Source organism: Myripristis murdjan, chromosome 8 (genome assembly GCF_902150065.1).
Source record: "Myripristis murdjan chromosome 8, fMyrMur1.1, whole genome shotgun sequence".
Classification (NCBI taxonomy): domain Eukaryota; kingdom Metazoa; phylum Chordata; class Actinopteri; order Holocentriformes; family Holocentridae; genus Myripristis; species Myripristis murdjan.
In genome coordinates, this window is record NC_043987.1 from 28682323 (window position 1) to 28826501 (window position 144179).

The 144179-nt window shown below is 42.2% G+C and overlaps 1 protein-coding gene across 1 annotated transcript; it reads left to right on the forward strand.

The window, feature by feature from the left end:
* The first annotated feature begins 29570 nt into the window (after positions 1–29570).
* On the forward strand, positions 29571–112042 carry LOC115364033 (protein shisa-6). The gene is given in 9 exon segments (XM_074933721.1): positions 29571–30124; positions 34464–34621; positions 53381–53470; positions 55820–55888; positions 102996–103055; positions 104115–104135; positions 105902–106030; positions 111160–111210; positions 111213–112042. Coding segments are annotated over 9 exon segments (1680 nt in total). The 3' UTR covers positions 111761–112042.
* Positions 112043–144179: the final 32137 nt, after the last annotated feature.

The following is a 144179-nucleotide window of genomic DNA, read 5'->3' on the forward strand; positions in this document are numbered from 1 at the left end:
GGGGCTGTCTCTTGTTTGGAAGCAGCCTGGAAATACAGAGCAGCCCCTTTGTTTCAATAGCAGATGAACCCAATGGGGGTTAAAGTGGATTTTGACTTACATCCCGAGCCATAATCATAAAATTTTATCTTCAAACAAAGTTACATGTAGTTGAACAAACTGTGAACAAGCCATTTAGGCTTCATTCCAGTCTGGTTTTTTTTTTTTTTTTTTTTTTAATAATTGAAAATCCTTGTTATCTTCATTATTGTGCAAATAAACTAAACTATTATACCACATTATTGCTATCCTGTAATTGAATGCAATCATCCAAAATGACTGAAGGCACCCTGTTTGCCCTCAAATCAGCCAGGAAAGTAAAGCTGAGTTGGGATGACTCTGACTAAATTTAGAAATGCCAGACACGAGTTTCCATAAAGCTATTCAGTGTTAATAGAGGCCTTAATGAACTGGTTATAAATGAGCGTGGCCGTGGTGTCTGTGTGAGAATCCGACGTTGTGGATAAGCTGCTTTCTGTCCACCAAACATCTGGCGTGACCTTGTGCCGGAGCACCGACTGAATAAGACTGAATGATAACGTGTTTTACTGGCCCCGCTGCCCGCATTAATCTTTATGAGCAGGTGTTCACACAGGCCCGTGTTTACCTTCATTTTGTTGGCAGTGTCCTACGTGTTCTAACTACCGTCTTGGGCCCGCGCTGTTTATTCTGCTCACATACAGTAACACACTGTGGAGGCTGCAGCGTGGCTCTGCGGAGCGAGGAATGAATTAGGATCCGATACCGGAGAGCGACACAAAGCGGTAATGAGGAGAGGAGCTGAAAAGCAGTTCATTCACCGCCGTGCAGGGATCGGTTTGGCATTCTTCAACCCAGCTCGCATTAAAACTGTACATAGCACGACCTCAGCGCTAGCTTCAGTGGAGAGAAACACCATCGCTCTTCTTGGATCGCCAACAGGGCACTTGTTTTCAGTCTCCAAACAATATTAATGTCCTTTTTGAAAACAGGAGACTCACAGCTTAGTCCAATAGGTCTTGAGAGTGGAAACAGAGCTTTCTAACATGATTTATTTTGCATTTCCTCGAACACGTCTGCCTTGAGTACAGCCAAATTCCCAACCAGCGACGGCATGCCGTTCACGGTGTCAATTCAGGACAAAGAAGTGCTTGCAGGAAGAAAAAACTGATACAAACACTGGGCAAATCCATTTTTCCTGAGTTTAGATGGAAATTTCTTGTTCTGAGTGCAAGTGAACGCAGCATTAGCCACGTTGCAGATGTATACAAGGCGATTGACTGCTGTAAATACAACATAAAACTTGTGTGAAGGCATTTTTAGGTGGAAAATTCGAAATCAAAAAGTATGATTTTGATTATTTAACTGAGTCTGAAAACAAGCGGCCTGTTGGACTGTGGCGACGGCTATGCAGGAAACTGCAGCAGAGCGGGAAGTTTCTCTGCACTAAAGCTCGCACTGTGTTATGTAGTGTATACTCACTCTGTATAATGCTGGGTATCAACATTTTAATATGATCTGGGTTGAAAAATACTCTAACTATCCTTTAACAATACAGATACAATTCATCTTTGTCCTGTTTCTGATCCGATCCCTATGGAGAGCCTGAAGAGTTTTTTTGTGTTTTGTAATGCAAGAGAAATAAAATGTAGTCAAGTTAAACACTGAAGTCACAGCAAAAATAACAGCAGCGCAACAAGAGTGAATGAAAGCGGTCGCCTGCACTCTGGGTTCAGGTTCAGGAGCCACCGTAAAGCTGCAGCTTACAGCGTGCTGGAGAAGGGGGAGCAGGGAACAGGATGTGCCTGTCCTGGTTCTGCCAGCTCACTGTGACAAGGAGCCACATTAATCAAACCCATCCAGTAGACAAGGGGAGAGTCCAAAATTAACATGTCACCAATTTAGCCCCGTTCGACGACATAGAGGTTACTACCCCCTCCGCAGGAATACCCTGGCCCAAATTTCCTCCTCTGTGTCGTGCTCGCTCTCTCCGTCTCCGCTGCCCCCCTTTATTGAAGAGATCCTTCTTTAACGATAGGTGAAGGCAAACGGCCCCAAACAGCAAGAGCCAAAATGTGGGTGAAATATAGGTAAATGGGTAAAACTGCTCAGGTGGGGCTACTTTTGGAGTTGTTGGGCATTTATCTTTTTTTTTTTTTTTTTTTTACAAGAAAGACGAATCCCCTTCATTCTGCAAAGTCCATTAAACAGAAATTACTCAGTCTGCCGTGTCTCCCGGCTTGATCGGCCCGATTGTCGAGGGCAGATAAGGCTCAGACATCTTTGCAGAAAACAGCCTCTTTTCGCACAAGGAGGCAATGAAGCTCGCTGTATTGATTCGGCATCGATTCAAGGGGCCAAGACATAGAAGATCTCCGCCCTCGGTCCCATACTTTTTTTTTTTTTTTTTTCCTGGGAGAGCATTGCAGTAAAGCAGATAATATTGTTAGAGAGTGAGACAGGAAGATAACCCAGTTAGGATGCAATAGAGAGAGGGGTTTTGCACTGGTGATGCTGTGATTTGGCTCTCATCGGCAGCCTCCTCCTGGTCTCATCCCAGTGGCTGATATGAGATGTAATTTTGTCACACCAGATTGAGCACCTCTCCGTCAGCCCTACAGGCGACTGGCACTCTGTTAGTTATGGCGAGGGAGTGTGGCCATTTTATCGGCCGGGGCGATTTCTTAAATGAGGACATATTGGCAGGTGCCCGAGCAGCACGAGAGGGGATTAGGGTTCGATGTCGGCTGCAGCCAGGACGCCGAGGTGACAGCAGACATCTCCTCTGGATCTAATGGGACGGGCCGGAGGAAGGGCAGCACCGGTGGACACAGACTGACATGCACACGCTCGGAGGGGCTTTTCGTTCCTTTCCACCCGCATGCAAATCGACGGGATGTGAAAATGAAGCCCTGAAAAAAAAAACAAGCATTAGAGAAGAGTACAAAATGATAAACAAGCAGTGTCATGTGGCGGCTAATATTTCACAATCTAGCAGCTGTGTCTGTTCAAATATGATAACAAGGCTCTTTTCAGTGTATCAATAAACTTTGTCTGTTATCAATTATCGTTCATTTCACTAAGGATGTTCTATAGCCTATAAGTCCAAAAACATCGCCCGGGCCACATAATGAGAGATGGGACAAGCTCGCTGATTAATTTATAACAAAACAGCCGACAAAGGAAAGAGTATTGTATATTACCTTGTAGAGCCAAGATAAGTATGGAGTCTAAATTATATTTGTTGAGATACAAACATAGATGGATTACCTCTGTTGCCAAACAATAAATTAAAATGCAGCATTTTTTCACCTCAGCAACCGTCTCCTCTGCAAAACTTTTTTTTTTTTTTTTTTTTTTTAAGCCGCCAGCAGGATAGAATAATAAATTGTCCTCTTTGGTGGTTGGTTAAAACTCATTAAGAACCTTTATAAGGCACTGAAGCCAACTGAGGCTGTGCACCGTGTGAATAGCCTGCAAAATAAATATTGTGTCTTAGCCATATTTCTTTTAAGGGATTTACATTAATAAGATAGTGGGTGTGCAGTAATCAGCTAATGGCAAGCCTGGCCACACAGGGCTAATAGAGGTAGGGCTTGTGTTACAATTAGCCGGTGATTGCAGGCAACAGCAGCGAGCTCCTTCTGAGGAGGATCTGCATGTTTTTTTGTTTTTTTTTTCCCCTAATGAGAAACCGTTTTTCAAAGAAATATTTCTCTCTCTCATTTGCAATTACATGCGCCCTTAAACTGAAGTCACAATTATTACACCTGGGCGGCTCGGTCGAGACGTCTGAATGTCAGCTCCAAGTTAGAAACGCCAGGTTAGACGTTGGAAACTGACATTTCCTGTCACGATGTCACTCAGTAATCTCAAATCCGAGTTGGCCGTGGTTCGTGTCGTTTCGCTGCAGCGTGCTGACAAAGTAAAGCTTGTTCATTTCCCAGACTTGGAAGCCAACTGTGCTGCATGCAGACATTTCGCACAGCACCTGTAACAAAGAACTCGACTGCGAGCAGAGGACCTGACCTCTATTCAACAGCACCTCATACCAGCCCTTAAAATAGAGCAGGGAGTGTAAAAATAGCAAGTCCTCTGGGTTTGTTTTGTTTGCTGACCTCCCAGCCCGTCTTGCAGTGCCATGTGTCGCCGGCGTTTTTGAACCAACAAGTGCAAGTTGGTCAGAAATGGAGAAAAAAAAAACGGAGACCGTGCACTCTCCCTTCAGCTATCATCAGCAGGTCAGGTCGTCCCAGCATGCACTGCACGCCTGACGCTGATTGGGTTTCATAGCCAGATTCTGTTGCTACACGTACTAAATTGTGAATCCTGCAAAACATGAACGCTGGCTCTTAGATTACGTCTCAGTGTGTCTGCAGCTGACCTCATGAACTCTCTCACAGTGAACGAAGTACTTGTATTTTGACCTTTTGCTATTTATTGACATTTTGCCTGTGTTGCTTATCGCTGTGGCTGTTATTTTTGCTATTTATTGGCATTTAGTTGAAGCTGCTATTAACCGATACAGCTCCGCTCTGGGGTTTTCATATGCACTGTTACCGTATTTTGTAGTCTTGATATTTATTGTGCTTGTGTTCCTGCTGCCATTATTACCACCATAAACACCATTCACGCTTACCGCCATGCCACCCATCAACCACAAGGACTACAATGGGAGTAAGTCCTTGGGGTTTTTGTGTTAACCCTGATATATCTTTTAAAATTATATACACCGTAGTCTATTTTAAAGTGATATGTCAAATAAATAAGATCAACTAAACCTTGAAAATGTCACTAGTGACCAGTCCATTTCCAGGCTAACACCACGACACACAAACACACATCTTTTAACAAAGTTTATAATGTTCAGTTTTTGTTGACATATTTACATATTTAATATTTAATTCTACATTATTTTGAGAGGTGTTTCCAGTTTTTTGTCCTCCGCATTTATATACAATGAGTGGGGACAGAATAGTGGAAACAGCTGTCAGTAAAATGCAGTCCAGTCCAACAGCAGCACTAACTATGAGCTCAGTGCCAAACATAGAATTGAATGAACACCTCTATTACTGTGACAACAAGAAAAGCTGAGCATTATAGGCAGCAGGAAAGGAAACTTTATGGCACAACAGTTGGATTGGATTGGATTGGTTTGTACATGTGGAGCTGATAAAGTGGCCACTGGGTGTGTGTGTTTTTGGATTATAGGAGGAAACCAGGTGAACACAAGGAGAACATGCAAACTCCAACAGAAAGGTCCGAGGTTGAACCCACGACTGTCTTGGCATCATAATTGCACCATATCTACTCTTGCTCGGTGGAAAAACAGAGAGATTTTTATTATTAGGCTCCATATTAAAAACACATGGCCGACATTTGCAACAGGACCTGTGTTTTTAATATGGATCCTAATAATAAAAGTCTATATTTTTGTACTATGACCAAGTGCGGCATCTTTCTTTGCCTGCAGTTTGTTGTCTTTTTGGCTGCGTCTTCTCGCAGACGGTTGAATTGAATTGTATCGTATTCACTGTATCGCATCATATTGTATTGTATGGCACAATAATGTATCGTACAATCCTATTATATTGCATCATGTTGTTTTGTCGCACATTGCTTGTATTGCCTGGTATAATATTGTGTATCATACACAGCATCACAGCATAACTAACAATATTCAGACGAGTTGAAGGAAAAAAAAAAACAGTTTCTCCAATCTTGTATGTTTGTCTTGTTTTGTCTCCAATATTTAACATAGAAAAAGAAAAACGATTTAAAGAAATAGATAAGCTACACTCTAAAAAATTGCCATCTTTATTTTAATATTCAGAGTTAGTCTTTAGTTTTTCTTGAACTAAGCATCATTTTATTGATTCTTGTGGGCTGAACAGGGTTATTCTGCCCCTTTTCAACATATCTATATTTGTTCTCAGAAAAAAATCCTAAAACAAGTGAAGCTGCATTGGAATCAAGTGGGATTTTTTTCAACCTTTTTTCGGAAAAACAAGATTTTAGCACTGTTTACGAGATGAAATGACTTCTGACGGAAAAACGGAATCAACTGATTGTTCAAACATCTCATCTCATCATTAATTAATATGTTCTGCTTGGATCCCGTGCACCATTCCCTGGAATTAAACCACTAACATGAACATGAGCTAACAGTCAGTAACTCTACATATAATGCACACCTCCGAGGTAGCCCGGGAGGAGAGGTTAAAGATGTCTCCTTAATCCCGTCTGCAGGGCGTGGCAGTCGTTCGCTCTCGCCCGGTTTCCTCTTCTAGCCTTTTCCCTCCGGCCACTGAAATTCCTGCCTCTCAGAAACCCATGCACGCTGCTGGACACCCTTCTCTTTTGCAATATGCCTCCAAGAGTGTTTGTTTGTGAATGCATATGTGTGTGTGTGTGGTGGAAAAAAGTTTTTGGACACCCTTAAAATTTTGCACAATCTCAAATATTATCATGAAATATTTGTGGAAAAATCTTTTTTGTGTTTCAAAAGGTGTGGCTACATTAGACAGATACAAACAAATACAAATTATATATATTTTTTTTATTGTTTACAAGAAAAACTAACAAAACTAAATTCTTGACAGTTGAATCTTTATCTTCAGGCGTGTTTCCTGCGTTAGGTTCCTTGTTTTAGCCATTTTTGTGTCTGAAGAACTTTCAGATGTGCTGGCTTTATATAGACACCAAGCTTGGCAACAAAAATTGTGTCTTTTAATAAAAAGAACGACCTTCATCACTGGTACCAAAATGACCCAATACTCAAAATTTCTTATGTATTTTTATGGAACCAATCAATTTCAAGTTTTTAATGGCTTTTTTAGGATTTGTTTAGTATTTTGGCTGTGACTGTACTAAAAGAAATTGCACTTGAAGACCGAAGAGTGATTTGTTAATGCAATATTTCACAAATGCATGGGGTGTCCGAAAACTTTTTTCCACCACTGTATGTGTGTGTGTGAACAACAGCAAGAGAGAGGCGGACAGAGGTAAAGAGGGGGGAAAAAAGAAAAGACAAAAAATGAGGCTGTGAATGCTTTTGGTCATAATTTACTTTTTTGGAAATCAAAGCCTGGGCACAGAGGGGTGTTGGTTGGTACATGTTGTGAATTTGGAGGACAAGAGGAGTCTACTGTGTCTTAAAAAAAAACAAACAAACAACAAAAAAGAAGGGGGAACCAGTGGCCTCCTCCTTAATCTTCAGCTTAGCTTTAAAGCTCTCTTGGACCTGACCTCCACAGACCCACGCATTAATGCTGATCATGCAGACGGCTGAGAAACCTTCCCAGGTACGCCGTCACTGTTTGACTTAGCCGTCGATGTAATGAGCGCATGAGGGTATTGCTGGCCAACAGCGTCGCAGATTATACAGATTTATAACCCTGGCGTAGGTGTCATTTTGGCTGTGATTCAGTGAGCGTTATTCCCGACGGTACTGTAATTGAGGCCAGGGCACAGTCTTTTTATGCCAGACCTGCACCTCACAGGAGTCAAGCCTGGAAGGGAATTAAAACTATTAGCTTTGCGCATATGAATTATTCAAAGTTAAGTTCACGTCGCAGCGTTGCAGAGTGCACTTTGACTCTGTTTATTTCAGTTTGGGCTTTTGCAACAAATAAGGTGAAGAAGGTAAATGTTCTGCACAGTGTATCATTTTCATGTTTTGTTTTTCCCTTTGGTTTTGAACCAGTTTTTTGAAGATGCGCCTGTACTGCCTGTTCTGATTGCAACAGATAAACCCTCAGCTGAGAAGGAGAGGAATAGTGCGGCAGAAGTAGGCTTTTGACTGTCTGCTTTCACTGGCGTCTCTGCTGCCAGTGATGAATAAGAAGCCAAGGCAGGGTTATGACCCACTAACACCCAGTGCACATGCTGATTTTGTGCCGCGGTCCACTCCTCGAGAGTCCTTTAAGACATTTCAAAGAGGCCCTCTTTGTATTGTTGTTTTTCCCCCTCCCCAGATACCGTCTCCCAGCCTCTCTCTTTCTCCAGTGGTCCATGCAGAGGTGCCAAGGATATGAGCCCCCGGTGCCACGAGGTCGGCTGGGTAACTCACATAAAAAGACAGTGAGATGTTGCCTTTCCTCCATCCCCCCCTGCGGTGGATTAATGATTTATCGCTCAGCCCTCTTGCGCTTCTCATCTTACTTGGAAGGGGGGAAAGAGAGAGTTTAACAAGCATGCTCGTTTTCTCCCCCCAGCCTTCAGATAGTCCCCACTTATGGAGAAATGTGCCATGGTGCCACTGTGTGCAGCACAGCTGTGACCCAGTTCATAGACTTTTCACCAGAAAAACCTCAGCAGGGAGGAGAGAAATCCAGCAAGAAAACCATCCCCGTCGGGCGCAGCGCACACATGATGTGCTGCATGCGATGCTCCCAAATCTCAGTCCTCCCTAGACGCCGGTCCACCACTGATGCAAAGAGGCAAGCGTTGCCTGGTGGGCCGAGACTAATATAACAGGTCATTTAAGCAAAGCAATCTGACTGGCAAAAGACACATTCCGGCCACGCTGATTATTGAGATGCAAAGTGGACGGCGTTACATTGGACTGCCGGGGTTCTGGAAGTAAAAATCCCATTAATTTCCCCAATTTCAATGTTATGTGAAGGCCCGCTGGAGCATTTCCAGCACTTGGATGGCTGGATGGAAAAGTAATTCAGGTTCACTGGGAAAAAAAAAAAGAAAAACTAAAAGGTGTAAGACTGTGTACATAAAAATATCAGGAGATAAGTCAACTAGGAGTCCCGCGGGGAGCCGCCTCGAGAAACGCTGAACTGCTGAGCTTAAAAATCTGTCGCCTCTGCTGGTTAAGTTCAGCTTTGCGGCTGCGAGTCGCCTTTACACAGACCTTCTTTGATCATTTCAGCAAATATGGTGCTGTGTTTTTGTCCCTGATTGCATCCACCGAGCACCCGCCGGAGCCTTCACCATAGTAACGGCCGATGAGCCTCGTGAGGCGATGGCGGTAACAGAGCCCTGTAGCGTCGGGTACTTATCCAGGAGATTCTGTCGTCCCGCGCTGAAAAATATTGCAATTATGGGGAAAAGTAAAAATCCAAATGGGGACACATAGCTAATGGGTAAAACGCCTCCAGGACCTGTGGCTCGGCCCCCTTTGCAGCTCTGTTCCCATGATGCATAGCTCAAGAACTGATTATTTGTTGCTTATGTCAGCTCTTGAGCTACCAAGGGAGGTGTGATCTCTCTCACTTTCTCCTGTTTTTGTTTTCTAAACTACTACTATGTGTATTTCTGTGAGTTTACAACCGGGGAGAAAACTTTTTTTTGTTTTTTGTTTTTCTGTATAAAAGCCATAGGGGAGACTGGGGTAAGTTGAGCCAAAGGGTAAGTTGAGCCACCCCTTGTTGCTAGGAAACGGTAAAAAACATTGATCATTTGACCAAATATTTAGGAGGAAGGCATCATTTCATGGAGTCTGTGAAGGTAAGAACCACATGGGTAAAGTGGTTAGACATTTATTTCCAAAAAAACATTTTGTACTCTTGAAAGTGAATTCAGTCAATCATCAGTTTCCTGAGAATTGTGTTAAGACCAAAACAGATCATTTTAAATTTGTTTTATACATCAGTTGTGGTATCTATGAGCTACAACATGAGGTCATAAACCTAGCATCAAAGTGCACCAGTTTAGTTGTGGGGACTAAAAAAGTCAAAATGGTAGCTCTGGGGTAAGTTGAGCCATTTGGCCAGGGGTAAGTTGAGCCGGAGCCCCATACACTTAATAAGTGTATTTTAGCTCTAGCCTAAATGTCTTAAATATTAAATAAATATGAAATATTGAATGAATGAATAAATGAATAAATAAACAAAAATAAAATAAATATTAATTACTTATTAAGTGTATGGGGTAAGTGTATTTTGGTTCAATTTTCAAATGTGTTATGTTCATATGTTCATAACTGACCTTACTGTCAGCAAGGACACCAAGAAGCTAGTGTTCTAGTGTTTTCTTTCCAAAAACACAAGACCACTTTTTCTGGACACGCTATATTATGGAAACTGTTATGTTTACACTCATTCTGTTTGTTTGAAGAGATGCACAACATCCTGAAATATATGCAGATATATTAGTTAGCGACAAAACTATGATTGCCTTGATGTAGTGATCCTAAATATGAAAAAAAGGGCTCATCTTACCCCAGTCTCCCCTAATAACTTGAGGCGTTCTCTGTGATTGGTTGGTTGGTTGATTAGCTGTAATCCCAGGAAAGACTGTCTCTCACTACAAGCAGTAACGGCCATTTATCAATACAATATGACTTCACACTCCTCCCTCACTTATCAGACACTAATAGCGGTTAAAAACGGAACGCGCTTGCTTTCAAACGTCGTGCATGACGCTGAATACCTCTGCCTCCAGAACCAAATGTGCAATATTTCAGTCGGGATCAAAACCGTGTAGCGCCCTGGCTTTTTTTATATGTACGCTTCATAATCCCTTCCATCATACTGTATCTGTGAAAGGAAAAAAAAAAATAAAATAAAGGCATTGAACTGCTTACGCTCCCTTTTAAAGTGCATTTGTGGGAAGCTTAACCGTGGTGCTTATGTGTCAAATGGGAGACGCGCTTCAAAAATGAGGCGGCATTCATCTGGGACTGTGAATGCTTTGCAGACCTATCCTAACAGAAGAAAAAAAAAATATAGAAATAAGAAGCTACACTTTTGCATGATTCGCCTGTGAACTTACTCTTGCAGCCTTTTACAATACAAATAAATAAATATAACATGTAAAAGTGTCAGCTACTCAATTTGTCGCTTGAAGGAAGGAAATCTCGCTTCCCTCACTCGAAACTGAATAGCGGCTGCAAAACAAATATCGAAAGTTCATTTCCCGGCTGCACCTGATGGCCGTCTTAATCCTTCAGCGTCGCTGCATCTAAATCAATTAGCTCCAGATGAACCGCCCTGTTTCCTTTTCCTTTCCAACGCAATGAGGCATTTTACTCTCCTGGATATTTCTCTCTCTCTCTCTCTCTCGCCCTCGCCCTCGCTCGGCATACAGATGGTTTTCCCCTCGCGGGTTTATGGTCGACATTATTACAGCCTTTGGAGTAGCTTTGAAACAGCTTTTTATGAACTCATTTTATTCACAGCCCTGTCTATTCAACTCGCACAATAACTTTACGACTTACTGGGCGACCCGCGCTGCTTCTTCTTCTTCTTCTTCACTCGCCTGTTTCTGTGCTGTGCTGGCTGCATCGGCTCTTACATGTGTGTGTGTGTGTGTGTGTGTGTGTGGCCTTTGTGCATTTCATGTTTTTAAGAATGGACAGCAGAGATTTTTTTTTAATTCACCGTGTCAAACAGATTATTTTTGCAGCTGCTTTTTGAAGCGTTTCCAGTATCGCCGGGCGGTTCCACCAAGGCCAGAAGCCCAAGCTGGTCAAGGCGGCGTGGAGGTTGATAGACTGGCCGACGTGCCCACCCCGACCCACATGGGGATGATGCCATCAGTGTGGGATGCTCTGGTCGGGATTCATGTTCAATCAGCGCTCCTGGCTGCTGGTCTTGTTGCCTGTGGCATTTTGATTGAATGTTTTCCATTCACACACCGAGGTCCCCTTAATGGCCCTTTTTATGTGACAGTGATCTATATGCAGGTAATTACAACTGGCAATGATGGATAGCGCTCTCCGATTTACCATGATTATATTGAAATTAAACATGTTTCAGAAATCCCAAATGTCAAAAACTATTACAAGGTCACAGGAGGAGCCGTTCCTCCACTTCCTCGGACGGTAAATTATCTGAAAAGTGAATGACTGCTGTGTTTTAGTGTTTACGTGCGCCATATTTTTTTTTCCCTTGTGTCGGGTACGATTTTGAATATGCGTGATGGGCGATGTTTGGAAGTGGCAGCGCCCGTCATGTCATTAAATCGGACAGTTTTTGCCCTCCAAGCATCAGCCCGGTTTATGATAATTGCATGTCTTAGCATGACGTGCCCGCTAAGGAGTGTGAAAATGCACTTGGAGATTGGTTTGATGTTTTCTGACAGACGGTTTTCAGAGGCCGGCCGGACGGACTGAAACCTGCCAGGACTGAAACAGGCGCTTTTTTTTTTTTTTACACGCATGATAAAGAAGAGGCTAGTAATTTGGAGTCTGTGTCAATGTGCAAGAGAAGAAAATGGAGGTAGAGTGGTTGTCCGATAATTTGAGGGTTCCTGGGTCGATCCCCCGGCTCCCCCAGAGAGAGCGTTGAAATGTCCTTGAGCAAGAGCATGAACCCCGTCTAAACGCTCCTGATGGGCAGCTTGGCACCATGCACTGAAAACCTCTGCCGTCAGTGTGTGTGTGTGTGGGAACTGGTGAGTGTGAGGCAAACATTAAAAAAGGTGCTTTGAGCAGTCAGTCGGCTTGAAAAGAGCTCTAGAAATGCGTTTAAAATGGAAGAAGCGTCGCCTAACGCCCTTTTCTGTTGGTGATTTATTTGTCGTGTTGGCACCGATATCTCTGTTGTGTGATCTTTCATTTTAATTCAAGTGACTTTTAGCCACCCCCCCTTGAAAGGCATTTGTCCAGGCTGTCATCGTAAAAAACAATTTGTTCTTAACTGGCTTTGATAAGGTTAAGTAAAATATGAAGGAGACAAAAAAAAAAGTGTTGGGTGAAAGCTTGGCTGGGTTTCAGCCGGCCGGCCAGGAAAAGACTTCGAGAGGAAGCCAAAGTTTCCTGCACCAAGAGGACATCCGCTCCAAAGACAAGGCCCTAAAGTCTAATGGGTCTGATTAAAGGGACTCCTAAGCCAGCACTTCTGATTAAGTGGAGTGATGGAGGTGATAAAGGCTGACTGACAGGTGGCACTGGGCCATTACATGGGCAAAATGAAGCAAAGATCAATCCCGGGTGGCTGGCTGGTTCGGCTAATTGGCTGGCTAGTTGGCTGCTTGACTGGCTGCTGCTTTTTTTTTTTTTTTCTTTTTTTTTTTTCCCCCTCATATTTTGACCTCCGTGAGCACTGAGACATGACTGGGTAAGCCATTATGAAATGCCTGCGCCTGTTCCTGCAGCCGCTCAAAGACCAGCCCCGTGAATGTGAGCGCATCCCAGCAAGGACGAAGGCCGCGACGTTCCCGCTGCACGTTTTCACACGTTTCCCTCACGAGCCGTCATTCCATTATTTCATCCTGGGTTAGGTTATTTTCCACTGCTGTTTAAATTGTCAATACTTCTGTTTAAATTGTTCATATTTCTATTTTTTTTTTATAATCCTTGTTTATAGAGTTTATATTGCTATTTATCATGTGTATACTGTATATTTCTTCTAAATTTGCACATTGACCTACCTCTATGCACATTTTATACACCCATGCACACGTTTTTTTTTTTGTTGTTGCACATTGCTTTTTGCACACTGCGTTGTACTTAGATCTTATTCTGTTGTACTAAGATCTTATTCTTATTCTTTATTTTATTTTATTTTTTATTTTTTTATTTTTTTTTTATCTTTTTTATTGATTTATTTAATCTGTAATCTGTGGATACTGCTGAAAAACTGCGAATTTCCTGCGGGATAAATAAAGTATCTATCTATCTATCTATCAATCTATCTATCAATCTATCTCCTTTCCATCGCGTGTTTGGGAAGATAATGACGCTGCAGCCAAACCAACACATTCTCCCTGCACCTGTGCACAAGCCAATATTTGTACTTACACATAATAAGCAGATTGGATTTCACTTTTCCCCTGGGAGACACAACCAAGAAGTTACAATTCAGTTTAAAAACAATAACGGAGGCAAAGGGAAGAGGAAAGACACCCGTGTAGCTCTGCGGGGCATGCAGCCATAACTCAGTTTAGACACCCCGACGAAAAATTGTTTGTTCTTTTCTTTCCAATTGTGGTGACGTATGGCCGCTTTGTGCCCGGCCCGCTTTGACAGGCGAGCCCCAGCGCATGAAAGTTCGCTTTGGCACCTTGAAAGAACATATTTTAGCGGTGTCAGACTGCATAGAGACGTGCACGCTCAAAAATATGACAAAATAAAGACGCAGGCATGCTCGCACACACACACACACACGTCTACACAATGTTGAACACAAGGGGCACGTTTCCCTTCAAAGCGTATGCCCCTGTCAGCCTCGCAGTATAATTTTGGGACATTAGTCTGAACAAGGAATTAGGTCGTTTGCTCTGGTGGGTTGGGGTGAGGAGGAGACATCATAAGTCAGGAAAAAGGAAAATGATAACTGGAGAATATTTTCTGTGTGCCTCTCAAAAAAAAAAAAAAAAAAAAAAAAAAAAAAATCTGATTCCAGTAGCTGCAACTTGAGCAAAGCATGATGGATTTCTCTCTGTGCTTTCTTGTAATTTACCTGCCTGGTGTTCGGGCAGGATGAGGAAACATGAAGCTGAATATGAGCAGTCGGTCCAGGCTGCATTTTTTATTTTTTTATTATTATTATTAAATTAGCCAAGCTTTCAAAGGAAGAAATGATGTTAGCAGTTAGATGTCAGCGTCTGTCTCCCTGCACACATAAGGCTTTGCATTTTGGGGTCATTTCTTGTAGCTGGTGTGGATTTACATCAAACCACACTGCAGGTGAGGCTTCAGAAGACATGTGGTCATTTGTCTCTGATTTGCTGCCATTTTCAACTTAAAAACAAAAACTAAACTAAACAAACCACAATTGTCTATGTGGGAAAATAAACAGGGCTTTCCTTGTCATTTCAAAATAATTTATTGCATCTGAAGCATGAAAAAAATCATTTTTTTTATGACCTGAACATGATCAGCACAACTTAAAAAAGAAATTGCTAACAGCGAAGTGTTTAACCATGATGACCCGTTGCACAATTACAAGCTGCAGTGAGTCTCTTCTTAAAATATTTGTTGTTATTCTTAAACAAAAATAACAGATCGGCCAAAGAAATGGACATGATGGCTGCTAACCAGGTCATTTTTATGGCCCAGCAGCAGGTTAGAACGGTTCTGTTTGTAAAATTATTGGGCAAAACTGGTCGCAGAGCAGCCAGCTATGTATTTAATGTGCACATATTAGATTTTTGTTTAGTAATTATTTCATCTGGAGAGCGGAGAAGAGAGAAACGTGCAGATAAAGACGTTTTAAACGCCAGCTTAAATCAGAGATTGTGACAGGGATGAGTGTGTGAAAACACCACAGATTCTCCTCCGGAGAGAAAACACACTGGATTTGTAATTCCATATTTGGGCGAATGTGTGGAAACAACATTACTTTAGGAGTTTTTTGGTCTATTTTCACGAGTCTTGGTGCGATTATGTGGTGTCACCCAAGTTCAAACGCAACTGATCTCTGCTGTGCGCCAAATGAACCGAGCTAATGAACAATGCGGCGTTGGAATAAAACCAAACTGTGTTGGTGTGAAGGCACGCTGAGACTCGTGCTCCGCTCTCCACAGCACGGCTCCTCTGCGTGATGTGAAGGGAGAGCGGGCGTTACAATATTTCCATGAGATGATAAACTTGTCAGGATTAAATGGCAGCCCTGCTCTATATATAGGCCTGTGTATAGAAGCTGTGGCAAGACTACGCCATTGCATGAAGTAAATTACACCGCCTAAAGCTGGATGCAACATGTCTCGTGTGAGTCAGACTCAAATCTAATCCAAAACGAGCCATCAGAGGACACACAGAGCTGTACTCTTACACTCTTTTGCCAAATTGCTGTATAGCTAACCCTCTTCTATATGGATGGAAACCAAACTGCACCATAACCAGATGAAGTCTGCAGAAACCCCCCTTCTCATAAAACAGGTCAATTTCTTATTGCTTCTAGGTTATTAAATGTAAATGTTATATTGACATTTCCGTCATTCAACCCCGCTGGTTGCTTGCAGGCAGCCACAGTCTGCGCTTGCATCTCAGGGAATTTTCTTTAGACTTCTGCCTCCGTTTGAACAAAGAGTCCGCATCGCCAGGCGAAAGGTCACCAGTAGCCTCTTTGTAGTTTTGTGCATTTATTCCGCATAATTAGTTTTTCCGTGATCACTCACAATAGAGCTCACCTTTTTTGAGGGCTTCAAAGAAATCAGAGCAGCCCTCGCTAAAATCCAGGTTTCGTTCATCAGACACCGTCGCGAAAACGAACACACACACTGTGATCTGTGACGGAGCACAACAATGTGGGCAGTGGATTTTTCATTTCCTATTTTCTGTCTCTGCACCGCACATCCAAGTGTAAGTTGATGGTTTAATTGGAAATACGCATTTTTATTTATTTATTTATTTATTTATTTTTTACCCGCTAGAAAATGTGTTTATGAAATCCCTTGGCATTAATCTCCATCCATCCTTAATAAACCGGCGGTTTCTCTCAATCTCTGCCCAGTGACAGTTTCTGCTGTAATTCCAAAGCTGTGACATTTATAGCCAAATGGTAATTGATTCAGAGGAAACTGTTAGTATGCAGCTACAATTTAACAACTCTTCTCTTGGGGGGGGACGGGGGGGTGAATCAAGCCCTGGAAAGGGGAGACAAGATTTTTTTTTCCGCTGTTGTTGTTGTTGTTGTTGTTTTCAATGTTTGAGGCAGCTAACCATGCGGCAACCCCTCGAGATGGCAGGGAAAGATTGGAATGCTACAAATGAGGTCGCTTGTTTTTCCAAGTTTTGCTCGCTGGCTCACCGCCGTACCTGCCAGTGCAGCTGGACGGCGAGGCGGTTATTGATTGGCTGCCACGGACACAATGGACTTTGTCACAGGTAGTATACTCTGCTGTGTGTGCCGGCTGTGTTTACTGGTGCGTCGTGGTCTTACCTGCAGATTCGAGGCAGAAGCAGAAGCAGCAGCAGCAGCGGCGGCAGCAACAGCCACAACAGGGACTGACAAGCAACAGTAATCCTCTCCAGATGCTGTCAGGCCTGCTGAACAGAAATAATGGCATCACATCCAGCGTGCTGACGCCGAGCGCGGCCTACAAAATGGCAGAAAGTTGTCATTCATGATTACGGCTCGTGAGCATTTGCCACGGGCCGTTACAGTTATGACACACTAAACGAGAACAAATGAAGTAATGACTGGGCATAAAATGTGACCTCTACCGAGTATCGGCGGGGGTCACCGTGTGCCATCATCACCCGCTCAGCCTTTTGTTTTTTTTTCTTTCTTTTTTTTTCTCTTCAACAGCTGCTAACACGAATGAAGGTAATCACTTTTCATGAAAGGCGCTATTAACAGAACACACGGTAACCCTAGCAGAAAATGAAGAAGAGTCGCAACATTATTCTGTTCATTAGAGCAGTCCAGGACCTCAGCCGAAAACAAACACGGTTCCATGCGTTCAGTTTTGCAAAAAAAAAAAAAAAAAAAAAAGGGCCGGTGAGGCGGTAAAATGTCGGTAGGCCTGCGCTCCGTGCTTAGGAGGGGAATTGTATGTGTCTCCCACTCTCTCATCCTCCCCCCCCGGATCATTAGCGCTCCACAAACAGTGATTAAGTGACGACACGGAGGAACTCAACGTCGTCGTGGCACCTTATTAGCAATTTTCCCAGTTCTACAGCCTCTGTTTCCCGCGGCATCTTTCACTGCCTTCTCCTTCGTCCAAGAGCCGTGGTAACTAGCAAAATGAGGACGCCTCCTATGGCGACACGCCTCGCCAAATAGTTTGTTTTGCCATCAATCATGATTGTTATTACCGCCACCGAGGAGCCTGTCCGTCTTTCAGCAGGATAGCTCAAAAAGTACGGGCCGGATTGAAGATGTTTTTAACTTTTCTGGCCAATCAGCATCAAGGGGGCGTGGCAGTGGGTGGGGCTTCGCACACACAGGGCCATAGTTTCTGAAGGCGTGATGAAACCTGAGCAGTCACGGGTCAAGGCGGCACCTTTTCACACTGATTTGCTGAAAGGGGCGTTTCTTGTGAGCACCACATTGCCTGAACGGGGCGGAGCTTAGCACAAACACGGCTGTAACTTCCAGCCGTGACCTTGAGGTCTGTGTTATATTGAACGCCGTCTTGTTATTATTTGTTTTAACACCCCTGGAATGCCAGCGATGGCCACAACATAAATATGTCAGTGTGTTACAGTGTTCCCCTTAAACTGTGGGCTTATCAATATTAAAACTGCCCTTTATTTGTCAACCAACTCGTACTGCCAGATGTCCTCTCATAAATGCCTGTTTGTTCTTCACAAAACACCTGTCATAGTGTGACACACACACACACACACACAGTCTGCTCTCTGTTCCTTTGAACTTGTGTGCATATCTGTTTTGGTATTTACTTTGCAATCGCTGAGCCCGTTTCATCTGAGTAAATCTCGGGGTGTTTCACTCTCTCTATGACGCATCTTGTTTCTTCCCTCCAGCTCAAACCTTATTTTTACTCAACATTTCAACAAAACTGCATTCCAGAAACAAAGATGCTTATGTTTTAATTTCCCCCGACCCTCCTTTTTTTTTTATTATTATTATTATTATTATTTATGAAATCATAAAGGATCCTTTAAGGTGTGACTCATCAAGTCACCGGGGGGCCACATCGGAAGTTAGATCCCGGCTTGTTTGCCCCTCTTCTGCATCACAGAGCAGTGAGGTGTTTCATATATATGTGGATTCAAGGAATCAACACACAGCACACCAACAGGCCCTCTGTTCATAAAAAGAGCTCTCCGGCAGTCGGAGTGCTGGCTGTGCAGCTTTACCAGGGGTTGATAGAAAGAGAGAAAGAGAAGGGGAGAAAGGAAAGGAAGGGCTTCTGAAGCTTTCCTCTCATTTACCCTGGTCAGGCTGGTGCTGATCCCCCTGTAATTCTCAGACCAAGCATTTTTTTGGAGTGGTTTATTTGAAGTCTGGAGCATTTACTCCTTCAGTTTGGCTCTTTTGTTCAGGTGAGAACAAGGCTATTCGAGCTCAGTAGGCACAAAATAACAACAGGGACATGCCTGAGAATGCAAGTCTCAGTCCTTTTCCAGGTGAACTGAACCACAGGTTGTCAGGAGCGAGAAGGAAATCTCAACCCGCGACAGTAAATAACCCCAGAATGTGAGGGTTTGTGGGTATAAAGAGATGGTTGCTGAACGCCTGCATAACACACTGCAGCTTAGACAGATGCTCAGCTATTTCTCCCTGTGTTCTTCAGAGGTATGGACACCAGAGAAGCAAACAAAGAGACAAGACAAGTCATGCTACGATAAAGTTACAGGAACTGAGTGGAATATTTTTTTTCTTTTCTTTTTCCCCCCTCTTGTTTACACACTCTTGTCCGCTTGTAATTGAGCGGCGTGAGCCCAAAATAACCGCATACGAAAATGCAACAAAGTCAGCTTCGCCACTGTGGCTTTCAGCGAAGAAAACAAACTGCCTCGGACCAAAGAAAACAAACTCAGTGTGTGTGATCACACCCTGAGATAGTGTATTATCGGTGGACGTACAGAACACAGCGCCCATGTTCGGGAATGTTTACTTTCAAAATGAAATCTGTTGCAGAGTAACCGCTCGCCATCGTAATCAGTACCTTTATTAAAATAATCCACTGAGAAACACAACGTAGTGACTTGAAATGATGATGGTTTTATTTGTTGCCACAATTATACTGATATTAATCTTCAAATCTTGCAGCCATCAACAGCCATTACTCTAAGATGTTTAAAGAACATAACCAGAGACTTCATTGATCCTGAGTTATTGCATCAGAAAATGTAAGAATAGGATGGTGCATTGGGAAAAATAGGAGAAATATATTCTAAAACTATTGTAAATGCTGCCAATATTTGAGTGTAGAATATAAATGACTTATCCGTATGGATTTACTTAGAGATGCTGCTCATGGTTGTTAGTTACAGATGATATTAGCAGTCTTGATTGCTTACTTAAATCTGAACGAAATGGATAATTCTGTCCTTAATCCCACAATTAAAATGCTCATTACCATTTGATTTTAATTAATCCTTTTCCTCAAATGTCTGCAAACTGATTACCACGTTTTTTTGCCCGATAAAGGTAATCAATCTTGAGCACTTCTCCCAAGCCCTGCCAGGACTTTAGCATCCCATGACTTATCTTTGTCTCCGCGTCTCGTCCTCTCTTCTTTCTCCACGTTCATCACCGACACTTTCCCTAAATTCTGCTAAAGGATTTCCTATAGCACCTGCCTGTCCTCTAAATCTCTCAAAGCCTTCTATTTATCGGCATCCCCTCCATGTCTGACATTTGCTTTACAGCTCCGCTGGTGGCCATGCACTATGCGAGGTGCATTTGACTGCAAAACGACAAGGAAACCATACAGAGACAGTGTCAACTAGATGTAACGTTTTTGAAAATCATGTAAATGACCAACTATTTAGTCAAAATGAAAGAAAAAATGCACCTATATACAAATGACTTAAGCTGCTCTAACTCATCGTTGCATTTTTATGAAATATCTGACCCCATTTCCCCTTGGGGATCAATAAAGTATTTCTAATTCTGATTGTGAATATGGCAGCAACAACATAAAGTCATCATACCAAAAGCAGTATGCACTTTACCATAAGAATACCCTTATCAAGAGTTTATAATAGCGTTATTAATAAGCTTGCAAACACTTCACACATCATTAATAAACACTTATAATCAACTTATACCACCGTTGGCTCATTATTTGGCATGATCAAGTAAAGTAAGCTACGCAACCAAGCTTTAACAGAATAGATGCAGTGCAGCGGTAACTTGGTCTTGCCAAATAGTGAGCCTGCATTGACATAGGAAAACAGTGTTATAAATTGTTTACAACTGTTTATTAATGAATTATAGTGGTTACAACCTAAGTGATAACCTAATTATAGACGATTCATAAACTCTTTATATGAGTAGTCTTATTGTAAAGTGGCATCCAAAAACGAAGCCATGTTTAACCAATCAAATTCCATTCTGATAGGATAAAATTATGTTGTTGTTGTTTTTTCCATTCTCCTGTGGAATCTATTTTGTAGAGTCACGGCAAACCTGGATCATTCCAGGGCAGTGAGCTTCTCCCCCAGCCCATTTGCTTGTCATGCAGAGAAGATATGACTTTACTTCTTACTCATGGCCGCTTTAAGCCGGGGCACGATGCCAGCATGGAGGTTCAGAGTAATCACTGTCAAGGTCTATAGGACAGAAATGGAGACTGCGCTCGGCCTCTTTAGCGATCCCGTGCAGACTGATGATGTTTTAAGGAAAGCACGGTCATGTCAAAACGCTTTTAGGCCCGGCTGTGCGTCGTGTGTTCGGCTTTGGTACCGCGACACGCTGTGACTGCTTGGCCCATTAACAAAGGCAACCGAATGGACCCTTGAACAGGGCCGATGTCAGAGGAGAGCAATTCCCCTCTGCATGAGAACTGGGGCAGGCATTTTGGTTGGTGCTCTGAGCTATGCCAAATCAAGACCCACATAAAATCCCTGATTGAAAGACAAAATATAGACCAACTGGATACAGAGAGAATGTGGGGCATATTCGCGATACTAATCAACGTGACAATTACGAGTGCTTTCAAGAGCCTCTGCATTTGTACTTTGGTGTGCGAGAGGAGCCATATTACTTTTCCGGCGTGAGGCTGTCTTGCACTGCTGGTGCAGAAAGCCTCTGAGCCCGAGATCTCCCTGTGTCATTCATTATTTCATTCTTCTGTGGAAATATGGTCTCATTATTCTTCAGCCAATGTCGACCTCATCGTTACCTGTCAGCGCTTTCTGCTGAGGCCAGCTTTGTGCGCTCTAAGCTGTTAAACACTAATGGACAATCCCTCTTCCCTTTGTGCTCAACATGCCATCTGATGTGCCATTTTGACTGACAGAGGAGCGGGGGGGCTAATTTGCAAATGCTGTCTTGTAGAGCATCCAGTGAGGAAAGACATTCATCAAAAGCATCGTGCCCTTTTCTTGTCTCCTTGTCATATTATCTGCACAACACTGTCAGGGGTGCTGCGAAGTTCATCACACTTGATCTCAAAGGCCTCTCTGGGAATATTTTGGTGACTTGTCAGTGTGCAAATAAGGCCCCGTTCTTCCCCTTCAGTCCATGAGGTGGAACCGTGAGATGAAATGCCACGGGGAAGTGATGAGCCCAAAACTAACAAGAGACAGGTTTTATTTTGAAAGGTTATCCTCCGGGAATCTCCACTGAAAGAAGAAGCATTCAGATCCTTTTGAATAGGACGTGCCACCTGTAGCATTGCTCAATTTAATGAGCTACTCACGTGTCTAACACCATTAATCATTTGATTGATCCCCCATCATAATCATCATCCATATTTGAATCATAGCCATTCTCTCAAATGATGATTCTAGGCAAACTGATAAGATACCTCGACTTTGCCAAGAGCTTTGAGTATTACCAATGGCATTATGTATTCTAAATACAAAAAAAGAAAAGAAAGAAAAAGACTATTAAAAAAAAAAAAAAGACTTAATATATGGTGATAGGCCTGTGTGAGAAATTAGAGGATTACTTCTGGGAATACTTGAGAAATTCAGTAGACATGTTAAACGGTGCTCTATATCTTCATAAAAATGTGGCACTGAAAAAAAAAAAACAGCAACTCATCTTTCACTTCTTATGCCTCACATACAGTATAGTGAATAATCTCAACTTAAGAGTTTTCAATTTTTGCAAGGTAACTAGTAAATGGAATACATTTTTTAAAGAAGCCTACACAGTAAAAAACAGAGTGTCAATTTAACTCTTAGAGAGTTGAATTTAACTCCGTTTCAGATAACATTTGGTCCCACTCAAAAATAGAGTAAAATTTACTCTATGGCCAGTGTCAAATTTTCAGAGTTAATTCTACTCAATTCAGTGTCGAAATTAACAATGAAATGTGTAAAAATATTTAACACTGTAGTTTGTTCACACTGTTCAGAGTAATATGATTACACTTACACATAGTTATTTTTACTCCAAATTTAGTTTTTCAAGTGACACTCTAATGTGTAATAATATTTAATTGTTATTTCTCTACAGTGTATTTTTTTTTTTTTTTTCACATCTAGGTCATATGATGCTATTTACTATTATGCTATATTACTGAATTGCTGTGATCCAACCTATCAAATGGAAATAAACACAAACATACAATGTTACAGTAACAGCATTTATTATGTTTTTGTCAGTGAATTAACGTAACAGTTACCCATACTTGCCTTGACTATAATGTCATTTTTACAACACAGTGCTCACCAGAGAAAACAATATGGGACAACAAAAAGAGCTGTCATTCACTCCATATGACATTTGTATGTCAAAAGGCCTTGGATAATGCAGGTTGTCAACATGAAAGACACTTGTTTAGATGCTTCCTAAAGCCAGAAAAGCTACCAAAAGAACGTGAGCATCCCACTTGGCCACATTTAAGATGAAGAGTCCTGCCAGTACAGAGACCATGAATTACCTTAAGGTGCTTTATAAGGCTGTTTGGTCTACCATGGTCACTTTTGCAAAGAAAACACTTCATTGTTTGATCTCACTAGATACTAACGCACCATTCTTGCTCGCAACTCTGCAACTCTGGGATTTTCCTTTGTTTCTCCAACATCAATGTTATAAATGGTTGTTTGCAGAAAAGTGAAAAAGTTGGTCAGGGAAGAACTGTATGACGTACCAAAGACATAATGGGCCTTAAAGAGTTCGTCAAGGGCTCCCACTGAACCTGTCGCCTTACATGGAAGTCCATGCTTGTCAATCACAATGAAGAAGGTGTGAATGCTGTTTCTTGTGGGTCCCTGAGCAAGAAGGTAGGGCTGACTGCTTTGGGTGATGTCATCAAGATGCTGCTGTACACTGGCTCCAGCCTAGAACACATTCAACAGCAGTATTTAGTAACAAACCTCTGACAATAGATCAGATCACCTCAAACTGTGCATGAAATTTGGGTGATGGAAAGTATAATTTAAACAACTGTTCAGCACTCTTCTCAGCATTCTTATCTTTTTTCATTCTTCTCAGCATTCTTTTCCGGAACATGCACATCAACTGGTAGCAGCAAAGTGGTAGCTCTGAGTCTTTGTTAAATAGATGAGCTGAGAGACTTCTGAATTTCCCTTTCGGGATAAATAAAGTAATTCTTATTCTTACTTTGATGAATCTGATGAGGTGATCTACAGCTTGTGATGCAGACATCTTTCCTGGCCTCTTTCGTCCTTGTGCAGATGGTGGTAACAGATGTAGCAGCAGCAAGATAGCACACATGTCACTGTCCCAGCCTACTGAAAAACAAACATCAGGTTAGCGGTATGCTACATGTACATTAAATTGGCACAATTACCTATATAACCAACAACAGCAATTAAAAACAGCTCCAGTCATACCATTCTCAACTTCAGCAGCTGACTCAGCATTGCGCATTAATTCCAAGAGCTCTGTGGTAGGCACCAGTCCATGGCTTTCCTTTATAACGTTTGCTTTGAAATTGGTGGGCCACCTTTCCAAGAATTTGTTGGCAGTGACCTCACCAAACAGGAGCCTGAAATCTTGTTCTATCTGTAATGCAAAAATACAGTGCATAGAAAGGAGTGATGAGTGAAACTGCATGCTGCATGGGATATTTCAGCGATTCAACTAATAAAGATGTCTTACCAGTCCTGGTGTGTCCAGAAACCGTGGAAAGACTGAGAAGACATCTGCTGCTTTCTTTTCATCATTGACCAGTGAACGACGATACATGAAGGTAGCTTTCATCTTCTCACGGACAGTGTCTTCATCAGCAGAGTGTTTCAAAACAGCAATAGCTGCTTCCACATCCTCATCAGATAACACTTTGTCAGCGGTGAAGGGTCTGGGTTGACCATGGCCTGGCCCCCCAACTTAAGAGAAAACACAATTTTAGTGACTCCTGACTACACATTTAATCAATATCATATGTAACTGATAAGTAAACTTACTTTTGGGAGATTTGCTAACTGAGGCACCTCTTTCTTCTGCAGTTTTTCTTTGAATGGTCTTCAGCCGCCATGCAAGGTATCCTGAACCACTCTCTGGATCGTAGAAATGTTCCTATGTAATTAAATACATGCAGACCGATTATGCCATCAACATTTTTAAGGGCAATTATGTGTTTAATGTTGTAAGGACCTTTTTTACTTACATATCCATGTTGTGAATATGGGTCTTCCAGATATGGAAACAGAGCAACTATCCCCTGCGCATACTTCACTCTGACACTTTTAGGGGGGGATGTCCTAATGTATGAATTCAATGATGACACTCAATTAGACACAATTAAAAACAATCAAAAACTAACTATGTTTCTTTACAGCCTACATGTACTGTATGATTCTTACCCATGTGTTTGTGTCATCTCAGCAGTAAGTATGTTTATCATCTGTCTTCTGGTAGCATCTTTCAGAGATTTGGTTCTTGCATACTCTTGCATGATGTGTTCACCACCGGGCTTTGTTGTTAGGATATTTTCAATCAACTTAAATGGAAATAAAATATGCAGACAGAAAATTTTAAACCATACGCAAGACTGGAAAATAATTACATAAAAACACTTCCCGTCAAATGGAACAACATCCAGATAGACTTAACAAAAATGTCCACTACCCACCGCTTTTGCCTCATAGTTTATGTGGAATGGTCTTTTAGGTTGACTTCCTTCAGCAGCGGCTGCTTCTTCCGGAGGGTCACACATGGTGAAGTTCAGAATGACTGTATCGTCAGATGCTGCTGAGCATGATGATGATGATGATGATAGAGAAGCATCTGTGCATTAAGGCATATGAACAAAACAGAAGCATATTAAATGGAACTGCTAATCCTCCAATCCACACCTTTAAGTTTAATATGAACACATTTGTGAACTGTCAGTGATTACCAAGTTCTTCATTGCTCAACATGACTCGGAAGGTTCCAGGTGACTCCTTCACTATTTCTTCAAAAACGTCTTCGTCAACCTCTGTGTGAGATTGGTCATACACCTTCATATCTAGCTGCCTGCCTTCTGGTATCTTAAATTTTAGGCACACTTAAGTAAAAGGAAAAGAAGACATTACAGAAATTGTTACAAATTTTGAAAGACCATTTCCTTTGATGAGAATCAAAGCACCAACTAAGTAAGCCTCATGTCTTCACAAAATGCTGTTGAGTTGAAGCTCAAGTCAATAGGTCATTCCCATCCATTTTAAGGCACAGCAGAAACAATTATCAACTTAAGTAGTTCAGATGGAATGGTTTTATGATTTATTCGTACGATGAATTAGGTGTATTAACCAAGTAAAAAGTTGTGATATTGTTTTATCCTGATGTACTAACCCTCTGTCTTGAAGGCATCAAATGTTAGGTCAGACAGCCTAACATACTTCTGCTCCCCGCCAAACAAAACACGCAGCAGCATATTCTGTTAAAATAAACAAAGGGAAAAAATAACAACCAAGAAAAAAAAATAGTTAGACCAAGAGTTACCTTTTAATGTGCTTCAGAAGTTATGTTATTTTTTTACTTCAAAGTTAATATTACTTTGCTGCTGCAGTATGAAGACAATACAGTAACAGGTAGCTGCTAGTGCTAGCTAATTATTGTAGCAGCAGCAGCAGCAGCAGAACAAGCAGCAGAATAACTTTATTCATCCTCTTATCTTATCTTATCTTATCAACCGTCTCTGGCACAAGCTAATTAATTGCTGCTATGCCGTGATATAATCCATTTTCTTCAAGCGAATTAGCGATTAGCTTGGCTAGCGATTAGCATACTAATAAACAATAATTTAGTAGCTAAAACGTTGCCATAAGACAAGCAGTATGTATCCATATCCCAGCAGCATTCAGAAAAAATATGCTGTTAACATTTTACAGATAGGTGTATCTTAACTCAATGAGAACATGTCGAACTTCTGAACTGTTAGCATAGCCTATAGCTACTCGACAATATCAAACAGAACGCACATATTGCCAACATATCCTAAGTCGACATCTATGAAACTATAAACGCCTGTTTAGTTGAAAAACAATTATTAAACGATGTTGCCAACATAGGAATGATAACGTTACTTACCCGACAGTGGCACTACTCTCTCCTTATGCTAGCGGAGCGTCCAGCCCCTCGTGCAGACAGGCGCCTAATCAACACTCTGTAGAGTTCTGCTGCTTCTTCGTAGGTCTACTGGCGGTTGGAAGCACTCTGTAGAGTTGAATTTTTCACTGCAGGTCTGCAGGATTTTACACTGACTTTTAACTATACTCTTGGAGTTGGTTTACTCTCCATATAGTTGTAAATACTCTATCTAGGTTAAAATAGGTTTACACTGATATATTGACACCCCATTTTTTACTGTGTACCAGTCTCGCTCGCTAAGAATAATACACTGCAAAAGACTAACATGTGGCCATTTAGCAGAGCTGAATCAGTGTGGTAAAATCAATGGAGATAAATGTTTAAATGTCCCCAACATTTCAAAAATCCCGATAAACCTGATCACCTTGTCCTACCAGAAGCTGCATTAAACCCCCGTGCTATAAAAGTGATAACAGTAGACCTTGGTTTAAACAGCATTCACCTTGATCAAACAGCACTCAGGCTGGCTAAAACAAGTAACTCTTTGCAGCTGTTGTAGCCTGCATGTAGTATATTAGATGGATGGGGTTTGACACAGAGAACAGTGCCTGAGAGACAGAGCACAGCGAAGTTTAGACAGTGACTGGAAAGTATCTGAAAGGCAATTAAATGCAGCTTCCTATCATTAATAATTTACCTTACCTTACCTTACCTTACTGTGTATGGATTATCCCACTGAAATGTGGTAATTCACATCTAATGCGGTGCTGAATACTGTTAAACTATCTGAATAACAAGGCAGTGCTTTATCAATGAGCACAGTGTAAGTGACTCGCATTCTCAGGCATTTATTTCTCCTAAGGTACCTCTTTGTGACCTTTTACTGGCAATGTTGCCATTGCATCATGGGATATTTCAGTCAATTCATCTAAAATTGCAGGCATGCAGGCTGGAGATGAAAATCAAAACATCATATTCCTGTCAAAGAGACCCAGACGCTGAAACTACTACCTTACACTACCACTGCAGCTGTAATTAACATTTTGCATTTTTATTTAGAGGTTAGATCATAATCTCCCTGTTGACATTTTGAAGCAACCTCCTTAATCCTTTCCACCTTTCCCCTCGCTTGCTAGAACCCTTGATTTATGATTCTAAAGTAAAGCCGGATAAGCATGTTTCCACATAATTTGCTTGAGCACACACACACACACGCAGTCGCACGCACGCACGCACGCACACACGCACACACACTGCAACACCAGACGTGATTGGTGACTTGTGAGTGGATGCAGCTTGTGCGCGCAGCGATGCGTGAATTTACACCAGCACTGCCTTCCCTCTGACAGAGAACTTCTAATGCAGTGTGCGTGTGTGTGTGTGTGTGTGTGTGTGTGTGTGTGTTTTCTCCCCCTACGAATTATTATTGAGTGGAGCCTCAAGGCATGACCAAGGAGGAGAAGATGCCTATTGATAATTAACTGTGGTACCTGAATTGGTGACGTGGGTGCTGGGGGGGTGGAGGGGATGACGAGAGAGAGAGAGAGAGAGAGAGAGAGAGAGAGAGAGAGAGAGAGAGGCGGGCCGGAGAGGAGGGAGAGGTCTTGCCTCTTGTCTTGCCGAGGCTCTTTGATACAGTGGCAGTGGCTGAGACAACCCCATTACCGGACACTGTACACTCGGTAAGTCCTCATCATCTGTTATTTATTTATTTTCTCACCCTTTCTGTGTTTGACTGTCACTGGGAAAAAGTTGAAGATGATACTCCATTTTCACTCTAGCCATCGGAAGGGAGAAAGTTGGTGCGTTAGATCAAGGGGAATTTGAGTATATTACGCCCCGCAGCGCAAAATTTATGGCTTCCTCTCTGCTATGTTAAAGGGATTGTGAGGATTTTCATTTTTAAAGGACTGGAATTTTATTTTTTAAAGGAAAACACAATGAAAGAGGCAAGCATTGGCCCCATCTTATTAACTTTAGGGTTATTGCAGCCTCACAGCCAAATAGGAACCTGACGTCGGGGAGCTGTCCATGGTGCTGAAAGTGCTCAATGGCAATTTATTATCTATCGATCCCCAGTGGGTTTGTCGTTTTCTTATAATGCCTGTTTATTGATTAAAGTTCTCATTTGTATTCACCCAGTAGGTTCACGGACTAATTTTTTTCCCCACATGCCTCGTTTCTCCACAGGATAACTATTAAATACGCGGTCGCCTCAATAAGAACTTAACAAGAGCCCATGGTACAGTAAAGGCACATTTCCCTGGAGGACATCGGGTCTTTATCGCATCTCCGCAGCTGCAGTCAAAGAGGACACTTTGGCCAAAGCAAACTAAGAAAATAGATAACTGGATGACCACAAAGTCGGAAGATGCACTATGTCTGATCGATGCCAAAGCCGCCCGTCAAAGTCCCTCAGTGAAAGAATGACAAAGAAAGGAGTACCTGCGATGAAAAAACCCGCAAGAAGCTCCACTCGGTAAGAAGTGGACGCGTAATATTACAGAAACTGAAGAGAGTGGAGGCCAAAAAAAAAAAAAAAAAAAAAAGCAATAAAGAGCAGTGCGACCTCAAACGATGGGGATAAAACACCTTCTGCTTCTTTTGATTTACTTAGACCCGCTGAATGTCCTGTGCGCCGCCACCAACAAGAAGAATAAAAGCCAACCGAGGAGGAACGGAAAGGTGAGGGAGGTCAACAGCACCACGGCGGTGCCGGTAGCGATCCCGGGGCGGATCACCCAGGTCCAGGCGCCTTCGCTCAGCGTCGTCCACCACGACATCTGCCTGGGCTACTACGACGTGAGCGGGTCCTACGACAAAGAGTTCGCCTGCAACAACACCGACCACCGGTTCTGCTGCGGCAGCTGCTTCCTGCGCTTCTGCTGCGCGGACCGAGGGAAGCGGCTGGAGCAGAAAGGCTGCACCAACTACAACACGCCGGACTGGATCAAAACACAGTCCCCGTCGCCGGCACCAACAGGTGATACATACGATCCGGCGCTGGACCAGACCAACACCACGGTCTACATCACCTGCGGGGTGATAGCTCTGGTCATCGCCATAGGGATTTCTGCGAAAGTTGCCTATGATAAAGCAACCAAGCCGCCTCAGGAAATGAATGTGCACAGGTAAGACACTCGCTCCCTCTCTGTTTCCCTCTGTTTCTCCCTGTCTAGTGATGTAGAGGTAAATAAAATGATGGATTACCTACCCCCAACATCAGGCAAACACATAGAATATGAAAAAAGTCTGTTCTGTTTGCACAAAAGCATTCATCTGTGCTTTCCTCCAATCCCACTATAACTTACAGCAGTTTGTCACTTCTTATTCTAATGCTGTATATGTGCTATAAGCCCTCATCATTATAATTTATGTCAGGCTTGAAAGGTGGAGGAACAGGTTATCCCTGGTGCTGTGCCACAAGAGCGGTCATTACATTGCCACATTATCATTCCTGCAGGGGAAAGTTGAAGTAGCCTGTAGTTTGCACTGGGTCACCTTCATGCTATTAGAAACTGGGGGTGGTGTGGGTGGAGGGAGGGTGGTGGTGGGGGTGGTGGGGGGGTGTAGGGAACGGGGTGGGGGGGTCACCGAGACCTTACAGACTTTGATTTGCCACTGCACTCATCACCAGTTTGACGTGCGGTGAGGTCCAAAATCATTTTAACCACCACTAACAACCCATTAATGTGGGTTGAAAGAGAGTTCAGCATATTTCACTCTTCCTTGAACTTGTTAAAGACGGTTCTCGTTAGCCATGGAACGTATCAAGGAATGATATTCAGCTGGCGTCCTGGTGGCTAGATTTGCTATAGGCACATACCATGTAATTTCCAATGTCCTGGGACCTTTATTGCATGTTATCCCCGGCTCTTTCCTGTCTCTCTCAACTGTTTAATAAGGGCAAAGATGGAAAAAAATAAATTACACTGAATTACAATCATCTTTCCATTCAGTAAGAGCAGCCTGTCATGATGGAACAGCTGTAAAATCCACTATGCTCTTAAAAAACATAAAAAAGTACCTGTCTTGGTTTATATTCCATTCTTTATCAGTATGTGTGTGTATATGTGAGTGAGTGTGTGTGTGTGTGTTCGGGGTGGGTGGTGGATGAGGGGGGGTTCTAGGCATTGATGTAAGTCCATTCAACCCTGGAAGACAAAGTGAATGCCAATTAACCTCCTGAACTCTGATTTTGCCTTGAATTTCTACTGAAGTTAATTCCAAGTTAGAAAAACATTGTTTTCCATGTTGCAGTGTCACAAAGATATTTTGTATCTGCTGGTTGCAACGTTTCTTTGAAGCCACATCACACTCATAATGAGCAAAATATCCAAACCCAAGACACCACTGTTTTATGGCTGCAGCATTACAGCAAATAGAAAATACCTAGATGTCTTCATGTGCATCATTTCCTCCACATTTCTCTGTAATTCAGCAGGAACCACCGGGGTCTCCACTCCAATTTAAGATTTTTGTTCTGTGGGTTTGAACAAAACTCCTTTCAAAATCTTTCACCCTGATGGTCACCCTGTCTCTCACACAATTTCGCCGGTGGACAGGAAACGGCTGATGGACATTACGGCGTGATGGAGCGATGTAAAAACATTCCCCATCACCAGCTCAGCCACCAGCTCAGGCCATTTGAACACAGAGTCTGATGCTGCTTGCTGAGCAGACCTGGGGCAGTTTTCCACCACAGCAAATGATGGAATATATATTTTATTATTATTTTTTTTTTCATGGAGGAATGGTGCAAGTCTAGACAAATGCAGAATTTATGTCGAGGGGCAGTGAACATGTTAGGGAAGCAAATGATGGCCTAAAACCGGATTATTATACTTGATTTTGCTTTTTCTTTGTTAATTTCAGCAATTACCTGTGTTTTTTTTTTTAAATACAAGGTATGACTGTTTTCTACAAGAATCTAGAGAACTGAGTCTGCACTGAGTCTGTAAGCATAAGTAACCATTCATCTACATAAGTGATTATAGATGGTGTTGTATGGTGCATACATGGGCCTGTTATGCAGACGACACCCAGGGCGGTCTGGGCTGCCAGCTGGGTCAGAGGGGCAAAGGTTGACTCTTTGTAACCAAGGGCTTCCAGACAGCATTTGCTGCACATCTCTTGAGCTAATGAAGCATAAAGTTGCTGTCTTAGCCAGGCTTCCAAGAAAACCATAACGTGGCATTTTTTAACATGACCTTTTGAGTTTGTGAGACGTTGTTTCGCAGGGGTTAAATCTGATTAACATCTTTTGTATTTCTTTTTTTTTATCACCCTCTGGGAGAGAAATCATAGTCACTTAGTCATTGCTGTTATCCAATAGTCAGTTGATTTCCATGGTGGCCAGTGAAGAGGAGGATTTCTTGCTCCTCAGCCAAAGCCAGGAACTTGAGTATGAGGATAACCAAGCATTGTTACACCTGGGTCATGCAGCTTGGGCACCTGCTGCTTTTAAAATGTCAAGGGAGATTAGTCAGCTTTTGTTGCCCTGAGAAACAAAGTGACAACTTTTTGTTAGGAATACCCAAGCCCTTGTGCTAAAATCACAGCAGACGTCCTTTCAGCGAATCAATTTGTTTTTGTTGCTGTTATTTTTTTTATTTTTTTTCCAGATTGATTATTTTGCTCAAAGGTCAATAAAAATGTAACAGAGTAGTATCACAAATGTCTTCTCAAAAGGTAGCACAGTCAGGTTTTATTATATCCATATGGACTTGTGGAACTTTGCAACAGACTCTTTTTTATCTGAAACAACAAACCACAAAAGGAAAAAAAAAAAAAAAAATCCTGATCCAGCAGTTTTTCGATCTCTGCACTGAGAAATGAAGAGACGCTGAAGTTTATGTCTTCTTAATGCGCTCCTATCCCAGCCATGGGGCATGCTTTCAAGTGGAGCTGCTTAATGCCACCACTTCAATATGAGCAGTGGCCACAAGAGTTTAGAGAGGGAAGAGGCACAGAGCAAGCAAGGACGAGTGAATGCGAAGCCATGCCTTGGTGGGCGCTCAATTGCTTTTTTTATGATTTGTTTTTTCTTTCTTTCTTTCTTTTTTTTTTTTTTTTTTACCCCCCTCCAAATCGTTTGACATAGTGCTGTCATAATGATGTCTGCTGGAATAGACCTCAGTGGCTTGCTGGAGACATTCATGCTGACAGCCGTGACCAAAAAGAAGTAGTGGAACATGGGATTAGCTATTTACTTGGTGAAAAAAAAAAATGAAAAAATGAAAAAAAAAAGTGAAGCTCCTCTGTTCATTTCCGGTCGTTCACTCAAGTGATTTAGACTTGTACCTCGGCGGCTGGGGGAGGATTGTGAGCAGAATGCTGAGATGTTGGCAGAGCTTTGCTGTTTGATCTGTGACCTTCACCAAACCACAAGAAATGGGAGTGAGTGAGAGCTAAGGCCAGTGATTTGAGCGGGCCTTATTGATCACCTTCTCCAGAGCAAACCAAGATGCAATTTATGGGTCGGTGGCGAGAATAATGCCTCGCTCTCAGATTGCAGAGCTGAGAAAGATGAGGCTAATGGCGAGACAACTGGGTATTGGCAAAAATGGCACCAATATCACAGAGGGTTCAGTGTAGGAGTGGTGGAAAATGCCAAAAGTTTGCATTTTACAGCATTTTACTTACTTAAAAGGTCACAGCATTGAAACTGAAACACCAACAGTTTTCTGATTTGATATGACAACTATCAAATTCTCTTCATGTGTGTTTCATCCTTCCATTGATAAAACTTTGCAGCATTTTTCTTAATAACTCGCATTTTGAAACATCCATATTTCTCCCACATTGTGTGGAAATAGGCGTGCTGCTGAGCTGCTGCGACATAAGACATGGCGGCCAACTGGGACGATTTAAAATCAGGTCGCCTCTATCTGTGAAGAAGATATGGTTAAAGTGTGCTCATCCTGGAAGGGAAATGCTATTAATATACTGTATATCTCCCAAAGTCACAGAGTTATGGAAAAGTGTGGTTGCTTTAGGTTGACATTGACACAGTTAAATTGCTCTTTTAGCTCCTTTAAGACTGAAGACCTACGTTTTTCATCTCAGCAACTGAAGCTGTCCCTCCTAAACGTCGGTGGTGGCTTATAACAAAAGCGAAAAACCAGTTTGAGCTTTTTCTTTTTTATTTAATGCCTTCAAAGGAAAGACATTGATTTTACTCTAATAAACGAGCCCTGTGCTGAACTCCAGCACAAATAACATGATTCATCTGTACCTTGTGTTCCTCAGTATTGAAAATCTAACTCGTCGGTGCCTGTGGATGTAATTAAGGTTTCCTCTGTGCTTTGCTCCAAACTTCTATTCAAACTGGAACCAGTAAATTAGCTAAGTAAATTAGGTGGGCCTTCTGGGGCACGGTGAGCACAATAAATTCTGGCGATTGCAAAAGAGGAAACACTCCTGTTTTAAATCGCTTAACAGTTTTTATTTGTGTGTTTTTCGTTTCAGAGCCCTGGCAGACATTTTGAGGCAACAAGGACCTATTCCAATATCTCAGTATGAGCACGAAAACATTGCAGCGATTGATGGCTCGCCCAAAGATGAGACACCGGTCAGAACCTCCAAGAATCATTACACCCCTGTTCACACCAAGCCCTCCAACCACGGTAGGTAAACCGGCTCTGCTTCAGTGCAGATCAATAGATCAGATGATGAAACCTGCATTTTGGAAGCCCTGTGTGTCATGATTGCTTAAAAAAAACCTCCTGTGTAATCCAAATACACCCCTAACGTCTGTGTACAGCAGTTTCTACGGTTTCTCCATACAAAATATGCAGTGTTATTATGATGGTGCAAGGCTTAAATGTTGTAAAGGGAGAGCCTCTCGCTCTCTAAATCTGTCATGACGTTGTTTGATTGACGCTCTGAACTGAAATAGATGGACCAGCTGTGATCCTTAAGCTTTTTTTTTTCCCTAAGCTTTCTTAAGAGGAAATATATAAAGAAATATATAGCAAATTAAACGCAAGGCCCCGGCTGAATCCTCCTCTCCCTCATGCTGGGGTCCCATAAGCCTACTCAGCATTGGCTAAAAATTGAGATGCAAATTAACATCTTCTGCGGGAGACACATGCTTTTTGTCCAGAGATAATTCTGTCTCGCAACGCTGTTCCTCCTACTTTTATCCGGTCTCCAGATCCCTGCTCCGGGGATCAGCTCGTTTGCTAAGTGCCCTAGTATGGTGTCCCAGATTCAACAGTGTTATGTTTCACTCTCATGTCAAAGTTGCACCCCCTCTCCGCCTCCACGCTGGCCCCCACCCACCCCTCGCACCACCGCCGCCACCGCCCATCACCCAGGGATTGTGTCAGAGGAGAGCTGATATATGCTGTACTGCACCATGGGGTGTGAGACGCTTTTCCTGCACTGACTTCAGGGAAAGAAAGAGAGGGAAAAAAAAAAAAAAAAACTTCTTTTTTTTTGCTGGTGTGGACAGTTTATGGAATTGAAATGTAACAAGGAGTTATTTCTGCCTAAATTCTTGTTTTACCAAAGGAGAGTGGATGACACCACATCCATACACAGTCACCAACAAGCTTCTTCTGCAGCATTTCAACTAATACCATGTGCCATTTTGTACATACAAATATATATATAAATAATACTTTTCATAATCTCTACTGGCAGCTGATATGAGCTAATAGTGATTCAGACGACTCCCAGCTCATGAAAGTTTTAACATTTGCCATTCTGAACACCTGGTGGTGTGTGGTGGATCCCTCCTGGGCAAAATCCTCTGGTGCACAGGAAGCGATGGTTTGTTTCTGGCAGCAGCAGCAGCAGCAGCAGTGCTTTGCTTGGAATAAATTGAAAAAAAAAAAAAAAAAAAAAGAGGAATCGAGAGATCGAGGAAGTGATGTGGCCACGCTGTCCACACTGGTTGATTGACATGTGATGTTTGGGGAGGGTGGAGTTGAAAAAAAAAAATGAGTAATGACCATTTAGCTCCACTTGCTTTTCTTCTTTTCTTCTTGTTTTTCTCAAAACAAGTGAAGACATCTGCCACTGAAATGAGATAATCCCACTCGTTGCCAATGCTAATCAGCTTGTAAGTGTCATTTTCTTGATCCTAGAGATCTGCCTTTATCGGTCTTGCTTCAACATATTTAGACTTGTTCCCGGAGAAATTCCCACATCAAAAACAAGTGTGATTATTTCATCCCACTGGTAGAATTGTTTTCACTTGTTTCAAGAAAAAAAAAAAACAATTTTAAGATTTCATGAGTTTTTGTCTGACTTAGCTTATCTTTAATGTTACTTTCAGATATTATACAAACAACTTAAGTGCTATGAATTTTGTGCCTCAATGCAACTTTGAGAACGGATGAGGTATGAAAAGAATCAAAGGTTTTTTTTTTTTTTTTTTGTTATTCAAAGTGGGGGATAAATGAGAAGTCACTTTGAAGAGTCTATAACTGCACTAAAAGTCTGGTCCAGTGCTAAAGCTTTTACAGTCATCATAATGTAAAATTCCAGTCTGCTAATCAGTCGCATAGGGATTATGCATTTCTCAAAAATTGGTGGAAACTGGGATATTTCTTTGTGTGTGTGTGTGCTTTTAACCTAATTAATATGTATTTTAGGGTGTATCAGTTGTAACCTGCAAAAAATGGAGTAGGGGATTAGTCCAAACGCCTCCCTCCTTGGGATTTGCTAAACCAGAAAGTGCTATTTTGAACATGCTTCTCCACACGCGGAGAAAAGTTGCCTTCATTGTCCGACCTGTGGCGCGGCCTTGTTAGTGTGTTTTGCTTACACTGCCCTGGCATTGTGCTGCATGGAGGAATGGCTTTGAATGAAGAGAATGGGCAGCGTGCATCCAGGAAGAGGAGGAGGAGGAGAGTTGGAGGAGGAGGAGGAGGAGGAGGAGGAGGGTGGATGATGGATGATGGATGATGTCCAGGCAGGGATGGGAGGCACACCAGGGAAGATGAGATTCACAATTGTTTTCCCAGGACAAATTCATGTTAGCAGTTGTTTGAAATTAACAGTGAAAACCTGTGTTTCTGTTTTTTCCCCGATGTGCAAATGACAAAGCACATCAACTGTCAACAATAAATTTAATAATTACCAGATTGGGAAACAAAATTCAGCGATAGATAGATAGATAGATAGATAGATAGATAGATAGATAGATAGATAGATAGATAGATAGAGACCTAATAAACAAAATGGAAATGAGAGGTACTAAAAGGAATTTTCCAGCAAATGTAGGGAAGAACAAAAAATGAGTTATCTGCTTTGATTTTTGCACTCATTTTTTTTTTTTTCCCCTCCACTTGACGTTGTGTCTCAAGTGTAATACTAAGTCTTGGAGAGTGTTGAAAACACTTCACATCCCTTACTTAACAGGTACTGAGGAAAAGAAATGGAAACAGGTGTAGCTGCCTGTTGTTCCGCTCCTCAAAGCGCCGTTTCATGTTGCTTTTAGTGCGCCTGGGCTTCAGTATTAAATATTTATCGACACTTGGCATTAGCATATAATCACAATATTAACAACAGCAACAACTTCAATAATTATAATCATCAGTCAAGACCAGATAAGTCTTTGTTTTGAATATGAAGACAAATAAAAATAAATATAGCATGGGGTTTTGCACATGCATGGATGCACATGTCTGTGGCTGCAAGTGTATGCATTTGTTTGTGTGTCATTCTGCGAGAGAGTGTGTGTGTGTGTGTGTTGTTCTTGCTAATGGTAAAACAGTTGAAACAGTTGCTACAGAACAGCAGTCAAAATGCCAGATCATGAAACCAAATGTTACTAAGACTTTGTTTTTCATTTTATGAAGTGAAAAAGTACATTTTGGTGTTGGTCACCATCTGCCAGCTGGAGAACTTCTCCCTGCGAGCTGAAGACCCGATGTTCTCTGAGTTCAGGGCAGCTGAGCAGAAATAAGCAGCATGCAGCTTTTGAAGCTTTGAGCTTTTGCAGCCAGGAATGATCCTTTTCAGGCTGTAGGCTTTTGATATCTCCATCATGGTGTTTTTTTAGTTTTGGTGTCGATTGGCAGGGAACAAGCATCCTTGTGTTAGAAGGTTGAGGCTTTGTCGTTTTTCTGAGGGGAATGAAAGAGCTGCAGGTCTGTCTGGTCTGGAGATGAGCTCTCAGGCTTGGGTGTGGGGAGGCTATAGGTAATGGTCACAGCGGAGTATAGAGCCAGCAAACTTGAATGTCTCACTGTTAAGTTTGGGTGTATCACAGGATTAATCCATGCAGGCTGAGGTGATTCTTTAGGCTTTGCCACTAAGGCTCTCTCATCCTCACAGATGTTGTTTCAAATGTATCATCGTCCCTCGCCACATGTTTTATTTCAGAAAACCTGGCTCCAAGCCTGGTGTGCACAGCAAACGTGACAAAGTCCACGTGCTGTGCTCCTCTCAGACTCCCACAGTCAAACCTGATGTTGCTCTCCAAGACTTTGTTGTTCCTTTCAGCCTCTGAAGAACCTTTAGATATCCTGCAACTGGAGGAATTCAGCAAACTGCAGGCTACATGGGCCGCTGTGACATGTTGTATAGTTCACATATTCTGCTTCATCTGAGGAAGGTCAAGGCTTATTACAAAAGACATACGTCCTCAGGCAGAGGAAGCAGGATAGCTGCACTTGAGTAGCACCATCTATTGAGTCACTGTAAGAAAACAGGAAGTTCATGGGAAAGGAAGACATAGATCGATTTGGATTTATTTCAACATGATAGAGAAGAGTCTAATATACACTGATACTGTCACATGCTTGAGCCAAGTTATAGTGTGCTGCACATTACTCTGTTCAATCTCTTTTGTCACATCTTGATATACAATGTAAATGATCAAAAAGTGATAATGAATTAGTATCAATGTAAAAATGCATGGTTCCCTAAAGGTTCATCAGCATTGACAAAGCTGTGTCCAAGAGCTTGAGCATGAAGTTTAGGGCCCTATCAGCTTGGTGAAGGCGCTGTAATTGGCCAAGGTTTGTGTTCAAAATGCTGGACCCCCAGTGTCCAAATCCATCCGTCTTCCAAGTTTTGTCTTAACCAAGTGAGCAGAGTTTGAGAAATTGCTCCAAATTGCAACAGACGGACAGAGCCCAATCCATAGCCCCTTCTCCGATCTATTTTCTAGGCCTCAGGGACAAAAATTGGCACCAAGGTAACAATTCTAAATAAACCAAAGCGATCTACTACTCTCTTTTACAGAATTGCTACTAAATGGGACAGTGTTATGAGAAGACAATAGAAAAGACAGCGATAACATAAGGCATTTCTTTTCGTTCTGAATGTGAACTAAAAACATGACCAGTTTATGGCATTTAGGTAACTTGTTGAATCAACATTCAGGATTCAGAGCAAATATTATGTCAAAAGAATGTTTTAAAGTATGACTAGTCTTTTAAAGAGTCTGTATTCTCGCTTCAGTTTCTTTAAGATTTAAAACAAGAGTTCAATAACCTTGTTCTCTGTTCTTCCATTTTGTATGCTAAAGTGTTTCTGACACGGTTGCAGTAAACCTGAGTCATCCACATTTTGTAGGCAGAGAAAGGGAATCATTTTTATCACTGATTCACAGCAGTTGGATTAAATTTTTAGTTATAACTCCTTTGGAAGTTGACAAGAAAGTCAACAACTTTGGATGATATTTTGAAATGATATTACTGACTAAGACATGACAACTCATCTGACTGTCACAGTCTGCCCATTGTAACTGCTAGAGTGTAGAAGTGGCACTGTTTGCATCTGTTCAGTCAGGAATAAAACCTGTCTCTGTTTGTAGTTAAATAAAACCAGAAGAAAATGTGGCCGAACATACAAGTAATCAGGAATGCTGATTCGTTTTTAAATTCTGTCTTTAAATTTACACCATTTGACCACTTGACACAATGACAACATGGCTTCATTATAAACCGAAAAGTCAAAAATTGCAACAAACTCAATTTCAATCCTGAAATCAATCTCGTCAATTAAAAGGGAAGGCTTGTCTTTCCTCAGCCATGACGGAGATGCACCCAGCAGTCCCAGGTTGTTGGCGACCGTCACTGACTGCGTTGCCAGGTGGAATATCTTGTTGAAATATTCTTCTGTTTGTATTTAGTGCAGAAAAATAGGTTTCCACTTCCCTGAGCAATTAGTAAAGCTAAGAGAAAAATGGACAGCCAGGCAGCACACTGTCAAGTTGGAAGGCATCAGACCTCCAATCCACATTGATGACCTGAGGCCAAAGACTGGAGCCTTGCGATCAAGGGCTCTGACCAGGACGCCTCCACACTCTCCCACATATCATCTAAGATCGGGGCCCTTATGTGGTCGGCCTAGCTGAGTCTCAGCCAAGGTTTGTTGCTCAGTCACCCTCTGCGGGTCTAATCCCTAGTCCACTTCCTTGGTTGATGAAAGCAGTTCACTCAGGCATTAGATGGATGTCTTTGAGTATGGACAGCAATTACCTCGTTTCTAGGCTTTCTCTTATGAACAGAGTAGAACGCCTGGAAAACTTGGAGGAGGTACTATGACCAACATCCTCTCTTTGTTCTCGACAAAGTTGTCCGTCTTACTTTGAACAGGAAACCGCAACGTGTCACTGGTCCTGCTTTGTGCAAATCTCTTCAACTATGTGACTGTTGCCTCTAAGAGCTCCAAATTTCCCCAAACACTCTTTATTTCTCACATTCCCTCTCTGCCTCAGGAACATGGCAGGCAGAGGTGGAAATGGAAACACAAAAATTCTTTCCAGTCGGAGGAACCAAAAGTCCAAGGAAAGGGAAAGGGGAGCTTCATCAAGGCTATGCAGCACAGAGCAGAGGCTGGGACACAGTTCTTTAAAATTCAAGTGTGATGCAGATGTGTTTGTGGACTGTCCATTCAGCCATAACTGGCCACATCTTCTAAGGCAAGCAATGCCTTTGACTGAGCAGTTTCTCTCCAACCATTTTGGACATGATGCTCAATGTGCTGATCTGCCCTTATTGGGTCCTTCAGTGGCAGAGTCAGTTGGAAGTCAACAGAGCGAGAGAGTTGATTGTGCTCTTGCCAGAGAGTATAACTGCCCTCTCACAGGAGGTATAGGAAGTATTACTTACTTCTGTAGGTCCACCAGCAGTGAGAGAAGGGCCTGTTCAACCCTCCGTCATTTAGAATGGATCTAGACAACTGGGGGACTCCTGACACTGGGGAAAGGGACACCACTGAACACATAGTAGTTTCTTATGTGTTGGCGTTCATGGAAGCCTCCCGAAGTGGAGGAGCTGGGGAAAACTGCCTCAGGAGATTGGTATCCTGATAGTTTTTCAACATTATGCTCCATAGTTAAATGGAAATGGGTCAGAATGGACAACTGGACCATAGAGGCCTTCATAAACAAGCACTGCAGACTTCAAAAGCTGGCTTTCCACTGTCACGCTAAATGTTGGCCTTGTGCCAAGGCCAGTTGTTTCCATTGTCACTTCCAGTCTTTGATCATGCCTCTGTGGGTCTGTCAGGGCCAGTTTCCAGGTACTAATGGGCCACCGAATACCCATAAGCCAGACAGGACTAACTGAGGTCTGAGGTGGAGTTAAGGGCTTACCTGGCATTCACACTGATGCGGTGTGTGATGGGCAGGTTATAGGTCAACACTGTGGGGCTATTGGCATGACTGTGGAAACTGTGGAATACTTTTTGTTGTCGCACATTGAGGCCATGGGCTATTAGTATCATCTGGCTCGACGATAGCCCCAGCTCGCAGTGGCACGATAGCTCTTCTGTACTTCTTTTGAAGGTGGTAGAGGACCTGTGGTAGCGAATCTTATTCAGGATCTACATATTATAGACATGACAAACATGGGAACAAACCTCATGTTGTGAGGCATCCTCTCCCAACATAGCAAACCAGATCTGTGGGAAGGTAGACGTGGATCTGTTTGCCATAAGGCAGAACACTGTCCGCTATGGATCTTGATGTTGCCTGAGGATCATTCTTTCCTGGACTGTGGACATACTCCATCATTTTTGGCCATGGCCAAAAAGGTTGCTGTACACTTTCCCTCTCCTCAGTCACATCCTTCCTGAGAGAGGAGATGGTCATTCTGGTGGCCAATGGATTACATGCCAGCTCTATAGTATAAGGAAATAATATAACCGCTAGTGGTGCTGTCGCAGGAACATTGTCCCAGAAGCAATGATAGGGAATATGCCTTGTCTGGGGTAACACATCAAGATTAATTGATGAATGCAGGACTGTCTATGGGCGTGGTAAAGACTCTCCAGGGTATGAGTGCAACCAACCATTTCATGCTAAAAAGCGAATCATTCGAGAGACGTCAATGCAGTTATTTGTTCAGTTGAGTCTGCTCTTTGTTTTCACCAATGCCTGCCATAGATGGGGCTAGCACATTCCCACTTAGTGTACATGTTAGTGATCTGCTCTTATCATTAAATTTTTGAGGAGTGGTCATTCTTGGTCAGCCTCTCCTAAGACATTTCATGCATGGGGGTTGGAGGAAACATCCAGTGTTATGTCCTTCAGTGGGAACTACCTCTGGGGCTGAAAGCTCTCTCTGAAGAGCTCTTTGGACCTGTTAGGCAGGCCTCTGTTAAAGCGCTGTCAGTCATGACACCACTGCTGCCGGCACTGGTGTCAGCTGGGAGAGTGAATGATCTGCGTGCACTATTCATCCACATCAGTAGCTTATTGGTGAGAGGGGATTTTGGAAGCACAAGACTAAGCACAAGATAACCTGTTCTTTACACTTAAGAACATCAATAGCTCTTTTAGGTCCATAACAATTCAGCTGGGCGCATTTTATCCCCCTGCGCCTCTTTGTGAAGGCATTTCAAAAGATGATGTGTCAGCGGGCAGAGACTCTCCTCACCTGTGTAATTGTTGTTTTTAAGTTTTAACATAGTTTCTCTTTGCGAGTTTCTGAGCTTTTATTTCTTGTACAAGCACACGTGGAGTAAAGAAAGACCTACCCTGGACTGAGGGTCCAACAGTCATCTGTACGTCATCGGAGTGGGTGATAGACCTAAAAACATACCTGCAGGAATTCATGATACCGCAACTGCAAAGATTAACGCAAATTCAACCAATCCTGTGAATATTTTGCTACCTTGCATTTTTGTCCAAGCACTGCAACACTCCTGCAAATTTCATGAATCTTCATTGCTTACCCCAAATTTTACCAAAAACGTCAAGCCATATTTCAGACATATTTCCTTGTTTTTCTACTTCCTTGCATGACAAACTGTGTGCCAGAGAAAGAAAACAGGCTTAGAATTAAAAAAAAGTCTCAAATAAAATGTTTAAAAATGCTGTGAAATTGGATTGAAAATATCAAGTTGGATGTGGAATATAAATCAGAGATGGAGAGAGAGTCACTGAGTGAGGCACAGGAGAGAGAAAATAACAAGAGCAAAAACTATATCTTGTAAAAAGCAGGCTACTCAGAATGAGGTAATTTAGGTTATTAAGCATGTAAGGTAAAATTGTTATTATTCAGTTTGTTCTCACTGGAATAAGTTGTATTATTTTCTAATGAAATTATTAAGAAACAAACAAACCGAAACATTTGAAAGTGTCTTTGCATCTTTCACTTATTCATTAATTCCATTTATTGAAAAAAAAAAATGCCCCCAAAACATTGCAAAACGCATCACAATTTTTATTTTTTTTTTTAACAGAAAAGCTGCCTTGAAATCAAGTAATTCAAGCTGCAATGATCCCTAAAGAAGTCTGCGAAATCCGTGAGGGCTGCTAAAAGACTTCATTATACATAAAACATTCGATAAAAGCCAATAACATTTCTTTTCTAGGACGCATGAAGGACTTGCTGTCGTTTCATTTTGAGGCTTAAAATTTGGAAGTCATATGGGCCCTCCTGGCTGAGAAGTAATTATGATTTCAGTGGGACTTTGCTTAAAAGCCTGATGCAAGGTCTGTTATGAAGACAAGCTTAAGATAAAATACACCATTAAAATCCCATTTGTAAAGTTTGAGGCTTTTATGTTTCCTAGTAACGTTGCTAACAAATGGCTAACTACCTTACAAATGAAGTACAGTTGGTGTGCTGCAAAATAACTACATCGTAAATAGTCTGCAATAAAGCCTCTTTGTTGTAGCACTATTATATAGTTTATTTTTTCCCAGCTGAAGTTGCTGAAGTTTTTTTTTTTTTTTTTTTTTCAACTGTAGCCAGTCTTTTGTTAGGCTGCTAGATGAAGAAATGTTGAGTGTCTGTGTGCCTGTAACACTGAAATGCAACCTCTGCTGTGGTTCTGTATTGTTAGTCTTTTATCAATATTACTATAAATATAAATCTTGTGCATCATGAACCTGTGGTAAACACACTGAAACCACACTCTGAGACCAGTGGGGTCATGGCCAGTGAACCGTGGCAGATCATGGCAGATTTCCTGGTTGGCCTACAAAAAAAACATCATTGTAGTTAGCATACACAGTGCCAGGCCACATTCATTAAATAAATATGTGTTAAATATATGTTTCCAAGGTTAAACACCAGTCTAACCTAGCACATTTTTAAGAAAAAAACAACTTGAATGTCCCTTACATCAAAAATTCAAGCTACACTGAAGCAAATGAGATCTCTGTGGTGTAGAACCATGCAATCTAAACTATTTCAGATGAAAAGCATTAATATGAACACAATGTGAGATTGTCCTTTAGAGCAGTTGTTCTCAACCTTTTCTGCTCCAAGGCCCACCTATTTGTATTTTCAACAGGGTGGGGCCCAACACCCGCTTATTTTATATAATCTCTATTCCATTCTAATTAGGCTATTATCTTAGTACTTCAAATTGATGATGTTGTAAAGATCATGATCTGTCTATTATGCCTAGTTTGTGTTTAAAACATTGAATTTCAAGCATACATTTTATCAATATTGTTCTCTACTAAAATCAGTTCTTGCTGGAAAATTAGCTTCAACTTGAAACATTTTTGTGGCCGACTGGATGATGCTTCGCGGCCCACCAAAGGGCCCCGACCCAGTGGTTGAGAAACACCGCTTTAGAGAATGCAAACCGTAAAAAGCTGAGCGATTCCTCAAAAACAAGTGATGTAATGTCTGAATATTGTCGCCCCGTGCGCAACAACAAACTGAAACTCCTCACTGCGGCCTCAAAAGTTCAGGGTGGTCCAACTTTGACAGGCTGGCATGTGTGTGTGTGTGTGTGTGTGTGTGTGTGTGTGTGTGTGTGTACATCAGATGAACACGAAGATGACAGTTTCACGGGTTTGACTGTGCTTGACACTCTGCCTGCCAGACTGCCCACTCGCCTCTCATTGAAACAGAGCAGCAGGGCAGCTATTGTGCTCTGTCTGAAAGGGCCATCATTCAGCCGTGTGTTACAACCTCGGTATGGATGCCGCCGTGCCGCTGTCTGTACCTGTTTAATCACCAAAATCACTTCTCTGCATGTGTGTTTACACAACGCTCGATAGGTTATTAGGCGTGTTTAAAAGTAATTTCTAGCTACTTTATATGAATCATGTAAATTTCCAAGGTTGTTCCATTTGACTCGGGGACGATGAGGATTCAGGTATAAATTCAAAAGTTGTTAGACAGCCAAGAAACTAAATAACTCTTCAGTAAATGTTGATGAGTTCATTGGAGAAACACAACACAACTCGATTTATACTCCAACGATTTGATTCAACACACTGCGATTCGATGCGATATGACGATGCAAAGGAATCACGCAATGCAATTCAATGAGTTTGGTTTTTATTAACCAAATAAAATCATGCCCTTTGACAAACAGGCCTTGTTTAAGTGTTCAGCCATGTAAGGGCTGGATATCTTTACCGATAAAGAAAGCTATATGGTTTGTTATTGTCTTTGAATGAGCAGAGCTGTTAGCTAGAGGAGCATTCAAAAAAGTTGCACTACTTTGCTCATCATTTTTGGGGCTGCTATGTCGCCGTCTCAGGTGTGTAAGAAGGTTAGCTGTGCTGCCAGTGTACTTTACAGCAGCATGGCACATTTTTCAAATTGCATTATATTTGTCAAGTTGTCCATCTCTCTTTAGTTTGTGGTGATGTTGCTGTTTGTTTGCTGCTCAGCATCAGTCGACATAGGAGATATATAGTCCAACATATCAAATTATTCAATGGGTGATGTTTCAAAATAAAGGCATAGAACATCTAGTAATTAAGTGCATCGGATTTTATCAATGCAAAGACGCAAAAACTTGTATCTCTTCATGGCTGCTCTGCCAATGCACTCGCATCGTGCCCGTGTGTGTCTGAGTTTCTATACGAATTGGTTAATCTACCCATCCCTAATCTGCAGGTGTTCACGTCGTATACTGAACAATGCCATCTTATGGGGTATTTCCTAAATTCATTGTCCCATTTGTACGAATCCAAACGTATATCGACGTGTGTGAGCTCATTCTTTGATAGTCAGTGTTGCCTACAGGCTGTTAGCGCCTCGCCTTTCACATTGAATGAAGATAAACCAAAGTATCAGCTTGTCCATTATCAAACTTGTACAATGAAAATTAAACAAGAAAGTCAAAGTAAAACTTGTTTTGTGTTTTTAAGTGGGTTTGCTGAAGCCGCCGGTTTAAGGCGAGCTAAACCAGATAAATAAACAAATTTCCTAAATGATGAGCATGAATCATGACCGTTAAACAGTCATATTTCTGCCACTTTCCTACAGCTGATCATGAATAAATAGCCAATGGGCGCGAACCCTGGAATTATTATAGAGGGCTGTGATTCATGTAGCCTGTGTGTAATGATTCATATATTCATCAACTTATTATTACAGCTGACACACTGAGTTGCACTGCACTCCTTCAGTCATAAATAATGAAGCCAAATATTGATTTATCGATTTGTTTTGTTCGTGATGGACAAAAACCAAATTTGAATAAGGAAAAAAAGAGGCCAGCCTTTAGGTAGAGGGTGCAAATCCCATTAGTGGCTTTCACTGCTGCAGGTCTTCCTCACAGATTTCCACTTCCATTTCTCTGTGGCATTTGGGGTTAAAGTCCCAATCCAGAACAGTCCGTAATCCACGTCGACTCGGTTTCGGCCAGTCGAGTCGATACGATTCGCATCATCGACTCAACGACGCCTCGCTCTCCAAGCTTTTTGAGATCTACATCGTGGCAGCGTTCGTTTCACAGATTGGCAAGCTAACCGTTCCTTGATCTGCGGACACTGAGGCCTTGGCGATGTTGGGATTAGTGCTGGAAGACGGTGCTAATTTTGGGTTCCTTGTCACAATCTCCATCACCCCTTCATCGTCATTCTTGCAGTTCTGGTTTTTGTGGTTGCAGTTACTTCAGGCACATCTGAGGTGATGATGTGGCCTCAGGCTGGCTGGTAAAGGGAATTTATCCTTGCAACTAGCGGTAATCACTGAACTGAGAATATGTATATTCTACATATTCAGTTTCTTCTAGACGGTCTTCCTGTATAAGTTAGCTTGTCAAACTCCAGGCTGAGGGAAGGCAATGGATTACTGATGAGACGATGAAGGGAGGACGAAACAGATTTGACGTTAAATATGAGAAAGACTGTGATGCGGAGAGATGAGGAGTATAAAATGCACTGCCTGCCGCTGTCTCGGGCGTCAGTCATTCCGTGTTGTGTGTAATTTATTCTGTCTTCCCGGCCCTTTTTTTGTCACGACTTTCCATACGATACATAATTTAAAACGGGTAATTTGAATTAAAAAATTGGCACTGACAATAAGCAATCAAAAGGGATGAGTTGGACAAAATCTCAAGTGAAGTGGACAGCGCTGCGGCCCAGACTGATGAGAGAGATAATACAAAGAGAGGGACAAGATGCAACAGAAGTTATGCGCCGAATCGGTAAAGTGAAAGCGTCACGAGGACGTGGCAGAAACTTAATCCCGTTGTTACACTCAGTGTTTTCAGAGCTGATGCTGTGCATAAACTGAAGGCTTATTAAACGTGTCTCTTAGTGTGGATAATACTTTAAAGGCTGTGCATCGGCTCTTCAATTTCCTTGAGACGCCAAACATGAATTCCAATAATCTTGCTCTCTGTTCTTTAATATGTGCAGTAAAGCTTGTGTGATGCTGTGAAAATGGGTCTGGGAAACCTCAGTTAAAAATGAGCAGATGTGGCACTGTTTGTAATAATAATTTGTTTATAGTAATAAGTAAGGAGGTGTGACTTAAATACAAAAAATAAGGAATACAGATTTCAAGCGTATTGATCCTCTGATCATAAATGCACCTTTTGGATCATGCAAATCAAGACAAGTGACTTTTTAGTGAATATTTTGGCCTCAATCAATAACTACCTTTGTTTTTGGAATTAATTCAACTGAGAAACTGAAAATTCATATAGATAGATAGATAGATAGATAGATTTACTTTATTGATCCCAAACTGGGAAATTCCCAATATGTGGCTTTAAGTTGCACAGTTTCCCATTATCCACCAACTTTATTTGTTCTATCATCATTTATGTAAATTTCACCAGTTTCCCTCACAAAACAACCATTCTTAGCTGTGCATCATTTTAATAATTAGTTAATTTTATTCATTATTTATGAATTAATTCATTTAATCATTAGTTATTTGTTTGTTTATTTTGCCGTTGAGCCTTAGAGCTGCTGCAGGTTTTAATTTTCTCACTTATGGATAACCCTGTGCTTTCTGAGTTGAATAATTTGCTCCCAAAACTCGGTTGTACGTGCACGCTGGGCAGGGCCGGCTGGTAAAATATAGGCAACTTTGACGGGGAATACAACTTTTTAAATACAACTTTGACGGGGAGCACAAATTTGGCACCAGCGCCGTTTAATTATATTAGTTGGCTCGCTGCTGCTGCTGCTGCTGCTACATTTTTCTGCTCTTCTTTGCCTGTTCTGTCGCCGTCTGTCTCTCCTCCAATAGCACGGCGGCGCCCCGGCTCGAGTTCATTAAAACCAAAATAAAAACACAGTCACACACTCTGCACTGTAACATAACATAACAGCAGCTTCTTGTACAATTTAGTGTTAAAACGTCGAGAGGAAAACTTTCGGGGTGGCAGTACGAGCAAGACGTGATCAGAAAGCTGCCAAAACTAAAAGATTCACTTGTAAAATTTGTGAAGATATTAGAAACAGCAGACTGCAGCACCAGTGGAGGCACCAGCTCCAGAGATGATGATGATGATGATGATGATGGAGTGAAATCCGCCGGTGATAATTGTGGATTACACCGTGACAGTGATGGATCAGAAATGGAAAGTCAGCAGGAGGAGCAGGACTCGGCTGGAATGGATGATCGCACGTCGTTTTACCTTGAAATACGACCCCGTGCGCCTCCGGATATTCACTACCCGTTGTTTTCTCATTTGCCGGCCAATCGGAAAGTGGTAGAACGATAAAATGATTATCAGACATGCAGCCTGGACGGGCAGCAGCACGACAGCATCCTTTTGATAAGAGAATTAAAGACGTCACGGGGAAATGGCCGCCATGTCAGTGTGGTCCAAATAAAGTCACAACAAACCAAATGTAGGCGAACAGCAAAATTTCTGGACTTGTTTGGTGTGTGTGTGTGTGTGTGTGTGTGTGTGTGTGTGTGTGTGTGTGTGTGTGTGTTGCAGTTATTTGTGCCACCACAGACACAAGACTATTCATTTTCACGACTATTCATTTTCACAACTACTGATGTTTTATAATATCTGCTGTAGGGGCACCACTGTTTGTGTTTGTATTTGTTTTGGGGCAAAATAATTCAGATTCAGGGGGAAAAAATGGGCGTGGCTCAAACTGGAAGTGATTTTTTTTCTTTTTTTTTAAACCACAAAGACAGAAAATGGCTGAAATTCCTGCTTATTAACACTGTATGTGTTTATGAAACCGAACTTATCGTCTCTGCAAATCAGAAGAAATCTCGCTGTGAGAAAACATGTCGGACTTCTCTCTCTGTCGCTGACTGACATCTGAGTGAACGCCACTCAGTGGAGTTTCCCATCATGCTTTTGGGGCGACGGGCATTTACCGAGCCCAGTTCACTGCTGTTTGGCTCATGTTCCCTGTTTGGTTCTGAAGTTTGTATGTGTGTTGTTTATGATGTGGCCTTTTTGTGTTGTGTTACTAAGTTTAAGGATGAACATGAATCATCTAAAGCCAAAGTTTTAGAAAAATATTCGTAAAAGTAGTTTATTCATGAGAAAGCCGTTATTCGTTCCTTGCTGAATATGGATTCGGGTTCGGGTGCTTCTCTAATCCGCTGTTTTTAGAGTTCTGGTCTGTTTCTGAAGTGTGTGTGAGGTGTGTGTGTGACTGTTCTGTAGGTTAACAAATGCTTCGTATTATTGAGCCCATTCACATAAAAATGGGTCATAGAATTAATGCAGCCGATTTGACTTGTGATTGTTATCTACAATAAAACAAAACATGGAAACGTGGGAAATGTAGGAAATTCTGTTTAGCACAAAAGAAATAGGCGAGAGTGAATAGATATATGTTTGCTGGTAATTTCTCTGATTTGTTATTGTTGATTTGACTTTGTTTTGTTGCCATGGAGCCCGGCACCGTGCAGAACATGTCGTTTGTGTATTAAACCAGTTTTTATGAGTTTTTGAGTTGACTGACTTTTGCCCCTAAATATTTAGTAGATTAGTTTTTATACTGACTGTGCTATTAATAAGATTAAGATATTGTAACCAGAAAACTTGACCTGTTGTCAACAGTGGCTGTGAAAAACGGTGAGGATACTGAAGGGGACTTTCTTACCTTGAAATTCCTCTGGCGATTTACACTCCAAGTGCTTTTGTCTGAGTATAATGACAGCGATGAAGCTCCATGTAGCATTTTGAGGTGCATTTTGAACGTAGCCCCCCCCCTCCCCACGCTGCCTTTGAGGTGGAAGCGGTCAGATTCAGCAGAGTCAAACCGCAGTTTGTGCACGCCGAGGGGAAAGCTGTCACTCAACACGTTTTTTGGTCGTCCGTGTCACTCGATCGCTTTTCATTTTGGTTTTAAACCGCGGCTCCGTTTTTTCTCTGCCGCGGCTATAACGTTACACAGCACCCAGCTACTGTGTGCATCACTGTTACACACTAAAAACTCCTGGAAATACAAGATTGGGATGGATTTTGAATGTGAGCGCAGGCCAATAAACATTTATGTCCACATGTTGCATGGAGTTAATGAATTTATCGGAGTATTAAAAAAATTTGATTACTGTACAGAGGTAAAATTGCAAATAGAGGACTAGTCGCCTGACAACTAGTCGATTATTCAGTGAAACCCCATAAAACCAAAAATAAATTTGATTGTCTCTTGCGATTAATTAATTAAGATATGAAGGAGACGGGTGTTTAGCCTGGCTTCTCTTCCCCTGTATCCACGTGCCATCTCTCATCAAGCAGTTCCCCTCCGCAGATCAGAGCTGACATTTTTCTATCAAGCCATATAGATTATTTTAGCGGTGTGATAGTGCTGAGACAGAGTAATTGCTTTAAAAAAAAAAAAAAAAAAAAAAAATCAGAGTATGGCTTGTGAGTGTCAGACAGATTTGTTATTTGCCTCAAATCCATTATTCTGGGGTGCGGTAATGGTAATATACAGTAGTGTTCAAATTTGGACACACTCCTGATTCAAGACGCGTCAAAATAAATTTGTGTCCTGCTTTGGAAAGCTTTGGATGTTTACTTTTTTTGGCCCAAGGGCAGTTAAAATATGAAATTGTAAATTGCACTTTCACCAAGGGACTCGTTATCTGTGTAATGAAGCGCTTTGCTGCTCGTTCCTGAATGTGATGAAAAATGTCTCCCTGCACAGAAATTGTTTTTTTTGTTTATTTTTATTTTTATTTTTTTTGTTTCTGAATTTTTACATCAAATCGTATGGCTGTTCTCTAAGAGGACAGCCTGATCATTTTTCATTACCCGGTGAAGATAAGGCTATTTTGAGAAACATTTACTGATATAATAAGGGGCTATAGGCTCGTGTTGCCGCATGGGAGCAGTTATATCACAGTCAGCATCTCAAACTACCTGCATCCAGCCCCGGGGCGCTGTCCTTGGAGCATGCTGAGGTTATGAATCATCAGTATTTCAGCCTGTTAGACACCACATGGACTCAGGCGCTCGGCTGGATCATCTACATTGATATTACAGCGGCGAGCAGCTCCAGATAACTCGTATACAGAGAAATTAGACGCAGGGAAACAAGTTAATTCCTTGCTTTCTTAAGTATTTACTAATTTCCTAGAAGAGAGGGCCCACATTGACAGTGGGGACCAGAGTGTTTCAGTAATCAGTTTACCGTTATCCTGTTGGCTTGATTAAAAAAAAAAAAAAATTAAGAAAGAAAGGAAAAAGCAGAAACATGAGCTTCGGAGCGCCAACCATCAATGTGATGAAGACCGAGGCTCATGGTCCCAGGTGTTTCTTCTCATTATGATAATTTGAAATGCTGTTCGATCTCGGCTTCCAAGGACCCAAAGGTCTGAGCGATGCTATTGACTTTGAAGTGGCTCCGTGGAGATGGAGACATTTAATTGTTTGCCAGTTAATATACAGTGGGACTGAGAGAGAAAGCCAGAGAAAGAGAAGAGAGAGAGGAAAAGAGAGGCTCGACTCGATAACCCGACCCACCGGCTTCCCTTTCTTCTTCTTCCTCCTCCCTCCTCCTCCTCCTCGGCTCCTCTTCGCTCCGTGCCGTTATTTCGTGTTAAAGATTTTGCTGCGTGATTGACAGGACAAATGGGCGTTGTCAGAGCGCTGGCAGGCACCTTGTCTTGCTCCATTGTGTTCGGCCGGGCACTCTCAATTACAGGATTGGTCTCGAGCAGAACCAACAGTGATCTGGAACAAATTGTGCTATAGAGTGATCTTCAAACGGCATGGGAAATCCAAAAGGACGTACACCTGAAGTGGGAACACGAGCTGGAATCCTTAAATTATAGCGCTCCGACATCTCTGAAAGTAAAGCTGTTTAAAAAAAAAAAAAAAAAAATCAAGTGCACCAAAAAGGCCAAGTATCTCCTTTTCTCGGTGTTAGAGTTAAAAACCCTACCGCTCTGCCGTCTGATTAAATTTCATATTTCACTCAGTGGACACAGAGAGAGAGAAGGGGCATTTGATAAATCGCATTAAAGTCCCAAATCCTACCGACCGCAGCCTTGTGATCCCGGGCTGAGATGGGCTAATGATCCCAACTGAGAGTCGGTTTAGTCACTTATGTCATTTCATTCTCATTTAGCATTCTTGTCGTCTATAGCTGCTCCTCCACGAGGCGGCCGAAACAACAGGGGAATGAAATACAGACACTTATCGGTAGCAGTGATGGACTACCAAGGTCTGGCAAAGAGAAAATCAATGTCCCTTGCTCTCAATATTTTGGTGGGAGACTGAGGTGTAATATTTATTTGTCTCAATATGTGTTTTTTTTTAATCAACAGGGCACTATGGGAAGGAGAACTTCCGCAGCCAGGACATGCACAACTACATCTCCTCCGGGTTTGTGACTCTGGGACGCGGCCACTTGAAAGGTACAGTCCACCCCCTGTCGTCTGTTTGTCCGGGGATTCGTGGCAGCTCTTACAAATTCAAGAATAAAAAAAAAAAAAATCGCTTCGCACGTGATGCCGCTGTGTCATGCTGTCGTCCTCCTTCTGCCAAAATCGCGGCGCGCAGCAGTGTGTGCGATACACCGACGTGCAACCAGTGAAAACGAGCTCGGGCGCTAGCTTCGAGCGGGCCACCTGTTTTTGGTTTCTGCAAAGCTGACCAGTGCAACAGCTTCGAGTATCGAACCCAAGAGGATGACTTGTACATTTAAGAAAAAAAAAAAAAAAAAAAAAAAAAGTAATTATCCAACCCAAGCTGGTGACAGAGCCTTCCCCTGAATTTAGTGTCAGTGGAGGATGCACTGGTGAAGATTGGAGTGCATGGTGTCCATATTGCATCCATACACCCCTCGCCCTCTCTCTCTCACACACACACACAAACCACAAAGAAATAAAAAATGAGGCATTGCTCTCTCTCTCTCTCTCTCTCTCGCTTTTTCACACATGCAGACACACAAAAAGTGTCCAAGTGTCATTATCACAGGGGACATACGCACTCGTCAACACAGACTGTTAGATGGCACTGGTTTAAGAAGACAGCAGAGGGAGAGAGAGAGAGAGAGAGAGAGAGAGAGAATCATCTTCGTTCATTCAGACCTATTTCCAAATTGAACTTAATACACCAATACCTTTTATCAGTTCTGCTCCACTTTTCTGCCTTTGAAAGTTTGAAAGCACATCGCCACAGACCAGACCAGAGCTGCTATTAATAGTCGACGAGGAAACCACCCGTTGGTGCGTCATGCAAAACAAATCATATCCCCTCTCTGTTTTTGCACCAAGTTGCAGTTTAACCCGGAAAAAGCTACCTATTGCTGCATTTCATGTCATGTAAGGAACACTCCCGCTTCATCAGCCCCGTCGATAACACGCGTATAAGCGAAGTAACAGACCCGACAATGACGTGTGAATGAAGCCTGACCCGTACAGAGAGCTGTCGCTGCTTTGAGGGGGCGGGTAAGTTCCCCGGCGCAGTCAGAGCTGAGTGGCTTTTAGCCCGTGGAGAGTGTGTTGTGTAGCTTATCTGAAGATACTCCTACATGAGATGAAATGCGTTCTGCAAAGGTGAGGGCTTTCACCGAGCAGCCACTGATTTCTGCTGCGAGCCACGAGCAGCCCATAGTCTTATTTTTTTCCTCATAAGAGAGGAAACAAAGACGTTTCTCGCCCTCCGTGCAGCTATTACAGCGCATGACAGGCCCGACAACCAAACAGCCAACAACAATGGAGGCAGTCATCCACCGACCGGCCAGCACAGTTAACTGCCATGGATATAAACACATGGAAATGAATGGAAAACGTGAACAATTCCTTCATGCGTACAGGCCAATAGAAATAAAAGAAGAAGCTCGTCGCTCCCACCTAGTGGTGAGCTTAAAGGAAAGGTTCGGTGTATTTTTCTGCCTTGTATTGAAAAGTTGATGCCCATCATTTACACTGGACATCAGCACCACCTCAGCGCTCGCTTTAGTGTTTCTGAGAGACTCTGCAGCCGGTCCAACAGGGCTCTCGTCCATCACCGTTAGAAATGTCCTTTTTGACAAGAGGAGACTCGCAGGAACGCCAAAAAATAGTTGCCAACTCAGTGTTTCTGTCGTCTACATTTTCACGGGGAATACCAAAGAAAAGCATTGACACCGCGAACACCATAGATCCCAGTTCAAGTGAACGCACCATCAGCTGATCAGCAGAACAGTGTGAACAAGGCCGAGCAAGATCATAAACGCTACATCAAATCTGGAAGCACCGCTTGCAGCCATTTCTAAGACATTTTCGACAATGCTGTGAATTATTTCCTCTCAAAAAGGACGTTTCTAATGGATTCTGCCCAGTTGGACTGTGCTGAAGGCAAAGCAGGAAGCTGCAGCAGCGTGGCAAGTTTCTCATCAGTAAAGCTATGTATGTTTATAAAGGATGGGTATAAACTTTTTAATATGATCTTGGCTATTCCATTCTTTTGCTTGCTTTTGCATCATCTCACTAAAAACCTTATTATAATGCACAATTGTTTTAAGTGACATCTTGGCCAGTGCAAAAAGAAACATCTATACTAACTTAGATACGATTAAAGATGTGAATAAAGCAAAGTTTCTGATGTGAATGTAACATTTCCCTACTTGGTAAGCTTCCAGTGTGAATGTACAAAAGCATGGTCGCAGATTTCCTTGCCGATTCCCTACTATCGCCCTACTTAAGGAGTTTTAATAAATAAGTGGCGGAGTTGGCAAGAGAACAAGTGGTAAACAAGTGGCTGTTCTTGTGTTTTCACAGCGCAGCACTCAATAGACGATTTAGGGCAGATGTCCTGGCAGGGCGATCTGGACGTCCCTATCTCCTACAGTACGTATTCCAAACCGCTCTGCTTCCTGCAGGAGAAAAGCCACACAACCTGCTTTCTGCTCGCACCTGATAAGAAAACTCTCTCACACTTCACACACACAGACCGCGGAGTGGCCCGGGCTGATAATCGCACCGCAGCCATTGGATGCAGAGTGCAGGAGTCTTAATATTTTTCTGTTCTCAGCACGAGGCTCCAAAAAAGTATCGCTGGTGGCATGGCGGCTTTGAAAGCAGGTTTTAAAAAATGAACGTGTGCTGGTCTGTTCTCCATGTATGAAGCAGTCAAGGCTCATTTAGATGACTAGAGTGGAGGGGGGGAGGGGGAGGTGGGGGGGGGGGGCAGACATGAGCGGGCCTGCTGGCATGTTAACAGTGAGTCTAGACAGCTAACGGTGTGAAAGTGTTACTGTGTGTGCAATCCAATGAACACTTCACATGCTCCGTGTCTGCAAGGTAAGTGCAAGATTTAGACCTGTTGAAGCAAGTACACTGATTTAAAGTGATAATTACTATTATTTTTTTCAAATAAGTTCTCATTGCTGTGACATATTTTTTTTTTTGTGGATTGATGGAGTTTGTTTGTGTGGAGGTGGCGCTCTTCCCCTCTCTCGTTCTTTGCCGCGGCGGCTGCAGCTGCTCGTGCTCGCCGCCGACTTGTTCTTCCTCTGTTTATTCCAAATGGATTGTTGTTGCTGAACACATAAAACATGTCACTTCCAATGTGCCACAGGATTATGTCGCGCCAGAACGTGTATCCCCAAAGGAAATTATCACAGGAGAATGTGCCTCATAAATGACAAGTAGACTCACGCAGCATCTAGTGTAGCCTGACAACGTCCTTGTAGACGCTGGTGGTTTGAGACGATACCGTCGCAAATAAGCGTGATCAAATCAAACTGGTAATTGGCAGCTTGGCAGTATGGAGTACTTTGAGTAGCTGCTCTAATTCATTGTATTTGCATAATATTTTTAACCTCTTGAACTCTAAGATAAAAAAAAAAAAAAAATCTATATTGTATGATAATGTCACACATGGACTTTGTCTGGTCAAAGCTAAATCACACTTATATTGAGTGCAATATTCAAACCCAACAGGCCATTGCTTTATGACTGCAGCATGACATCAAAAAGAAAATATGACGTCTTCTCCCTGTGAATCGGCAGGATATATTTTGTGTATTTGGAAACTTTGGGCTCTCTACTAGAATGAAAACACAATTCTGTGGGTCTGAACAAAGCTCAGACGTGCAGCATGGATTTATGACGATAAACCCGGCAATAGACCCATTTTAGCATTATGAAAACCAGCAATAGAAAAATGATTGTTGATCCTGGATTATTGCTTTAATCGTTTGTAAAAAAAAAAAAAAAAAAGCTAGACTGGTGTTTAAACAGCTTCACGGGGGAACTTCAACAAAGCGCGGCGGTACCTTACAAATGGCATCGGCGCCAGCGTCTCCCTCCCGGCTGTACCTGTCACCCTTTCACTGCACCTATTAGGTGACATGCTTTAGCTGCCTGGTGGTGGTAACTGTCACTTCAAAGCGGAGGTCCTGTCAGCCTCAATCGTACACGTCTTAGTTTAACAGCTGGCTGTCAGCGGGCCCTCCGCTCCCTCCACCTCCTGTCAGGACCAGACTGACAGATGTGCGCTGTGTCACCGCCAAGTGCATTCCGCCCTTGCTCCAGCGCCGTTATACAAACAAGTCATATCTCATATCTGCGCCGGACAGGTCAGGCTTTTCATTCACTTGTGGGTTTTACAACCGCACATTTGTGGGAGCCACGTGTGACTGGCAGCACTGGACGCCCGTGTTTGCTCGGTCACAAACGAACAACATCAATCCGGCTGAAGGTATATATCTCGGAGCACGTCAGCTATTACAACTCTGATTTTTTTTTTTTTTTTTCTTTCCAACACAAGCCACTGTTGAGCGCAACGGCTGCGACCTCAAATCTAATTGCGTGCAACATTTCATTGTCCTGCGTAGGAGCAAATGCAGTGAAAGGAATTAACAGTACAAATAGTGTAGATCTGAACGAGCGTCGGGGGTAACAAGCCGTTAAACAGAGCTCCCAGCGACGTCGCCATTAATATTCATGCATAAGAGATGTAACGCGACGGGCCAGGCCTCGCGTGCACGCACGGAGACGTTGGCGCTCCGTCGGCGTCGCTGGCTCATGCAGAATGTGCATCTGGCAGAGTGACGGCACGAGGCCAGAGCCAAGGGCATGGGAGAGTGATTTATATGATACCAGTGAGCGGGGAAGAGTGGCGTATGGATTGGCCCTGTCCGTCCGTCTCCATCCTCCATGATGGATCGGCCGTGCCGATGTGGCAATTCACCGACTGTGGCGAGCGAATGACAAGGCATTGATCAGGCGTTGGTGGAGATACATTGTGTTGCGTTGACATGCTGTTTTACCTAGATTTGCATTGATTATGGAGCAAAGGAGGGATTCCTCTTCTTTTTTTTTCCCCCTCAGGCTCTTGCATCTTCTAGAAACAGTGTTTTTTACTGTACGTGACTCCACAGAAAGACTTCCACAAATGCGATCTTGATTATTGTTTGGCATTCAAACTATGATGGTGTCAATCTCAAGTGTGATTTTTGAACTTGAGAGGTTCTGGTGCTTCATAGACAAATGTGTCTCCCGCTCTCGGAGTACACAACATCATGAATTACTGAAAGCTGAATCATCAGCTGCCCTTTTTGTCTCGTCTCTCTAATTTAGATTTATATAACTACCCGACAAACGGCTGAGGTTAAGCGATTCCTCCTATGTGCATTTAGCTAACATCTCCCAGATATCTTGTGTACAAACATAGCCCTCGTCCTGAGGGGTTATTCATCTCTCTCCTTGCCTTCTCTGCCTGTGGCATCCACTGATGTGCATCCTGCTTAATTACTTTTTCATGAGTTGCTCCCTGTTTTCGTCCCGAGGGAATTGCTTTCCCCTCATCCCAATCCACTTAAGGTGACCTTGTCTTATTGGGACGCACTGCTGCAGCTCTCCCACCTCCCTGCGCTCTAATCCCTCTGGGCTGTGTGTTTATGCATGTGCATGTGTGTGTGTGTGTGTGTGTGTGTGTGTGTGAGTGCATGAGTGAGTACAAATGGAATGAAGCAGAGTTAAAGTATCCCAAGTAGGTATCACTTGCACACTTTGCACGGTTTCTCTATCATCGAGCCCTTTATATGTCACAAGCTTTGAAGCCGCTCATCGCCGGCTGTAAATGACAGCAAGAGGCGACTGTAGCTGAAATATGTTGTCGGTAAACTGCACGTAGCGCGCGCCTGTTTACCAACCCAGCTGCTCTGTGGTGATTTATATCAAAGGATAGCAAAGCGACGAGGCTCGCAGAAGATCCGGTTTTGGTGAGTCCAGCTCTTGTCTGGGCCGGGACGCTGCTCTCTGCTGCTCAGGAAAAAAAAAATTGTATTTCCTCATGATTGAAGGAGTGAATTCAGTGTTGATTGAAAAGTGCAATTCTGGGTTGCTTTCATGTGCAAAGAAAGGAAGGGGGGGAGAAAAAAAAAAAAACGGAGTGAGTCATGGCATCGTCAGACGGAGTAATTAGCCATGCCGTAATTTCAATTATACAGTTGCAGTAGAAATTGTTTAGCGTGGTCGACGTGAACCTCATCATTAAAGCTCAGCGGTGCAGCGGGGCAGGACTGACGCCACACACAACATTTTTGTTAAGGCTTTTACAGTCCACAGTATAATGAGAACTGCAGAGAGTTTCATCAGTGGGTAATGATCACCACGGCGTGAACTTGTTTGACATTACACAGAACATGAATGAGTATTTATTTATATATAGAAGCGCTATATATTTCTCCCACCAGAGTTCATACCTGACACGTAATTTCTTCTTTTAACCCTCCTATTATGTTTGGGGTCAATTTGACAGCCAATGTTTAACGTCTCTAAATAAATGATTAACATCATTTTTTTTTTTTTTCTTCTTCATGTTTAATGAGTGTTCCTAATGCAATGGGGACTACCGGGTAAAGATGAAATTGACACGATGATATGTTTTCAATGTCCTGTACACACTTTGAAATGCATCGGTTATAAATAACAAAAATCTGTACTTAGAAATAATATAAAGCCATTAAAACACCAAAAATCAATATTTCTTTCCAATTTTAGGTCAATCAGTGAGATTTTATGGTGATTTGCATATTTTTCCATAGTTGTGTAATAGGAATACTGGATGTATAAGTGGGGGTGGTGGGTGAGTTATGTTTTATTTAAAGGGCTGTTTAGCTTGTCAACAAAGAAACATAAAGTACCTGACACATAAACTTTGGTAACAATTTTAGTTATAATAATTTTGTGGAAGTTTAAACTGCTGGGGTCAAATTGACCCCACACATAAAAGATGTTCAAAAATGTGCACAAACCGGGCGAATTTATGGAGTTTGGGGGCATTTTTCTCTGTCGTAGCTCTGTTTGTGATGTAGGCTGATAGGACAGCTGTATTAATGCATACAGATCCTGCCCGGTGCAGCGTTAAGGTAAACAAAGCTGCCAAATGACAGAGGGCCTGCATGGTGTTTAAGGAAAGGCAAAGACAGACAAAGAGAGACATTAAGGCCTCGCGCTGAATGTCGCTCTCGAGTGTGCACGACACGACGCGCTCGTTTGTTTGGTGTTCCTCAAAGGCAGATGTTCGCCGCTCGGCTGGATAATCAGCAGAGTTGGAAACCGAGGCGGGGTGGACCCAACCAGGCTGAAAATAGCGAAGGCAGAGAGGCTCGAGTCTGTCGCAGTCGTAGCTGTGCGAATGAGACGAAGTTACCGGGCTTAAAAAAAACAAAACAATATGCTGCTTTTCATCTTGAGGGGCAGCGCTGGGAAGAGGGACTTGCGTACTTTACGTAAGAATGACTTACGTAAAAAATATTAAAATGCACTTAGAGTAGAAGTTACTCTAAGTAAAGTTACTTTTTAGAGACAAGAACTTGAGATGCCGTCTTTCCCATAACACTGGAAAGGAATAGAGCACAAAGGCTGAACCGACTCTTTTAATTTGAAATTCTGAAAATTACCAAATTCTTCTCATTTCTGATTTGTCAGTATACGATGGTCCAGTTTCTGATGCTTATACAGAGTCTATAAAATGTGTTACTTATAGTGGATGTGATTCCAAATGTAGCTTAAATACAATAATTCAGCAAAAATGAACCTAGGTAAAAGTACAATTAATACTCAAAAAACAGAAGAGCACCCAAATAAAAGCTACCAAATAAAAGCAACACAGGTAAACGTGAATGTTACTTTGGTGAGGCGTTTGTTGGTCAGCTTCCTGCCTCAGTGCGTGTCACTCATTTCGAGGAGCTGTCTGCTTGAAATGGCATTTAGCCCGAGGCTGAGGTAACATCCACAAAGCCAGCGCGGGCACCGGAGATACAGGCGGCAAACACAGACAGTCTGCAATTTAACAAAGAAAAAAAGAAAAAAGAAAAAGCAGCAACAATGTTCAGTATGTGTCTGAATACGTACACACTCCCAGAGAATGGTATGTGCCTCAAAATATCTCAAGCATCACCAGAGAAAAGCCAATTTCAGCCACCCTGCTAGATTTTGGCATGATCACACATGCTTACAGAGAGGCTGAGCATGTATATATGTTATTTTTTTTTTATTATTTTACTGTCAAACAAGTTGCATCTTGCAGCTTGAGGTCTTGAGACGAGGGCTGAGAGATGAGAAGGGGCATCAGATTGAGACTGAAACCCTCGCAGCTCGCCCTCGCAACACCGGGAAGCATCCATCCTGACCGCTGCGTGTGACCATGCAGGCTTGACACGCCTCGCCCCGGGCCGGCCCAAGCCTAATTGGCAGAGATGAGAGCGCAGACGTACTCGAATCGCGAAAAGCTGGGCATTTTGACTGAGCCGCCGAGCTCCCCTCACCCTCCCGTTTGCACGTAGCGCCTCTCATTTTTGAGGAAAGAGCTGGAAAAAAGGGGTAGAGGAAGAAATATCAGCGTTGTACTTCACAGTAACAGTCGTGGGGAGGATATTTGTCTTCCGGCGGGGGAGCGGCGCAGGAGAGGTGGCATTTGTGCAGTTGTTTCCTTAGATTATTAAGGGAGTAGGGGAGAACGAGGGAAAATGAGCCACTTTCCACAGTTTGTGCCACCGAAGCAGAATAAATGTGTATTTACTGCAAACAATAATTGCTATATGTACATAAGGATGTTTGACATCCGTGGAAATGACAGTATTTGATGTAGCTAATACCTGTTTTACAAGAATGGCTAATTAAAAAAGGGTTTCTCAGCAGAACTTCCCCAGGGCCGCTGGCAGATTTCTCCTCACCACTTCCATTTTGACAAAACTGCCTCCCAGTCAACCGGGGACACGGATATGAATTCATATTTTACCTTTAGTTAAAACCTCAAACATCCCCACTTCTGTTAAAGATGAAAGAATCATGACTTTGCCATGTAATTTCATCATGACATTGCTATGATGAAATTACCTGACATAGCTCTTACCGCTTTCCTGATGTGCTTTCCTTCACAGATATAGGGAAATTAATCTTTCCTCCTAATTTTATTGATTTTGTTATTATTATTATTATTTTTTTTAGGTTAATTTGCGATAATCGATAATCTATTTATTGCCAACAGATGCGGAAATTTAACTTTGGCTTCACAAGTTGGTTAAAAATTCATCACAGTAAATCAGAGCACAAACAACAATAACAGTTCCAGTGTGAATGGTGTTTATGAGTTTAGCCGAGTTATTGCATTTGGTACAAAAGAGTTTTTGTAAATGTTCTCAGTTGCTGCAGCAGCTCTACAGCGCCCCCCCGAGGACAGCGTCATGAATTCTTTAACGAGGGGCTGAACCGGATCAGGCACAATATTTCCAGCTTCTTGTTTCACCTGCATTTTGTATGAACGCCCCGGCCGCCTCTGCTCTTTCCCAATAATTTTACTGGCCAAGTTTATAATTCTGGATAGGCTATTTTTTTGCTCTTAGACCCCCGCCGGCCACACCATGTACTCGCATTAAAAGTTAAAACGCTTTCCACAAGACTTCTGGACACACAGTCTCTGAAATGTCCTTGCTTATACCACATGAATCCAGTTTCCTGATGGATACAAGTGTTATATTTCTTTATCAGGGTAAACTCTTGAGACCAAGATGGCAACACATTTGCTTAACCCTATAAAGCCTGAACTATGAAAGAATTGGCAGAAAATTCCAATTTTTGGAAACTGAACCCTTTATTTAGTCCTATAACAAAATATATATTAAAAAAAAAAAATTAAAAAAATATGTTATTACACGACCTTTCTGGTGTATGATATATGATATGTACATGAAATGCCAATGGTATGGTCCAGGGTGAACAGGGGAAGTGTTCAAAGGTATACAACAGTATTTTGGTAAAGTATTGATTAAACTGAAAACGAAAAACGGAATTGAAAATGTGTATCATATATGATACAAATGGCTTTATAGGGTTTAAAAAAATCAGACATAAGAGATAAAAAAAACAAAAAAACAGCAGAAATTAGCGAAGTAAAGTGGCAGCAATCATGAAACCAGTTGCACTTGCCCAACCTGAAAGATAAACTTGTTTAGGGTAAATTGCATCCGAAGCTTCACCGATTTCTGAACTAGCCTCCCCGACGGTCCTGAACCTCAAAACAAATATGAAACAAGTTAAACTCGCTTGGATATTTGACATGTCAGATCCTGGAAAATCTCGGGGGGGCGTTTTGAAGGTTGGGGAGCAGCACCAAGACTGTAAACGGTCTTTATCAGGTTATTTTAAGTCAGGGCAACATTCTGCAGAAGTGGCAATTTCCTCTTCTTTCTCGATAAGCATGAGTCCGAGCAGTGGGAAGGCAGTGCCCTCACGGCGCACAGATTCGCGGCGGCCAAATGCACAATATGAATTGATTCCGCTCCTCATCTAGCCCGTCCATTAAACAGCAGCCTAATGAGCATGATGAGGTTGGTTTCATGAATCTCACACTCCGGCGCGATCCCACAAGTCTTCCCCTCAGAACATGGCCAAAAGTGAATATTAAGATTTGTGTTTCTCTTCCTCTTCGCTGACTTCCACCCGCTACGTCTGACACACGGGCAGATAACCGCTTAACACCGCTTCCGATCCACCCTCTCTCCTCATGCATTATGCAGCACCGTTGCGCGTGTTTGCACATTAAAATCACAACTGAGAAGCTGACCGGCGTGCAACAACTTTGTGCATGTGTGTGTGTGTGTATGTGTGTGTGTGTGTCTCTTATGAGTTTGCATACCATCCGGAGTTTCGATGGAACGTCGTCCTCAGCTATCTCGCATTAATTCACCTCGCTTACTTCTCCCAAAAGATACTTTATCTCAAAGTGGAAATAGGGTAAAAAAATTTTTTTTCCCCCATCTTTGTATCAAGGCTATCGTATATCTCCTGAGGGCATGTTTGTGTCAGCCACTTCAGAATATCTTTAAATGACTCCCATGAATTCAAATATCAAGAGCAATCAGACCTGCCACCTTATTATATTGTCTGACAGTGTTTTATTGCAGCGATATGATTTGCCTGTGCAGCTGCAGAATTGTTTCCACACTGTGAAGATATATATATATACAGCACACTTGGTTATAGATGGTCACTTTAAGTTATATTGCAATAGTTTTATATATATAAATAAACATTTCATTTGTTCTAATGCCAAATGAGTTCCCGCAGTGATCACCAGGCCTCTTCCTGCGTTTGGCATTACAAGCTTGACCACTGATGGCGGGTTTTTTTGACGTCAACAACACTTCACAATTTCACCTGAAACTGGATAATTAAAATATATAGCATGGCTAATTACCTCGTCTGACAATTACATGGCTGTTTTATTCTTTTTTTTTGTTTGTTTGTTTGTTTTATTCTCCTCGTTTTTCTCGGCACAGGGAGACTGAAAGTAAATTGCAGTGCGTTTTTTCATGCAGAAGTTAATTTACTGCTACAAGAGGGAGACAGATCGTGCAGAATTGGAAAATTGCACACTGCAGGTTCAAAGTGAGAGCCTACTAGTCACCTCTAAATATATATACTTTTTTTTTTTTTACTGATGTTGCCATAGAGAGCAATAGAGACATAGCCAAATGTACCTGTACTGATATAAATATATAATGGTCTTTAAATGAGTCAGTATGTGATATGGCATGTTAAATACCTATTTAAATGTCTGTCACTGCTAATGAACAGTGATATGAAATGTTTAATCTCAAATGGCTTCATACACTTAATGATAAGCATGTTTTTTTATTAAGGCAAAATAGAAATTGCAATCCCCTTTAATTCATTAGTGGGTGCATCTTACTGGTATGATGCAAAAGAAACATTTTATTTTAATGGGACTACAGGGCCCATGTGCCAAGGATGCTGGAGCTCAGTAAGCATTAGTGAGTCCAGAGGAGAGCAGAGTGATTTACACGATGAGCCGCGGCTCCGAGTGCAGCCGCTGAGCGAGGCAGAGCACGGCTGCAGATCCTTCCCTCTGAAGGCCGCGGGCTGCGCCACCATGAAATGTTATTAGCACCATAACGAAGTTGTGAATTGAATGCAATAACGATGATAAAGCACTCTTTGACATGTGAAATCCCATTAGGATGCAGATTAGCGTTATCTGCGCCTCACCTGTCAATATCTATTATGAGCGGAGGACAAGGACGGGGCAGCGGTGGACACGGAAAGACGCGGCGCCTGGACAGCAGGAGCGCCGGCCGCGGGGGAACGCAAACACTCAGAGGAGGACGGCTCACGCGCTGTGCAAAGCATCACAGGCCTGATGCAGCACGCAGCCCACTCCCTGGCAGCTTCTTTCATTATTTTATTATTTTCTTAGGCGGGGGGGGGTTATCTTGCATTACAGCGAGCCGCGAGGTTTTGTGTTCAGAGCTGACACAAAAAGCTCAAATGGCCGAATGACAGAAAGAAAAGCTGACAGGCAAGGACGGCAGAAGTTGCAGAACGGTCAGAAGTGGCGGCGTGGCGAATGGGTGGAGACGAAGGACAGTGGCCTCATTTGGAAAACAAATACAGCTCAATTTACGAATGCAGGCACACACACACACGTGCACCCAGAAATTCACTCAGACATGCATGCAAATACTGACAGACATAAATGCGCGCTTATTTAAAAGATTTTGGGGGGTGTTTATTCCTTTTACTGATCAATTTCAAACATTAAAAGCCCAACCTGCATTAGAGTGTCAGTGCCTGCATGATGAAAATGCTGCAGAGAGTCGGTGGAAGCTGCAGTGTGGTCGGCAGTCGGAAAAACATTGTTGACTGTGGTGTGTACACACGAGGACAGTGTCCTAATCTAGAATACAAATAGAGCACAAATTCAGCACACATGCACACACAGACACAAGCACATTGACACACACATACACACACACACAACAGGGCTTGGTAAAGGCACAATGAGCTCATCAGAGAGACAGAAAACTGCAGCACAAACAAATCAGCGCCCAGTAGGGTAGAGATGTGATTTTAGTTCCACATCAAACCTCCCTCTCTCTCTCTCCCGCTCCACTCCACATAATGCTGCTGGTGGAGTGTCAAATTGCGAGCGGCAAGCTCTCACTCCGGATACAAATGGCTGGTAATTGTGGCTGTGCAAAATGGCATCAGAAATCACAATTGCAACTCATCTGTGGTTTGATGACACTCGCAGAGTCCTCGCCGTGCGCTCTCCTCTAAATTCTTCGTTAGTCAGCGCCTCTGAGGCGAGTGTTTTCTGTGAATGGGAGAGGCCGAGCTCCCCCAGCAGCCTCCACCTCCAGTTTCCTGCGACCCTTTAGGCAGTGTTGCATAATGATGACTCTCCCCCCCCCAGACCTGCAATCTGGAGTGATGCATCCTACACAGGCAGGCCTCATTCATAAAACCAGCACTTTGCTTTCAGATTCAAGAAAGAAAAAAAAAAAAAGCACAGATGTGAAGGAGCCTCTGCCCAAGAGTATGAAAAATTCAATATCCGTTGCACCACGCTGTGAAAATAAGATCAAGGAATGCAAGCTTACCGCCGTGTAAAGCTTTGCAGCAAGACAGAGGTGTGTGAGCTGCGAGAGGGTAGCAATGATAGGCCTGTGATTAGTGCCGTCCCCTGTGTGTTGTCCTGGAAAAGCAAGCGGCACTCTCAGCCCGGGCTTGACAGAGTGGCAAACCGAGGGAGAGGCACGCAGAGAGGGCGAGAGAAAAGCCAGAGGAGACGGGGAGGAAGAGCCGAGTGAATTTACGAGGTTTGGAGATTGTAATGGAGTCCATCGCCTCTAATGTGAGCCATCAATCAGGGGCGTTTCAACGAGCTGTGTGGCCACTTTTTCACTGCTCATTAAGGGCAGACACCAGTTGGGCGTCTGGAAGAGCGCACAGTCCTTCATTCTAATATTTACCCATTTTATTCTTATAGGCCTCAGACGTCTCGTCGTCATTTGTCTCTGGGTTGTTAACATTTTCAAGAATTGTGGAGGGGAAAAAAAAAAAAAGCAAACTGTCTATGGGAGTTCGCCTGATTCCTTCAAAATAATTTATAATAGTTGGATGTTTCATGTTTCTATAGCCTGAACACAATTGATGCAGCTTTAAAAACAAATTGCTAACAGCTGATTGGTTATCCAGTTGGCCGATGACCCTTGAACAAAGTGAACAGGTCGGCTAAAGATACAGACACGGGCGCTAGCTAGCTAATTTATTTATTGTGCAAATAGTCCAGTAATTTTAGGCCAAAATTGGGGTCAACCTAGGACAAATTGCAAGAGAAGCAAACTCAACTGATTTTGTATCCTCAGTTTGTCCTGAGTGAGGGAAAACAGGTGGAAAGTTTTGAAAATCACCTCTATATGACCACATATTACCAAAAAACACTGTTTTTAACACACAGGGGAAAGGGGTTCAAAATTTTACTTTCAGATATCACTATAAAAATTCACAAGTTGATTACACACACAAAGACAAGAAAAAAAGTCAATTACAAGTTCTTTGAATTATTCTGTTTACACATGCATATCACACATTATCTGATTTGATATGCGCTAATAAGGAATATAAGGAATAAATGCCAGAAGAGACATTTAAACAGTGAATTAAAAGGTTACTATATATATGTAGTAACCTTTTCATAAAATGACTGGACTAAAAGTCGATCACAGAACAGCCAGCTACGTATCGAATGTGCGCTGCAGTGTTAGCGTTTTGTTTGCAAAATGATTTTTCGGTTTGGAAAAGCCCCCGTGCAATTCATCGGATCCCCTTTAAGACAGAAATGTGCAGATTGAAGTGTTCGAGTTTTCAACAGCAGCTTATATCCCCGAGGCGGTGACGGGGGTGATGACGTGAACACCGTGTGTGTTTTCCCTGATGAGCATCTGTCTGTCTACACGGGCTGCTAATCGCTATCAGCAATAGGCGATTTCCATGAATACGGCTACAAAGAAAAGAGGCTTTGAGGCCATAGCTGGAAACTTTTATTGTCAAAGCAAACACACAAACTTATGCAAAGCAGAGGTGAGATGAAGTCATACACCCCCGCTTATGCACTTGCAGCTAAAGCCAATGTGAAACTAAATGTAGGATTATTTAAAAATACAAATGCATGCTTTTTGTTTACATCATTGTAGGCTTTGGAGAATAGTTGATTGCAAGAAGTCGTTTTTTCATGCTTCAGTTCCAAAGCAGCAAACACAAAATGCATCACGTCATCAACTATGTAAATGCTCACATAGAGAAAAAAGGTTCAATCTAATTTTTCAAGTTTCCAGATTAGAAGTTAACATCAGCCCTTAGTTGTGCCGGGGTCGGTGAGTCAAAGTCCATTTGAAGCACTTTCCTCTTGCTTTGATGTGACCGGAGTTGAACTTTCATCCAAGTCAGATGTCTTACACCCCCAAGTCTGAAAAGCTCACAGTTTTGTTTATTTGCATATTTGGCAGTATAACAAACTGTTATAAATTATCTGTACACTGCCAATTAGCCAGATTTCCCCCCCTCCAGTTAATTGTGTTAAATTATGAGCTGTATTTTCTAACAAATTCAAAAAGAAATTCTGTGAAGTGAGATCAGGAAAAAAAAAAAAAAGACGTCTTTATGGAGCAGTAATGATGCATGCAGCTATCTCATCTCCTCCTTATCGTGGCGATGCATGCCGGAATATGCCGCAAAGCCGCGGCCCTATCGGACCAGATCTCGCCCGGGGCGAGCCGAGCCTTCGTGGGTGGAGGGGGCTGAGGTGGGATGGGGTGCGGAGGAGGAGGTGGAGGAGGAGGAGGAGGGGCTGACTGCGGCTCAGGGTGCATCATATTCTTCCCATTTCTCTCCAGTTCCAGACAACAGGCCTGGCAAAATGACTGTGGGTGCCGCCAACTGTGAAATTAATTGAACTTGTGATCCGAGGGGTAGAGACCAGCATCCACCCCGAGGAGGCGAGTGTGCATCCACGCTTACATTAGCCTATGACAAAGGAACAGCCAAGCCCGGGGGCTCCGGCTGAATCCTCGGTCAGTTTCTTCTACAAGATGTCTCCGGACGTGGCTGAATTACCGCCTCACTTGACTTGTGTGACATTGCAGCCGAGCGCGTGAGAAGTGCTGTCGTGCCATCGGCTCTTGTTAGAGGAATTCTTTTGGAGGAGGAAAGGGGAAAAAAAAACAAGAAGAAGAAGAAAATCAGATTTGCTCCCAGATCAATCAATCCCGACACGACATCTACAGATATGACATTTACAGATTCTGCTGAGCGCGTGTGCCGTGATGCCTGCAGTACTGATTATTGCTAAAGGGACCGCCTAATCCCTAGTAAATCAATGGAAACACAGAGGAAGTACACCATCTGCTTTTTACGCTCATAACTGTTGTCCATCCACCGTGTGTGAGCATGGGTCTAATGAAATTGAATCTGTGGGGAGCCAAGAAATCTATTACAGCCGTGCCAGATCTTGATAAATGTTTGCAGTTACACATTAGTAGTATATAATCTTTCTACTGGCTCCCCACCAGAGATTCAGGCGGGACGGAGGCAGTGATGAACAGACCGCGGACGCACCGGCTGAAGAGAGTAGGCCATCTCCACCGGCGGGTTGCTCCGAGCGCTCTCTGTCCCTGATGTTTCACAGCTATGCGGTCCCCGGCCCCATGGATACAATGCAATCTGCGCTGCCCCACATTAGATAAGTATCCTCGAGCTCTCATCCAGGTCACATTGCACCACGGAGCGCGCCGAGGCTACCAGGGCTCTGCGGAAAAAGGTGGGGGAAATGCTGCGTACGTGAGGAGGCGCCCGGCGGATCACAGCGGCTCGGCTCGGCTCGAACAGATTTGCATGTCGCTTTGCCGATACTGACCTTTCATTAAATATCAGATATCGGCCAGGCAGTCGGTCAGTTTTGTCTTCGATACGGTGGAGATTCCCCTCTGACATAAATACAGACTGCATTGAAATTTTATGCTTTGTTGATGGTGCGCTGCAAAAATCTCCACCTTAACAAGTCATTTAGCCTCGTCCTCGGTGTTAACAATCCTGTTTTTCTTCAAACAAGTGATGAAAAATCTGCCCGTCGGACGAGATAATCCCGCTTGTTTCCAGAATTTTCTCAAATCGAGTGTCGTTTTCTGGATCTTAGTGGGCTGACCGGCCTTATTCTGCCTTGCTTCGGTGTATTTATACAAGTTGAGCTGCATTGGAAACGAGTGTCTCCTCCCACCGCCGTATTTTAAGAAAAACAATTTTAAGAAAATACAATTTTAACAGAGAATATCAGACTGAAGGAGTTGTGAGCTGTTAGTCTGGGTTTTAATGGAGCGTTTTAGTGTTGCTTATACAATTTTGGTACAAATGATACTCAGGTAATGTATTTTTTTTTGTCTATATTATTGCCTCCCACGTGCTTTTGCTATCATTATGCAGGAGACAAATCCGAATCAATAACTGTACTTTTACATTTATTCGCTAAGGTAATCGCACATGCATTATAAATGTACCGACATTTACATTCACATGGTGAGATGGAAGAAAATACCAAATACATTACGGGAATAATACAGAAACAAAAAATATGTGTACTAGGAGAACTCGAGATAAGGCAAACTTTCAGTCAGGTGGTGTCGCCCTGTTTGTTGTAATGTGGGCATGTAAACCTCTCTGCAAACACTGATATTGGCTTGTAAATATATTTAAACTTGAACTCGAACATGCACATCTGTGATTCATACACTTTATACTTTTGCAATCTACAGTATCGTTGTGATTTCACTTTTTCCGTTGCTCGAGCAAAAGCTTCGGTACTTGTCTTTACCTGTTGCTACCGCCTCTCTTTCACACGCTCACATACATTTAAAAAGTACAAACTGAAATATTTTAAAAAAGCATAAAATGCATAAAATAAAGCCAAATTAAATATGAAGTGCAGTCGCTGTTATTTAACGATAAAAGCAAAGTAAAGACACATTGCGTCAAAGCAGAGAGCTGATTAGAGCTGATTGTTGAAAACAGTGAAGGCAGCAGTTATTTTACACTGCAAATGTGCCTTATTATTATTATTATTATTATTTTCATATTAAGGATGTGTGCAGTCACTGAAGATGCTGTGAAGCTGCTCTGAAATGTCAGCAGGTGCTTGAAAAGTCAGTAGCCGTATCTTTAGTTTCCTTTATCATCGGCTTGAAGATGGTTCTCTGTGCATATTCCCAACCTGCCAAGGATGAATTTACATAATCCTGTTTGGGAATTTGTCCAATTTTACAATAATGAATCTCAGAAAAAAAATAAATAAATAAATAAAATGAAAAAAAAAGGACTATTGGGAGCTTAAATACGGCAGAATTACCGATGTTGGTGCTTGTTTTAATCAAACTTTGGTCATCTTGGTAAACAAGAAAATCAAATTAACGAGAGGAGAATCAATATGAGTTTCAGAGCGGGAAAACGTTATGGGATGTGACATACACAAGAGGCTCTAAACCTCAAGTCATTGAATGTAAACTGTGTAGGAAAGGCTGACAGCGCTGCGAGTCGTTCCAGGCAACAAATGAAGAGTGAAAGCCTCTCAAAGGGCTTTCCAGCTTTTTTTTGTTAAGACCCGAAAACCTTTTCACAGTGCATTTGTAAAAACGCATTTTCAACATCCTCAAATGGCTTGTGCCGTCATGAAACACCGGCTTGTCACGATGCGTTTTGGAAAATTTTCAGAGAGTTGTGAATGAAGCGCCTTCCCCAGGTTAACGTGCCCCTTATTTCCTCTGATGTGACAGGACGTTGTTCTTGCTTTCCAAGAATGAACCGCGGCCTGGCATTCGTTTATTTATAGAAGCAAACATATAGTGATATTTAATTGGAATTCTTTGAATATGGCGTTCAAATATCATGACCTTCAGGAGAACAGCCCTGTCTGCTACAAAGTCCCATGGCTGCCTGCTTGCCTTAATCAATTAAATGTGTAAGCTTTTAAGCTCGTTCCTCCTGATATCTGTGATATGCATAATAATGGCCTCATTACCAGAGGCATGGGCATTGTGTTGGGGAGATTGGATGCAAAACACACTTTTATCATTTGTAATTTATCCTTCAGAGGGCTGAGCAAAAGAAAAGAATGGAGGCGAAGCGAGACTGGGCGGAGGACGAGGGAGAGAGAGAGGCTGGCTTTCTTTAAGAAACCAGACACTCTGCGAAATTGGAACCAGTCTGAGTCATCGCAGGCATGAATGCAGCCGCAGCCATATGTGGCATTTGTGATGTGCTATCGTCCCATCGTCTATTGCAAGGTGCATGAAAAGTCACTTTGTCAAGGACGCGTGCTTCCTTTACCAATAAAATCTATCAGCTGCTACCAGGTCTGAAAAAGTCAGGAGCCGGGGGAAAAACACACACACACACACACACACACACACACACTGTTTGCAGCTGAGAATAGGCCTTGGACATGTTGTTTGTCAACCTTGGCTGTTTCCTCGTATATATAATCTAGTCTTCTGTCCGCTTTCAAGGTTGCAGCTCGATGTGTAAGATGTGTTTGTTGAAGGACAATTCCTGTTTTTCAGCGGATAATCACATGGATCTTTGTCCTGAGCAGAGCCTTGAGCAAAGCGAAGATGCATGCAAGACGTGTTTCTCTGGAAACGTCTTCCCATAGTTCAGTGAACTGTTGAGCCGCAGAAAGAATCATCCAGACCAGCGGGGACCGCCGGGGGTCCAGTGGGTCGTCAGCAAAATGAGGAATAGTTTAATTTAGTTTAATTTCACTATAGATTGATTCATTATAAACTGTTAGGATACAGGAAAGGATGTTAACATTATGTTTTTATCTCAACACTTTGAGTCTATTCAGTGTCAGTGTTCAAATGGCATCAAAACAATTTAATGTTGAACACAAACTAAAATATATTTTAATCTCCCCCATCTCAAATTGGGGGTCTGCAGCTTAATGGAAGTCCAGCTGGGAGTCTGCAACATGAAGACGTTTGAAAACTCCTGATCCAGACAACAACACAGATCCCAGGGTTGCAGATATGAGACATTTACTATAGAATGAATCTCCATCTGATATTATTTTTTAAAAAAGTTATATGTTCAATACTGTATGGTAGAGTTTTCACCGGCAAAAGTCACATAAAAGTCACATAAAATTAGAATTATTCTCTAAAAGCTGCACAATGGCAAACAAGGGCTTAAACGCACATTTAAAAAGTGTTTAAAAAATTATATTGTGCAGATATTTCTCATCGGACGTCACCAGGCTCACATTACTCACTGGTCACCCGTCCGATGTTTTCATGCCTTTAAACACACCGCTAACATGAGCTCCAGTTTGCTCTAACATTTCAGTGGCCTGTGATCGGCTCAAACAGCAAAATCCCGTTCTGCCAACAGAGACACCTACATGAGGTCGTTTCCCAACACTCATTTAGGCTTAAAATAAATAAATAAATAAATACACAGGTTAAGTCCAGAACGAGAGTTTTGGAAGCCAGAAATCTCAGCAGATGCATGAGTAATCAACAACCTTACCAACTCCCTCCTGAAATGTTATTTTGGTGATTTTAGACAATAAACGTTTTGCACGTTAAATTTGCACCATGTAAAACTGCATTCACGAATAATATATAGAGAATAAGCACGAAATCTGCAGGTTGAGTCGACATGGTTCTCGACATCAGCCTGACTCAGTGATCAACTAGAAAATAAAAGTGCACACGTCGGCCAACATGATGCGGTTGTCAACATATGTTAATTCGCCAACTTTCATGCGAATCTGTTCATTATTTTTTGAGATATCCTGCTAACAAACAGACAAACGAACAAACAAACAAACAGAGGGAATGGGGCAAAAACATAACCCCTGTCCAACTCCTTTTGCAAAGGAAATTATGCGTTTATTCCACTTTTTTTCCTCTCAGCTGGTTCCATACAATCCTAACCTCAATCAACCCCAGATTTTGCATCGTGCATCTTTAAAAAGTGTATGATTTTGTATCAGTATCATAACACTGTGTAAGTGCAAGGATGGCAATCTTCCAGTAATTTTCCATTAACAGATGTAAGAACCAGAATAAAGGTGGACTGTCAGACTTACTGCAGATTTTTTTTTTTTTAGTGCAAAATGTCATTGAGTTCTTTAATAAAGGAGGAAGCGGTCTTTGCGCTTTAATATTGCAATATGGAAAAAAGCAATACACCAACAGTGTCAAAGCTGATATAGGCTAATTCACAGAATATGAGGAAAGTCCCCGTTCTTTATACCGCCTGGTCACATATCATTACACAGCACCGGGCTTGGTTGAATTCTGAGTGGTTAGGGCTGTTGCCGAGCAGAAAACAAGGCCTTCCTGTGTTTTTATTAAGGCATTAGATACAAAACGGTGAGTCTAATGGGTTAAAAAGAAACACTTCAGCTCTATTCCTAATGCAGGGGGCTCCGTTTGCCAAAAAGAGCAGTCTCACCACGACCAGAGACAAAACAAAGTGCAGCGAGGACAGTGCAGCCGGGGAGTGTTTTCTGTTCCCGCACTCTCATTCATCATCATTTAAATATTTATTTGACTGTGTTTCATGGTGCCGAGCGTCAGGAGCAAAGTGTGGCATCAGACCGGACTGCCTGTTAATGTGGAGCACAGTTAGAGCTCTTCAGTACAATCACACCGCACCTCAGGCTCCCCGGCCGAGCGGGACGAGCAGCAGCAGCCGAGCGTCGGGTTTTTGTAACAGCAGTGGCTAAAGTCTATCAGGTTTTGTCACTAAGCTCACCAGCAAGCTGCCACTCCGGCAAACATCTCCTCCCCAGACCTTCCTCGTCTCTCCACAGCTCCTACATTTGCATGAAGTCTCAAGGATTTATCTGTAAAAAGAAAAAAAATATCTGTAATTTGACACAAAAGACTGCATCGAAGGACACAAAAATCAATGTTACTTTGGCTTGACGTCAATCTGCCATCTGAGCTTGTAATTCCCTTTAATGTATTTTTATCCTGTTTAAATCTGCAGTTTCGCCACATTTTCAATTTAGAGGTCAGAGACAAAATAATCCAAGTTATTCAACAGGCTTGTGGGAGTGAAATCTATCCCTCATTTCCGTGCAAAAAAACACATTTTTCACCTTTTTTTGGTGGGTTTTGTACGAGCCATCTACCGTGTACCCAGCGTGGCTGAGTCTGTGCTCTCAACTCCCTCTAGTGGTCAGACACCGCTTCGTGCAGCATTAAAGGACCATATTTTCATGCCTATTTCATGTTCAGCGTTTAATCGACAAATGTAGAATCTGCACATTTCGGCTTTCCTCAAAGCATGCCGTCATATTTTAGAGGTCTAAGGTTATTTTTTCCTTCCTCTTATCCAGTCACTGGTTTCGACTCATTCCATTACGATTTGAAAATGAGACTTCAGACTTTCTTCACTATAATAAAGCAATAAAGTCGTCCACGTTAGTTTATCTAAAAGCAGACGATGACTTGAAAAACTTGAAATAGTGGGAAATGTTTGCTTTGCACGGCGAATAATCAGTTCTGTGGTTTATGAATGGGAACAATAGAGTTAGCTTCAGAGGCAGAACATTATAAATCGATGCTTCAGCCAAAAACTCAAATTTGAAAATTGAGGGATTTTGATTATACTATAAGTTGTGAAATCTTTAGTAAACTTTGGTGCAGTGTAAAATTTGGTTAATTGAAGCAAATGGGCCAAACATTGAAAAGCACTGGTATGGACCTTTAATGCTTTAATGCTTTTTTAATGTTTTGCCTACATACAGTATATAGAGCAGGGGGATATACCATCTACACTGTATATGATCCGTTTTCAAGATATCACTGACATGGGACTAAGCATTGTCAAGGATTTTGGATAGCATATTATTATGATATGGCATTTTATCAGCAGCAGCCAGGCTTTAAAGGTTGCATTACACAAAAAAAAAAAAAAAAAAAAAAAAAAAAGGATCCAATTTTCCAGACACTTTTAGCCGTTCTGTTGTTTGCCTCTAGCTGCTCGGTCATCCACATTACTATTGATTGCTAATAAAAAAAAAAAAAATCTCTTTGTGTAAATATCTAGTGAAAGCACCAAGAGTCACTCCCTCGGTACTGTCACAATATCGATATCAAGATATTTGGTTATTACTGCAGTGTTTGATTTTGCCGTATTATTATGTCGACTGAAAGCCATGAGAAGTTAAGAGGAGTTTTACCTGTGCGCCTGGATGTACATGATATTTGTTACCTCTATTTGCATCATGCTGTAGCTGTTACCACTACTTAGTTGTCACACTGAAGATTTAAAAAAAAAAAAATAAATAAAAAAATAAGAGTGCATATTCTCCTGTTGCTCTGATTAAAAGCACGAGCTAAAGGTCGATAACATAAATACAGTCCCGTGCTGACAATCTTTATTAATGCAGAGTGTCGCACTAGTCATGACTGAGGCTGCTTGCTGTGCACAGATGGTGTTTCCCCTGCGTTGCACCATCAGGGATCCTTGTTGGCTTTTAAAAAACGGCTTTGTCTGTGAGCGCAGGAAACGTCAGCTCCACCTGCCGCTCCTGCGAGGCGGCCCGACGAGGTGGATCCAGGTAAACTCCCCGACGCCTTATCGATGCCACCGCTCAGACTCGCCTCAGTCACGGAGGGAAGACATTGTATTGACGAAGGGCTGTTGACCGGTTCAATAAGTGTTAAGTGTTTTTTTTTAAAGGGGCGCCGAGTAATCTGTGACTTTTATCGACCTCTATTGGCAACCGGCGTGAACTGCAGTGACACTGGCGAGGCTCTGTCCGAGTTTTCACAAGTAATGAGGCGTCTTTTTCAAAACAAAGCGAGAAAAAACATATTGCGAGGAGGTAAATGGGGTGAGGGGGGTCGAGAGTGAGGAGATTGTTTTCCCACTGGCGACTTGTCCTTGCACCCGATGCATGCTGGGATCGGCTCCAGCCCCCCGGCAAGTGTGATTAAGAAATAAGCGGGTATTAGAAAACGAATGGATCTGTTCTAAAATGGAGTGTGCACCGGAATGTGAGTTTTACAAGGCAGAAATCTCAAACCCCCTTTACGCTTGGTGTTAACATGCACCTGGGGTGATGGGATTGTAATCAGACAGTGCTTAACTGCACGAAACTCCAGGTGTAAAGGCACCCAGGACGCATTGAGGATGGATTGAACGGCGCCCTTGCCACCTCCAGCGGCGGCCGGGGACGTATTTGGCCTCATTAAGAGCAAAGCGTGTGCGCAATGAGCCTCCAAGTCCACATATTCAACCTCCAGAAATCCATGTTGGTGCGCTGATCTAACCAGAAAGCACAAGAATAACCAGCTCGGACAGCAACGCACCACCAAGCACGGAGGAACGGGATCCTCATGGACAGGGAACAAGCAGGACGAGGTGTTAACTGTGAGTTTTATAGGATGTCAATATCACAAGAGGATGTGTGTGAGAAAAAGAGATTGCGTTATGTATACTGGAGAGGAATCTTGATCGAATAATCGTTCAGTCTCTAGTACTGATAAATACCTTCCCACGAACATGTATTGTATATTTCGCTTATTTATTGCACAACCGTGACATTTTAGAAAGTTGGGCCCAACATCCTCGACTTCTCGTCGTATCCATCACGCCGGTGGTTTCCAACAGAATTATTTCCGAGCACGGCGACAGAATTTGAGAAAGCTGTAAAATAAGGACTACAGGGTTTGATTCTCGCATTTGCAATCACAATTATTTTTTCTACTAGGTACATTAGAGAGGGCTGCATGCAGGATTGGAGACCTGATGCGGTTAGTTTCTCCCCAGAAGCCATGCGTACCGCGGGAGCCGCTCCTATTAACGCTCATATTGCTGCACTCGATCATCAGGGATGTTATTTGAATTTATGTGTTCGTGTTTATTACATCGGGAAGCGAACAATCCATCTGTGCTCCTTTCCTCTCTCCATGTATCACAGTACCATGTAGTGTACTATGTCGAGTGCCATGCTCGTTTTTTTTTTCCCCCCCGTATTTGTGTGAGTGTGAGTTTGTGTTCATCCTTTGAAGTTAAAACTCTTCTATTTCCCATAATAACCCTTTCCACACTCCTCTCATACTCGTTGCTTTTTGCAAAGCGGCTGAATTTCAGCATCCTCTGAATCCGCTGAGTCCAAGATAAGACGGCGGTGTCACACTAAAAATTGTCATCCGTGGGAAATTAGTTTTGCCTCTCACACTATCCTGCATTTTGCTCATATTCTCTCTGTAGATTCCTCCTCCTGTCGCCCACGCCAAACAGTGCACTTTGTTTTGTCAGAATTGGGCAAAATTTGTTCCTGGAAAACTGCTAAACAAGACGCCCGGTGCTACCACATGCACCTATCCGAGGCACGCGGTGAAAGAGTGAGGCCGGAGTTAATTCACTGTGTACGGCACACATAATTACACCTAGCGACCACGAGTCCATTAATTCTGCACGCATTTCTAACACTAAGTCCTGCTAAAGTGTTCATAAACACTTAATTGAGCTGTGCAGTTTATGCTTCATTTAAAATGTGATCAATTGGTATTGTGCCCCACCAACCACTCTCTCTCTCTCTCTCTCTGTACACCAGCCTGTTTAATCTTCACAATGCTCCTTCTGCTAATCCACACGACATTATACCACTTACCACACTTTATGCAGCTAAATGGAATAGAACTGGGTTGCATGCTTAACTATTCTGGTTGGGAGATCAGAGGAGCAGCACTTCACACATTTTCTCCTCCGTTGTTTACCTCCGGCAAGATGGCGGCTCACTCGGCCGTGGTTTGTGTGATGGCCCGGCTCGATGAGTACGAGACGGATTTGCTTGAAACTTGGTGGGAAGTTTGGTCCTGGGCCAGAGGAGGAGCGATTAAGGCCACGGGTGGAAACGGGTGGGGCTTGGCGCAGACAGGGCCGTAGTTTTCAAAGGGATTCAGGCGACATCGCAGAACCGGATGGGGAGGCCGTTCATGGGTCAACTTTCCGTGCCGACGGGCCAAAAAGAGGTGCCTTCTAGATAGATATACACTACTCACAAAAAGTTAGGGATATTTGGCTTTTAGGTGAAATTTATGGAAAATGTAAAATGTTCACGCTACAGTGATATTATATCATGAAAGTAGGGCATTTAAGTAGAAGCATACACTGGTGATTTCCTCATCTCAAACAATTTCTTGAAACAAAAGCCAACAACAGTGGTGGGTATACCACAACAAAAAATGTCAGTGTCAATAACTTGTCATGTGCCCTTGAGCATCAATTACAGCTTGACAACGACGTCTCATGCTGTTCACAAGTCGACTTATTGTCTGCTGAGGCATGGCATCCCACTCTTCTTGAAGGGCGGCCCTCAGGACATTGAGGTTCTGGGGTACAGAGCTCCGAGCCTCTACACGGCGACTCAGCTGATCCCATAGGTTTTCTATGGGATTCAGGTCTGAGAAAGTGCAGGCCACTCCATTTGAGGTACCCCAGTCTCCAGCAGCCGTTCCCTAATGATACGACCTCGATGAGCTGGAGCATCAAACACCTGATGTGAATTTTGCCGTTAAGCTCCTTGTTAGAGAACAGCAACTTGTGCAAAAAGTACTGAAACATTGAACAGTTGGACATGTGCATTCAAAAGTTTACAGAAGGTCACATTAAGTTCACCTGTAAAGGTTATAATGCATTTTAGGTTCATCCTGAAATTTCACACGAAAGCCGAATATCCCTAACTTTTTGTGAGTAGTGTACTTTATTGATCCCAACCAGGGAAATTCTGGTGTTCCAGCAGTAACAGTAGAAACATATAATAAAGTTAAATAAAATAGAATAAAGGCTAAATATTTACAATAAAGACTAAAAACTAAAAATATACAATAAGGGCTAACCTAAGAAAAAGAGATATGAGATGTGAAATATACAGATGGTAATGAATATGAAATGAAATATACAGATGGAATTGAAGTATATACATGATTGTATAGATAAGGAGAGTTAGTATGAAACCACGACACCAAGAACCAAGTGGCAGAACCCGACGCCCGGCACTGGGATTCAGGAACTGACCGACTTGATTCGGCCTCTTAAGGAATCACCACTTCCCCTCCAGTCTGAAAAACAGTGTGAATGTATATTAACCTAGGATGTAATATATAGATGATAAATAATAAATAAACAGTTAAGGTGCTGAGTAGTGGAGTGTTAAAAACAGAACTATACAGCAGACAGTCGCAAGTCTCTGTTCTTGGTTTCATAATGAGGTTTTTCTGCGAGGTCAAACATCGGATGGGGTCTTTTTCATGTACTAATTTTAAAATTTGGCGATTTTGAAGCTCTTTGACACTGCAGGGCTATACAAATCAATGAGAGTTGGGCTAAATTAGAGGGCGGACACCTGACCCAGAGGAAAATTTAGAAATGAAGTTCAGGTTCACATTGCGTGTGTTAAAACAATCTACCTACACTGCAAAAAGTCAAAATCTTACCAAGATTATTTGTCTTATTTCAAGTAAAAATGTCTTATTTCTAGTCAAAATATCTCATTACACTTAAAATAAGACATGATCAGCTCAGAAATTACTTGTCTTTAGACCATTTTCACTTGTTTCAAGTGAAAATCTACTTGAAACAAGTGAAAATTAGCTTGAAACAAGAAACAAATTTTGCCAATGGAACAAGCAAATTTTTACTTGTTCACTTCTGTCACAAGTAAAAAAGTTATTTTTGAGCTGATCATGTCTTATTTTAAGTGTAATGAGATATTTTGACTAGAAATAAGACATTTTTACTTGAAATAAGACAAATAATCTTGGTAAGATTTTGACTTTTTGCAGTGTATAGTCTACAATATATAAACCAATACCTTTTGATGGTCATTTTCAAGGCGCCCACATGTGTAATCAGGGTAAATTAGGCAAGCTGTTACCATGGTAATGCTGCAGCCTGCATTAACTGCGTCGAGTTTGGACAGAAATGAGCGTCCCGAGCCTAAATCAAATGATGAGCTCCACTAAATTTCTGTTAGCAGGATCTCCACTGTGAGTATTGTACTTGTGTCGCTCAGAAAACACAGATTTGTCAGAGTTTTTTTTTTTTATCAACACCCACGCCAGATGATCACACACCCACCGTCGGATAAATTCGTGCCCAAGTGTTCGGCTTTTCCACCGCGATCAGCTGAACGCGGTCAGCAGGTACCCGAGACGAGGCGTCGCGTGTTTTGATGAATTCATTAGACTGCAAAGGCATGCGACGCTCAAGCAGAGTTTGGGCAGACCATACACCGCCATACAGCGAAGCAAACAAACAGCAAACAAAGCAAAACTCGACACGCGGAGGCGGTAAACATTTGAGGGAAGATTAGAGGAAGGAAAACAGATGCTCGTACGATATTCTCCACTGGCTTTACGGGATTAGCCGACCACTGTGTAGTCTAGAGTCTGCCTCATGTATCACAGTCGGGCTGAAATGCAGGATTGTGTGATTGGGACTTAATGGGAAATACTGTATTCTGGATCTAACCATTCACATGCACTGGCTGGCCTGCACATACTGCGGTTAACCAGCTCTCTCATCAGCTCCCAGAAATTGTCCGTAACTCATTAGTTTATCACGCCTTCACTCGCTTTTCTGTCTCCAGACCTTCCCGTATCTTAAGCTTCAAGAAAATCTGTAATTATCTTTTTACATGCTGCCTTTGATTCAATTAAGCAGACCTAATCCACGCATTACATTTTGTTTGCCGGTGACTTTGGGTAAAGTGATTCTCATTTTTTTGCAAGGGGGATGAGAGCTATTAATTATAATTAAAATGATATTCCGCTAACTGATGCTGCCCCGGCAAGGGTGTTATTCAGTAGAGGTGGATCGCAGCTATTGTGACAATTAAAATGTCACAAGGACAGAGAGAGAGAGAGACAGAGAGAGAGAGGCTTAAGAGCACCGGCTGCCAATAAGACGCAATGCAGCCGGAGCTCAGATAACCAAATCAAAGAGAAAGGAAATGAAATTTGCTGTGAGAGGGAGCTGGCATATTTAACACTTGACCCCATTACGGAGAGTGAGCAGAGAGGTGTGTCTCTGCTTTATTGCCCTTTGCCCCGACTGTGTTCATTTCAGAAAATTACATGATCTTTGCTCGGTATTCATGGCCTACTTTCTGCTGTGATATTCACGGGCGCTGTCAAGATGAGACGCTGAATTAATAACTCGCACACTTACTACATTAGTCTCCAACTCTCTCGCTTTCTCATGTTTTAAAATATCCACATAAAACGCACGTGTGTGTGTGTGTGTGTGTGTGTGCAACTCCGCATGAAGATTTGGGTAAAAAGCCCAAATGCAGCTTTATACAGTTGACGAACAATGTCATCATCGCCAGGCTGTACGCGTCGCCATGGCAACGCACCTTTGTAAATTGAGTTGCTTGTAGTCTGTTGGACTAGAGGGAGGTTGGATGTGATGCGCACACATGGTGTGATGTGGACATAAACCTCATACTCTCTGTGCATGCTAATATCCTTCTGGCCACGGGCTGTAGATGCTGAGAAGCCCTGCGGCATCCTGCCTCAGCAGTCTGAGCCTGTTGACAAGGTTCCTGTTGGCTTCTTATGAAAACAGAGGATTCAAGGGTAAAAACGGGGTGGAGAGGTAGAGGGCTTGGGGGGAGGAGTGGGGGGGTCCCTTAGCACTTGTCAGAGAAAACAAACGCTCTACGGTCAGGAAGGTTTAGGGTTGTTTGTGCCCGGAATCACTTGTATGGAGGTGGAAGGACAAAAATTCAGAGCACACAGTATGAATCACCCGAACAAGCGGTTGTCATCTCTGGAAAGTCCAGCTGGCTGAAAATGTTTAATACATGAAACACATTCTCATTACCTCAGGGTTAAAGGGGCATTAAGTAATCTGACTTTTTAAGGCCTGAATGCACCGGGCTCGACTTCTAGCGCACCTCATTGGCACACTGCAGGCGGACGATTTGAGCGGTCTACACCGAGGCGCTGGCATCTGCAATATGGATAATATATTTCAGCATGGCTTGAACTCCATAACCCGGCATATAGAGTGCTCATTATGCATGGACGACCACTTAGCGTTCGTATTTGTCGTACAGTCAATGAACATCTTAAACCCTATCTATATAGGATGTATAATCACTTTTAAATCGCATATCTGTATATGATAACACACATTACGGATGCTGCAGGCACATCAGGGCTCTGCACCCTTTGGTTTTAGACTACTTTGATAAAACGCCCTGTAATGTATGACAGCAAATTAGAAATTTATCAAAACGTATGCATCATAACACTGATCTGCCTATGAAGCACTGCGGCTCCAGAAACCATGAAAAAAAAAAAAAAAAAACTGTCTTCTATTGATGCTCCTAAAATCAAGTGGAGTTTGCAGAGATGCGCCGTGGCAGTTTGACGCGTGCCTCGAAATTTCAGCGAGCGGGGCGTGAAAAACTCGCACGGACTCGGAGAGCGAGCCGGGAACGCTGGAAATCTAAGCAGTCAGCCAAGTAATCACGGAGTCATTGGTATCGATGAACAACTCAATCAACCCCTGCAGAAATATCAGGGAGTCATAAAGGCCTTTTAACGGACGATGGAGCAGAGCCTGATCTTAATTACAGCATGTCACTGTGATTTGTCTTCCAGTGGCTGAGCAGGGATGCGGTTTGGGCAAAGATTTGGTTACTGGGAGCATGATTCCAATTTAAGTCTCCAATTAGCTGAAGTGGCTCCATGTTGAACCAAATCACAGGAGACAACCACGGCAAATAGAAAAGAAGATGATTTTTGTCTAACTTAATATTTGGGTCAGTCCCGCCTCAAGACAGAGAGAACGTCTAAATGTCTCTGTTCCATTTCAATATCAAACCGGGTGATTATTATCTTACTCTGAGATGTATTTTGAAAAGTAAGTAACAACTCTATTATCCCATCATTACCGTTTTCAGTTTGGGGCTGCAGGTGTGGTGCACATCACGCAGGTCATCTTTTTCTTCTATTAATCCTAATCTTTGTGCTTTGTTGTTCTCGAGGTGATATTGATGCCTTTGTACCGTGGAGTCACTGAGTCCACACACTGTAGGTGCAAGGTGAAATGATAGAGACCGGCTGCTATTGCATTGTGTAATGCAGACCATTACCTGGGCCTACAGCAGCCTCAGAGACTATCATGACTCACATTAGATTAGACCAGGCTTCCTTCATTGTTCCCCAGGGACACATTCATCTTGTGGCAGTCACCAAATATTGGCTGTAATGGTGACAAATGTGGTCTGCATAGTACAACACTTTACAATTTATATTGTACTCTCCTGTATAAGGCCAGTTCATTACTGGAATTCATTATATGCGCCGGACAGAGCCGGTAATATTGTGAGAATTGAAAGGCACCAATTTACTTTTAACAATATGCAAGGCTCCCGTAATCCCTTGCTGGAGACCTCATCAATGAAAAGGATGGCTGTGAATATAGGGCCCATGAATCTTTAACCAACCACGTTCCATCAGGTTGTTTTAAAAGGCCCGATTACAGAACTTGCTTTGCTGGCCTTTGCTAAAATGCAAAATGGAAGCTCCGGCTTAAATCCCCCGGGGCCATTCTGTGCCTGCTCCATGTGTGCGGCCCAGTCGCCCGGGTTGGTGTGCAGCAGGTAATTTCACGTGGAAGTGGGAGACCACAACGCGCCAATCACGGCTCTGATCGCCCATCGCGCCCTTCCAACCCCACCTCTCCACCTCTCCAACCCCCCACCGCGCTGAATCCTGCGGCGTCCTGTGCTGGTTATGTAACCTGTGTCCCATGCACAGTACGTGGACAGGTTCACTGTGCAGTGTGCACAGTGCTATACCCCGAGCCTCCATGCACTGCCCTAGTTAAAGGGGTATTTTAAGACTTCCCAGGCGGGCTCATTTGCCCTCTAACGGTAGTCCGTCTCCTTCTCAAGTTCACCCTCTTCCTTCTCAAGAATCCATTTCTGTCAGACTGAAGGAGTGAGCCCGAGACAATTGTTGCACCCGCAGAACTCGGATGGAGTAGAACCGCCATGCAACTGTTTGCTGTGGTCATTTGGCTGGTTTCAAATAAAATAAAATAAAATTAAAAAAAAAAATGCATTCGTGGTTAGTTGCTGCAGAGACAGCGCACATATAGGGCATAAAGTGTGTCACACTTTCTTGAGGACCGAGACGATGTGGCGCTGTGTCTGCTCGCTGAAAGTAGCGGATAGGCGATGAGAGTTTCCACCAAACTGGAATGCAGAAGTTGGCCGGCGACAACGGCACACAGCTCTTTGTAATGGCGGCAGGTCAAATAAAAATGTCCGCATAATCTGATTCAGCTCTCATTCAGGTTGTGTGGTTTCACCTCCTCGTCATGGTGAAAAATGTCACAAAAATGTCGTCAATTGGAAAAGACAAGAGTTTGGGCTTTAATTGAGTTTTGCTTTGGTTTATTTGGACTTGAGGTTATCGGTGTAGTGCAAGAATTATGATGATGCCGGTTTTGAAATCAAATACATACCAAATAATTCTCACTTTCATTCATCTATTAGGACTCGCCTGTGAAATCCTGACAGGAAATGTCTTCAATCAGGGATCTCTACTCAACTTTGAGACAATCTAGAAAGGGAGACACTCCGTTTTATGATGGAAAAGAATACAAAATTAACTTGATGATTTGACCCAGCTGATTTTTCTCCCCTCCCCCCCCCACTTATCACCATTTTATTATTTGATGTGTTTCAGACGAATGCAATTTCAGCAACACCGCATTCTCACTGAAGTCAATTTAATAGCTTTTGCCAGACTTATGGAGGGATTTAATTAGCACGATGTTATTTGAAATCACGTTCCCCACTGTGTCCTGTTATTCGTGCCTGTATCTGGGGGCCCCGGCGTTTCAGCAGCTTCGCGCTCCTCTCTTTCCAGATCGGCTTCGTCTAAATGTGGGTATTTCCTGTCTGTTGCTATTCGAATCAAATCACATCAAATATTGCAACCTGGAAATGATGAACGATGAATTTCCATATCTGTGCTTTGATTGTTTTAGTCCACTAAGGTGACAATAGATTTTTTTTTTAATCATGTCAGCAGGAAGTAGGGGCCCACCAGTTCATAGCAGACTCATTATTTCATGCACTTCTGATCAGCGTTTCTGTGAAGTTGCTGAAGACCTCTTGTAATTGAGTTTAAATCTCGCCCTCCCTGGATTGTTTGAAGAGCCTCTCGCTGATGTGTCAGCCGCGGGATTTTAAAGGGGCATGAAGTTAATCTGTGACCTTTATCAGCCTCTATCAGCGATGAGCAAGAATTGCCACGTTGACAACATCGACACGTCTGTGACGCAGATTGGTACCCGCCCCCCTCCACCCCCTTGATCTACGGTGGCCTGTAATTGACACAAATAATTTCCATAATCGAGAAGTTAACTAATTAGAGCGGAGATCCGTGTTTACTAAAGGAGAGATATATCAACATGAAAAATACCAGAGTGGCTTCCTTGGCAAGAAAGTGAGGCAGTCTGATTACTTTTCAAGGTTATTCTTGAAATATAATCGGTTACAGATTAGTCACCCTTTTAAAGATGTGATGAGTGATATATCTTTTTCGATTACTTCATCAAAGCATTGCAATTCATTGCTTTTGATTAGTGTGTGACCGCTTTTCTATTACATTTTTTTTTTTTTTAAAGGCTGAAAAGTTCTAAAAATGAAACGAGGCGCTGTAAACCTCAGCAACAGTACTCGGAACGTAAAATGAAGATTGCAGTGTCATCGTACCATTTCACTGCGGGCCCTTAGCCAGGTTGAAGGTAAGGATTAGCGAGCAAATGCTTTTTACTATAAATTGTAACAAGCCTCTTGCAGTTTCAGCCAAAAGAACGAGAAGAGCTCTTTAATTGTTAAAGGACCATGTCGGTGATTTTGAATGTTTGCACCGTTTATTACCATTTACCCACATTTTACATTGCAGCTCACCATTCTTAACCAACCTATTAATCAAAATATAAAACCCCTTGATTTTCAAATTATCATTTTTGGCCGAAATAGCCACCTTATCATGTTCTGTCTCCATGGATAACAAAGTCGTCACCGTTCATAAACCACAGAGCTGATAATTGGCTGTGTAAAGCAAACGTTTCCCCGGGGACTATTTTTTCCAGTAGAGAGAGAGATCACTACGCCCAATTTCAAGTCATCAAAACACAACGGTGCTGCTGCTTTTAGGAAAACTAATGTGGAGGACTTTATTATGGTGATGGAGTACTGATGTGAAGGGAGTTTGAAGTCTCTGAAAGTTTATTTTCATATTGTAGTGGAGTGAATGTAAACCAAAAGGCTGCATAAATGATATCGGAGGTCTAACATATGATTGATTGCTTTGGGAAAGATCAGCAGAAACACATATGCAGCAGAACAAACAAAATATTTACTCAAGCAGGAAGTTATTTGGATATATTCCCTTTGTAACCAGCAACATTTTGATTAGTTGATGTAATTTTCATACATTTTAATGCCGTTTAAGTTAATGTAATTGCATTTTACATGTAATAAGATTTTTGTCAGTAACTATGTGCGTTATTTTCATTTTATTTTGTAATTTAATTAAGTAACACAGTTTCATGTAAGCCATTACCCCCCGCCCAGCCCTGCTCTCACCTCCGAAGCTGAAATGTTTAGCATCACTCGCTCGCCTATATCACCTTAGGAGGCGGCGGGGATTAATCAACAACTCTATTAACCCCCTGCAGATGCATTGCAGTCATTTTGCGTTATGGGGCAGCACATTTTCTTACCTATTGCCCCTTTAAGAAACTGGATGGGCTATTACCTCATCCAGAATGTTCTCCTTTGTGTTTCCTCCGCGTCTGACTCGAATTTCTCATTCTGTTTTCTTGTCAAGAGCAGCGGCTAACACAGACAGGAGACGGAGAGACGGCGCAGATGCTAGTCGTCTTATGCCCGCTAGGATTTCATCTCCAACAAGTCATAACCCCTGCAAGCCCATAGATGGATGTGTCTCGCACCCAAAATGAACAAACAGCAAGAGGCAGAAAAATGAGCCGCTCAGAGGGCTTGTTAGTGCATCACTCTGTCTTGTGAGAAGTGCCTGTACGTTGTTTGTTCCCATAGACGCAGAGGTGTGTTTTAACTCCACACAAGCCCAGTTCCTCAACCCCTCTCATCTCTCACTCTAGGCTATGCTCAGTTTTCATTTAGTTTTCATCTATCAGGCCTTAGAAGTGCAATTTCCTGTTATTTTTTTCTTGATATATTTATATAAATATATATATATATATATATATATAAAGCGCTGTCTCTGCGATCGTCAACTTATTAGCCACTGGCCCATATTTGCAGTAAACACAGAGACAATTTTGCCTGGGTAAATGCAGTCAGTGCCCATTCAGACTGAATAATGCATGCTCAGCTCGACACATGCATTAAAAAAAAAAAATAAAAAAAAAAAAACATGCACGGGAAAAAGTGAGACAATCTTTTCCTGAGTCTAATTAAAAAGCGAGATATGTTTGGTTGGAGGGATGGAGGGAGCGGAGAGACACATCAAAGGAGAGATCGAAATGTGACTCAGTGAGGCTCCCTGACAGCAGGAGTCTTCAGATGGAAGACAAGAGAACCGCTAAGAGGTGGCAGGGACTTCATTTATTCCGCCACGTGAAACACTCGCAGGCACGACGCTGCTCCAAACAAATCAATCCCGCAAATTGTTGTTTGATTTCTCCTATTCATCTCCATCTGTAAATGAACACCGCAAGGTCCTCTCGTGCACGTCCCTTTCATACGGAGAGAGTTAATGCAAATCATGACTGGCTGGTGGACGTTTTTTTTTTTTTTTTTTTTTTTTTTTTTCCCGCCTCCAACAACTGCATATGTGAAGATTTCATTAGGATGCACGGCTCCTGTAAGATGTCGGCAGGAGGCCTGGTCCAATGCAGAGAGCGGAGCCGGGCGGGGCTTCTCCAAAATGCTTTGCAGGGCCAATTCATTCGGAAACTCGACCCGTGAATCTACACATTAGGTATCGACCGGGGTAAAAGAAGCATTTTTGAAGAAGACGGCGGTTAAAGGTGGCAGGAGGCGGTGATGGCATTAGAAATAGCATTACTGCAGGAGCTATAAGTGTTATTCATTCACCGCTGCTTAGAAAAACAAGGCCCCTCAGAGGGTTTTCATGTCCGATTGATTGCTTTTTGTAGCAGCCGAAGATGGAAATGAGTGAGATGAGTGGATGGGAAGTCGTTTTTCTGACAAGGAGAGCCAAGGCGAGGCACTCTTTGTGAAAAAAAAACCCACCAAGTTTTAAAAAATAAGTCAATTAATTCATAAAATAAATGCTTTCATCGGGGGCACAGCATTCAAACAGAGCGCTCAAGTCAAACTCCGGATTCCCAAATGGCCGCTAGCCACCTACAAGTGGTACGGTGCGGCCACAGCCACTTTAAACTTTTATTAAGAGTGTGTGAAGGTGCTTTCATACCTGCCGTGTTTGGTCCGGTTGCATCGACGCCTGATACGGACCCAAACAACCAGACTGTTTGTGGTGTGAACATGATCCGATACAGATTCAACTGAGCAACAAGAAGTTTTGCGTTTTTGGGTGGAAGCAGCTGCCAGTTAACAACATAAGAAACAAAATGAATCATGGGACGAAATACGCTGCTTTCGAGAGAGAGGGGTAAAAAAAAAAAAAAAAAAAAAAAAAAACGGTCTTAGAAGAAACTAATTTTCTTTCTCCACCCCTCAGCTTCACAATATTTGTCTGACCCTCACCATTTCATGAGGTCATGGCTCCTACATGGCTTATTTTGATTTCGAATCTTAAGAGTTGCATCATTTTCTTTTTCTTTTTTCTTTTTTTTTTTTTTTTTTGCTGCGTGAAACCAAACCAAACCAGATAAACAATGCAACCAACTATCAGCTACTCCCCTGATTTGAACCAAAGCAAATTAAAATGTTCTCCTGATATACCCTCTCTCTCATCTCTGTTCTCCGGCTGTGTGGGGAGTTAACAGCAGGAACGGAGCTCAGCGGGCTCTTCTTTATTCGTGATTTTAAAGAGCAACGGCGTCGGGCTTAGAAGCCCCTCGTAGCCGGTCTCGTGTTTTCCAGTTTCCGACCTAGTCATACATATCCAATTTGATTTTTGCCTCTTTGGTGCCACTCTGCAGCGGCACTCTCCTCACTCCTCATCTCTGCCTTCTTGATGTTATGTAGATCAGGAAACGCCTCGCGTCCCGTGGAGGGTCGCATCTCTTCACTGTCATCTGTTTCTCATTCTCTTTGTTTGGCACTGTGGGGGATTCCTTCACCTCCGCGCGACCGACCGCCCATTCTGTCCTTATCTGTCGGCTGACCTCTCCTCTGTATGATCCTGACAGCTCTTCAATGCGGCGATACAAAGACCCTACAACCACTTCACCGTGTTTCATGCACTCCTATTCATTCCTTTTCAGTGTTCCCTTTCATCTCCAGCCACTCACCTGTTTCCTTATCTCCCTTGTTTCTTCCGGCCCCTATCTGATCTCAGCCTTTCTGATTTAACCTTTCAGCTTTTGGCGAGAGGTACTGTCTTCTGATTGATTGACTTATTCCCTCCCCGGTTGCTTTGACTGCTATGTATTCAGGACTGTCCCCCCCAAAATCCCAGACTTCTTAACAGCTATTCTTCCTCCATGAATAACAAGTATCATTTTCTGTCAGCCGGTGTCTCGGCTTCGCTCGCACCCGTCGGGATAAATCCCACAGCATGTTGCGATATCGGATTTCACCTCACATCTCAGCCGCGATAGGCCACCGAAAGCAGCGCCGCATTTGATCAGTATTTCCCGGCAATATATGTGTCTGTTTTCGTAATCATCTCCCACCGTCGTAATTTCATCCGTCTCTTCAGCACCCACCTGCCTCAAGTCAATATCTTATTTTAAGATGAATATCCTATTTCATGCATGAGGAAACAAAAGGAATGGGGATTTTTAAAGTAAATTTACCAAGTTATAGTAAGTTACCAGTGCACAGTGTGGCTCCCCGCTTTCCTGCTGTTGTATAATTAGTTGTCACTCCTGTAGTCAGTGCCACAAGAGGCGGTTTGAGTGCTGTGAAGAGGACCAACAACCGCGGCCACCCGTAGAGAACAAAGACCTTGCCGAAAAACAAGTCATTTAGCTTCTTTGGTTTTGTTTTAGTTTCTTTTCCCCGTGACTGCACAGTACTTATTACCTTGATATATGCACGGGGATAAGTGGCTGGAAAAGCGCAGGAGGGGGGGGGGGCGGCTCTTGCTGCTGCACAAACAGCGAGCACGGTGAGAAAAAAGCATCGCGGCCCGTGTCCAGCGGTGCCAAAGTGACGGGAGGTGAGTGTTGGGAGCTGAGGGAGGTCTCCCGCACACACCACGGCTTATGCTTTTGATAGGTAAAGCGTGCTGTTAGCTGCAGCTGGCGGGAAGGAATGGAAGAGGATGAAACTGAGAGGAGGAAAAAAAATAGGCGTTTATCTCTGGTTAGCGCTACTTGTGTGTGGACGGAGCTTTTTTTTACGCTTGTTTTGAGGTGGAGTTGAGCTTGAATAGATGCACCTTCATTCATTTTTTTTTTCCCTTCTTTCATGAGAGTTTGCACATTTGATTTGAAGTGGAGCAAAATACGTGTTTAATGCATTTCTTAACAGCATAAACACAGAGCAGATGGACAATGCACTATTCACCTCTGCTATTTGCTTTTTTGTGATTTGCTTAATGGATCTTTAGCCCATTCTATAGGTTGTATTGATCTTATAGGCAAGCAACCGGTCGTGAACACACACATACACACACAGATCATTACTATTATCCGGTCGAGTGGTTCATCTCCCAGTCACAGGTACTGAAATCGCACAGCAGTCGTAATCAGACAAAAAAAACAACAAAAAAAACACATTTTCTGAAACAGACGGTAAGATTTTTTGACTATCAGACTTGACTTTGACATCTTCGTTGCAACTTTTTCACACTGCAGCTGATGCCAGTCAGTTGTTCATCTTTATTTAATATGTAAGTATAGTGCAGTTCCATATTTTGCTCCAGGCGCCGGTCTTGTCAGCCAGTTTTGGGGCGGGACTGGGACTCGGCTTCAAGATGTGGTGGACGGGCTCGACCCTGCTCCAAAGTTTTTTAGTTGCTGAACTCCATGAATTTTGCACCGACTGCTGCAGCCCACTTTCTCCGACTTTCCAGAGTCGGGCCGCGGCTCTGAGAATTCCCGTTTCTTGCAATCTGCAGGCCTGCGCCGTCTGCAGGTGACGCCGAAAAGGGATTTCTACTCGCAGAAGACATTTCGTTGAATTTTCTTGACAAGGCTAATATCAGTTGTAGACCGGAAAATGACTACCCTTCTCAATTTTCAGACTCATCCTTCACAACACTTGAGCATCACTTAACACTCAGGCTGGCAGGCATAATGCCATTATAGACATGAATGCATCATTATTGTATTATCTTAAAGGTGCACTATGCACTATGAGGAGGGATGGGCTGGAAGACTCATTTTTGGGGTGATACCACTAGAAAGGTGATGTTGCTCGGTGCAACCTACGAACAACATCAGCCCCTTTTCCACTGCAGGGCTTAATCATTATTCATACATCTTCGTTTTCCCCAGAGCAACAATAATTCCACTCCTTTCTTATCTTGTTGCCTCCATCGATGATTTAAAAAAACAGCCCCATCCACCTTGTGTTATAGACGTGCATAGTTAGCCCTGCTGGCCCGGTTCAGGCCTCCTGTGGCTGGGGAGGGTACCAGTGAAGATTTCTCATTATATCAGGATTATTATGTCAAAGGAACCGGAGCCTCAGCCCTATCCGGCGCCGTAGCTCCAGCCACCTGAGAGAGAGAGAGAGAGAGAGAGAGAGAGAGAGAGAGAGAGAGGCGAGCGCTCTGCAGCTCCGCACCATCAGGAAGCTCCGGGCACAGTACCGTTTCAAAAGTCACCCAGAGACTTTTGGGGGCTTTAAGCAAAAGTTTTAATAAGACGCCTCAGTATGAAGTCTTCACATACCAACTTTAGTCGGCGTCTGCGGCCCTGACGACAGCAGCCAGCGCCACCTTCGACTGGCTGGAGGGCATGTTGACACGGGGCGCGATAGCAATCATTTTTAACAGCGTCGCCCGGGGGGCATTAGCCAGAGCCACTGAGATAAAGACGCGTTGCCCGAAGACACATCAGCAGACTTGATTATGCGCTCGGCAGCTCGGTTTGTCTGTTTTAGCGTTCTCCAATTTTGATGCGTCGCCTGTTGCTGCTGCTTGTCGGCGGTGTCACGATTTATTATTCCAGATCCGCGGCAGATACAGCGTTTAAAAGCCCTTCCGGTTTTCGGGACCATTTGGGTCCGCTCGGCTGTTTCCCAAGGACCCACTGTGCACAAATTTTAATGAAAGCTGGCATAACCGCTCGAGTGTTCATTTGAGATTGGTGGCAGGGTGGTCAATATTATGGATGAAAGCACCTAATCAGTTAGGCCTGTGGCTTCTCCGGCAGCGCGGGGTACAGCTGTCCCTTTATCTCGCTCAGCCTGCCACCGTCGGAGGCACGGATCCGGCTCCAGCTCTTGATGGTGCCGTATTAATCATAAGTCTCCAAATAAACACCATTAGACAAATGCAATAATAGCGTCTCAACACGTACCGCCTCACAGTGTTCAGCCACTATTAATTAGCATCATCATCCCCAATTGTTTACTTGTCGTGAAAGCTCATTTAATTAGGTAACTTCAGATGGAGGATCCAAATATTATGGATAGATTATAACAAGATCAATGTCAAACAGCTCCTGCAGTGGCTTAAGGCGGCTTAGCGCGGTAGGACAAGCATCAATAACATTTATATGTAAATAGATACAATTATCTGTTTTAATCATCACTCGCTATTCACGAGGCTGCGAAGAAAGGGGCACTTGTTCCTTTAATTCTGTCAAAGTGCCAGGAGTGTGAAGAGCACAAAGCAACAGAGAAAGACATGTGCTACCGAGCCAAAAAAAAAAAAAAAAATCCTTCACTCCCGGAAATGGCTGTAAAATAACACCCACTTACTCACAGCTTCCTCATAAAAGATTCTATGAGTTATCACTAAATGGCTAGACACTGATGGCATTTCAGTTTTTTTTTTTTTTTTTTTTTTTCCCCCTCTCTTCGTCAAGGAACACCAAGGTTATCTGGGTCTATTTTAGAATGAATGAGGGCTGACGCTTCTCCACAACTCCCATTAAAGAGAAAGGCGTCGACAAAGAATCCACATTAGTCATGAATCCGAGTAGGCGCTGCTTTTAATTCTACAGCCTCTCTCTCGCTATCATGCCGCACATTATCATTAGAACTAAAAATAAAGACTCCCATTCGGTGGCCGGCACTTTCTCATCGCCGCCTCTCCTAAATTGCACATTTTGTTTCCTGATGCCGCCACACGTATGCGCACTATAGATGACAAATTAGGTTTTCTGAGTGTCCAGTGTCCATTCATCCCTGCCCCTGTGGTCCGCAGGGTCAGACTTTGCTGTGGGTTTTCTTCCTGAGAAGTCACAAAGTCGGCCCCTTTACTTGACTGGAAAAAGCCTGTCGCCGCAGCATGGTGCACACAGGAGCTGCAACACAAAATCCCTAATCAATAACGAGGAAACAAAGATCCTCAGCCCCAGAGGCCCCTGGTGGGAAGACGTCAAGTGTAATGCCAAGCCAGTCGCCTCAGCCCTGCTGTCTGGCTGCTTCTCCCCGGGAGGCGGGAGGGAGGGCCGCGTGAACGCCTCAGAGCCCCCCACACACAGACACAGATCTGTCAGCATTATGGATGTGGCCGAGAAGAATAGCGCTTTAGATCGCGGGGACACTGACAGCCGCACAAATGGGGAGTTTTTTTTTTTTTTTGAGAGAGAGCACCTGGCTCGGAAACCACCCTGTCCTCTGTCCTTTGATGTCCTCGCCTCTGCCATGCACATTAGGAGCCGCACCGCCTCAATGAGGGGACGTCGTCCGAATTTGGTCCGGTGTGAATTTATAGTTCACCTTGAATTTAACATGCACATTTTTGCCTGATCAAAGTGTGAGTCTCTGCATGTGTGTGTGTGTGTGTGTGTGTGTGTGTGTGTGTGAGAAGTCAAATTAGACGAGCCGTGCCGCGAGGCCCTCCCCAAACTGCACGAAAGGATGTCAACATTTAGTTTCTGCATTCTGTGTACTTTCAATTAAATGCTAGCAAGCAGTCAGGCTCGACTCGTAATTGCAAAGTCATTAACGGATCTCAGTTGTAATTTTCCAGTTTGTGGTGTCTTCACAAAGCTTGACATTTCTCCTTCATTAAACCGTTTCATCAGCCCGCTTATTAGTAATTGCTTTGTGCCAAAATACCAACGTAATTACGAGAAAACACAGAGTGTAATCATTCACCACCCCAAAAACAAACAAACAAACAAACAAACAGAACAGCAATGACAAAAACAAGTGGGAAAAATAACTAATTTGATAATTGCCTTTCTTTTATATCACACATAAAAGCAAAGATTTAAAATGCTTTGATGCATCCTCACTGACATAAACATATTCAGTGTGTATATTTTGTTTTTTCTTAGGAAACTATCATCTTAAAAACAGAATATTTTCTTCTTTTTAACATATGATTCACACAAATGTCTTGGAAAAAAAGGAGAGATTGTTGATTTTTGAGTGATATTTTTTTTTTTTTCAGTCAGTTTAGCTAGAAATGAGAAATATGAGCAAGAGCCATATTGCCATTGATCCATTTTATTCTCCTGTGCTACCAAAGGGACTGTTTGTACAGCTCCTGTACTTTACAGTTATAATTACTATTGTGGGTCCACATTGAGTTCAAATGGTTTTTTTTTTGATAAAGTAACTGCATGGTGATAATGAAGCGCTCAAGACGCCTGGCTCTTCTTTTCCCTGCAAATCCGCCTCATAGCGCAGGCTTTTCTCCCCCCGGACCCAGACACGATTCCTGGCTGTTGTATTCAGCTCGGATCCCTCGGCTTTCCGCTCCGTCTTTGGTCTCTTAAGTCAAGGAGTCCTGTATTTCACGGCAAGGATAACGGCAGCTTTGTATGATGTTACTTCTGACGTATTGAAGAAGACATCAGATAAATCTGTGCTTATCCTTGTTAGCAATTCGCAGACTCCGAGAAGCTCTGCTCCCGTCAAAAACACCACCGGTCAAGCGGGTGGCGCTGGGTAAGCCGGAGGGACTTGGTGTTTGAGTGGCTCCTCCGGCTCCACAAGTGGACAAACGCCTCCTGTTGCACCGTTTTGATGCAAATGTCACGCAGTGCTTTTGTAGCATTGATATCATGTCTGTTTTGAATATGGAAAATGAACTGATTTGTTGTCACCACCGCATCACAAATTGAGAGGCAAGTTCCAAAATGACTGATGTTATTAGACTATTTATTTATGGATTATCAAGATCTGATTTGACCAGTTCCCAGGGTGGTGAACACACTGCAAAAACACAAAATCTTACCAAGATTATTTGTCTTATTTCAAGTCAAAAATGTCTTATTTCTAGTCAAAATATCTCATTACACTTAAAATAAGACATGATCACCTCAGAAGTAAATTGTTTTTAGACAATTTTCACTTGTTTCAAGTAAAAATTCACGTGAAACAAGTGAAAATTTGCTTGTTTCATTGGCAAAATTTGCCAGTGGAAAAAGTGAAAATTCACTTCAAATAAGTGAAAATTAGCTAGAAACAAGAAACAAATTTTGCCAATGAAACAAGCAAATTTTCACTTGTTTCAAGCAAATTTTCACTTGAAACAAGAGACAATTGTCTAAAAACAAGTTACTTCTGAGGTGATCATGTCTTATTTTAAGTGTAATGAGATATTTTGACTAGAAATAAGACATTTTTGACTTGAAATAAGACAAATAATCTTGGTAAGATTTTGAGTTTTTGCAGTGCACTGCAAGGCAACTGGAAATTTTCAAAGATAATTGAGTTCCTGAGAAAAAAAAAATAAAATAAAATCCAAGTCATAAAAATACAGGCCAGTGTCAATTGATGGCAAAAGAGACAAATGCAAGTTTATAGGTTATTTAAAACAGCAAAAAAAAGCTACTTTTGTTACAGGGTCAATGGTGTTATTACCTCTGAAAAAAAAAATGCAATACATGAGAAACTGTGTTTAAGACAAGCAGGCACTCAGCGTTCATGTCATATTGAAAGAAGCACATAAACCGCATGGCTTCAATGTGAACTCTTGGATCACGTTGTAATATGAAAGGCCTCATTGAAAGGCCTCATGTACAGCAAAGGAAAAATAACACCGGAAGATTCCCTGTGTTGTTTATTAGCCGCAGTTTATGACCCCGAGTGGTTCAAAGCCCACTAAAATATTCCCATGTACCCCGCTGGGGAGAGGCTGACGTGAATGGTATTTGCAGTCAGCGGCTCGTATTTACAGGAAATCGGATGTGACATGAACGCAGCGTCAGTGCTTCCTGAAGCCACGGTGGTAAATGTTAATCCAGCCTCAATCTGCATTAACCATGGGTAAATTAATCTGCTGTGTTAGTTTGTTATAGTTAATATCAACTGTTCACGTTATTTGGTATTCTGATTTATTAATTCAGCTGTAAACACGTGGTTTGTCATAATTCCTTTGGTTGGTACTGTACATTTTTTGAGTATTTGTACTTTACTTTACTTTTTTGGGAAACGTTTGACTTTGACTCCCTTTCATTTCAAAGACAAATATTGCACTTCTGACTCCACTACAGTTTCTATGAAGGTTGTTGTAACCCGTCACTTTTAAGCATAACTTTGAAGGTCAGCTGTTTTATTTATTCATTTTTTTTTTTTTATTCTAAAATGTAATTGGCCACACAGGAAACAACCAATCACAGCACCTGCCCTCAGTTGGGTTTGATGTAAAAGTTGAAGTTGGTCGTCCAGCTTCAAGACGTCCTCTTTCAGAACGAACCTGTTGCTTTTTGTTGGCTCTGTAAATGCACTGTGAAAATAATGCAGCAATGTGTTGATATTTAAAAAAGAAAATGTACTCTTTAATACACAAAGGCAGAATGAGTAGGAGTAGGCTTTGTCCGCTCTCGCTACATTTCCTTTCTTCTGCCTCTGGGATTTCCGAAGCTTCCCATTGGATGTGGTGCTATCAATCTGGCACCACGCTGCGCTGTGATTGGCTGGGAGCTGCACACCCACTGCCCAAAGGCCGACACCCACAAGAGTCCTGAGGGATTATTTTTATATGAGTGCATACATGTTTTTTTTTTTAGGGAAATCCTGCTCATTCTGCCTTAAAGTATTTATAAAATGAAGTACTCCATTATGTTAACTCAAGTAAAAATCTGAGTATCCTTCCCTTGTAGTGCAGTAATATTTGACCAGCAGTATCTGCACTTTGACTCAGGTTTGTGTTCTTTGTCCGCCACTGCATCCAGTCCTGAGTCCTGTGAAGTCTTGAGGTGCAGATAAGACACTTTCGGTGCCAGCGAGCTTCCATCTCTCTCTATCGCACACATACACACACACACACACACACACACACACACACATGCACAAGGGCAAAGCGAGGTGAGCTGCCCCACCGGGTCCACATGGTACTTCACACTCTGCCAGCATAATGACATGGCATGGGCTCTTGCCATAGCCAGCGTCTGTCCATCAGGCTCCCCAGAGCGAGCCGTTTAAAATGGATCTAGGTCACAGTGGGATCCCCTCTGTCCGCCCTGTGGAACCTGGAAGCATTTTATTCATTTGGGACAGAAGTGCTTGCATTATTACGGCCGATCCGCATGACACACTTAAGTGATACCTCCTGCATTATGTATAACGCTTAGCAGGTATGTTTCCTCACACGGCGTCGAGGTACTGCTGAGCGCTGTGTCAAATGGATTCATGACACCTCGCTTTAAATGATAATACATGCTACGTTAAACACTGATATCCGGAAAAGAAAAAAAAAAAAATCCAAAGAAATCTGCTCCACTTTCTCGGACTGTGGCAACAACAGTTTAAGGCTTTGAAACATCAGCCGCTGTGAGGCAAAGTGGGAGCTCTCGCTGCACAAATACTCCTTTGCATCCCATGATATGAAAAACCAAATCACACTAACCGGGTTGTTATGTAACGCCAAGAACACTCAGCAGTGGTTTGGGAGACATGCACACAAGCTGCAGGCTGTGTTTTCCTAATGTTTTCCTGACATTGTTTTCACTCATGGGTTTATATTGATGTATATTCACAGTGGGTTTTTTTTTTCCCTTTCAACCATGAAGAAATCATATGCTTTAAGATGCATGTTCACAGATATGCGTAGGGGGTGGATAGCTACAAGTGATGGCAACTCCAACCTATGACTCAGCTCACTTCATGGTAATATAAGAGCCTTCACGGACACTCCAGTGTCTAGTGTCTAATGTCAGAAGCCCTCCAGGCAGGAGGCATCATAGCTGCACATCCCTGCCCACATCTCTCAGTGCAATCACGCCCTCAGGTTTGCTTTGGAGAAGAGTGGAAAAGAGTTGACTTTGCTGCAAACACCAGTCACATGGACTCAAAAGTCGCTTGTTTTTAACGAGTGGAGTTTTAGCAACATGTCATCCAGCCAGGTTAGAGATTCAGCTGAGCATGATGGACTTGTCACTGTGTTGTAATTTATCTTCTCTGGTGCTAATATCACTTAAGGACAAATGAAGAAATTGCTGAATACATGTGACGGTCCACATGGTTTAATCTCAGTTCATTTTTCAACCTCTGTCTGAATAAACCCTCATAACCGACTGTGTTTTTGGGGCTGTTTGTTCTAATTAGCTCAGTTCACAGTTCACTTCTAAGACCACCAGGACTCATATTTCCACGTGTCCTTTGACTTGGTTATTTCACTGCAAAGAAATCTACATCTCAGCTACACCAGGATCATTATTGACTCATTTTTCTTAAAGATGAGTCAAAAATCTGCCGGTGGGATGAGATAATCCCACCTGGCTCTGATGCTTTTTCACTTGTTTTATGATTTTGTTTCTGTGAACAAGTATAAATATGTTGAAACATGGCACAATAAGGCTGATCAGCCTACTGCTATCAAGACGATTCAAAAAGTTCTTGACTAAAGTTTAGTAGCACTGGAGATAAGTGCGATTATCTGATCTCACTGGTAGATTTTTACCATGTTTCTAAGAAAAACAAGGTTTTTAAGACTGAATATGAAACTAAATGGCTTGTTAAGGTGGAGGTTTTTGCAGTGTAGGTGTTTGAAAGCTCTCGTTCTCCCAGGACCAAAAACACCTACGGGAGAAAGTTCTCCAAACTCCAAACGAGCATGCTCGCTGCCCTCTGACTGCCTTCATTTTAGCCCATTCGTCAGAAAACAGCTTTTGTCTGGTTTGACCGCTCAGTGTCCCTGGGCTGATTCATGACAGGGTCGGTTTATATCAGTCAAGAAAACTCCAGAAAAACCTGAAGTGGAAAAACTGGAGCATGCAGATCACAAGGTGAAGAATGCTTTACAAATGAAAAAACACCCTTTACATATTAAAGATGCGAAACAACAAATCATCAATGGCAGGAGTTTGAAGAATGATGGGTCACACTTAAAACCAGCAAAAGGATCAGTGAACAATGAATACAATATGCATTAAGTATCATCAGTGCAACACTTATTAGATCCAAGCAATCCCCAAAAATCAACTTGGAACCAAACAAAACCAAACATAAAGACCAACAAAAAAAAAGTGAAGTTCCTCATTTCTCTTGTAAATAAGCACCACCACATGACCGCCTCAGTTTGCTTTACTGATTCGAGACCGGCTCCTTGTGAGAGCACCAGACTCCACAGATTTGCTGGCTGGAGCGCATGGATTTTCTTTACTTCGGGGTACATTCATAGATCGGAGAGTCCTGGGACCCGATTGTGCCTTTGTAGTTAACTCAGCTACCTCACCGCAGCTACTCTGGGGCTTCTCCTGAGAAACTAAAGGATGTCTTTTTTATGATGTTTACTCAGCTTAGTGCCAGATTTACCTTTAGAGCTGTTTCGGCGCTAATGACCGTGCAGCATCTGCAATACCATCCAAATATTGTACATTAAGTGGATAATTGGATCACACACATGCAAGCCCTGTCTCGGAGTTTGGCTAAAGGAAAATCAAATTAGCGAGGTTATTACCCCCAGTAAACTTTTGAACCTCGGTTTAAAACTAGCGGTACATTTTTATGTGTGGAATTTATGGGGTGGGTGGTTTCTCAGCTGTTAAAATTGAGGCTTCTGCAATTACACAAATAGTAAAAGGCTGTTATTTATTTGGTGCAAAGCTGCTTTCATTTAGAGTTCATACCAGGGTAATTTAGCTGAGCTGTCTGTAGTCAGTATAATTGGTCCCTTGATCAAACCTGTGATTGGGAAGCAAAGTACAGCTGCAGGGAGAGCGGACTAAAGCCTTGTTTTATAGTTGTAACTGTGCTATTTGGGTACTTAAGACCATTTACCGGAGGATGTCTTTGTGTTCATTATTTTCCTGTATTGAATATCAGTTCAACTGATGTTAACAAGGAGCTCCACCGACATCCTGCAGATGAATCTTTACACCGCCAAGACATTTCCCTTCCAACTTGCCTTGTCCACATGCAGGATCTGCTCAAGAGTCAAATTAAATTCCTGTTAGAAATGTCACTTCCGCCCATTGGGAAGGCAACATAATTGAAAGACAGGCACTGGGCTTTGACAAAATAAGAACACAACCTGCTGTCTTTCAACTCCAAGCTTTCTAAAGAGCTCATTTGAGTCTTTCCAGGTATCAGTGCCCTGATTTTCATTGTCTTTAGCACTTTAATAGGATGATAGATGAACGCATTTAAATGCAAATAAGGCACAGCAATCAAATATTCCCACTTTATTGCATTTGCTGTTGAGGAAAGCTGTGCTGTGTGACACTGAACTAGGCATAATTGAATAAAGGGAATATTTTCACTCTGAAATGATCCAAACTCCTATGGCTGCCCACCGACGGAGGTCTCCTATTGTGTTGTTGCTTTGTTCTTTAATCATTTTAGTGCAAAAACAACACAGCGTGATATCACTAACATCAAATGACTCGTTGATGCTGACCCTTCTAACTATAGCAGAGATGGATTACCCTGAGGTGTATTTGTTTCCATGTCCCATGTTAAAAGACTATAATCAATCACTTTAGCAAAGTAATGCTCTGCTGTGATTTGTCAAAAGAAGAAATACACACACACACACACACACAGAGCTGAGCAGTGACAGTGTTTACTGCTCACTTCAGACAGACAGGCTGAATCAAAGCAGCTCATATCTCTGGACATAGAACCACCGGCTGGATTTAGCATGGCAAAGCCAACTGATACCATACCGGCGTCCAGGACGATGCGATCTCTCCGGAGCGCTGCGCCGGAGAGAAGGCTTACTTTAAAGTCAAGGTCAAGGACTAAATATACTGTGTGCAAAAGGAGAGAGTAACAGCTCCATGTCAAGCCAAGTTATTTCTTGCCATCAAATCGTGTTGATTTTGAATGTCAACTTTTTTTTTTTTTTTTTTTTTGTTATTCTCACAATAGGTAATCAGCATGATTATCAACACAGCCACCTGGATCTGACCGCCCTCACACCTAAACTGGGTAAGTATACGCAATTATGAACTATTACACAGACATATTACACATGACATTTTGGATTAACTATCTGGTACACTGCCAATTCTGTGTAAATGAACATCATGTGCCACTAGATCTCACCATGTCTTTATCAGTATTCTTGTACAGTACCAGTGGCAAAAACCAACTCCATGCACCAAAGTTTAGGGAAGATTTCCGAGATGGTGATTGGATATGACTTGTTTAGTGGTGCCAAAATGATATATGAAGAGCCTCTAGATTGGGAAGGAAGCCAAGAGATTCTTCCCCAGATCTGACTGAAATGATAGACTATTTCCAATTGCAAGGACAGAAGTATTTCCTTTAGAGGGAAATTAAAATGCGGCAAAATGATAAAGAAGGCCTTGAGGAAAATGAAAAACAAAAACGCATGACAATCAAAGGATTATCTCCCGCAGTTTGCTGAAGTTATTGAAAAACCAATTACTGTTATTGCACCCCATCTATTTTGCTAAATGTGATTTTTAAGTGAAAGGAGAGCAACGTTTAGCGTGGAATGACTGCATGGCCACACCGCTGAAATTGCAGCGAAACACTGTGTAATTAAAGGAATCAGCCTTTACTTGTTCCTAGACTCCTTTCCACGACTGCAAACATTGCAGAGGCCAATGTTTTTTATCAGTGTTTTCAGGGTAGCGCTAAGAGCTTGTCATTGAATCATTGTACAAACTTTTTCAACATTAATGGAGCACTGCAGTCTACATCCTGTCAATGCTTCTGCACCTCTTCAACAGAATGGTCCTTTCAGCGGGGAAATGGGTTTCAAAAGTACTTCCAGCACCAAATAAAACCCTTCAAATAGACCTTTTGAAGTCTATTTAGTTTTAGACGTGGATTGTGGCTGTGATGCATTATGCAGGAGAACAGTTGCGACTTTGGTTGTGTTAACCCTTGGCGATGCTCGCAACTTTGGTTGTTGAGCAGCGGCAACCTCTAGCGTTGGTTTACCGTGCTGGTGGGGTGAAAACGTTTCTGCTCAAATTGTGTGTTATTGATCCTCTCTCTTTCACTTGGATTTGTTAGCCCACAGAACATTGAGATACGGTAAGTAATACACATACACTTGGTGTTTATGTGTATCTTATTCTTGTCCTCTCATGTTTTCTTACATATATTTATACATACATATATATATAAATATTGTATATCGTCTGTGTTCATAATAGTGTAGCTCTGCACTGGGGGTCATGGCAAGAAGACTTTTCTGTTCTTTCTTTCTTTCTTCTATTTTTCAGCGTCTTTACTTTTTCTTTTTCATAGCTCTGTTTGCTGGATGATGTGTGCTTTTTGCACGCACAAAATTGTACACTTACACTGCAATCCGTGACCTTTTGTCCGATCTCAAAATCTCTTATTATATGCCTTAATCCACTCGTTTCTCCTTCACTCCACCTATCTGGCTCACCCGCTATCCTCCCTACAACCCACACACACACACACACTCTCCCAAACTCAGCTAATGTCTCCCCTTGACACCTTATATTCCTTGGTGTTGTGTGTCCCTGCCCTCCCTACACTCGCCCAACCCTATTTTTCAGTCCACCACCAGAATCCCCGCTCCGCCCCACCCACCCCATCGCCTCTGCTTGCGCCTTTTGACCCATGACTAGGTGTCCCGTATACTGTAGCCGCAGGAGCTCCTCACGGTGCAGCGAACCATAATGGTGCCACACATACCACTGACAGCCATAAATGTGAACTGTCACTCAGGCGCACTCCATGACCGACCATGTGTTTCTGGAAGAGCCGGTTTGAAGAGCTGATTTTGGCGGAGGACAGTTAACAGAGCCAGCTCCCGACTCTTCCTCCTCTCCCGAACGCTCTGTAAGGGATTTGGGACTGGTGCCATCATAGAGGTCCAGTGGAAAATCACCTGGGTCCAAATAATGGTGAAATATATGACAACCAGGCTAATAAATTAAAAAAATAAATTTAAAAAAAGTGCCTGGAAAGATAGTTGTGGTGTGGAATGATCCATGCAGTAAAATTTTAAGGACAAATTAAGTGATGTGAAGTCCAATTATGTAGATTTTCTTGCAAATTTATGTTATTACACCTTAAATGGTCTTGTCCTTAGTCCTTGCCCATTTAATCCAAACCCCAATTCCAAGGCAAAGGAAAAAAAAAAAAAAAAACACAGGAAAGGACATCATGTCACTGAGCCCAAAATAAAACCTTGTGTGGAAACTAGGTAATTTGTTAATTATTGGTAATTTGTCATATTGTTAACGAGCTCACATGATATATATATTGGTTTTTGTTACTTTATTTTTGGATGTGGCTTCGATTGACATCATGCCAGCTTTATGCTATGCTGTATGCAGCCTGTGGACAGAAACCTGATGTTTTGCCAACAATAACTAACACGGAAATTGGATTGGATGAAAAAAAACATTAGTGTGCATTATGTAATAATGGTTTAGTGGGATTTTCTAGCCTGTTTCTCTGACTTTATGGCACCAAAGTTAGACGCCGATGCAAATTTGAAATGCTGACGTTATGACATAATGCACTTTCCTGCTTATAGCTATACGTCCTTACTACTAATTTAACACAGCAACAGTGATGTTATTATGCAACTACAAGCCGGTGCTGGTGCTAATGTCTGCTAGATAGCCCTAATTAGCCAGCGTGCAAATGTCACTGATGCCAGCTTGGAGAGTTTGTGGTAACATTTAGCAGCTTTTCACACGATCTGCCTCCCTTGTCTCTCCTGCTAGAGACCCCCGGTGCATGAGCTCCAGCTTTCTGTCTGATGGTTGACTGATTGTGCACTGATTGCGCTGCAACCTCTTCCGTCTCCCCTGCAGAGAGACCTCAGCGGATGAACAACATCCTGACCTCGGCCACAGAGCCCTACGACCTGTCCCTCTCCAGATCCTTCCAGAACCTCAGTCACCTACCGCCCTCCTACGAGCTGGCCATGAAGTCTGACTTAAGTAAATACTCGTCCTCTCTCCACAAATTAAGTAGGTGGTCCGTCGTTAGAAATCCACCGTCGTCTTTTGCTTGATCGCTTGCCCGGACATTGGCAAAAAAAAAAAAAAAAAAAAAAAAAACAGGCGGAAAATGAGATTGCCCAGCGCTTTGAAGGACTGCCACATGCACCATGACCGGTCTGGTGTCATAGTAGCATCTGAATAGGAATGTCCATTACAGAGACATGCATCGTGATAAGTATTTACACACTCTGGCAGCTCAACATGCAGACTGCTCTGACTTTTTCACCTCTCAGTGGAATAAACTTGTCCTTAAAATGCATGACCATACGTCAGAGCTGCCATACCCATTCCCCTCACCTCCATCTATCAGCCCATTGACTGACACCTAATTGGTGTGTAATTTGGTTCCATCTGCGGCCCATGTCATGTTGCTAATGTCTCTTAATGACATATTAACAGCCATTACTCCAGCTGAATGGCCCCTATATGCCAACAAGATGGTGGTTTAATGTCCCAGCAATGCTATCTGGGTCAGCTTCATTATCTTCATTCTGATATTTTCAGCACAATGATGATGTGGCTGTGTGACATTGTCTTTCTCATGACAGTTGCATGGTCTGTGGTCGCCTGCTTATTTGCAATTAGGTGCACGTGTTATGCTGCAGCTGTAGCCCCTCCTTCCTTCCCTCCGTCCTCCCTTCCTTCCTTCCTTCCTTCCTTCCCTCCTACCCTTCATCTAGCTGCAGTAGAGATGAATCCTGGTGTTCTGTTGCAGCTTTGTCTGTCATTTCCAGCATAATCAAGGAGCGCAAATGTGTTACGTGAGCAACGCTATGCTGATTTTTCAACTTGAGTCCTTTGTTAGAATGTATTGACCAAGCTACCCTTTTTAAGTAAAACTGAACATCTTTTTGAATATATTTGGCTTACCATAGACTCTAGGATAAGCCAAATATATCCAAAAGGCTTAAAGGATTGTTAAAAAATATATTTATATAGCAGAGGCCTGCACTATTTCTTACCTTGGAGGATCCTCATAAGCTCAGTGACAAGCTCAAATTGACACGGAGCTCCACAGGGTCTTGCAAACACGCTCAAACTAAATCTTTTAGCAAACAAGAAAAAATAAATTTAATATGATGCCTTTTTAGGGAATAACTAAATGAATATGACCCACGAGAGGCCATCCATTTTTCAAACATCAGTTTTAAAGAGGAACCTTTTTTCTAAGAAGCTTAGAAGTCTGAATTTAAGTGCAGGACTCTTTTTTTGGGGCGGTGTTCCTCTGGTCCTGATGTTGGAGCATGAAAAATATAACTCCGTGAACTGCTCGACACATTCTCCTACACAACTTTTTCTCTGACTTTACTCACATGCATGCTTTAATGTGCTTTACAGGCATGTTTTGATATGGTAAGGCAATGAATATGTGCTGCTAAGTGTGCCATCATGTTTTTGCCTTCTTGTCAGCCTAAATACAGAAAAACTAAAACAAAAATACTATAAGCCACATTCTCTACTTGCTGTTGCACTATATTGTATTTTTTTTAACAGATTCATTGACTGTGAATCTGTGATAAAAAAAAAAAAATGATGATGATAATTATCTTAAAATATTTTCTTGAGAAAAATTATTCCCCAATGAAAACACTGCAGAGCCCTATATCTCACATATCAACTTGTGTTCTTGTGCTCAAACTGTAATTAGTAGGAATTAGTTGAACACATTGCAGCTGTTTTGAAATTCCCTGCTTGCAGCTCTTGCACTGTTATAGCCAGATTGTAGCGTTTGTGTGCTTGTTACCGCCTCTTTCAGGGCTGCGGTGAACACACGTGAAACTGCCACACACTGTCCTTGAGTCTTTTGAAAAGGTTTCACACTGGGAGAATACTTCATGCGATGTGTTATTGATCCCCCTCCATTGTATCATTGTGATGAGGAAACATGCAACAGCGCAGTGTCCTTTCAATGCATTTGACGTTCCTTTATACGTTTGCCTTTTCTCTCCCTTATCAACTCAGGGCTTTGCTCTTATCTCGCTGAACCCTTGTACACACACAGAAAATCATAGAGATGAATCACGGCGAACTACAAAGAGGATTTCAGTTTGAGACAGCACCCATACACCCCGCAGAATTTGTCAAACACGCAAGTCCTCCCTTGAAGAACATTCTTCCCCTCTTAAGTGCCTAAAAAAATATGTGCACATTGTAGGTTCGAGCCTGGACGAGGTCATTGGAAACAGGCCCAAAAGTAATATAATTAGTTGCTTTTTAATGAAACCATCTGGAGAGATGATGACTAAATCAGATTAGTAAAGTTAATTTGGCATTTTAAATGCATGTTCTTGCATGTGTGTGGCGAGCCTCTTCCTCTTTCATCCTGTCTGTCCTTCAGTGATGTCTAAGAGGCAGAGATGGAGGACACTACTCTAAAATAACCTGCTCAGCTCCTCAAAGGAGGAAAGAGGAGTCTTACTTGGCTCTGTCTTCTTCCTTCTTAATCACCCTAAAAGGGATTACAACACCCCTCAGAACAAACGAGCCTCCTTAATCCTCCCAACGAGAAAAAGCAAAATGATATTGCTCCGTTTCCCCCTTTACTTTAACCACGCCTCTTCCAAATCCTCTCTAAAGATCACTTCATAATTGATGTTTCACCAGTTTCACAAGTGTTTGTGCATCATATGATTACAGCCCTTTCTCCTCTGGGCTGCCTATTGCGATCAATAGCTGACACATAAATATCCTTGCTGTATTGAATCTAATCTAGGAGAGTGGGAGCTGGGGTTTAATTAGCTGCTGTTGGCAATTTCCTCTGTTTGTAGTTCCACCCCACGTTTGGGACCCTTTGGCCTCTTGCAATCATGCTAATTGTAAAGTGCTACATTTTATCAGTGCCGCAGAAGCGAGAGATCAAGCAGCAGGCATAGCCCCATTTAAATCATTTCGTAGTCACTTAAACCATAAACACTGTAACACAGTCATCAAAACACATCATCCAAATTCAGTCCTTAGCTCGAGTGGCTGCGAAAGGCAACTTAACAGGAAGTGCATTTAGAGATCGCTGTCAAGCCCAGGAACCCTCAATCAAAACGATCATTTCAACATACAACACAAAACAGCATCGAAAACAGTGCATTACCATTTTCCTGCATAATCTCCACGAGTATTTCACAGTAAAAGCATACTTGAGATTGACCTATCAGTGGAGCTGTGGGGCATGGCTTGTCGATTTTATGCTTGTAGCCTCTGGTTGAGTTTGGTTGACATTTTCTACCGTAATGTCACATCTAAACTAACCCTTGGGGTGGGGAGATGCTAGAGCCCATTGCCACAGGCCAAAGTTGGGCTTCCTTCATTAGTAATGCACCAAGCCGGGGAGATGAAACCCCTTATGGAGGGACAATAAGGTGACCTTCTGTATCCAGGCATGACATCTCTCCCAGGGAGATAGTGTTGCACAGGCATCCAGACAGAAACAACTCCCATCCTCCCTCTCCACAAGTCAGTGAAGCATAGTGTGGTCCTAATATGGCCATTCGACCTCTGTGTTCGTCAGTAATTAACTACCACCGAGGTAACGACCCCTCAGCTGTAACACTTCATCAAATCGGTTCCCGGGCGCCATCCCCTCTGTGCGCCACCTTGCCAAAAACAGGTAGACTGCCTCTAAACGTTTACAGTTATGAGGTGATTTCCGCTTGTGGCTAATACCAGCGTAATGACTTTACCATCAGGAGCACGTTGGCACACATCACATTCCGGTAGAAGAAATAAACGATTTCTTAGGCATTGAGGCAGCACTGGCAGCTGAATTGCTCGGGATTGCAGCAGGCTGACAGTCCTCTCCAGGCAGAAGGACAGCTATGCTGATGAGAGTCATCGGTTCCCCCGTGGAACAAAAAGGGCAGCACATTTCAATGGTTTGAATAGCATTCTCAAATTGCTGATGTGTGTTCATAGGCGTTATCGCGCTGGCCCCTCAACAGCAGCCGGGTACAGAATATTCAAAACGGAGAATAACGTGTCAAAATTTATCGTCGGCCCGCTATTCATCCTCTCCCTCTCAGCGGCTGTGTTTGCATCCATGGACAAATCAGCCATTAACCGGGTGACTCAAGTTTGCAGGTTCTGTGCTGACCCATGAAGAATTCATAAATTGGTTTGACCCATGTAAGCTCATACTCTGATTACAGCTACGATGCCTGGCTTACTTCCATAATAAACAGGTTATGGGAGCATGCAAACATCCTAATGTATTTTGTGCAGACTCAGACTCGAACAGCATAATTGGTACATTTTAATATATTTTTTTTAAAAAAAGCATAGTTTTTAATGGGTGTCCCATTTTATCCGAGTATGGGACACCACAGGACAGGAATATTCTGATAACTGGTTTATTCATCGGCAGGTATACCCATTGGCAGCATATGAGAGATACATGGAAACTTTTTACCCTAAAAATGAGAACCCAAAGAGAATTTTCTCCCTAAAATACTGTTGGATATCTTAAACGCTGTTGGAGTGGTATCTTTCATTCTTGGGTCCATGCTGTCTTTTGTTTCTGTGGATAACTGGCCAACATGCCATCACAGGGGAACATTTTTTCATCTATCTAAAAGATCAACAGTAAACACCGGGTGTTAGGATCAGTCCCTCAGAATCAAAGAGCAAGGATTTCTTTCCAGATTCACCATTTTGCGCCAGTGTTCAACAATCTTACGGGGGGAAATCCATCGCTTAAGAGACAGAGATGCCAATTTCTCCAGTGGCAGTGGATTTGATTGGCAATAACGCAATGCCGCCACAGAAGATGTTGTGATTTATCCCAGGATTCACCAGCTAATTGGCTATTAGTTATATTTATATTCTCCTACAGCGCAACTATCTTTGAAAGCAACAAATTCAGACCCATTTTCAAGGAAACCAAATGAAGAATTAGTTAGACAGGTTGACGGAAAGTCGGTACACAGAAATGTGATATAAATATTTTATCACTATGTAAGTATGTATCTAACAGCGTAAGAATGTCCGAGGGTGAAGTAAAACCGATATTCTGTTGATGTGAACACAGACGGTCTTGTTCTCATTATCTCTCTGTCTTTTTTGCTGCCCCACAAAAGGTGATAAGGACATAGACGAGTACTACGCAAGGAAGCACCTTCTGCCTGACTTTGGGGCCGGGGACCCACCCACATGGTGAAGCTGAGCGCAGACCCCCAGCAGCAGCGGCAGCGTCCACGCCGCGTCCAGAGGGCCATGTCCCAGGACCACGTGCTGTCTCCTCCCAGGACGCCGCGGCGTGGCGACTACGGCCTGTCCTCGTACGGCGAAATGGCGGCCGCCGCGTACGGAAGCAGCCGCCACCTCTCGGAGGAGCAGCTGCTGTCGGCGGACCGCCTCCACTCCCAGGACCCCTTGTTGCTGTCCCCGGCGATGCGGCGCGACAAGTTCCGGGAGAAGGCCATGGCACGGGCGATGTCTCACGCCGACATGTTGTTGCCCACCACGCCCGTCATGGACCGCCACAAGATGACCAAGATGCACTCTCATCCCAGTGCCTCTAGCGACTCCTACAATACGCTAACGGTCAACCACCAGGTGACCACCTCCAAGAGGCAGGCGTTTGCCTCCCGACGAACACACACGGTGGACCACCTACAGTACATCCCCGGCCACCACCATAACTATCGCACTGCCAGTAAGAACGAGGTAACTGTTTAACCCCGACGTGGCTGGCCAAAGGATTGCTGTGACAAACCACCGAGAGATCAGCAGAAAACTCCAAAATCAGCAGGTTTCTTAAGCAGAGGTGTTAGGTCTTCTTTTTAACGTAACCTCCCACATTTAAACTCTTCTTGCTTTTTAGCACAAGCTTCCTGTGTCATCCCGATTTTGGGTCAGCGTAACTAGAATCAACACTGGCAAAGACATATGTACTTTCCTCTCTTAGAGCAACATAAGGGCTTTGCACGTTGACACATAAGGAATGCTTCATGTCAGAGGTTTGACCGAGAGAAGAAAATATTTTTTAAACTGGACATGGGACTGGAAGGGAATTGTATCAACCTTTATAAATACTATAAATATACTATATTTACTATTTGTATTTTCAGTCCTTGTTATAGCTTTAGAGAATCTCATTGAACTTGGCTAATGTAAGCACTTCAAGCGGTGCCTCTTAAAAATTTGTCCCATTTCAACAATGAAGTGGATTTGTGGGTTAAAAAGCACAATTAATGAATTCCCTCGGTTTCTGTTTGTTTATTTTACTCTTGTTCTTTGATAAATGGCCAGAACATATCAGCTTATTAGTGAAACCAGAGGCTATTTCTGTTACATACAATAGATGATTGTAAATAGGCTATATTAGCAGCATTAAAAACGAGCTGGCCCTTTGGCTTTATTGGTTTCTTGGGTGTATTTTTTTCCTCCCACGCAGAATCTATCCTGGATTCAACAGTAATGATCTTGAGTTTAGATAAGTCAAACATCCCAAATTCAAACCGTTTCCAGAAACGACATGTGGACATAATATCTGTATGGGGATTTTCTTTCTTTATCTTTTCTGTTTTAGTTTTTTTTTTTTTTTTTTTCAACCGTGCTTGTACCGTAGAGTGATTGTGTATGGCTATGGTTGAATCAACCTCCTACCACTGTCAATGGGCAGCTTCAGACTGTAGGCACTAAATCCACAGGTGAAAATGTAATGTAATGGTTGTTTGCGTTAATTTAATTTCCTTTCCCCGCGTTTCCTCGCTTTATCGCCCATGAGGATGATCCCTGCTCGGTGTGTTCGGCCAGGAATAGCTGCTTCCATCTCTACATATCAGGTACTCAGTGTTGTACACGTATGGCATCCGAGCCGAGGAGTAGTCGTAGTTGCAGTTTGTGGTTACACTGGTTAAAATTGTTGCAGCCGTATTGACGTAACTGGAATAATCAGTAAAGAGGGCGTCATCGTCATAATCACTAGTCAGGCGAGGATTAAAAACTGTGAACCGGTCTTTGTGCAGATGTTTTCATCATTAAAGCAATGCCTTATCGTGTGAAATCCCATATGCTCTTAACTGAACAATCACGCTTTTTTTTTTTGTGTCACGCGTCTCGTCATGTCTCGGCTTCCGTGCAATATTTTATGATTTACCAGCAGAACCAGCAGTGAAAGATGTACAGCAAGAGGCGATGCAGTTCAAATACCTCAAAAGAAAAAAAAAAAAAAAAAATCTCTCGACGCTAAATTGAGTTGAATGTGGTGAGCCTGGATTCATCCGAAACTCTGAGACGAGAAGCGAGAATCGCAGTCAAAATTTAGGACGTGTGGCTGAATTTATTATATCCTCTGAAGTAAATTTGTACTAGTCCTGTATAGCATAGACTTATTTATGCAGTATTTTGTTTTTCAATGACACGGGGAATCCAAAGGCCATAGTATGAAACATTACAACTTGTACTGTCAAATAGTGTGATGGATAAAAACAGGTTCTTGTGTGAAAAAAAAAAATTGATTAGATTCAAATGTAGAAAAAACTAATGAATGAATAAACAGAAATTCTCAGTATCTGTTGAGATATGATGAAGCCAACACACTGTCCCTTGGAAAAAATTGCAAGAATTGTTGAGCCGTTTCTCTTTGTTATAATACTCACCACAGCATAGGGTCAGATTGGAATAACCGGTTTTACAAACACAAGCTGACCGCATTGTACAGATAAAACATCAGCAGCACTGCTGTTTTACATCATCCGATATTTGAGTTGTAGGCTGTTGTATATACAGTAAAGACTTGAATACAATGTCATTTGCAATGGCAACAGTCTCATTTAAAAGGTAGAAAAACGATGTATCATTACACACACAACTATGACTGTTTAAATATGCTCATATCACGTTGCACGTCTCTCTTTAGTTATATCAGACTACTTTACGACAGTGTAGATTATGGACAGTGTGGTTGTGACAAATGTTGGCCGCTGTATCTTGAGTTCACCAAATGTATTTCTTTGAATTGTTTTAACTTGATGTGCTACTTTTTTTTTTTTCTTTTATGTCAGGCCTGCATTGAATGATGTCAACTAGATTTTGTTTTGTTTTTCTTCAAAATTATGCTATTTGTACATATGATTGAAAATCAAATAAGAGTGCAAGTTTTTTTTTTTTTTTTTTTTTTTTTTTTTTTGTAGTGCTTGCAGGTAATGAAGTACATTTGATAGCCTCTGCTTTTACATGGGGAGGTGTGGGGGGTGGGGGAGGGGGTCAACTGTGCAAACCATCAGTAGACTGGCTGAAGCAGGTCTGTAACCATCCTTCACACTCAGCTAATCTTCAGCATCTCACAAACCTCTGGTCCTGCTTTCCACTTAATCGATGATGTCATCCCAAGAGCCTTTTTCTCTATGTGCAATATTTCCTACTCATGCAGTATAAAGCTATAGCCACTTATTTATTTATTTATTTATTTATTTTTTAAAAAAAGGTTGTGAGGTTAATTTGCTGCCATAAAAGCTTTGTTGTCCTTTTGATGTACTGTATTTGTCTTTCATAGTCTGATGACGGGTTTTTTTTCGCCCGGTACAACTTAATGTGGTAACGAAAAAGGTGTCTATGTAATTGCACAAACAATGGGAGACTAATTTAAAGGCTTTGAAACAACAAAATATATGACTGTTCCTGTGCATTGTTTTTTTGTTTGTTTACAAACTATTAAAGCACATCACATGTGTATTGAATATATCTAATCTGTTCATACTTTTACGTACTCGTGCAGCAGGATCATGTCGGCAAAGCAAGTGCCACCGCAAACAGCAGCTGGTTGGTAACTTTGCATATTATTTCTCATGTCAGTGTCGTGGGAATAGCTGCTGCTGCTGATGATGAAAAACTAACAGCGGCTCACAGGCTGATACTAGCCAACTGGGATTAGCATTACTAGACTGGTTACACTGATTGAATAACACATTATCACTTGGTTAATGCAATATGTTCATGTAAAATGTTTGCATTAGTTACAAGCTCACTCAGTTATTAAAATTGCCAAGTAGCTGATATTGACTTTTACCTTGTGGTCTGGCAAACAAGTGATAGAGAGCCAGCTCAGCTTTGAACCATACGCTGTGTGAAATAAATTGGCATAGCTGTTCTGACATCATCATTTGGTTTTTGATCTCACTTTTGGAAGAGACAAATCTCCCTTTACAATTGTCGCCATCTTGTTATTCCTTGGAGCCAGAAGACCCAAACGTGGAGGACAGGGTGAGGCTGAGGATGAGCCAGCAATCTGACTGAGGAAATGATGCTGCCGACTTCAAATAATTGTGCTACTCACTGCACTGTTGCTTCAGTTTAATATAAAGTTTATATTATCAAAATGAAGTGTATGTTCACACCAGTGATGTGAGTGTGACATCACTGACTGGGTGTGGCCAGAGGTGCAACATACCTGAAAGTTTCAACCTTGGGAGGGCAAGGCAGCAGATCTTAAAAACAAAAATACAGGCATACTCAAACATATCCATATTTAATCCTCAGGACAACTGTGGCTATGTTTGCTGTGTCAAATGTTGAAACTAAAATGCACTTTTTGCATCAAAGTGTAAACAGTGAGGCAGCAATTATATATTGAAGTTGTGTCCATTCCTGTACACAGATATCCTCATATATATAGAAGTGTTTCTATATCTATGGATAATCCCCATTGGCCTACCTATCAGGGTAGTGTAGACATGTGTAGACGGTGCCAGGTTGAGATTCTTTGGCTGGCAAGACACCCAGAGACCTTTTTCAAACCACAAATATGCATCAAATAGCACCACTTTATGGGCAGGGATGCTTTTTCTTCCAAGAATAAAATGCCCTTTAGTTGCCAAACTGACAACTAAACTGTCAAAAATGTAACCACACCTTAAAACCATACCCATGTTTTCTCAAAATGGAAATATAATTTACAAAATCAACATCAATCAGCTTTTAAGAAGACCTGAAACGAGTTACTGAGGCCTAAAACCTTGAGTAAAGTAATAAATCGAGAAAGAGGTCGTTTTTTTTCCCCTCTCACTGACTTCCATTCATCCAGACTATTTTTGGCTGCCAGTCCATTGTCCATTTGGTGGCCATTAGGAAGAATTGCATTTTTATGGCACATCTGCATTGGCTTCATCGATCGGCCCTGGTGGCTGCCTCCTACCTTGAACCCCCTCAGCTCTTGGCGCTCTCGTCGACTACTAAATGCCTGGCCGAGGTTCGCTCTGGTCTTCCCCCGCCTCTGTCCCTCACTCCTCTTTTGCTTCTTGCCCTCTCCATCAAAGGCTTCTTTTTTGCATTTTTTTGAAGAGGGTACAGCTGTTGGAAGTGATGTTCTTTGAATGGGTCCACCATCTGCCATTTTGTGTAGCTTCATGCTGCTCATACAAAGTGAGAGGCCACCTCTGTTTCCAAGGAAAGTAGCTATTGGCCATTCAAAAAGTCGCTAGAAGTTGCCAAATGATGTCACACATTAATTTTCACATGAATGTATTTGCTGCAGGCCCCCATTCTGAGTGGAAGGAGGGCTACGCTGTGTATGGGAAATGCTGTAATCATGCATTAGTCAGGCAAGTAGTGCAAATTTACGTGCATCAGCTGTACTAATTGGTCGCCAGTGCTTTAGTCAACATGTTAACATTGTTCCCCACTTTGGAGAAACTGCCAAGTGGTCTGAAAAGATACCATCGTGTGGCAGAGCTGCCAAGTTGGCAACAACCACTGAGACAGTTCTCCTCTTGTTTTGGCTCAGGCACTTCCTTTGTGCTGTAAGTATAGTGCGTCATGGTACGTCATGCAGGACTGATGTGCCATGCTTGCTGTGAGTGGCTCAGACGATGAGGCGGAGGGATTAAAGGGTGATGAGACGAACAGAAAACGCCCGTCTTCATCCACTCCAAAATACTGAGAAACATCTGAAAAGTTGCATCTGGAGGTAGGGTGGTGGACTGATGTCATCGTTTTAAAATATTTTTGTGACCTGCAAGTTGGATTACAACACAGATTAATGTATTTCATCATGTTATGGACCTGAAAATTGACTAACAGATGCAAAAGAGTTTCAGTAACTTATTTTAAGCAATAAGTCATATATTTTCCATGCATGACTTGGTTGGTTGTTGTTTCCTGCACATACTCGGTTTAATTTTTAAATCTCCCCTAAAGCTGAAGTCCCACCTACCCATTATATAACCATCCAGGTTTAACCAGCTCTGCCTGTAGTGTAAAATGTGGTGGAGCAGTCAACTGAAAAACATGGTTTAGCTCCTAAATTGCCTTTGACAGGGCAAGGTCAAGCACAAGTACAAACACTGGTATTGGTATTGAACCCAAGATGGACCAAAGAAATTAAAGCCGATGCCGAGTTGCTCATTTTTTCCTCTAGATAGGAAAACACAAAAATACTATCTGACTTATGAAATCTGGACTGTTGCTATCAAGGAATTCAACCTGCTAACTAGACCCAATACCTTGTTCCCATTATGCAGAACCAGGCCATGCAGAGCAGAGCCTGTTAATGGCAAAAACCCAGTGGATCTGTGATGTGTGTCCATTATATGCAGAGCTAACCAGCCTAAGGTTACGTGCGTTGCTACGTTGCACCAATGTCATCGTAAAAATGCGACTAACATTATGAGTTCATTTTTTATGCTAACTGTGGCTGAGTTTAGTCAACCAATTTGCTGGGAAATTATGAATCAAGGCCTTTTTGATGTAGTTTTATGAATTCATTCTGAGAGCCACGTTACTTTACACAGCCCATAGGGGGGAGATTCAGCTGCACTGGCCATGAGCTCTGCATCATGATCTGATCTTGACAAAGGCTTCACTGTGGTGTGCTTTGAAGTGCCATAGTAAAATAATTAGCTTTAATGGTAATAATCTACAGCTCCAAAGTATAGCAGTCTCTGATCCCCAATTACCGGGTTGCACTTTGCACCAATTTTCAAACAACGCTGTTGCAGAAGCCGCATCACATGGACATGAGGAATATCTGCAGGTCGGATCACAGAGATAAACAACTCCTGGCTGACTTGTGTTGTTGGTGTTGAATCCTTTGAGAACTAACTGCATTTGTTTTGCTTAGAGAGGAAGTGTGTGCAGGGTGGAGGCTGGAAGTTTTGTCTGTTTATTTTGACTCCTCATTCATTTTTGCACCTTTTAATATTTTGTATGAATTTATATCCTTTGCTCTTTTTGGTATTTTTAGCTGGTCTGACCAGGTTGTGGAAAGCTCAGCTTAAAACAGATCAATAGAAATATTCTGCCTATTTTTTCTCCAAGGAAGCTGAATCTATGGTTAGAATTTGTGCATCTGGTCTCTGACACCATCAACAGAAGGCATTGAGATTGCTATTACTTTTATAGCCATTAATACCGACTGTTTCTATGACATTCACCGGCCATCTAAAACCCTCTTGAAATTCATAGAGAAGAGGGTCGCAAATGCATTCCTCTCAAAACCTCATAGTTACAATAGTGCACATACAAATAGACATTTTGAAAATGGCAGTGGTTCCCACTTCCTTCAAGACCCTTGCATTTGCATTTAGATGGAATAAGGAACATGGCTATTTGGACAAGTGTGACACAAATCGAACAGTAGTGGTCAAATATTTGATCATTAAACATCCTAACTCCATTATTTCAGCACCGTCATTTGCCCTATTTATTCAATACACTGCTTGAATGATCCTTCTGAACCATTAGCAATGGCCACGGTTAAAGGGTAAGACTGAAAAACCACACCAGAAATACGATAGGTCAGTCATACCATCATCAGAGGGGACACGGCCATGCCTCCAGGTAAACGGGGTGAGGTCCATTCAAATAAAATGCCACATGCAGCATTGTAAAATATCCATGTTTGGCTATAAATCTCACCATTCAGCCTTTGTGTATCAGTAAACTCTTGCTTGGAGGTCAGTTTTTTGATAGGATGACCTTTCCGTCCTGTAAGAAGCAGAATGCAGGCCTCTGGGATGAAGTCTGGCACCGAGACTCTTGGGAGTCTGAACTTTCTGCCTTTATTTCATTTTTCTTTTATTATTGTTGGAAATTGTTGGAATTTGTTGGCTGAGTCAACTTCTGGAATGAAGGCTTTCAAAAAGGCTGCTGTTGACCTTATGCCTTGCCACCTGCCTGATCTGATGAGAAGCCACAGTGCCATGAAGGATAAGCTTCGCTGTGATTGATTGATGGTGCCAAAGACGCAAAGAATAACAGGATGAAAGGGCGCCTGTCTACTCCCATGCCACACAGCAGAAACACAGGCTGCCCAGTCCCCAGGGCAGAAACAGGAGCCAGTATTTCACCTACAGTTCTACTTAAATAACTAACATTTCCAGAAATTGGACAACAGGCGCTCACGTAATTTATTGCCCACTGCTGGAACTCCCAACCCCACGGGAGTAACGTATGGATGTGGGCAACATGTAAATGCAGGGAGTAAATAGGGAAGGTTGTGTGTGTGAGGAGTGTGTAAACACCATGACATACACCAGTGACCATTCTACCAAGGGAGTCTGATGATGAATGCACCTAATAGGCCCAGGCAGTTCTCCTTGCACTAAATACCCCCCACTCTCGTGTACAACACACACACATGCAGCCTCCACAGGCGGCTCATATCGATCCCTCCAACACACTGCTTCACCAGCGCTTAAATGAGAGCAGTCAATAGTGTAGCCAACTCTGAGATGGCCCTGAGTGTTTCCTCTGTGGAATGGATAGTTGGCGAATGCACGAAAGGGAGGGAAGGATAAGGGAAGGAGGAGCAGAGTAGCTGCAGTTTACAGAGGAAATCCTCCAAAATCGACTGTGACGTTCTCATTCTGCAAGCACAGACAATTTCATAAGATTGCCTAAGATGGTTTTCCTTGTTTGAGTCCCTCATATCAAGAAACATATGCTGAGATGCTTGAAAGAAAATATTGACAATCCAGATTTTTTTTTTTTCAAGGAAAAAATCAGTAAGATAATTCCTCCAATTTCCTATGAGTCAAAAGTTGCTATATCTGGGCTGCTCATGCAGTTGTTTATCAGTATCACTCACATTACCACTGGTTCACTGGGAGATATCTGCCATTTAAAACTCACTCTCTGGTTCCCACTCTGTGTTACAATTACTGATTGTGACTAAATAGCACAAAAATGCATCAAATCCAGATGTAAATGCACTCAAGGTAATAATCCAAACCGCCTCCAGAGGCAGTCAAAGACGCGTTTGATCTGACGCGTCTATCAGTCCATGTGTACGTGGTATGTTGCTAAGCAACACGAAAGCTACTTGTCTTGCTGCTTTTGTCTGTCCACTTCCTGTGCAATATCTAGCAAGGGGTCCTGAAACCTTCCCAGCTCATCAAATATTAATGAACCCCCCGCCCACCCACCCCACACACACACACAGACACCATCCTCCTCTATTTGCAGTTCATTTTATTACAAGAAAGTGAGCTCTGTACTTGTTTTTTATCTACATATCCATTACTTATTTGGTTTGAGGTCCAACAACCAGAAATGCAAAGACTACAAAAATATAAGGCAAATAAGGTAAATGTAAGGTAAAGTAAATGCAAGGAAACTTCCTCTGCTTCTTGTAAGAGAAGTGGAAGAAGAAAACATCAAACTGCATGGTCAAATGGAGGAGAGGCTACCAGCAAACCTTGCTGCAATGCCAGAAAAAAGTCACAGAAACAACTTTAGTTGGTACACAGAAAGGCTAAGGTTAATAACAAAAAAAAAAAAAAAAAAAAAAAAAAAGGAGAGCCAGGGTGATATGACCATCTTTCAGAGAACTGGACAGAGTGCTGGGAGATCGCCCAGCCTGCAGCCCCGGTGACGAGGATACACTCGACTCTGCCGAGGTTGGTGATGGATTCCAGCCGAGACGAGGAGATAACGGAGCCACCAGGAGCAGCAGTGGCCACAGAAATGGACCTTCACTTTTTTTTTTTTTTTTTTTTGTGCAAACTTGCCTCCATGATGAACGAGCTCAGTCGGAGTACGGAAACATGTTTTAGCTGTGTAACATTAGAAAGAAGAGTTAATTTGTTTTGTTTTACTGATAGTGATGTCCTTTAATCTCGTTATTTTGTGGAGTTGGGATTAACATGGCAGACTATAATTTACTATTTACTATGTGTAGAGACTAAAAACCTTGATGGTCATGATGATGACCAAGCAGAATAAATGCTCAACACCACCTGAAGCAGTTATATGTACCCTCACCATGTTTAAGTAATGGTAATCATTCTATGTAAATATGTAATTCATATTTTTACATGCTTATTTTTGACACAAAAGGCTGGTAAGGGAATTAGAAGCCACATGGTTTAATGCAAAATGATAAAATAAACATAGGCATTTATATGTTCCTCTGAAACAACTGTTTTGGCTTGTGAACATTTTTTTCATGCCATGATGCAATGCAGGTTTGTGATTAAAAAGAAAAAGGTTGAATTTGAGTGGAATTCATTGGAGAAAGTGGTTCGCTGTGCCAACCGGCATTTCCATATTTCTGTGCAGATCCAGCCACAGAGGTGAAACTCAAAGTCAGAAGCCCAACCATTGATGCCTTTGTAGGACACATGGCGTCAATCCAAAGTAATAACAGTGACATTTAACTGCACTTGACTTTAACTGGCGCTCATGACACAAAATTTTTTGGCAGTGATGATGCAGGAATTTACAGCTCAGCCTCCTCAGCCGTCAGCCTCACAGCCTGGACCTGGACTGAGGGACGGACAACACAAATGACTTTCGTTTCCATCCCATACAAGTAATACCTGAGCTAGTATCCCATAACCAACACCTTTAAAACTCTTCGTGTATGCCTACATTTACACATTAATAAATATATTAGAAAACCTTTGCATTAGTGTTGAATAAACTGCTAAATATCACATTTTTGTTTCTGTTCCTCAGCAACTGTAAGACGTATGCCCAACTGTTCAACAACATTCAACAAACGTTCAGTTCTCATCTTGATTCAGCAGAATGTTTGGCTAAATTAAATACAGTTTCATGAAATCAGCAATATAAATAAAAGTTGCATGTACAAATGTTGCCTAAGTCATGAAAATGTCATCCCCGTTGAGTACAGTGGCAGAGAGCAGGAGAGGCAGTTCCTATCGAAGACAAAACATTTATTTTGGCATCTGTGCATCAGACGCACATTCAATCAATTAAAAAACAATAATTAAAATTGAAATAACTGTTACCGATGTTTTTTTTGTTTTTTTTTTTAATGTGAGAACTGACTGTCCCGTTCCTCTGCATCCCAACATCCTGCCCTGCGTCATCACCACATCCCGCCCCGGGAGCGGAAGATGAGTGAGTGTGATCATTACACCTTTAGTGGCCTGCAGGGAAACATTGCACAATATTGGTTCAGTTCTGTTACACAGCACAATCTAGTTTGGTGTCTAAAATTGTTTAGTTGTACTGCTGCGTTTTATATTTATTTATAACATCCAGAAGGTTCAGGCTTCTACTTTTTCAGGGACAGACCACAGGGTGTTTTGTGGGACTTTTGTTGTTCCGGTACATTTACAACATTTAACTTTATCTAAAAGAAAGTATTATGCCACAGTTAAATAATGTTTTTAATAAATGTTTGTTGGGTAATATGTACATGGCACTGATTGTTATTGATACTAGAAACACCTTAACTTCTATAATGGCGATTTCAGTTTCGACAAAATGAAAAAAAAAAGTTATGATTCAATCAATGTCATGTCACTATATCAAATATCTTCAGCTACAGGAATTCATTCAAATTGATTTCAACTTGTAATAATGCGAGATGAAGCAAAGCGGCTTTTGAAACACCAGCGAGGCCTTGTCAACCAATCTAATTCCATATTTAAATGTTGGATACGCGGCAGTGCCTTACCCAGGTTTTTGCTGCTCAAAACTTCGCTCTCTGCTCGTCCAATAATCTCGTGCTTTCTGGTCTCACTTTTTGAGACTCTGCTTCCAAAAGCACATTAATGCCTGGCTTGATCAACCACACTGGCTCTTGCCATGTCTGGCTCGAAGTTAACCATCTTGGCTCCATCCAGCCCTCCACAGCCTCATCACCATGCACACATCAGACACATCGGGATCCTGTCGATGCAGACTTCCATCCTTTTGAGCGGACATTTCCACCTCCCCCCCTTGTAAGACCTCAAAATGCACGCTCATTGGTTATGCATGCACGACTCAGATGGTCGTATTTCTGCTCACTGGTAAGTCAGGAGAGGACATGCAGGGTCCCCGATAGCATTAACAGCATGCATGACTTTAATAACTGGTGTCTCCTGCAGGAAATAAAAGTTTGCAATATAATGAAATGGGTTCCTTTATGGTCCCTGGGACAGTAACATAGATGTATGAACCATCTCTTGTTGCACCCTATTGGGGGGGAGGCACACACATCTGTTCAAACCCATCCAAAACCAACAACCTTGCACGGTGCAAAACACATGTAGAGCGAGTGCGCGGTGTGTTTTTACACCTGTATGCACGGACGAGTGGAAGTTTTTATTCTTGCAAGCTTTGGGCATTGTTTCCCACAAATAAAACCACACAGGGACGCCGCGTGCAGAGGTTTGATAGTCATCGCCGGACGTGCAAAGGAAGACTGCAGAAGATAAGCGCTCTCTCCGGTGTGTATGGAAAACCACGAGGCCTGTGAAAACTCAATTTACTGAGCATCTCGGCGCAATCAGACACAAGGACAAAACACCCTCGCTGGGTAGACGTTGCATGGAATTGAACCGCACTGTCGTATCTGTAATATACAGTCGTGCAATCCATAGAAAAATCACATAGAGGGGGGAAATGTGGAGAAAATCTTATCAAGAGCAAAAAGCCGTATTTTTTTTTTTTTTTATCTTAAGATTCTACAACCTCAAGGCCTGAAAGAAAGAAATGTTTTTGCCAAGGGATTTATTTCTACTAGTATGTTTATGGAGTGTGCTATACTTGCATTTGTCTTTATACATGCTGCCACGCAATCTAACACAGTAACCATGTTTTGATGTAAAGAATACGAAGAAGACGTCTTGTTTTCTATGTTCCATAATGGTCTTGTTTTTGTTTTGGAGATGTACTCACCTGGATAATGGGCTACAATGTGTGGCTACATATCAGGTGACTATGCATTCCCATTATCTGTCCTTGACCTATACAATGGGTTCTGCAGAGACACTGAGGAAGACGTAGTAGTGAGGAGTACTTTTAGCTTATTTTTGCGAACAGAAAATGGTTTAATAAAGCCACGAAAGATTATTTATGCCTCTCTCTTTTTTTTTTTTTTTTTTTTACTTTTTATCCAAAGCACTGTGTAGATTCCTTGCTGTTTGCAGTAAAGGTCACAGATTACTTAATGCCTCTTTAACATGGTATAAAGGAAAAAAAAAATGTCCATAAAATTGTTCCCCCGAATAACTTACTTGAAAATTCAGAACCCATAACTCAATGCAGCGGAAACAAAATACGGGGAAAGGTCTACTTTTTACAGCATGGCACCCCAAAAGTCCAATTTCCAATTTAGTGCGAATCTACTTTAAAGTGGCGGTTTGTGAGAGGCCCGAGGCTCCTGAGATTACCCAGCTCTTCCTCCACTCAACATCTATTATTCCAAGCAAGGCAGTATCGCTGCTGTTCAAATCATAAAGTGCATCAGCTTTTTTTGTTTGTTTTTTTCTTTGTTCTGAGCAGCAATTTCAAAAGCTTTCATGAACTGAGTAATAGTTAAACCCACAGAAAAAGTGCAGCCAACTGTGGCACAGCATATCTTCCTATTGCACATACATACATCCAGAAAACAAATGCAACACCACATACGAAATTCCATGCAATAAAACATATATCGGGGAGACAGAGTTTCACTACAAGGAAAAAAGAACACAAGAAGGAGTGCGAGAAGGAGAGAGCAACAAGACAAACAAGAACAATCAAGGAAAAGGCACAACAAGAAAACCATAAATCAGCCATCACACGTCACTGCAAACGGGAAAACCACGTCATGGACTGGGAGTCATCCGCACCGAAGAAAACAAACATCAGCGCTGGATCATGGAGGCCATTGAGATCAGGAAGTGAGGCCCAAGGACCATCAACAGACCTGGAGCGGCATCCTGCAGAGGGCGAACGGTCAGCAGAAAAAACAACAGCTGATAAAGACGCGTCACACCAACACCATGTGACACTCTGATGAAGACGGAAGTCAAACGCCGAAACCTGTCAGGTAAATAAACCATGCATGTCTGTGAAAAAAGAAAACATATAGAAGATCTCAGTAAGAGAAGTCATAATGAACTCAATCCAACATATCTTCCTATTTATTAAGATAGTCTGACACACTTTTACCGCCCTGTATGTGCGTTGTCAACTAACCGCAGTCGCTACTTTATCATGCACCAGCCAAATAATCACGGCAAACTGCTCAGTGTCTGTTCTATTCTCTTCAAGTTCTGTGGTTTAATCAAAATTGCGTCATATCCATAAGCAACGATGAGCGGGAAAACAGCATTTTATTAGCACGGAAATGTCACATGCCACTATTCTAAGATGGTTGCGGTGGCAGGTTACGTAAACCCTCAGCAATTTGTCATTCTCAGGTCTTTCTCATTTTTACAAGCCGGCGCTTTTACAAATTAAGAGGTGAACGATAATGAACTGAGGCGCCTACCTGTAGATAATGATCCATTACACGAATGCGATTAGAATAATTTCTTAACGAGGCTCGGCAAAGCTCCGCTGGACCACAGACAATCGGCTACTGTCATCTCAGGCCTCATCACCTCGGTTGCTTTTCTCGTCGGAGCGAGGTTATGGGCCCTCTGCACCACCTAAAGTACCAAGGATGGTGGAATGTGTCCAGGAAATGATGATGATAATTGCCGTCATAACCGTAATTACAACAATTATGGGAGTGATTGTGAAATCCTTCTTCATATCAAACTGCGTTCACAGGAAGTATCATATTTACGACACCAACTACCGAGTTTTCAAACAGATTGCAACAGATATTATAAGCTACATGGGAGGCATATGCATCAGATACGCTGCAAAATCCCTGCCTCCTAATGAGTCGTTTCATATTCAGCGTTCAACTCAGATTTTTGTGCAAGACAAGAGAAAGATTTGGCATTTTGGTTGAAATGGGTCCACTTATTTCCAATTTAGTGCAAGTTTCAGGTATTTAAACAGAGAATAAGGCATATTGAGAAAATGAGAGCAAGTATTTAAACTAGTTGGATTTTTTTATGCATGTTTTTACAAAACTGGAGCCATGCAGGTGGTACAGATTCGTAGCAATTGTTGTCAGCATGTTAAACATGCCTGATGAATGGGGTTGGCTTGCCCATTTTATAGTGTGACATTGAACTGAACTCACCCTCATTCCCTGCTGCAGTTAAAACAAAAGAAAAGGGAAGAAAAAAAAAACTGCCAGAGTCCCATTTCTATCCACTTCTCCACTTTCTGAGAGAACATTCGTCAATTATAGTCGGTGCTTCCTGCCAGACTGATGAATTAATATCCTGCCCACATTGTCTTATTGACAAGCACCTTCATTAATCACCAAACATACACAGAATTCACTCTCCATCTGCTACCAAGATAACAATGGGAATAGCTTGGTAAGTCCTCACTCCCTCAAACATACGCTTTATCATTTCTCACTGTTTTCCCTCAGCCTCTATTTCTTGTTTTCTGTCCTCCCTCCTTGAGTTTTTTTTTCCCTCTCTCTCTCTCTCTCCTGGTCAAAGGCACTTTGAATTTCCTCGCCTGCTCTGCTTGAAGCTGAGCACAATTCCAGACTTCAGAGGGGTCAGGCCATGGAGCAGATCAATGCACAGCACACTGGAGATCAGGCCCTCCCCAGAGGCTGTGATTGGCAGATATGTCCATTTGATCAAATGCCAGCAGAAAATATATATTAATATATGTAATAATCCGAGATAATGCCCTTTTCACCTTGTGACAATATGAAAGCACTGGCGCATTATCAAACCTCTCACGGCCTATTTGCTGTCAGAAAATGTGCTCTACATCGAAAAATCTCTCATTCTTAAGTTAAACCGTCACACACTTTTCTGTTGACCGTTGCACTTTATCATAACGTGTGAAGGACTTCAGCCGCACAGCTGAAGTTTCACATTTCTCTGACAAACCTGAGTGGAGGATTGAGGACAGCTCAACCAATGGGAGTCATTTAAGGCGGGGACTGATATTTTGGACCAAAACCACTCATATACTCATCATTTTTAGTCTTAGCATTCTTTATTCTTTATTCTTAGCATTGTGGAAAAGCCTCGGAAACAGTTTTTAGACCACAACACAAAACCCAATAGGCCTCTCTTCATGGATCTACATATCACATTCTAATCGATGGAAGTTCAGGGCTTCCCACTGACGATCAGGATGGTATTGTTGTGTATTACATTATTTCAGTCTACATCTGGAAAGACGGAGCAGGCAAAACAAAACAAAACAAAACAAAACAAAACAAAACAAAACAAAACAAAACAAAACAAAACAAAACAAAACAAAACAAAACAAAACAAACAAACAACAACAACAAACAAAAAAAAACAGTCAAAAAAAAGTCCAAAATTCTCTACCAAGCCTCCAGGAAAAATGTTGCCAGTTTATGCAAACCAATGAATCTCTGTGAAAATACCTTGTATGGCAATATTTTAACTTTTAGTCACTGTGGTGGAGCCTGTGTTGACGTTACATGACTATTTGCACACGCACATACATTAGCAAACATTAGCTCTTTAGCTACTTTAACCACTTACATCTGCTTTGTTTGCTTCGTTAGCCACCAAAACTACTTGGTCAAGCTTAGGAAAAGTCATAAATGTTAGAAAAGGTCGCTAAGGTTAGGAGGTAACACTTTACAATAAGAATACAACAATTAATGCTAGTTAACATTAGTTAATGCCGTAATGGTTAATTAACTGTTAGTTAATGATTATTATGGCATTTACTAATGTTAATAATATCTACAATAACCCTTAAATAACATATAAATTAATACCTTAGCATGAACAGCATTAGTACATGATTCTTAGTCACATTAGTTAACGGTTAGTTAACTGTTACTTAATGTTTATTACCTGTTACTTAATGTTTATTACAGCATTAAGTAACGTTAATTGTTCGACTCTTATTGTCTCTTAAGGTCCTGGCCAATTATCCTTGGCTTGCAGGAACATAAAATGCCAACATTTTTTTTTCTTGATGACTGGCCTGGAATTCTGGCTTGCTCATTTTCCTGAAGAGGTTGTTTCATACTGCAACTGGAAAAGATTGGTAGTAGATCAATTAGCCTAATATCTGTGGTGGACTTTTCTCACCGATTGCAGCTACAAGGAAATTATTTACCTTAGCTATGTCTGCTTTAACTATTCTGTTGCTATTACCCTGCATTCATGCAATGTCATATTTAAACAAGTTCCCGTCTGAATACTCTGCTATGTGGCGTATCTTAGTCGAAGAAACTGGTATTCTAAAGGAGAAGTGATGCACTAACGGTCCATAAGCTCCCACTTCCATATTTGCGAAGGAGATGTAAAAATCTAACAGTGTTCATGAGCTAAGAACTTGGAAGCAGAAAATAAAGATAATGAAAACAACCCTACCAAAACAAGCAAGGGTTTGTTTTGGTAGGGTTGCACTGCATTTGAAATTTTTAGCTTTGGCTCATTTAAGTATTCTCAAGTCAAATTTCTTTACCATTCACAGAAAACTGTCTGCTGTGGGTATTCATTTTGAAACACAAAAACTGGGCCAATTTATGTCATATCTAGAATTCTGATTTATGCAACCCGATTGTACAAGGATCGCTGTCCATGTGCACTCCCTGCTGCGAAACCGGAATATACAAAATACTCAACACTACATGAATGCAGTGTAATTTCTCTTTCCAACATGGCCAAACACAGCACATATTCATACAACCACTCTGTCATACTCACTGAGGAGACATGAATCGGCCTATTCCCTGATAACCATTTCAATTTCCCATGGTATTTACATGAATCCTGAAAATAGCTACTGCTTGCCATGCAATTCTAGCCTGATTAAGACTATTAATATTAGACTTTGTCCATTTTTGCACACCAACGTAACATCAAACAGCTGAGTTGTGATGTGTGGGCAGCTGACACACCTGTTAAATCACCATGTGCTTGCAGGATCTGCCAGCTGCTATGTTGATATGTAACCATCCATCAGAGTTGGATTAAGTGGCGAGCTTTTCAGACCACCAGCAGCACTCATTGCTCCTTTTATTTGTTCACCCTGCTTCTCCTTCTTCTCCTTTTTTTTTTTTTTTTTTTTTACACCTCCAAACACAACAGTGCAGTCATTTCGCTCCATTATCCAGCCTACTTAAACACCAAGTTAGTGGCCCCGAAGAGCAAGCGCACAACGCGTGGCCGTGTCGCATATTCCGGTCTGAGCCCGAGTTGGAGCCTCTGCCCTGGTTTCTGATGGCGACGGAGGAGCATGTGATGTGGGACCTCCTGTCTCCCGTGGGGAGGAGAGAGCTAAGGTGAGGTGTGAGGCTTCCTACTGTTTGAATATGATGAAACTGGGATGTTCACAGGCTCCCTCGCTCCTCTGTCAACACGACGCGGCTGATCTGACTGTATCCCGCTGAGAACTATCTGTCAGAAGCAGCCACCAACGGAGACGCACTCTTGTCTGAAAAGAGGTTTACTTGTGTGCCTGTTCTCACATGCGGCGCCTTATGTGTGCGTATTCCGGTGTGTGTCAGACATTTGGCTGTTGTAAGTCACACAACATTGTTTGCCTATTGTCCGCAATGCAACAGAACATTAATGAGAGGTTTAAAACCACCTGTAGTTTCTGATAGATGCACATTTTTACATTTCAAATATATGCAACGAGGGAAATTCGCTCTCCGACTCGCCTAAAACCCGTTCAACGCCTCTACTTAAGGGCAGGGATGTTTAATCCGTGCAACTAGGCTGAAGTCTGCCAGAGGAATCCTCTGTGGGGGCGCAGAGTAAGCACACAATAGGAAAAATACTCCCGCTCCCATAAATTTCTCTGAAGTAAACAGCTCCGGAAGGCCTCCAGCAGATTGGCAGTTCAAGAGTTCAGCTCGCCAATCCATTAATCAACGGCGCTGCAGCAGAGGGCGCAACAAGAGGGCGAGGTTTCTTCACTGGGCTCGCTGGAACCCACCACAGACATCTGGTAGCATACGTGCATGTAATGAGGAATACATGTTGCACGCGTCAAATTAGCATGAACTTGTTTTTTTTTTCGGGGGGCTCAAATCGCTGCACGTGTCTGAGAAGATTACCGAGGCATTTGAAGTGTACAGTAAATCTCCCTGCCTCAGCGCTGACATCTGTACTTGAGGCGCACACGCGTGTAGAGCAGGTCGCCGTGCCACCTTCATAATAGGAGGTAGATGAACAGCACGTCTCTCGAGGCGAGCCGTCCTAGATTTTAAAGACACTCCATGACCTTGATTTCTGCCGGAGTGAAACCCGTGGAGCACAGATTATTTCCAAAAAAAAGAGAAGAATACCTAAATGCCATCTGCAAAAAGCAACACCGTGTGATTTGTTGAATATGTGGAACATGCGGCTTCATCTGGTAAACTTTCATTTGTAAGCCAGTGGGGGAGAAGAGCAGAGCACCTCACAGGAATTTGTGTTGACACTGCAGAGAAATATACATGCACACAGACGTTTTGCAGAGGCACCGATTCAGTTTTGCATAAGGAGGTTTTCAGAATTATTACAGTGATCATATTTGCACGTGTAAGACTGTGAAGAAACTAGGGAACAAACTGTTTTGTGCTCCTAACCTAATTAACACGGCTTCCTCCTTGTGATTTGCCAAAGCAGAAAGTTCTAATTTCACCCCGGACTGCACATGCTATCTAAAGCCTGGGAAAAAGTATGTCTTAACTTCTCATCGAGTGGCAAATTACTGCTGTGCGCACATGCTTTCAAACACACAGCGCACAATGCTTTTGGGGAAAGAGAACAGACAGAGGAATGGAGGAAGAGGAGCAGGATGACGGTGAGATTCATGCCAGGAGTGTAAGATTTTTTTTTTTAAGCCATTTCTTTATCCAGGGATGGTCAACTTAGTATTTTGTTTTCTCCACAACATCCTGCTTCACATTTATATCATCACACACATTCACAAATGGAGCTGTCCAGTAAGATTTCCATCGCTGGTCACAGAGCAGCTCCACTAGAAGAGCAGCAGCAGAAGGACAGAGGAACATCAACATCAGTGCTACGTCACTACACTTTCTCTATACACATTTTCCAAGCCAGTCCAAGTGATAAAACCTCCAACTTTAGCTGGCCTGAAAAATAAATAATTAAATAAATAAAGTTAAAAAAAAAAAAAAAAAAAAAAAATTTAAATAAATAAATAAATAAGCAAATAAATATATTTTAAAAATTAAATAAATAAAAATTAAATTAAAAATAAATAAATACATAAATATAATAGAAATAAATAAATAAATGGATAATAATGATGAAATAATTAAATTATTATTCCTGAAATTTTATTAGTAGTAGTAGTAGTAGCAGTAGTCGTCGTCGTAGTAGTAGTATGCTTGTTTTAGCAATTGAAGAAATTCAGAAAAAGAAACAATTAATACAGAAATGAGAGAGTACGATCACTTTCAATTCCATAATAAACTGATAAAGCAAAAAAGAGAACTTATGGTGCACTTGAGTGAAGAAAAAAAATTCTTTCTTTATTTGTTTGGTTATTTATTTGTTTGTTTGTTCGCTGTCATTTGGACATTTCTTGAAGATAACTTACACCTTAAAAGGACACTCCAGACAGCATTTGTGGAGACAAGCAGCTCTCTCTCCCAAAGCCCTTCGATATAAAACTGTCAAGTCTTCAAGCCACAAAGGCCGGAGCTTTTCAGTGGGAAATGAATAGAAGGCTTTTTTTTCATGCTTGAAGTTTTTCTACTCAAATAAGTTTCCTACTTTACTAGTGTTGTCAGTCGTGAGCCAGAGGATGTACCCTCATATCCCCGGAAAATAACCCTGGAAGCTCTCCCGCTCGACTTTAGCGTCTTTGCTAATGCGGCGTCTCTGGAGCGGCCCCAGGCTCCATATCTGATGGTATCTTACGTTGGAGTCCTCACTCTCTGCGTTTCTGGCTTTGGGAGTGACTTGTTCACAGTCACAAATATTGATTCAACTGCACTAAACGCCAAGAATAACATCACAAGAAACTCTTAAATTTGTGCTTCTCAGCAGATGCGGGAGCCGGCTCTTACTGGGCCGAATGAAAGAGCCCCGAACCCGAACCACGCCGTGCACCAAGAGAACCAGCCAGAAAAACAACAGCCTCTCCTGCCTCGTTCTGGCCTTTCAGCTGTCTAGCAACCACTCCTAGCACTCGGTCAAAGACAAAACATAAAGAAACACACCAATGCTTTGATCTGGAATGGTAAAATGATTTCCCGGGTGAGGTCAAATCCTTCTGTTTTTCTCCCTCCTCTAAGTTTTGAGAGGTTGTACAGTAATTAAAATGCAGTAAGACAGTTTGTAGCAAGCAAAAACAGATGCAGGGGGAAAAGAGCACACTCATGAATAATTCAGCATGTTAGGCTCTCAGCAAACAGCGCTTTATAATGAACTATGAGTGTAAGAAAATTAAAGTTTCCACAAATGTGTTGATACTGACAATATTTATGCCAATTACAAACACAAACATGAAATGAGTCTCCTAAAACAAATCCCTCACATGCAGGACGGAGCCGTCGAGACATTAGACAGTCGGACGTGGCCGTATCTTCGATTGGTTGCAGGATAAAGAGATTGAGCCGGGCAACATTTTCTGAGAAAAATGTTTTGTTTTTGAGTCTTTGGACACTGAGGAGCTGCTATAATTAAAATCCTGTTCCTCTTTTTGCAATGAGGCAAGAGAAAAAAAAAAAAATCAATCGCTGTCCCGAAAGAAAGATGAAAATGACGAGAGAAAATCAATTCTTTCAACATAATTTAGAGGCGTAAGCATTTCTTTTATTGTCCTCAACAGAGCTGAATGGGAGCAGAGCACTATACCCTCCAAGTCTTTAAACTTGGAGAGACACAGAGGAAGAGACACGTCGCGCTCTAAGTGCAGTTTTATCAATACATGATATTACACAAACATCTAAGAAGCTGCTTGTCTACGAATCAGATCAACTTCCAGGGGTGTTGACTCAGGACTATTTTTCTTTTTTAAAATAAAATCAAAGTAACAGGTTTGTGTCACTTTTACTGTGAACATATTAATGCTTTGAAACCCAGGAGACTGTGTGCGGGGACCTGCTGAACAGAATTTATTCTATTTATTTTTAATTTTTAATTTTTAAGGGGATTTTTGGAGAATTTTTATCTATGTTTTCTTGTTTTGTTTTTTTTTTTCATTTTTTCTCTTTTTTTCAGTTTTTTTTGTGGTTTTGTTGTGGTCATTTTCTTGTAGTTTAATTTTAAATATACTGTATATTCCTTGTAAGTTTTATTCTAATTATTTGCTATTTTTTTGTACAAAATTTATTCAAATTTTTGTTTAATTTTCTGGTAATTTTTTCAGAACTTCTTTCTTGCTACTGTTTGGTTATTTCTTATTTTCTGGTTATTTATGATTTCTTGCTAATTTGCCAAAGCCTTTGGTTGGGAAATGCCTTTCCAACACCCGAATAACAAAATCATCCCTCGATCAGCTCAGCACGGTTGAAGAGGGCCAGCCAGTTCACAGTCTAGTCATCCAAAATAAAGTTAAAAGGGCAGTGAGAAACTTTTTAACTGCCCCACTGCACAAAATAACCATCATATATCAGTGGGGGTTGATCAATACCAATCAATCACTGATGACTTAACTAGCTGCTGGGATTTCTGGCTTTCAGAAATCACTCTCTAGTTCGTTTTCCAGCAACAATTTGAATTTTTAATACCATAAGTATTATAATGGAAACCTGGGGAACCTGAGAAGTTGCTCTCAGGAGGCCGCTTGATTTTACAAAAAGAGAGTGTTCTTCAAAGCTACAGTGAAAACTATGCTTGCGATTATGATCACATACCATAAATAACACAAAGCGACTCACCGCCTCAGTGGCAGCAGTTGCTCTCTGCCTTGTCCAAATGTTACGCTGAACAGATAGCAGCAGTAAACAAAGAGGCAACAACAAACAATGCAAAAATAAAAAGCAATTCAGCAAAACTGCATAAAGCCAATTCATTCACTCTTCAGACTCTGACATCTACACACTGACTGCATTGAATAGGTGGTTTAAGTTAGTCTAATGCTGTGCTCTGTTGACAGTGGGAGAAAGTTAATGAAATCACTTCATAACGGCATCGGGTGGAGAAAATGGCTGGAACAGCCCATCATCTTGATTGTTTGTGAGAGCCGGTCCCCCCAGTTGCAATTCACAGTCATAACAACAAATAGCAAATTTACCTCACGCATTGAAATCGAGGATAATACACTCCCCGCCACACGAGATGAACCTTTGCCTCTGGCTGGCGCTCAGACGCCTCTGTGATAAACTACACATTATCATTCACCTGGAAAATTCAGGGAGAGGGAACGAGGCTGAGTGATAAATGCAGGCAGTAAGAGGTGTTTGGAGAATTTCTTTAAAGTGGTAATCCATGAAATCCTGTTTGTTTGTTTGTTTGTTGTCACAGTCACACCGACAGTACGCGAGGGACTGCGACGTCTTCCTCCTTGAATGTGGGAACGCAGCTGTCAATGCCACCTGTCCTTGTCCCCTACAAATAAACAAATAAACTAAACCTGAACTTTCTGTTGAGGGGCTTTCATTATTTGAAGGTGGCGCTCTTTGCTTTGTCTGTGCAGCCATGGCGGCTAGAGTGTGGATACTCAACACAAGTCGACAAAAATTTAGAAATTAGATTCAGGTTTTGGTCGGGCTCAGTCACGTCAGGGTTATTTTAGTGAAACTCTCATGTAAAAGAAATAAAAATGATGGACCTACCGACTGTTCTGGAGAACTTCCTGTGCAGTGCTAGAATTTACGTGATGACACTGAAGGCAACACGTAGGCGATTTCAGGAGGTCAGACACAAATAAAGCCTCAGACATAAATCTGTGGCCCGATCCGCACTCTACCGGACTAAACCACCATTGCTGTGGCTAGAAATGTAAAATGCATCACTCCCTGTTTGCAAACGGCAAATGTCAAAGTTCACATGTAAGTTGAGCCATTGTTGTGTTAACTGGTGATTTAAAAAAGTAGCAAAATGGGCTTTTATTGGCATTAAAAGGCCATGGAGTTTCACTTTAAAAACTGAAGGTGCACTCCAACCAAACTGCAGCGGCTTGTGCACGCTGGCTCACCGGAAAGGCTCTGCTACACTTTAATGGAATGCAACCTTAATTAATGTCATCGGCAACACCTGTGTTCACCAGCGATTTCATTTCAGAATGGCTCCTGTGAAAAAGGTATATTTCTCAGTGAGAACCATGTAGACTCAGCCAACAAATATTGTTTATTGCACTTTTTTTTTTTTTTTTTTTTGTCCAAATGCATCTCATTGGCTACTTTGTCACCTAACCATTTTTTTTAAAGCTTATAAAATATTTACAGTGTTAGAAAGAAAAGTATATCAGCTTTTAGAGCCTCATTTAGAGTCCCCATGTCACGCCAGTCAGTGCAAGATGCATTCTGGGATATACAGCAATATACTTCAGTGTAAACAGTCTGCAGGTAATAGCGGATTAATGGCTGATTGAGTAGGCAGTATGGAGTCCGTACTGTTTGAGTGTGTAGGAGGCAGGACGTTAAGCAATATACTATGGATAGCTAATATTCACGAGCATTTGCAAATATTAGCCAGCCAGCGATAACGAAAAACATTGTGTAACCTTAACCCTGACCTTTTCCTAACCTTAACCATTACAACAAACCTTTCCCAAACCTCAACAGTAACCTTTTCCTGACATTTAAACAGATATTTTTAATGGCTAGCTGGCTAATAATATTACAGGGTTGAAACAAAAGACATGTGGTTGTATGGATTGGAGGACTTGATTGATTGATTGATTGATTTGTTCATTTTTACATTTTTGGATGGATGCTAATTGTAAACAGTACATGTGTTTACATCTACCTATGCTGGCAAAGCTACCACTGTCCTTTAAGGAGAACGTATAGTGGGAGCAAACTTGTTAATTATCATTTGTTATGAGAGTCCCAGCCTGTTTCCTCCCAGTAAACTGAGCTCTGGGAGGCCACGGCGCTCTGCAGGGCGCTTCCCCAGGTAACGCAGTGTGGCCGCCGTATTGAATTTCCAGCATGCAACAAAATAGCCCTCATTTATCTCGATTAGGCCTCAACATCTGTACAGCCTTGGCCATCAACCTGTCATTGAACGCTTTGAACTGATTCAGTGTACACACAAAATATTGAGGTCTACGAGGGGAAAAAAGAGATGGTAAACTACTTATCCATATGACCACAGGGCCTCTTCCTTACTGCTGATGGGCATGGCGGATCAATACTATCGATTAGCTTTGCCGCTCACAGGAGATTAGCATTTCAAAAGGATCTCCAGCTAAAACTGCGATATTACATCTGCCGGGGGGTTCTCCATCAAACGGGAGGCAGATGTCCTCCATACAGCTTTTACAATTTTGAGGAAAGCCATGACCTGTGAACTTTGGGCTCCAACCCTGCCACCCTGGACACCTTGGCATAATAAAGTGGCGATTGTCAAAGCTCAGTCGTATTTACGGGTTAGGACAGTGGTGTGGCCGCGCCGCGTTTATTCCTTTGACCCCTGGTAGATTGTTCTTATTTCCCATGGTTCAGAGCGCTGAGACCCCTATGATACCGCTAGTCTCCCTCTTGATATTTGAAATTAGATGTCAGAGTCTCTCTTGTGAAGCAGCAGTATATTGCTTTACTTGGTTTGTAACCTCGATGGAGGCCTCTCAACCCCATTTCACAGCCTGACATCATTAGAGCTTTATTGCTTTTAAGAGGGCCTCGCAGAGCTGAAGGTGGCACGCTGTTCGAGTTTTTTAAGCAGCACATGCTGCGAAATCGCCTCTGGGTTTCTGAGTCTTCATGGTTTTTGTTTATGAACTGCAGTTTGTCTCTCTCTCGCTCTCTTGCTCTCTCTCACTTTCAGTCTGTGTGTCTGTGTGTGTGTGTGTGATCATCTCTAAAATACCTGAACCTGTGGGATGAAAGATGGATGCAGTCCTCCAGAAAATCCTAAATAATATTGACCCTCCTCGTCGCATTCTTTCTCAGGCCACCCCTCTGTTAAGTCGCAGACGATATGGGCTCAGAGAAAAGGGCTTTCACACCCTTGAAACCTGACTTGATCTCAGATGACAACTTGAAGATTTGATATTCGCAGCACAGGCTGACTTGTCTGCTGCCATTCCCTCTAATTTCTTCCACAGAAACACACACGCGGGCCGTCAGGGTGCCTGTACCGAGTCCAGCCACACTGCAGGCACTCGATGAATGCCAGATGAGTCTTTATTGTCGTCCATGAGATACTCGCGTTTAATTTTTTATAACTTATTTGGCCACATCATTGGCCCTGCATTTTTTTCCCCCACTGCGCTTCCCAGAGATCACCTGTCAGTCAAACGGTGAGCTCAGGTTTTGTGTCTGGATTTTCTGCCGATGGAGTTTGAGCGTCTGTCTCTTTGCCCATACGCAGAGCTTCTTCCTGCTGCTGGAAACATTAAAAAAAAATCATCACTAGAGGATTTTTCCTAGGAAACATCCCTCAGACACCAGGTGTTTATCAGTCAGCACTCAGAGTAGCAACATTTGTTTATGTGAAAACGTTGCAGGTTATTACATCAATGCTGAAAATCACCAGCGCATCTCATCCGCCTCGTGTCCCGTGGGCTCTTTTACACTTTATACTACTTTTATACCACGTGTAATGCACTTCAGGCATGTTTTACACACTCTAACACAGACCATATAAGGGATGGTAAACCCATTAAAAATGTGTTTTCTTGTTTTGCATTGTTCTCAAGTCCTACTTTCACCATCCATTCCATTCACTTCATGTTCTTCAGCAGTGTTGCAGCAGGGCTGGGTGGGTTTTAGTTCCCATTGTGGGGTAACGATATCGTCTGAACCCCGATGAGACCAACCAGCTGTCCAACAAAGTGAAAATATCCTGCTTGCTGGAAAGGAAATAGCTATGACTGTTTCTAGCTCCGCAATAAGGAATATATGTAACATGCAATATGTGAGCAAATGTTTTCATCGCTGACATCGCTCTAGAGTTAACTCGCTAAACTTCGGAGGCTTGTAGTAGCAGATCTGATGTGGGAAAGTCCACGTCTGAGGGCCATTGCTAGCTAAGGAGGCACAGCTCCACCTACCAGAGGTGCTTTGCTGGCCCTCGCTTCTTCTGATTTAACGTTAGATTGGTAAAATAATCCAGAAACAGTATGAAATCGGCAGAATGTGCTAATGAAAAGTCACTTTTATGGGGAAATCAACTGAAAGGCCTCTCTCTGCATCAAAAGGATCGCAGTTTCATGATTATTTTTTGCACAGAGTGATGACAGTAAAAACCATTTCAATGAGAAATTACATATTTTTGTCTCTCATCCCTTTAATTTTAAGTGAACGCCGCACGTCATGGTGCAGGACGCTCTGTATAAATAAATATGAGGAACACAGATGCACAGAGACATTTGTAAAGCTCATGTCAAAGGGTTACACATAGTAATATAGCTACTGATGCTCTTTATATTAAACATGATGATGCATGTGTGTGTGAGGGGACGTTCACACATGGTGCCAGTATAGAAGTATGTGTGTTGCATGTATAGCAATGCACCACTGATGCTGTTTAATGTAGGCTGTATGGTTATAAAAAAGAAATATATATCTGTATCAAATGCATCCATTATTTATACAGTGGAGGTTTTATTATTCTAGACTCTGTTGGCATGGAGAAATCATCCTGATCAACATCAAAACAGACAAATAGCTGTTCATTTTCATTCACCGCCAATTCCTCGATATACAGGCCGTGGATATTTTCCTCTTGTGTTGTTTTGTCTCTGTTTTTGTCTAAGCGGTGCCGGCCATTTATTCGGAACCTTATTCTAATCCAAAATGAGGCAAATACGTGAGTCATCAGAGGCTCATTACCGAATGACGTTTTACAAAATCATTTCAAGTGTGAAAATCGCCCTTTGAGTGCATTCCTCCATCAAGAGTGATTCACCCACCGAGACTCACAATAACATGTGAAATCACAGCCTCTGTCATCGGCGACGGAGGCTTATTGGTTAATTTTTGCTTGATTTCATGCCGAACAGCAGTGATAGTCCTGGAAATAAGCTAGCACACACAGGTCATGCCCCCCCTCCTCCTCCTCTCTCCACACACACACACACACACACACACACACACACACACACACACACACACTCTCTCCAGTTACCTGAGCAGCAGCAGCACTCTTAATTTAAGAAGCTATTTGAAATTCCTGGCATTCACATCCTTTGCTTGGCCTGAATACAAAGCTATTCTTTGCATTGTCCCCTTTCTTCCTGCATAAAAGTTCATGTCTCTCTGCAACACTTCAAGATTTTAAAAAACAATATGATGAGTTATATTTGGATGAAAATATTAAAGCACTCTTGAGCTTTAAGCTGCAACTGCGCACCTTGGTGGTCCCGTGGGGTTGCAAAATATGCAGTAATGACTTGAATTTTTTTTTTTTTTTTCTTTTTTTAATTGAGCTTCGTTACTCAGAAATCGGGCAAATTGAAAATAAACTGCACATGCCTCAGAACTAAATTTCCTCTATGCAGCTGACTCAGTTGAGATGGTGGGAAAGAACATAATTTGGATATTTCTCTTAAGCTATGTGTTGCCATTTGCCAGTACAATATCATTTAATACCACAAATTAAAGTGGATAAATAGGGTGACCATGACAGCTCAATTTGGGCCATGGGAGCACCATTTGGGATTTAGGCAAATAATATGGGTATTTTCTGGAAATTTAACTGCAATTTTTTTTTTAATTTTAATTTTTATTTATTTATTTTATTTTATTTTATTTTGTATTTAATATTCGGGTTGCACCAAATCCACATTTTTAGGATGTGGCTTAAAGAGGAACTCAACAGTAAATCAAAACATCTGCTGCACTGCCCTCTACAGGTTGAAATGTTCAGGCACTTTTTGCACTTCTGACCACACCCAATCAGTGATGTGGCAATTGTTTTTTTTTTTTTTTGTTTGTTTGTTTTTTTTTTTTGTTTGTTTGTTTGTTTTTTTGTTTGTTTGTTTCAGCAGCTGTCAATAAAAGTATCTGCAGTGGTGTGAAAGTTTCGACCCTAGAGGGCAGAGCAGCAAAGGATTTCTGCTACCTCTGACTCACTCTTTACTGGAACTGTAACTGGATCTGATTAAATCCTGGTCCAGTTTAAATGTCATTGAACTCAAATATGCTGATTATTTTTCCAAGTTAAAATTTCACCTGTAACATAAAAACACAGCAATGGTCACCAGTCTTTTACCTTTAAACACAGACACATGTGGCTTTTCTTTGCTGTCTTTGTTTGTTTTTAGGTTCTGGCCAGATCCAAAACCACTGAAAATGTCTAAGATACTGCCAGATTCGGATATGGATCGGAAAATTTATACAAAAGTCTTGCTTTGTGCAGCTTTCAGTTATAAGAAGTAGAAGAAGAAGAAGAAGAAGAAGAAACCTTATTTGTATTGCACCTTTCATACAAGAAATGCAGCTCAAGGTGTTTTACAATACAGAAATCACATGTACTGGAACATAAAAACAGGGTTAGAATGTCAAACGTAATATAACATAAGATGTAAAATCAGCTTGTCAACAATGAGGAACGAAACACAAATCTCTTACAGTCCTGTCACACTAAAAATAAAGTTAAAAGATGGAATAGAGTGCAATCATTACCCATTAACTCAGACGTGTATGTTAATATGCGGTATCCGTTTGTTTGCTGCAGCCTCCTGATAAATCTGAGGGCTGAGTCACCCTCCACCTCTGGCCAAACAGCTAATCACCACAATTTAATCACTGTGTACCGGAGGAGACATGCAGAAATTGGGCATAAATTGTACAGAAAAAAGGCTCAGCATAGATCTCTGCGAGCCAGCCTGTGTAGCTGGTCTCATCTCAGTGAGGACCTATCAGCACCCTCCAATATTCCCACCCTGCTGCAACAAAAAAGCAGCGGTGAGCCCAGAGAGCCCAGGCTGAGAGCCATCAGATCAACAGGAGGAGTGTGGCTGACTTTGTTCATGCCCAATTATCAGACTGGGAAAACAAATCTGTCAGAAATGAGACCTGGCTGAGCTATTGATCTGTTTATACAATCCACACCTTTTCCTTTCCCACAGCATTTATTAGCGCCGCCTGTCTTTCTCTGGCTCTGACATGCCGCTGCAAGGGGTGGAGCGGGGCAGGTCACTGACATCACCGCAGCCCGGCATCCGGCGTCCAGCAGCTTCAGGGGGCCGTGGATAGCTTCCCTTCGGCGTAAGTGTGCATTATGCCTTCTATTTTTATTCCACTGCAGTTAATAAACCAGCCAGCCATATAGAGTACACATACATGGTGATCACTGAAGCAAGGAAGTGACATATGTATCTGGGAGCAAACTCACCACTTATTTCCTCTCCTAGTAAATAGGTAAATAAAAGTAGCTGATGTTGTACACTTGGTTTTATTTATTTTCAATTTTTTTTTTTTTACATTTGTGTGTGTGTCTTTGAGGCCCTTATAAACATGTTGAATGCATTTTTTCTTATCTCAGGGGACATTTGCAATGCCTCATTTTGAATATTTTAAAAGTTGCATTGTCCACAATGGCGTATGCATTATGATTCGAGGATTCAAGGTTTTCCCAGTGTGCACCACAGCACCCCTAGTGGCCACAATCCACATTAACCTTTATATATTACAGGGTAATACAGGTACAGTCTGATTTGAATTTTTGACTGATGTTGTTTGGACTTAAACTGTGGACTGATACATTTCACTGATGTTCAGTATTTCAAAGTTAATAATGTTTATGATGATAGCAAACTACACTGGGTTTCCTTGGTTACGTTTAACTTAAAGGAAAAATCCTCCCCTTAAAACTTTATTTCCATTAGACAAGCGCTAGTGGTGATGATACCTTTCATTTATTAATGTTATTGTTTAGAAATGTATTTCTCTTATTCCCTAGGATAACAAGGCAGCTTGATATCACCTCAGATGTATTTGCAGCACAGCCAAAATGAAGTTAATATTAATATTCTCAGAGAGTTGCACAGAAGCCTCTGAAGGCTACAGTGGCACCGCAGACGCCTTTTTGATTTTTACATAATACATTTATGAATTAGCCTTAAGGAGTGTATTATGAACATTTTGTGCTTCAGGCAACATAAATATCACTGGCTGTACCTCTATGGGGGACAGCTGCAATCATAGACGTTCCTTTTCAACACCGATCCAAAATCAACCTTAACTTTAACCTTATCTTACCTTAACCAACACAACCTGTGTACAGTAAACATTGATTTGAAAAGCGATCGAGTGAGCACTGTTTTCTTGTCAAAAAAACTGATATGTGAACAAAACCCAAGGCAAACTTCACCAACTTCACCATCATAGGCACCCCAGTGTTCACAAACTACTCGGCTATAGCAAATTTCATATTTGCAGCACATGCTGATGCGCCAACCTTTGACTGAAAGCAACACATGCACACCTGATCTTAAGGGATTTTCCAAAAGAATTCTAGGAAAACTAAGGGCTGATGGCAAGTGGATGCACCAAAAAGTAAATTACAACAAAATTTTGGAAATTTTTCGCATCACAAATTGATGATATTTAACGGTGGAAGATGTGTGTGTGAGGCTGGATTTTTCTTTTAAAGGGACGTTTTAAGGCTGAGAGTGAAATTTGAATATTCAAAATCTCGCTCTGCATTTGAGTAGATAAAAGGGCCTATATGCTACCGCTCTTTGCATCCCGCGCTCCCCCCGTGGGTCTGCTCGACAAAAAGCCGTAAATATGCAAAGGAGATTAATTAATATCCCAAGGTCACTTATACTGAATAGGGCTCCTCTATGGGAGTAAATCAGTGATGTATTACCGGAAATGTGATTTATCTGCAGATGAATGAATATGGGCAGATGACTGGATCTGCGGAGGTGTTATTGATATTTGCTCAGGAGTTAACGAGGCCCTGTGTGAGGCTTCATTTGGCCAAAAGTATTGCTCTTTAATCCCCAGCCCAGGAAAACAGTGAGGGTTGGAGTTGTTAGAGCATCTTAGTTCTGGTGGCTTTAACCAGAGGGTGTGTGCACTGCACCTCAAAGTCCACGGTTCATTTGAATCCGGTCTTAATACTGTTTTCTAACCCCCTCCAAACCAACAAACTCAGCATGCTGACTCAAGACGAGGCTTATTAGCTCTAATCCCTGGAAACTCTCTATGTTTGTAGCATCAAATGGGATTAGACCGATATTCCAGCTTGCCAAAATATTGGTTCAATCCTGATCTTTTATTATACCGGGTTAGTACTGATCTTTTATTTAAAACGGAGTAATCAACAAGTTACATCGTCCAAACTGAATATGAAGACAGCTCCTCCCTTACCACAGCCACATAAAAACATCCTGTAAAATCTGCAGTAGGATTTTATTTGAATTGCCTGTTACTTTTTAATTGATTTGATTTATTTTTGTGAATTAATTCTTCATTTAAAGGCTTATAATATCCCAGAATTCTCCTACTATTGAATATGTGTTATGGATCACCATGCATTAACAACAATTACATTTTTCCTGGGTGTTTTAATGTGCCATGATGATTTAAATGCTGTTTCAGAGGCTTTTCCACTCTGGCAGGATTAAAATTCTGGGGGAGACGCTTTTTTGAATTTTCTGTGAGCAGAAAAAGACAGCTATTGGCAGCTTCAGTCCATAAATATCAATCAATATCAGTATCAGCCTTAAAAATCCATATTGGCCAAACCCTGATAAATACAGTACAGCTAAAATGAAGACTTTGGCTTTGCTAGTCGAGGACTTCCTGTACTTTACT